Source organism: Ursus maritimus, unplaced genomic scaffold, assembly GCF_017311325.1.
Source record: "Ursus maritimus isolate PB19 unplaced genomic scaffold, ASM1731132v1 scaffold_27, whole genome shotgun sequence".
Classification (NCBI taxonomy): Eukaryota; Metazoa; Chordata; class Mammalia; order Carnivora; family Ursidae; genus Ursus; species Ursus maritimus.
The window spans coordinates 15,668,762-15,812,940 of record NW_024425230.1 but is presented as its reverse complement, the minus strand read 5'-3'; the positions used below and the strand labels follow the sequence as shown (position 1 = coordinate 15,812,940).

At 48.4% G+C, this 144,179-nt stretch overlaps 1 protein-coding gene across 1 annotated transcript; it reads left to right on the top strand.

Annotated features, from left to right (window-relative positions):
* Nucleotides 1-38,928: 38,928 nt before the first annotated feature.
* ST8SIA2 (ST8 alpha-N-acetyl-neuraminide alpha-2,8-sialyltransferase 2) lies at nucleotides 38,929-102,666 on the top strand. The gene is made up of 6 exons (XM_040642610.1): nucleotides 38,929-39,026; nucleotides 73,200-73,262; nucleotides 76,732-76,860; nucleotides 80,354-80,611; nucleotides 86,852-87,145; nucleotides 102,127-102,666. The coding sequence occupies exons 1-6, from the start codon at nucleotides 38,929-38,931 to the stop codon at nucleotides 102,410-102,412; spliced, it is 1,128 nt and encodes a 375-aa protein (XP_040498544.1). The 3' UTR covers nucleotides 102,413-102,666.
* Nucleotides 102,667-144,179: the final 41,513 nt, after the last annotated feature.

Sequence of the window (144,179 nt, the reverse complement as noted above, 5' to 3'; positions counted from 1 at the left end):
ACTCTTTAACTCGATGTTCAAAACTTTCCAGAATTTTGACCTAATTTTCTTTTCCATAGTGGTAAGAGTTCAGGGCCAAGAACCAGACAGATCCCAGTTCAGATTACAATGCTGGCATTTAATTGCATTTGACCTTGGCTTTAGATACTCCTCTCTTCTATGCCACAGGATCCTTATCTATGAACGGCAATGACTGCATCTACCTTGAACGGCTATATAAAGGACTGCGGTGAGATCATCAGTGTAAAGCCCATGGTGGAATAGCTAGTCTATAGAAAAGAACTCCGTGAATGGAATTTCTATTGTTATGATGATCCTATAAAGTCCCTTTGCCAACCGCTGTGACTCACTCCAACCAATCTACTTGCCTTTTTCCAAATATTGCCCTGGAGTGTCCAAATTTCTAAACACATTCCACATGGAAGGCTTCTCTCTCTCCCCCATCTCCATGAATCAAGACTCCTTCCCATTGCACCAGCAAATGGCAATCACATACTCAGCTTCCCTGCTGTGTGAATTAGTAGGGGCCTTTTCCATTCCTCTCACACCTACCTTCTGTATCTATGAGGGCACTTAATCCTCCCAACCAGTGTAGTTTTAAGTCCATGCCTGCCTTGTGATACAGTGAGATGGGCTTAAGTTCTGTAGCCAGATAAGCTTGAACCCCCCTTCCCCAGAAGGGTGGCCCTGTGACACTGGATAAATGTGTTCCCTATCTACGAACTGGAATGAGGATTCTGAGAGGGTTGCTACGAGGACTTAGGGAGACAGCACATAAAGCATCTAGTTCCAGTGTTAACTCATGTTCCCTCCTCTCAACATCAACCTTACCCCCACCACGCAATCATGTACATCAACCAGCACACATTTGGACACAAAGAACAGTGAACTGATCGGTCGAGTAGCCGTAATAAATTGATGGTATCTTCTAAATCAACATCGATGGTCATATCTACCTACTGAGTCTCTAATTCACCTTGCTTTGATCCAAAAAAGAGTGAGACCATTTCTGAGCACACAGTACACGGTTTTCCTCTAAAACTTCTACAGACTCAAAGAGCCCTGTTCATGACGCAAGGAGTGAAATAACTCCCCAGGATGCTGAGTACATATGAAGACTTTTAGTGGTTTTCAGCACCAGGAAAACAACGCGGCTATAAGACCTAACTTACTATGAACATCACAGGTTGTGGAAGCCTGCATTTTGTCGTCCTGGCTCTACTCATAGCTTGGTAGGGGACCCTGAGCCATAGAGTCTTGCCCTCTGAAGGACTCAGTGGCCCCTTCAGCAAGTGAGAATATTGGACGGGAAGATGACAAAACTCCCTACCAACGCTAAAGTCATGGGAACACCGTGGGCTCTCTTTCTAATGCTTCAGTCTCAGATATGTGTTCATTAGCTCCCGGTGTGGCATTGGCTATGTCACTCTAGGAGCATCACACTGAGAGCGTCAGATCAGCTGTGTCGCCTTACATCACAAAGGACCACGTTGGACCACCGGCTCAGCCCAGATCTGCCTGTGTACCGTGGGTCACGGCAGCAGGACGCTTTCTCTGAACGTGCTGGGAAGTCAAGAAGGAAGGCAAAAGGAAAGGTTTCTCCTCAGTACTGCTGGTGCCTTTGTCTTGTCTCTGGTTCACTTGGAGCCAATAAATTAAACCCAATAATGATTTGGGTTTTTTTTTTATGGTTTGACCATGTGGTAATCTCTGTGGAGGTATGGAGGAAATCTAGTCACTAGTGGGTGAGAGATGACAGATTATCTAATGTGTTGGTCTGTTAGACTAATTTTGAGTTCTGGTCATTAAGAACTTCATGTCCATGGGGCGCCTGGGTAGCGCAGTCGTTAAGCGTCTGCCTTTGGCTCAGGGCGTGATCCCGGCGTTCCGGGATCGAGTCCCACATCGGGCTCCTTCGCTGGGAGCCTGCTTCTTCCTCTCCCACTCCCCCTGCTGTGTTCCCTCTCTCGCTGGCTGTCTCTATCTCTGTCAAATAAATAATAAAATCTTAAAAAAAAAAAAAAAAGAACTTCATGTCCACAAGGAAGGAGATCAACTCTTTGAAATCTGAGCCAGCAAAGTCTTGTGTTTTGTATTTACCTTTAACTTCTGGCTAAAGTTTTCAAACTAAAGCTTCAAACCATCTATATGACTGTCTATAACTGAGAAAGGCCTTGACATCTCACCGTAAGAATGTGAAATGATTTCCAACTTCTGGAGAATATTGATAAATTAAATTGTATGTTTTCATTTAAAGGAGCACTCATCTGACTTGTTTAGTAACATAGATAATCATATAAGTGGAATATTCCTAAAAATCCCACAAAATTAAAACTCTGAATTTCTGGTACTTTAATATGCTACACGGGAAAAAATCCTTCTTACACAAATTGTTAGCTCAGAAACATTCTGAGGATCTAGGCTCACATTATGATAAATTTTGGCAAATCACATTACTTCAAGAAAAATTGGCTATGTCTTTTCTTTGATTTAACAGTGTTAAGTATAATACAATAGTACATTTCCTCTTACTTGGGTTTGTGTTTGCAGGAAAAAAATCTCCTAAATTTATACAGGGTTGCTAACCAAATAAGCTAACATTACACCCAATGACGTTTAAGATTATAAAAAGTGTAAATTTGTGTTCAACTCAATTGAGTCATTATCTGCCAAAGTTGTCATATCAACAGTAATTATATCTTATATTGAACCAGTTTGGACATAATTTCCAACATTTTTAGGTGAATTAAAACTTTAGAAAAATATCAAACTGAGCTAATTAATGGATAGTTGTTAGATACCTAGATATTTTCTAAAATAGAATACTGAAACATTAATCATAAAGTATAACAAAGTTTATGTACTTCTGCTTATTTTTAAATGCTATGCAGTTATATATTCAGGTCATGTTAATAAATATATTCATCTTAATGTGTAAAAGTGATGTCTGTGGCTAAATAAAATTGTGTTATATGTATCGCAAGGTTTGTTAGTCTGCGAAATGTTCATATATGACAGACAATTCTCAATTATCTACCCCCCAATTTTCTCTGTAAAATAGAAGGTAGTTACTTTAGTTACAAGTCATAATTAATATGGACAGTTGAGACTATATTAGAGGCTATAGTGAGAATTGCCTCTGTTCTTTCATTTTTCAAACAAGTCTGTTCCAGAATATGAAACAGGGTAAGCAAAGGACAAAACTTGGAAAGTGAATTCTATTTTCCTTGGTTTATAATAGCTAAATCCGGGGGCGCCTGGGTGGCACAGTGGTTGAGCGTCTGCCTTCGGCTCAGGGCGTGATCCCGGCGTTATGGGATCGAGCCCCACATCAGGCTCCTCCGCTATGAGCCTGCTTCTTCCTCTCCCACTCCCCCTGCTTGTGTTCCCTCTCTCGCTGGCTGTCTCTGTCTCTGTCAAATAAACAAATAAAATCTTTAAAAAAAAAATAATAGCTAAATCCGAAGAGAAGACATGAAAATGTTAACATTTTGGCAAACTTCTCTCATTTTGAAGGGTTAACTTCCTTGGTTTACTGACCAATGTCGTTATCCACAATATAAAAGAATGTTCTTTACATCTATGTAATCTGCCTACATAGCAAAGTTACTTTGTCTTATCAGAATAATTTTGATCCTTCTGCCTGTGCTTTGTGTTTACTTTATTATGTCCTTGATTATTAAAAAAAGCAAACGTTCATGACTTGTGAAACAGCTAAAATGCTTTATAGGTCTGTTATTTTAAAATATCTAATAGTCACTTTGAGAAAAAGGTAGCCAATCGTTATTTATCAGGAATCCAATGATCCTATCCAGGTATCCAATTCTTCTGTGGCATCTCATTAGATTTTGCCTTCCCTAGATTGGATCCTAATTTAGAAAAAATAAAATGTTTACGGTATTTTCTAGACCTATCTTTTGAAAATTCCCAACTGGCCACTGAAAAATTACCAAGGTTTGCTCTTTCACCTTACAAAAAGACAGATGCCGAAAATAATTAGGTTTGTTTGGTGTGGATCATACTCTTTGATTAGATTCACTATTGTGAGAGATGCATTTGAGGAGTTGTCAGATGAGGAGGGCTGCCTAGCCTTCCCTGCCCGAGACAAGCTCCTGCTCGTTGCACGGAGGAGGCCCTGACATGGCCCTGCCCTCTGGTCTACACAGCAGTAAAAGTGGCCTGGTTTCCCTCTTCCATCTCAGTTTCTACAGGGTGAGAGGATAAAGGCATCGAAAAGATTTGGGGTAGGTAAGAGTTCAGTGATCGAAGGGTATACAGAGCAGCTTCTCTTGAACACTTTTCCTTCTCCCCGTGCTCACAGGACTACCACCTTCCAGATGTTTCCTTCTACAGGTGACCCTTGAATTGCACAGGTCCACTTGTACATGCATTTTTTTTTCAATAAATACAGGACGGTATTACAAATGTATTTTCTCTTCCTTAGGATTTTCTTAACATTTTCTGTAGCTTACTTGATTGTAAGAATAGGGTCTCTAATACATGTAACATATATAAATGATGTGTTAATCAACTCTTTGTTATTGGTAAGGCTTCCAGGCAACGATAGGCCATTCGTAATTATGTTTTGGGGGAGTAAAAAGTTATATGCAAGTTTTTGACTTTGTGGGAGGTCAGCACCCCTACCGCCTTCATTGTTCAAGGGTCAACTGTGTGTGTAATGAGAGTGACATTTAGAAACCGCAGAGAAGCAGAACCACTTGGGTGGGTAGGTGTATGGGGGGTTGGGGGGTGGGGGGTGGATGGATAGGTGGGTGAATGGATGGATGGATAGATGGATGGGTGGGTGGGTGGATGGGGGTGGGTAGATGGGTGGATATGTCTGCTACAGTAGGAATTTGGTCTTACACAACTGTAAGTCCCTGTAAGCTGTTGTCTTCTTATCTGATGTCGCACTTGAAGTCCTCAGGGCAGGCAGTCGGGAAGGGAAGATGGATGTAATACGAGGGAGAGAATGGAAAAGCTAGAACTCACAGGATGGACTAAAATCTATGTGAACCCTGAAGAACAGGCGTCCTGCAGAAGCTGGCTTTAGGGCATGGGGAAAATACAGCTGCTTTTGCACACCATAAGAAACTGTGGATTTGGGAAGCCTGGGTGGCTCAGTCAGTGGAGCGCCTGCCTTTGGCTCAGGTCATGATCCCAGGGTCCTGGGATCGAGCCCCGCATCAGGCTCCCTGCTCAGTGGGGAGCCTGCTTCTCCCTCTCCTTCTGCCTGCCACTCCCCCTGCTTATCCTCACTCTGTCAAATGAATGAATAAAATATTAAAAAAGAAAGAAGAAAGAAAGAAAGAAAGAAAGAAAGAAAGAAAGAAAGAAAGAAAGAAAGAAAGAAAAAGAAGAAGGAAAGAAAGAAAGAAGAAGAGAAAGAAAGAAAGAAAGAAAGAAAGAAAGAAAGAAAGAAAGAAAGAAACTGTGGATTTCTCAGGTTCTCTCTACCACATTTTCCAGGGCATTTTTCTCCCCTTATAGTTAGTTCTTAAATTTATCCAGGGGTTCTATCAGGTAGGCATCCCCCTACTCAGCCCGAAGGAACAGCTCACAAGGGCCTACGACCTCTTGTTTCCTCTCTGGCTGTTCTCTCCTCCCCTCACCCTGTGGAATTGTTATCAAGTCTGTGTTTACAGAAGAGAAAGAGCTGCTTGGCAAACAATCTTCCAGAATTTTTCCACCACGCTTTTGGGCAGTGACTCCTTAATCTTTAAAACCAACCATATGATGTCTTTTCCTCTGGCTCTGCTATAGTCATCACCTGGCAGGACTGAAATGGACTCACATCTGACTGCTGGGGCTGAGGGGCAAAGAGCAGGTGAGGAAAGTTGGAGACAGAAAAAGACCTTGTGGAGCAAATAAATTCAGAGTGGAAAGGGACTTATCAGACTAATTCCAGAATTTTCCCCACCACCCAAATACTCAAAAATAAGGACTCCCTGGGCAATAATTTCAACAAATAATTCATTCCTTTCCAGTAAAGAAACACTGCACACACTGCGTTTGAATCCACTGAGGCATTGTCCCTGACACTGAAAGCAGTACATGGGACACTGTTGTTGGGAAAGGAAGCCACCATGGACCCTGAACATCCCTGCATGTTCTTGCTAAGTGTGTCGGGAATGCAAGGCCCCGGCAGTTATTTACCTGGGCTACTTCTCAGGATTGTATCTGCGGCAAGTAACCTGGAGGGAAGAGATAGCATCTCTTTCCACAAAGGAGGCTTTCTTCCCCTCACTATAAAAGCAATGACTCCACCAAACTCAGTGTTCCTCTCCTGCAATATGATTCACGTCCTATGAGGCATCCATATAGACCCACCACTGTCACTTTCCCCCAAACCCCATGAGACTGAAGGTCATGGTGAACTGGTACAAACATGAAGCAGTGGCACAGATTTTACCATGAGTAATAAAGTCATTTGTCTCTGACCCAGGAGTCTCATGTCTTCTGCCAGCATCCATTGAACAACGACATGTTGGCTTGTAAGTGGGGTAAAATCCCAGACATTGACGATTTTTTTTCAAAGTTCCTTTCAATGCCTTCTCCCAAAGGATACATGGGTCACTGTGACCACCATCTACGTGTCTTAGTATGACCGCACCCCTCCCCCAGTAAGATCCTGCTAAGTGACATAAAGAAAAGGAGAAGCCATTGGTGATAGTAAAAAGTAAAGCCACGGTAGAAATCTACTGTCGACCTCCCACTAGCTGAGCTCATCTGTCACCCGTGCCTACAAACCCCAAAGCATGAAGACAGGAGGGACAGTTTGACGATGGACTGGTCCAGCATGGGTAGAGCCAAATCACCTGGCTGATATGGGCTGCATTCCTGGTGGTTTTAGAAAGAAGGCATCTACCCACCCGATCCAGCTTCTTAGCCTGCCGCTAGCAAATTGCTCGCCATTCCCAGACTCCTTGCAGCCTTTCCAGACGAGTTTTCAAACCTAATTAAGCTTAGCATTACCATTGTTTTTATCACATTAAGTTCCCACTTGGCCCTCAGCAGCAGAGACCACGAAGTCAGCACTGCATCTTTAAACAGAAACAACAGATTTTGGTTCAATTAAAAATTCATTAAAATGCAAATTAGTTTGTAAATTTTTATCCCTCCTTCTGATGATTCCTCAACATGGCTTTTTAATCATAGCTGGCGCTGAAGGAAAGGTGAACCTGTAGCTAGGGAGGAATAGAGAGGGAGAGCCAGAGCTCTGGAGCACCTCTCACTGCTGCAGGATGAAGGATTCTCGGAGAGCTTCACCCCTCTCTTCACCCCTCCATCACCCCATTTGTTCCCCAGAGGGGACTGGTTTCATCCTCCCTGCCCCCCTCCCCCCCATGCTTGACTGATAAATGCAATCATTTTCCTGATCTCAAGCTTACTGAACAATGTTATCTCAAGGGAAACACCAGGATAAAATGAATAATTAACTTTATCCACCTACATTCCCTGGCTGTCCTATAATATTTTGGTAATGCTTTCAGGGAGTTTTCTCCACTAACAGCGCCATGAAGTTTGACTTGGGGCTCTGCAATGACTTAAAATGACAACTAACCTCCCAAGTGCTTAGCCAGGTAACCAAGTACACTTTTTGCCCAAAAACCTTCAAAATCACAGTGAAATATCTACAAACTAATCGCAATGTCTGCTATACCCGGGACCTACAAGGCTTTACCTGCACTTTCTCACCAATCTACCCAGCAACCTTGGTGAGCTCCCTATTTGCTATGCTCAGCATAGGAATGGGGAAACTGAGGCTCGGAGATTTGGGGGATACTTGCCCAATGCCACATCACTAGAAAGCGTTACTCAAGACCTGACCTCATGTCCCTTGGATTCCAATTACCTTTACAATAAAGCCATGATCCTTTGTTTCCATTTTCACAGAACTCGTCCAGCTTATTGTTTTGCTGATTGACCAGCTGTTACGTTCAATTGATCCTAAGGTTGCATGTGTACACACGGACGCTGGCTTTCAAGAAGACTGCCTTGCTGCCTCCGAGGTGAGGAGGAATGTTCTCAGCATTCCGTATGCCGCGGGAAGCAGGCAACTACTGCAAGTTCATTAGATGCCCCTAATTGCTAAGAACACATTCAGGAAGTATGGTAAATGCAACTTAATTGAGAACTAATTAACTTGTTATAGTTATCTCATTACATGCCAATTAAATGTCTAAATATTCTTTTCTTCTCAGATAAAGGAATTTAATAAAAAAAGAATATCGGTGAAGAAGCTGGATCCCCAGACGAGAGAATTCGGGTAGTAGGGCCTGGGTAGGTATCAACCCTCAAGGGGCAGCTATGGGCCTTCCTGACCCAGGAGGAGTCAAGCTCTTTAACACCATTTTAAAGGAAGATGTTCAAAGGCACTGGGCAGATTTCGACTTTGAGAAGAATTGTCCATTAAATCTGGTGTGAAATGGGATTTGGCCTGAAAGGCCCCAGAGACGGACCTGGCAAGGACTGTTCCGACCACCCGGCTGCTGTCTAGCTATTTAAGGTTTGGGCTTCTTATCCTTTGTTTGCTTTTAATCTGCCCTTTTCCGTAAAAATCCAAGGAGACCTTCCACGTAGCTGCATGCTGTTATCAGGAGCATATTGCCAGCATAGGGCTCAGTTTCAGCTCAGCTCCCAAGTAACCATTTGCTCTTAATCTGTTTTCAATGGCAATGTCGTTTAAACATCTCTTCTACATAGTTTCCAGAAACTCTTCCAAAGAGAATCAGCAGCCGTGGAGGAACCGAGAGGTGCGTCCCCAGAGGGCCAGGAAGAAGAAGTCTGTTCATAGCTCTGTACCTGCAGTCCGGATGTTTCTTTGTGAATGACGTCCATTTAAATCTCGGAGAAAAGCAAATTCGGCTTTTTTTTCCTTGTCAGAATCTCAAATCAATATCCGGTCCTGGCAAAGGAGGGAGGCAGATCCTATTCTCCCCAGCTCGGCCCTGTGGGAACTGATGGGCAGTGAGTTGGGCTTGTCTTATTGAGATCGGCTGGCATCGCACAAGGAAAGGGCGTATCTGGTTCTCCATCTTAATGAAAAGCAGGCATGGGTGCTCTGAAACGTTCCACTTGACTCCCTCAACCTCTCCAGTTTACAATTAGCGCCCATTCCAGGGCTTTCTGGCTCCCCGTCTCGCTGAAGAATGTCCCAACAGCGTCATCCCCAGGGTTTTTCCGTTCTTCCTTTCTCACAGCCAGTGCTCCTGCTTTCCTCTGGGGGCTCCTGGGGCCTGACATAACTTGCAGCATTCTAGAGAGAAATTCCACTGCTGAAGGCCCATTCTCTAAAGGGAGCGAGCTGCTCACCCAGTCTGCCCCCAGGCCGGCCCTCCAAACCCCACAGTCCAGGGGTGTTTCTGCAAAAGATCTTGATGGGGCACCTTAGTTCTGGCCTTTGTGAAGACAGTAACAGAAGAATGACTTGAAAACAATGAGCCCACCTTCCGGAATGAAAAATCAGAATCCACTTCTTATATAGTCAGTTCATAAGGCAGTTAAGGCACACACAGCAGACTATAAATAACACACAGTGAGATTGTGATATGAATTTCCAATTTCTCTTCACTACACAACAGGGCAACCTCTCCTTAGTATCACGAGAAGCTCGCCTGCCATCTGATTCATCTGGGTTTTTGAAATTTATTTTATTGCCTACGTTTGGCTACTCTGTTTTCACTGAGTCTCCAGCTCCATTCTTGTCTGTGCTGGGACGTGGCTTCTTTGTGCGAAGCCCTTGCTTGCTTCTCTTTGCAGAAAACGCTCAGTCTCTGCTTATGCATTTGTTCAAAGTTCACTTTAAGTACAGCGTATTTGTCAACTGTATTGCTCTGCAAAGCGCCTGCCGCCGGTTACTCATTACGGGGAATGGCTTCGCTTCCTATTTTGCATGGCCCCGCAGCTTTCTGTCTGTGTCTCTCTCATTTGAGCGCTGTGTTTTCTTTGGCCAGCTGCCTCTATGCTCTGTCTGCAACCTGATGATCGTGGCATATTTCAAACTCTACTCCCGGCGGGTGGGGAAGGTGACGACCGGCTTGGGACTGACGTGAAAAGAGCTCTTCCATTGTATAGCAATGTGGTGACTGTGTTAAAATCCTCCCGGGGGAAGCAGCGCCCTTGTAACAGGGGTTTAACCAAAGCGTTGGGGATGGAGGTAAAGGTGGGCACCACGGAGAGGTGTGGTTTCTGCCAGAGAATGGTTCTCTCAATCCCAGCTCCATATTGCAATCCCTTGGAGGGCGTTTGAAAATTCTGGCACCTCCACCCCACCCTGGAGAGCCTTACTGAATTATAGGAAAAGAGGGAGCCTGGACCCCAGTTGCTTCAAATTCCCCAGGTGAGACTGAGAACCACGGGACCGCAAGTTTGAACCAAATCAGAGTCGGCAAGAAAAAGCCCAGCTTCACACGCAGGGGAGAGCAGGGCTCAACCTCAAGTCCGAAGGGCCAGCAACAGGATCGGAGTCTACAGGGCAAAGCTAAGAGTTCGGAGCAGGGTGGAGAGAAAGCACGCTATTAAAAACGTCAACCGGACGAGAGCCGCAAGGACCCACAGTGACCTCTGCAAGAGCCATGGCCTGGTGGGGCCCACACTCAGCCTCAGAGGCCAAGGTGTCTGGAGCCCCAGTTGGTCAGCTTGGCTTAATGTCTGAGGCAGGACCCATGGGGGTCTGTGACTTCTTACTTACACCTCTCGGGCACCGTTCTGCCAGCGGTAGCGAGGGGTGGAACCACTTCATGCCATTGCTACACAGGTTATAATGACAAATACAATGGCGTAAAGTCGTAGAGTGTGAGAGCCCCAGGAAATAATGTAGTCCGATCTCCTCCATTAATTACATCAAAATGAGACCAGAGCCTGTCTCTCCTCCCCGAGATCTCCATTATAAAGACTTAAAAGATTCAAGTCAGATGTTCATAGACAAGCACAACGGCTTAGGATATTAATAAGAAAGTTTCCGTTATCATCAGCTCTGTTATTAGAGGGTAGTGGGAAATGGGAGAGAATCCCTAAATCAGCCTTTCCTGAACATCATTGTGTTTGAAAAGTGCCCAAGGGGGAGTGGGTTGCACAGAGTCCAACTCAGTAAATCTGGGAACGGGCCCAGGAATCTGCATTCTTACCATGTGAGCTGCCTTACTACCTCGGGAATTTCTGGTGTGTGTGGTTCTAGAGCCAGGTTTTAAGAGACCCCAGTTCAGGCAATGATCTCATCGCCAGATTCCTGAACAGAAGAAAAGCAATATTCCAAATGGGCAGTCATCAAACATGGCTGTACGTCAGAGCCACCTGGACAGCATTTTGAAAAATACTAATGCTTGGGCCTCAACCCAAACCAATTAAATCAGAATCTCTGAGGGCTAAGGCCTTGTATTAGTCAGACAGTGCCATAAGGATGCTATATGACCAACATCTCAAAACTCGGTGGCTTAAAACAAGAAATATTTATTTCTCTCTTGCAAGTCTGTGGCTGGACTGGAGTCGGCTCACCTAAGCTGGGCTCACCTGGGCAAACCGTGCAGTTTGCACTCAGGTCAGCTCTAAGTATAGTTCATTCTCTTTAGACCAGGGGCTACCTGGGATATGCTCTCATGACGGATCATTGGAGTACAAGAGACAAGCCGAACGAAGCACGTGTAAGGTTTCTGCTCATGACAGGTCTAGTAACACTCCATTGGCCAAAGCAAGTCCTATGGCCAAGCCCGACATCAATAGGATGGGAAAAAATATTCTGCTCAATGGTCCAAACTACCACAGGGCTCCATCCCAGACCGATTAAATTAAAATTTCTGGGTGGAGTAGGGACAATGAAAAAACCCCCTCCAATGTGCAGCTGGGGTTGGATTCTTCCTTCTAAAGGATGATTCAGGTCCCAGACCAACCCACAGATAGGCAGTTCAGCCTGCATGAAGGAATTACAGGGCTATGTAATTGGAATAAAACATGAGGAGTAGCACTGTGGCAATGGAATTATTAATAACAGAGAAAATAATAAAAATCAAGCAAAGTGCATTCTTTGTCCATGCCAGCCCTTCATATATTTGGACGCAGTGTTCTGCACTGCCCACCCCTGCTCCTCTGAGCTTTACGCTGCCTGTTCTGCTGATTATTGCCCACATGCCATGCTCTCAATTCCCCCACCATCTGACCTCACTCTTCTCCAAATGCACTCTATGCATTATATGTGCACCCCTTAAATCTTGGTTTCCCTCCACCACACACAGTAACCCACAGTGCTCCGACTGTGGCCTTGATGCAGAAATAAATTAGCCTCTCCCCTTGTCTTGAGACCAAATTACTGTTAATTCAGCCCAAGTGAGAGCAGCAGGGAGGGGGCAGCACCCACCCACCCAGGTCAGGTGCACATATCAGGCAATGATCTCATCGCCAGATTCCTGAACAGAAGAAAAGCAATATTCCAAATGGGCAGTCATCAAACATGGCTGTACGTTAGAGCCACCATCTGACCTCACTGTCAAGACCAATTCCTCAGCCAGTTGCCCTCCCCTTGGGGTCTACTCCCAGCTCTCCCTCTGACTCTCTGAGTTTCATCGGACAAGTCGCTTCCTCCCATCTCGATCCCAGTTTCCACATCTGGAAAAAGAGGTGTCTGGGGATGGCCATGCCCTTCCTACTCTAACCTTGAATACAGGTTTCTGCAGGCACAAGAGTGGCCTTCAGAAAATGACATGAAGATCATTCATCCACTGCCTTTGCCCTAACCAACAAGGCCCTGTGTGGCAGGGCCCTGCCTCCCACTCTGTATCCTCTCTCCCCGTGCTTTACCGTGTGCCCATCATATTGGCCTCCTGAACATCCCCAGAACACACCACATTCTTCCCCTCCCACCAGCCCTTACACCTGCTCTCTCCTCTGCCTGGGACACTCTTACTGGGGTCATCAACCATCCTGGTTTGCCTAAAACTGCCCTGATTTTAGCACTGAAGTTCCCACTTCCCAGGAAATGCCTCTGTCGTAGGCAAATAGGACAGTTTGCTGCCCTGCTGTCCTAAATATTCACGTGGCTGGTGTTTTCATTTCCTTCAGGCTCTGCTCCAATGTTACATCTTTAGAGAAGGCTTCGTAGATCACTGTCATAAAATGGTCCCCCCAACTTCGTTTCACTTTTTTTTTTTTTTTTAAGAGAGAGAGAGTATGTGTGAGCAGGGGATGGCGGGAGAGGGGCAGAGGAAGAAGAAAGAGACAGTCTTAAGCTGGCTCCACACCCAGCATGGAGCTCAGTGCAGGCCTCCATCTCATGACTCAGATCATGACCTGAGCCGAAATCAAGAGTCAGATGCTTAACTAAGCCACCCAGGTGCCCCTCTTTCACTTTTTATTGCTTACCATATGCTGAACTTGACTGACATTTATTTATTCTCTGTCTCCCCCTTATGTATAGGGATCCGAGGGCTAGTCTTATTCCTCTTTTAGAGGAAATTCTGGCACATAGGAGGCATTCCGTTAGTATTTTCTGTTGAAGTGATTTTAGGTAAACTGAATTGGTGTCTTTTCTTCTCCAGTCACAGACTGGAGTCCAGGGGCATTGCTTTCAGAACCACACTCTCCTGGAACATTTTAGGAGGCCAACTGGTCCTTGAGTCCCAAGAGCTTGGACCTCTGCTCACATCGTTACTTGTTTAACAGGAGAACAAGCTGCCCAGGGATGCCACAGCTCAGGCAGCAAAGAGAATTCCATCAGCTCTTTAAACCTGCAGCAAAGTTTCATGGAGAAACATGGGACCTGCTAAGCACAAATTCAAAGAGAAGAGGTGTGTCGTGCCCATGAATTGGAGAATCGCTCAGGATCACACATCTTCTCTTCAATCGTAATGGACGTGCAACCAGGTATGAAGTGCCAGTCCTCAAGGTCTTTGTCCTCATCGCATCCTCACATCTCTGTAAAAGTTAGATGACATTACTTCACTTTAGAAATGAGGTAACCGAGGAACAGAGAGAGCAAGTAATTCACATCAACTGGCTAAGTGGGAGCGGATATTTGAAGAAAAGTCTGTCTGACACTAGAGCCTTTTGTCTTCTCTCAAGACCAAGTTGCCCCTTATTTCACGAACTATGCAGAAACTTTAAACTATAGTAGGGCACTTCCATAAGAACTTGGAAAATACCATGTTGTAATGTTTCATTAAAAACAATTGGGTACAAACATGTATATATGCTTTCATAACATTTACGTTTTTAAAAATTGTACATAGGAAAACGTTTTAATCCAAACCAAAATGATACAGTGATTGTGCTAAGCCACAGGTTTTTAAGTAACGTTTAAAGTAGTTCCCAAATATGTGGTACTTTGACACTTTTTAAAAAATCCATGTGGCTGTTCAAAGGGAAAGTTGCCAGCGCCTTGTTTACCTGTGATGAGGTGGGAGGAGAGCTCTGGAGGTGTCTGAAATGTAACTTCATTTGGTTCTTCCCCAGTGTCTGGAGGGCAAGAGGAGACTGGAGAATGAAAGCAGTGTTTCAAGCACGAAGCTGGACATGAAACAGAGAGAGGTTGGTGGGGATGGGCAGTGTTTGGTTGGCATCAAAACTAAGGCAGGGTCTCACTGACAAGGGCCAAAGACCCCTGTGGTCGGACCACCCTGAGTCAGTGCTCCGGGACGAGGCCCCTGGCAGGCAAAGACTCTGAAACAAGATCATTCCAGAAAGAAGGTGGGGAATGAACTTGGTGCTCAGCCCCCTTTCACACACAGGACAAAATATTGGGCATGCTGGATCATAGGGTAGCTCAATTGTGCTACTGGGTATTTACCCCAAAGATACACACGTAGTGAAGAGAAGGGCCATATGCACCCCAATGTTCTTAGCAGCATTGTCCACAATAGCTAAATCGTGGAAGGAGCCAAGATGCCCTTCAACAGATGACTGGATTAAGAAGATGTGGTCCATTTAAACAATGGAATATTACTCAGCCATCAGAAAGAACTAGTACACAACATTTGCAGTAACATGGACGGGACTGGAGGAGATTATGATAAATGAAATAGGTCAAGCAGAGAAAGACAATTATAATATGGTTTCACTCATTTAGGGAACATAAGAAATAGGAAGATCGGTAGGAGAAGGAAGGGAAGAATGAAGGGGAGGTAAACAGAAGGGGGAATGAACCATGAGAGACTATGGACTCTGGGAAACAAACTGAGGGCTTCAGAGGGGAGGGGGGTGGGGGATTGGGATAGGCCAGTGATGGGTATTAAGAAGGGCACGTATTGCATGGTGCACTGGGTGTTATATGCAAATAATGAATCATGGAACATTGCATCAAAAACTGGGGATGTACTGTATGGTGACTATTATAACAAGATAAAAATTTAAAAAAATATTGGGCATGATTTCCTTTTTGTGTAAGGTATTTGGGATCTGATGAGTTCCCCGAGAAGCTCTCAATGTGGCTCAGCCTTTAGAGGCTCTGAGGAAATGTATGCTCGACCATGAACAAGCTTTGTGTGCACTTTCAACTCAGTCTATTTTTCAAAGGCAAAAATTGGAGAATAGTGAAAGAAGACCTTCCCTGTAAGGGGAAATTTTATCGTTTATGACTTTTAAATAATTTCTATGAAATAGAGTTTTACAGAACCCAGGACCATGGGTGATAGGTGGATGTCTATGGATGGCAGAATTATTGATTATAGATTCCTTTCTTCCAAAGGAAAGGAATTAAATGTCTCCCTTTGAACAGCATCCTTATGACAAGTTTAAAGACCAAAAACTATCCCAAGAATATTACAGATTTCTCAGGGCAGTTTGCATGGGCTTTGTCCTGAGTTATTTTACCATTATTGTGTGATATGGTAGCAGAACGTCCTAGTGGAATCATGGATCATTCCAGAGGTGGCAGGGTACACTGGGATGAGTATGGGCGCTCCAGTCAGATAGACAAGGATTGAAACCCAGGCTACCATAACAAAATACCGTAGACTGGGTGGCTTCCACAACAAACATTAATTTTCTCACAGTGCTGAAGGCTGGAAGTCCAAGATCAAGGAACCTGCATGATTGGGTTCTGGTCAGAACTCTCTTCCTCATTTGCAGATGGCCACCTTCTTGCTGTGTCCTCACATGGAAGAAAGAAAGAGCAATCTCTCTGATGTCATTTCTTATGAGAATGCTAAGCCCATCATGGAGAGCCCTGCCCTCATGACTTCACCCTATCCTAATTATCTCCCAATGGCCTCATTGCCAAATACCATTTTATTGGGGGTTGGGGCTTCAACCTATGAATTTGGGGGAGACACTAAGGCTCACTGCTCAGTAGCTAAGGGGTCTTATGCAGGCTAGGTAACCTTTCTGAGTCTCAATTTTGTCACCTACAAAACTGGAAGAGTTGGACAGCTCTCCAAGTTCAATGAAAACCTCAACATGGTTCATGGCACATAGTCCATCCATATACGTTATCGGTGCAGAATACTTTTTTTCACAGACAGAAGTACCATCTACACAAGTAATAAGGGCAGAACTGCTTCTGTTAAGGCAGCCCTTCCGTCTGGGTCTCACTTCTCTCTGGAAGCAACACTAGGACCCAGGACTTCAGAGATCATCATTTAAAAACCGCTCACCTGGCACAAGCCCACCACACCCACTGGGTGGGGATCCCACCCTCACTTCCGGGGCCCTAAATATATGATGTGCATTCAAGTGAAGACACAGTCACGACTCAGGCAAGCCTGGACTCCTGGGGCCACATCCACACCCTCAACACAGGTCTCTTTCTCTGCACCACCATCTTATCACAATGCCCTATATTCTCTCTTTGATGTCCAAGCATGGACTTAGAGAGAGTCTCAGTCCCTTTCAACTTGTGTTTAACCCTCCCCCCCAACAAAAAAAGGAAAAGGATCCAAAAGATTTATTTCTTTCAAATTCCAGGTTAACAACTTTGGAACAGCACAGTGTGTATATGTACCGTGGGTCTCAGTGTAGACAAACTTACTAGATTGAGGACTCTTATTTTCTCTTAAGGAGTTGTACAGCAGGTTAAAAAGTGTATGATTCTTACGTTTTGCATTCACGAGTATCATTTCTATGCTGCCGAATGCATAACTCTGACTCACAGTTCCCACGGAACCTATAAGGAAGAGGATTTATTTTATCCTTTCATTTTATTCATTGCTTTTCCCTCCCTTTCAGTATTTCCCTAGGACTGTGTCATGGGCAAAATTTTGCCTGTGGTTAGATGCAGGATTACAGCCATGGGAGTTGGGGATCTGGGTACCAGTCTCCCATTGGCTGGTACCTACACCTGGGTGGGATAAGGATTCTGAGGAGAGGTTTGGCCCCACCCAAAATGTTTCAGCCAAGGCAGAGGAAGACGTAGCCCTAAGGTATTAGGACCTCCTCCTTAATGTTTGGTATTTTTGTTCAGTAGTGTAGACAATGTATTTTCCTTTTAATCTGACTACCCTGAAATTTGTAAGTGGTTGCCATCATGAATAGCAGTTCACAGAAGAAACATAAGAAAAGATGTTCATTCTCACATATAATGAAATAATTTGCATTTAAAACAACAAAATAGCAATTTTTTTCCACCGAGCAAATGGCAAAGATCAACAAGTTTCATACAACGCTATATTAACAGGTGTGGAGAAACATTTTGACGGAAGAGTGTATTCGCATAGCTCTTTGGCAATGGCCACCAAAATGTGAAGTGTGTATGATCCCTGATTCAGCAGTTCTGCTCCTGGGTCTTCTCAGAGCTACAGTGGCTCATGTGAACGTGGCTGGAGAAAACCCCATGCCTGTGCAGACTGGGCTTCCTTTGGGTTTACCCTCAAATCTTAAACAGGAACCTGGAGCCTGCTCAGAGATCCTACTACTCTTTTCCTGGTCTCATGACTTCCTGCTTTTCTAGACAACCACGTCATATGGGCACCTGACCTCTTAAACCTCCAACTTCTCTCAGCTGGAGACCCCTCCTCAGTCTTCATGGAGAAAGAGATGCAGATATGAAGTGGTTTTCCAAATTAAAAAAATTGTGGCAGGTCCGTAATGGGAAGGGAAGACAGCACAGGATTTGCTAGTCAGCCTCAGAGGTAAATGGGTTTAAATATGACATATTAGCATGAGATTTTGGCCAAGTCATATAAACTGTCTGAAATTCAGCTTCTTCACCTAACTAGCCTAGATCCTGGCCGTGCCCTTGAAGAAAAGAGAAGAATCAAGAATGACCAAAGTCTCATACGAATAGGTGGCATTTAAATCCATTTACCCCTGAGGCTGACCCATCACCGAATCCTGTGCTGTCTTCCCTTCACAGACAGACCATCCACAAATTTTCAGTATATTTTTTTCCTCTGGGCTTGTTTTCTTACAGTTATGAGAAATAAACTAACTTCCCTAGTTACGCTCAAAGCCTCTTGTCAGGAAGTGACTTTTTTTATTAGAAAAGAGATCTTATTAGACAGAAACAGGGATGAGGCCCCAGGCAAGCCTTTGTATCTTCAAAAGCGAAGGCCTTCTACTAATTTCCTCCCATAAGTACTTTCACAGAAGGGGAACTTTCAAAGACATAACAGGGAGAAGAAAGATCCATATTCCTTCCCCTTGATTGTTTCAGGTTAATAAGCCAGTATTTGGGCAAATGGATTGACTCTGATGGCCACATGAATAGGAGACTGCCAAAAAAGATTACTCCAAAAATGAGCACAACATGGGCAAGTCAGTGCCACACTGGGAGGGGGTCATGATCTGCCGTCACTCACTGTCTTCCTAAAGACATCAGATGGCATTACCTCCTAGGGTCTGGGCCATCAGAGGGGCCATTAAATTTGAATTTATCCTGTGTGGATACAAAATGCACTTGATTTAGTCAACTCAAGAGAGGCTGACAGCCAACAATGGGTTCCATAATGGTTTTAAAATTATCTCCTGATCAAAGAGGCTGTGAGCACCAGACAGCGTGCACCTGCAGGAGCTGGGGGAATACTCATGGGTGCTTGATCAAGGGAGCCAGACATAAGATTGGATTGGGCAGGGCTGTGGGAGTCATTACTGTGTATGCTTACCATGGCGTAGTGTCCTTCCTCCTGGGACTCAGGCACCTCTTCAATCTAAAACTGGCTGAAACCAAGAATACAGGTAAGGGGGTTTTATTTTACAGGTAAGTAGTATTTTATTGAGGTGATTGCCCCCAGGCTTCTGCTCATCCATCCTTGATTTCTTCTGGCTGTACAGCTTAGGACTACTCTGGCTGGATTCCATATATTTCATCTCTAGTGCCATTGTGTTCTGTTACCTGTCTCCATAAAGTTCTGAATTTTCTATGGGTCAAGCCTCTTGGATGCCACTCTTGCCCTAGTCCTCATCGTGATAAATGTCCCCACCCAATTCTTCATTGTTCCATGTCTTATCCTCCCCATTGCTCTCAGTGTGCCCAGCTCAGTGACAGCTCTTACTTCCACCATCCCTGGCCTGCAGAGGAGTGATGCCACTGAACTTTTTTGCTGCTGTAGGCCCCTCACAATTGGTCTTTGGAAATGGCATCGTCTTTGGGACTTCCTTAGAACATCTGTTGACTCTCCTGGCTTTATATGATATATCCACTCCAGTCCTTCCTAAGGCATCTACAGTTATTAACTTACATAGCTGTACACCAGGGAAAAGGGAATACTCATATATTTGGAGGACTGTTGGACACAGGACTAAGTTAACACGGGCTCTTATAAACCTAAAGCATCACAGTCCTCTCATGCTCTGTTAGGGTGGCGAGCAAATGGGGGCCAGGTAATAAGTGGAGGTCTGGCCAAATCCTGGCTTGCAGTAGATCCTTTGGGTCCATGGACCCACCTACTAGTCACTTCTGGGCCCCAAATGCATATTTAGGGTTCACATACTCAAGAATTGATGCAACCCCCATATTGGGTTCTTGATCTATGGGGTAAGAACTATCACAGTGGGGAACACCAAGTGGAAGCCTCTGGAACCGTATTCTTGTTTGGAGGTAATGCTCCCTAATTCTGGCATTTCTGCTCATCTTTTGAGCCAAAGGCCCTGCAAAAATGTTTCTATAACAGACAGCCTTCGAAGCTAGAAAAAGTGTCTCCCTAAAGATAGAAATCCTAGGAAACATTCCAGGATAATAAAATCTCCCTCCTCCCAGGAGAGGATTTTCTTACCTTCCAGGATAATAAGCCTAATCTTTCTCTGGAGAGAAAGATGGCCATGTTTGCCAGCAACCCTTATAGAGTTAGCAGTTCCTAAGCTCAGTGTTTCTTGGCTGTGACACAGACCTGTGTGTGCAGCACCCACGAGGCCCACTCCACATCACCCCATGGAACTTGGGGGGGAACGGGAATCCATGCAAACATATTGTGCCATGACTAATAGATTGTCTGAATTCATTTTGCCTCATTGTTCTCTTACCAAATTTATGGAAATGTAGAAAGCAAATTTTAGGAACTGCTTGACAAAGTGACTTGACACATTCTCCTCCTCCAAAATGAGAGAGCGAATCTTTCTTTAGGATGGCAGAAATTAGTGACATTCTTAAAGACCTAAAGCTGGGATTGGCAAATTACAGCCCACAGGCCAAACCCAGCCCACCCCCTGTTTCTCTAAATAAAGTTTTATCGGAACACAGCCATGCTCATTTGTTTATGTATTGTCTGTGGCTGTTTTTGCACTATCGCAGTAGTGTTAAACAGTTATAACAGAGATTATGTGGCCACAAAGCCTAAAATATTTATTATCTGGTGCTTTAAATGTATATTAAGCCCTGATCTAAAGATTACAGAGCATGCGATCTCCATCATACCTCAAATGAATTCATCAATCGGGCCCCTGGCAAAAACCAAATGGATCCTGAAAAATGACAATAAACTACCGCAAACTCAACCAAGAAGTAGCCCTAATAGCAGCTTTTACGTCAGATGTATTGACTTTGTTGGGGCAAATTACGGTGGCCTCAGGTACACAGTATGAGAATCTAGAACAGTTTACATTCATGTGGAATGGAAAACAATATAAATTCATAGTTTCGTTCCAGGGATACAGGAACCCTCCTGATAAAAGAGATATGGATAATTTGGGCACCCCACAGAGCATCACACCTATCGTCTACATTGATGACGTTATGATAATTGGGCCAGATAAGAACGACTGGGCTAGCACACTGGTGAGTTGGTACGACACATGTTCCTGATGGGCAAGGTGAACTATGCATTAGCAGGGCCTGCTACATCCATACAATCTTTAGGGTTACAGTGGTCAGGGGTATGCCAAGACATCTCCTTCCAAGGGGAAGATAAAATATTACATTTTATATCTCTGGCCACGAAGGAGGAAGGAAACACCGCGCCTGGTAGGCTTCATCAAGTTCTGGATGTATCATATTCCACACCTTGCGGTACTGTTCCAGCCTATAGACTGGGTAAATTGAACACTGTATACTCTGAGTGGAACCCAGAGCCAAAAAGGACTTTGCAGCTGGGCTGGGATGTAGTGAATGCAGGTTGCTATTTCAGCCATATGACCCTTCAGAACCTATAATATTGAGTTATTGATGGCAGGGAAAGGTGCTCTGTGAAGCAAATGGTACATTCCAGTTAAAGAGCCACAGTGCAGCTCCCTAGGATTCTGGCAAGGCCTTGGCATCTGCAGTGGAGAACTGTATACCTTTTGAAAACAGCTACTAGTAGAGATGGAGGACCTGACTATGGAAACATCACAGGTGACCATGAGTCCAGAACTTTCCATTATGATCTAAGTCTGCCAGACCCACCCTGTCCGAAGGTTGGGTTGGCCCAATAACAGCCCATCATGAAATGCAAAGGATAAGACTGCACAACAGTGTCCCCAGGGGGGCACAAGGAAGCTGCATGAACAGAGAGCCCGGGTGTCCATGACTTCACCCTCAGCCCATCCTGCAGCTCTTTCAGAACTATGGATGACAAGCTAAAGGAAGAACAAGCCAAACCTCGGTTTATAGATGGATCACTGCTATGGGCTACATGCTTATGTCCCCTCAAAATTCATATGTTGAAGCCTTAACCCCCAATGTGATAGTATGGGGGGGGGTCTTTGGAAGGTAATTAGGTTTAGATGAGGTTGTGAGGATAGGGCCTTGTGATGGGATAAGTGCCCTTATAAAAAGAGGAAGAAGCAGAAGTCCCTCTCTCTGCCATGCGAGGATACAGAGTGCAGGCAGCTGTCTGCAAGCCAGGAAAAGAGCCCTCACCAAGAACTGAATCTGTGAGAAAATACATGTCTATTGCTTAAGCTACACAGTTCATAGTATTTTGTTATAATAGCCTGAGCTAAGACAGCTTGGTAAGCCAAAAATGGATGACAACAGTTGCACGGAAGCCTCGCTCGGGGAGGGGGTGGGGGCTGCCTTGAAAGACAGTGGTGAGGACAATTCTTCCAATGGATGGCACTTCCAGCAGGGCTCTTCATTGTCTACTTTGTGCAGAAGGAGAAGGGGCCAAAGGTGAGCATATATATATATATATGGCTCGTGGGTAGTGTGACTAGTTTGGCTGGGTGGTCAGAGTCTGGACAGACGATTTGGAGAGTAAAAACGGAGAGATTTGGGTAGTGGCACACGGATGGACATATAGCAGTGGGCACAAGGTGTGAAGATCTTTATATCAAATGTTAATATGCACCCGTGAGCACCCACCATGGATGAGGCACAGAACAGCCACCAGGACAGAATGACTCAGCCATTTGAATTATCCACCCTAGGTTATTGGTCACATGAGTAGAGTGGCTGCAGAGAGAAGGGTGAATACTATGCATGGTCCCAACAGCATGGGACCCCACTTACCAAAGCCAGGAGACTGCTGCTGCTGCTGCCGCCGAGGGTCCATTTGCCAGCCACAGAGAAAATCCTGTGTGCCTAATACGGCAACAAACTTCAAGGCATACAGCTGGCCACTTCAATTCTTCCCTTCTGGAAGAGCTAGAGATTCCTTTTAGGAGAAGTAGATGTATATTTCAAGTATGAATTTGCCTTTCCTGCCCACATGGCCTTGGCCAGCACCACTTCCCAAGGGCTTAAAATATTTGATCCACCAATGTAAGCTCTTACATAACATTGCATTATAAGAGACACACTTTGCAGCAAAGGAAGTGAGGAAGTTGGCTCATATGGAATCCACTGGTCATATCACAGAATGCACCACCCAGAAGCTGCCAGACTTCCAGAGCAAGGGAATGGCTTCCTGAAGTTTCGGTTGAAGCACCTTTAGAAGCAACACTCCACGTGGATGGGGTACCATTCTCCAGGATGCAGTATGCACATTGAATGAAAGACCTGTATATGGCTCTCTGTGCCCAATGGGAAGAATGCATGGGTCTGGGAACCAAGAGGTGGAAGCAGGAATGACCTTATTTAACACCCCTCCCCCTGGAGGAATTTGTGTTTTCGCTCCCTGTAACTGGGTTCTTCAGAGTTAGAGGTCTTGTTTCCCAACGGGGGCCCACTTTTGCCAGAGCCAGAGCCAGAATCTCATTGAACTATAAGCTGTGGTTGCCAGAGAGGCCCTTCAAACTCTTTCCATCTGGAAACAAACAGGTGAAGCAAGGAGTCGCCATCTCGACAGAGAAGACTCTCCCTGAATGTGAGGCGAGGTAGAGCTCCAGGTGATCTACTCGGTGCCTCTCAGTCAGTCCTCCCTTCCAGATGCGAAGGTAAGGGGATAAGTGAATGACCCTGGCCTGAGGAGGCACAGGGATGAAGGACTCAGACCTCTGGCTCACTTTTGCAGGTAAGCCACTGAGACTAGCAGAGGTGCTGATGGTGAGGGAAATCTAGAGAACAATGAGTTCCAGGTGGGGCCCCAAGACCAGCTGCTAAAGGTCCTTCTAATCTTCTCCTGCGTTTCCCACAGGAAGGGAAGAGCATGCTGGAATCTTGAGAAGGTATGTGAAGAAGTGGCTCGGAGTAGTGCAAATAGTGGACCATGGTCACAGAGGCGTCCATCAAGATCCCTATGAAAGAGAGGACCTGTTGCAGCTGTGGGGAGTGCTGTCACAGGACAACTTCCAATTGTCAACTCCTCTAGGTTTTCTCAGCTGCAGAGAGTGTCCTCACCCAAGGGCATGTCTTTCCTAGGGTAACCCACCCAATGACCCATTGTGGGAAGTATAAATATCTGCATTTTCCACTCAATGGGGAAAAACTCTGATTGGCCAAATATGGTCAAGAGTTCTCCATGTGGTTGGCCAAGCTTTTTGTTAGGCCCACATAGCAGTTTCACTCCCCCCACTACCAGCCCAGCTTTGCTCCCTTTCCCTCTTTTCTATTGGAGTTGACAGAGAAATGAAATGCCCAGAATCCCATTCAAGGAAGGACATGGTGTCCAGTGTAGAAAGTGCAGTCAGCAGCCTCCAGTGTCAGCTCCTTCCAGGTCTGTGTCAGGGGCAGAGAGCCACCAAGCAGAAGTCACTCCCCTCTTGGGGGCAGCCTGCATCCAGCAGCTCAGAAAGCAGGGCTAGAGAGGCTCTGCCATTTCAGCCCCATTCAAGACACATCTCCTGGACAGTGTTTGCTCCAGAATCCCCCCACCTCTGCACTGTCCCAGTTAAATGAGGCCGTATTGGCCTGCACTGCAGTTCAATTCGCTTTCTGTCCAATCCTGCCCCCTCCTCCTCCTTTCAGAGGTGTTGATCCCTGATAAACATCTTTGCAACCCAAACTCTGTTTCAGAGAACCCAACCTGCAACAAAGAGAAGGGGGAAATATGAATTAAAGTCACCCCAAATCACAGTTCCCACCATAAATATAGAGTGTGTCTCAGAGACATGATAGCTCTGTCATAAGTACATGAAATCAGCCAAATAAATTGTAAAGTGTTAAGTCACCCTTCTGTTTACTCAATGACAGTGTCAAAATCTCAATGTTTTCATCAGAATAAAATATAAAAGCCTGCCAGTACCTCATGTAAGTGATGTGTCGTCCCCAAACATTTTAAGAATGCTACATTTATGCCATCCAGACATCCTGACATCCACTATTCTCCCATATATACCTCCAGATCTCTCGCCCTGGGTATTAGTTATCTATTGCTACAAAACAAATCACCACAAGCATAACAGCTCAGAACAACACACATTTATTATCTCACAGTTTCTGTGGGTCAGGAATCTAGGCACAGCTACACGGTTTAGTGGGATCCTCTCTCTTAGAGTCTCCCACAGGTGCATCAAAATGTTGTCCAGAATGGGGTCTCACCTAGAGGCTCAACGGGAGAAGCTTGCTCAATGGTTGTTGGCAAGATTCAGTTCCCTATGGGCTATTGGACTGAGGACCTCAGTTCCCCATTGGCTGTTAGCTAAGGATCACCTTCCATTCCCCGCCAGGTGGGTCTTTCTGACATAGTTGTTGTCTTCATCAACGCGAGCAAGCCAAAAAGCAACAGAGCCCAAAAGCAAGACAAAGTCACAATCTTTTGTAACCTAATCATGGAATTGACATCCCTTCGATGTTGCTGGATTCTGTTGGTTAGAAACAAGTTGCTCACAGGATGAGGGTTATACAAGACTGAGAATACCAGGAGGCAGACATCGCTGGGCGCCATCTTGGAGGATGCCCACCACACCGTGCAAATACGTACATGTTCATGTTTACAAAAGTGGGATCATATTGTTCTATTATCTTCAACTTCCTAAAATGCAAACCAACTTCGATATCCATAAATATCACCAAGTTATGATTGTTAATGACCACATAATACTCCACTGAATAGCTGTCACGTGATTTGTTCATGAAGGCCTACTGCCTTTACGTTGTTCTCAATATTTCATTACCATAAATGACATTGTTATAAACAACTTTGTATCTAGACATGTCCACCTTCATTTATGTATTTCCTTAGGGAAAAGTTTCTAAAGATGGGTGGAATTATTGGGTTGAGGGCATGTTCTTTTTGAAGACTTCTTTTGTGTTATGAGATGTTTCCAACTCCAATTAATGGACTCATTTGGCTAACGAGAGGCCTCCATTCGTCTCTATAACTCATACTGCTACCTGTTCCCAGGGCACGCCGGCTGTGCAGGAGGGGCCGGCCTCCCAAGGGTCTGCATATTTCTTTTCTCACGGGCCATCAATTCACCTTACAGAACAAGTGTCTCCTATAACAAGGCTTCCATAGATCGCTAAATTAACCTCCTGAGATGTTCCAATTTACCCTCCTGCGAACAGTATATGGGATTCTCCCCATTTATTTAAAATCTACTATATGAGAAAGTGCTGACCCATTGTCAGTGAAGCATGCACATTCTGCGTTCTTTTTCCCAATACTGTCGGTTTCATGTTGATTCAGCTCCCAGATGCCCTTGGAGCTAGGCCAAGATGACAATGTATGAATCAGACTTGATATAATACAATGAGTGGGGGAGCCTGTTGAGAGCTGGGAAGTCAGTGGTCCCCTAAAGGTTTCCAAACTCAAAAACATTTTTAAACACTTCGCTGGTCTAAGAAAATATTTGGGAAGCTCCGATTCAACTTGGGCTATGAGTTTATGGTCCATGATTTACACTTGAGAGAAAGTTGGTGGAGAACAGTTATTACCTCTAAACGTGGGGAAAAAAGCATTGCCTAAGCAAAGCCGATTGCTTCATACAGGTGACCCAAAAGCAATATATCGTTACTACAAAAACAAAAACACCCCCCAAAACCAAAAAACCTCATACAAAATGGGCCAGTAGGGACTGCAAGATAGATAACGTGCACAAAAATTAATAAGCTTGGGAAGCAAAACTAGGTGTCATAAAAAGCATAAATGAACACACGATGACAGCTTTTGGGTACAGTGTTCACTTCCTCCTTATCTGCTGCAGGAGCAGAGCTCACCCGCTTTCAGAACCTGGGAGCAGTGGGAGACGCACTTATAAATACTCCCACACTTGCCGGGAATCGCAGTCGCTTCAACTCGGCATCCCTGGGGGACTGACTATACGAATCCATTAAGTTAATGAGGGGTTGGGTGCAGCTCTATCTGTGCAACATGTGACAAGCTTCACCCCATACGTGAATCAGGGATCTTTTGCAAAGACTCTGGGGGGAAAAGCTCTGGCGTCTATTTCTTCCTAACAGGGCACTGGGTCCAGTGCTGGGCTCCTAAAGGAAAGGTACTGAATAGCGCCTCACGGCCAGTGAGTGAGCTATGAGGACACCCATGCTCTACTAACCTCACCTTCTTCCTCCATCCCCAAGGAAGCGGATTTGCTGTTTTATACACCTGACGGGGGGGAGGGGCATCGAGAAAAAGGCTGATTCTTGTTCTAATGAATATGTCAGGATGACTGGGGAAGTGGAAACATTTCATATTTTCTCACTCTCCAATTTAAACAGCTAGAAACGCCCATCTACTGTACTTGTGCCCCAATCAGGGACAGTGCAAGGTGCTGATCGATTATTGATTTTTGCTGAGAGTGCGATGTGTCCATGTATCATTGATTTCCATTATTGATTATCTGAAGAACTGCTCAAATTTATCTCTTCACCAAGGCCAGAAGGGGCGTTAAGAAAAGGACCCGTCTGTAGAGATAACTGGGATCATCCAACCAGTTTCTGGTGATTGACGTCCATCTCCCATTTCGTTTGCTTAGAATACTGATTTCCCGAGATAGTGTGTCTACTTCTTATCTCGATTCCAGTTACATGCTTGAAACTGGCTGATGGAAACTGGCTTCCGTGGGTCTAACACAGGTCAGTAAGCAAAATGCAAGATTTTTGTCCTCTGGGTGGTTGTGTCCTGTCTCTGTTCGCATTCTCTCGATTTCTCTTTTGACCCCTCCCTGGCCCAGAATCTACCTGGCCCAGCCTCAGCCCTGCAAAGCCACTTCATTTTGGAGACCCTCGTCTAGCACAGTGCCACCTGGTGGCCCCTCTTCGCTATTGCAGTAGGACAACAAAAGCCAGGAAAACCCCACACCACGTGGGTGAGCGTGAATACACCCGGGATTGACCCCATGCAAGAAATCGAATGACGGGGGGAGACAGAGAGAGAGACAGAGAGAGAGAGAGAGAGAAATTCCTCCTTTTGTGCAATGGCCCATAAACTCCCAAGTTGTATGAACGCACAGGAAGGATTGATTCTGTGGAGACTATTTTACAAACATCAAAACTATACTCCTCTCCATGCCTTCTCTCAAAATACCTTTTCTATTGTGTTTTGTCAGCGGACAAGGATCACTTTGAGCGGTTAACCACTCCCTACGGAAACCTTCCCTTGACTGGCTTCTGAAAGCGAGACTGTAAAACGGTTTTCTATTATCTAGCAAATTGTGATGAATCATCAATATTATTGATACTTAAGAGTTTATCCGTTCAAATGGCTGCAGCCACCTTGGAAGGGTAATTCCTGCTTCGCGGGAGGGGTCTGGCTCTCACCATGGCTAGCCGTGCGCTACAGTCCCCGATCCCCGCGGGTCGTCTGCCCTGCGAGGAAAAAAAAAAAAAAAAAAAAAAAACCAAAGTGGCAATTATCCTTTTTTTTTTTTTTTTTAGCTATGCTTTGGTAATGACAGCAAAAATGTGTGTTTGGTGTGATTTTTAAATTTCTCCACCTTTTAAAGCGGATGCTGCTGAGTGATTTCCACCCCATCATTATTTGTGGCCAATTCCGTTCTAGAAACAGAGAAATAGAAGTTCTTTTCTTGCCAGTTTCATCTTTCCCATCGGTTTCGTCGCGCCATGCGAGCCCCTAATGGATCTTGAAATAAATGCAGCATGGCTTTGGCTCCCTGGTTTGTGGGCACACCTCTCTGCCAGGGGCCAGCTGTGGTCTGAGCGGTGGGACTGTCATCCTGCAGGAAGAGCCCCTCCCAGAGGCTGGCCAACAGGAGGGAAGAAAGGGGAGGGGAAGATGTGTTCCCCTTTGCTGGGCCTAGAACCGTAAGAGAATTTTTTTTTTTTTTTTTTTTGACATGAGCCTCACTACAGAAAATAAAATCTTCCTGTGTGAGAGTCAGGAAGGGAGCACAATTCAGGTGGAAAAGGAGAAGGGCAATGCTGGAATTGGGAGAGGTCCTCAGAAAATGCCAGATGAAGTCCTTTATGCCTTTCAAGTTTTTAAACTACAGGACTCATCTTAAATGATCCAAACTGGGGATGATTGACACAGAGAACAAAAGAGGAAGGACATTGTCAAGAAAGTCTTCTGAGTCCCACCTCGATGGTTCCTTTTTGACCTGCCCTGTGCACTCAAGAACCACACTCCACACACACAGTTGAATCAGTGGATGGGAGCCACTGATTCCCTCCAGTAAAATTTAGAGTTTGGCCGAGGATCTTATGGGCACTCAGAGAAGTATAATAACCCACCATGGGGCCTTTCTGGATCTGCGACCCTGGCATTTTCCTTTTGGAATAAAACTGAAAGATCAAGCTTCCTAATCTCTCTTGGACGTATGTTCTGCCGTATTGGGAAAATTACACAGCATTTTTCTGACTCAGTATGTGAGTAGCGTAAATGCTCACGGGGGTTGCTGTTCTGTGCCCAATGTACCTCTAGTGATGTCACACGGCTGGAGGCCACGGCTGCTCCCAGGGCCACTCAGGATATTTATTAAACTGCTGTCCGACCGAAAGAGTGACCCAGCGCTTATCTGTCATCTCGATGAATTTCCAGAAACCTACAAAATGGGCTGTGTTTCCTCCCTTGGATCAAGTCTATAACTGGGGTTCTGTTACTGATCAAGGTCTTGGAAGCAAATAAATCATGGCTATTACCAATACTATGTTGATCCAAAGGCCAGTACACAGCCATAAATCTCCATAATCATTTGGAATTGTCAAATTTATCTCCCTGTTGGTAAACATTTACTCTAAGGTTTAGTTATTTTTTATTTTTATTTTATTTTATTTTATTTTATTTTATTTTATTTTATTTTATTTTATTTTATTGAGAGGAGGAGAGAAGGAGGGGGAGGAGGGCAGAGGGAGAGGGTGGGAGAGACTCTTAAGCAGGCTCCACACCCAGCCCGATGCAGGGCTCAATCTCACGACCCTGAGATCATGATCTGAGCTGAAATCAAGAGTCTGACACTTGACCAACTGGCCACAGGTGCCCCCTAAGCTTTAGTCGTATGTAGGATCCCAATGCTCTCTGAAAAATATTTGTAACAAAAAAACATGCAACACTACTAGGTCATAAAGATCATTTTTCCCAAAAAAAAAAAAAATGTGAACTATGATAAATGTTAGGTAGTGATAATGCCCTCTTAGAATCTGGAAGAGTTTGAGACAATTTGGATTTTACAGTTTGGATTTAAAAAAAAAACTGTCTAGGGGAACTCAAATTATTGCCTTCTTTTTCATCTCAATAAATTTCCTCCCACCAGAAAAAAAGGGGGGGGAGGAGATATTCCAAAATATGACTTGGTCACATAGCTGCCTTCAAGGTGATCATTCTTCCCAAAGAGAGCTCTGCATGGTGAGATGACCTGATGGGCCGGCCAAGGACTTAATGTGATGACTTGAAGAGGAAGGATATCTTGATTACGACCCTCCTGGCTGTGTTTTTCCCTCTGCCCTCATTTTAACATATCCTCAGGATCACTGCCTGCACAAAACCACTGGCGGCAGATTTTGAGCCCCGGTGAGGTAGGGGGGAGGGTCCGTCCCTTCGGCCCCCGGAGCTGGGAGGACTGGGGCGCCATGTGGGCGTAAAGCTACAGCCTGCTCTCCCTGCACACAGCTCTCTGACTCACCCCTTTGCTCCAGAAGCTGGGACTTGGCCGTGACTCAGAGCAATCAACAGAGAAGCCCAGGTAGGTGCTGATCAGGTGACATCAGGTGAGAAAATAGGAGAGGGACGCATCCCCCGGGCTTTCCAACGCCAGCGGGCAAGGTTTTGTAGACTGTGTTTTCCTTCCTCGGAAACTGCAACGTGAATATTAGGGAGCTGCTCACGAAACATCAAAGGAAGGTTGGAAATTGTTTGCAAAACCAATTTTCTTTACTAAATATGTGTGTTTCTATTGGGTTATTAAGAAAGAATATTAAACTCTGGCACACACACAAAAAATCAGTGCAGAGCAAATAAGCACCACAAATTGTAATGACTTTTTTTCCTGATTACAGAGTAATTTATGGTCATTGTAGAAAATTTATAAAATGGAGAAAAGTGTGGCAAAAAATAAAGATCAACCCAAATTTCACCATCCGGAGATAACTGCTGTTTGCATTTTATATATATGCATATATCTATATCCTTTCTATTTTTGCAGCATCCTAACTAATAAACGGAAGTCCGTATGTAATGAACACTTACTTTATGCCAGCCGGCTCTTAAGTACTGGAGTTATATGATTTTCGTTCATTCTCACCAAAACTCATGAGCTAAGTGTTATCTTCTCCATTTAATATCGGGAAAACTGGAACTTAGATCAAGATCACACAAAAAGCTAAGTTCGGAACAGTGATCTGTGAGGTCTCAAAATCAGCTCAGAGCAAGAACCCCTCGGGGTGTGGTGCAGGGACCCGTATGGGAACGGGACGTTCCTGGTCCGTGCTGAGATGAGTCCAGAAACTGAAGACCAGCCTTTAGAAATGTTCAGAGCAGTTTCACGTGTTACGGCATCTGCATGTGTGATCAGTGACTCCCCTCGATGAAGAGGGTGGGGGTGCTTGACACACATGGTGAGAGGCCCGTGATATGACGGCGCACGGGGCACGTGGTAAGACACCTGTTGCTCTGTAGTCAGTGAGATTTAAAAACAAAGAAAATCCCTGGTCCGGCACCACCAGTGGTTTGCCAAGTTCTGCTCTAAGCCGTGTTTTTAAATGTAGGTGTTATTATAATTCAGCTGCGGTGAAGCCCGTGATCAGGAGACCGTGGCCATTGAAAAGATAATCTGGTACAGCTCCCAGGAGGAGGGGAGACACGGAGAGGCTCCAGGGTGGGTCAGCAGGCAGAGCAGTGGGAGGAAAACACGGGCAAGAGCCTTTCCAGTGGTTGTCATGGGAAGGAAGGGGCGAGTCAGGGTAAACAGGCTTAGGATTCACTCGGTGTAATTGCAGGGGGCTCTGGGGCACAGGGCGTGTCCCTGGTTGTTGGTATGGGGCTTTGGGGTGATTAGGGCAGGGGGGATACTGTCCCACAGAGTGAGAGCCCATACAGGAGGTGAATGGGGTGCAGGCTCTGGATTGGCTGGTTTTCATATGAAAGGCACGCTCCAGGCAAATCCCTTCCTCCCCGGGATTGACCAGCCCTAGGAGAGTACTTTCCAGGGTCAGGGAAGGCCTAGATGTCAACGCATTAGAATAAAAGGATCTGCTTAGTACAAATCATGCCTCCTAGGATTCCTCCCTACGGTGATAACAAGGAAAGAGCGTGGCAAAGTAGGGCGCTAAGAAACGAAGCTATGACAGTGTGAAACTCAGCTTCAGGAAAAGCTCTGCATTTCTGCTCAGGCCATGCAATCATCTTAAGGCAGGGCTGATGCGGAGAGAAAAACCCTACGGTGGTCTCTTCTGTCCCCCATTGTGGCAGAGCCCACCAGTTGGCCCTCACATCTGCCCCTCCCTTCTTCCACAATGGGCTTCTCAGCTAGGCTCACAGAAGGCCAGAGTCCCCTGCAGCGAGGTGTGGCGGCATGACAGTGTTTCGGACCAAGGGGAGTAAGCAAATGCCCTGCGTGGTAGGTTTCGGGAACTTTCCTTTCTTTTTATCTCTTCCGCCATTGTACCCCTGGGAATCTGGAGGTGATGAGTGGTGAGGGAGTCCTCATCAAAGAAAAGCTGGAAGGACCTGAATCCTAAGGACTTCAGGGAGCTCCATGGCCAAACCAACCCTGGCTGCCTATGGGGGACATTTGCACAGGAGAGAGAAACAAATTTGTTCTGAAGAAGCCGTTGGCTTTAGGGGTTTACGTTGCTTAACCTAATCCAAACACACTTATGCAGCCAAAACCCACTGTCTCTTGATCTTCCTGCAGTTTTCCAGTCTGCTTTGTCAAACCAGACTGGGGGAACTGGGAAGAGAGGATGAACAACCGCAAAGACTCCGTGTGGGGTAGAGAGAGGTAGAAGAGGACTCCCAAAGGGACATTTACGAGAAACCTACTTGGCGCCCAGGGCACTCTCCTCTGGCCAGCACGCTGTGCCAAGATCCTAGCAGGTTCACAGTCCGCCGAAAGCTGCCACGGCTTCGAAGACTCTCCCATCTGGAGTTTCCTTTAGAAATGGTATTTCACCAGGCATGCTCACCAATTCATTGGGACTGTGCCAACTTCCTGTTGCCACTGGTGACCAGTATCGTGCTGGAGGTTGCTCATGCTATCATGAAACAGAGCCATTATTAGAAATCAAAGCCTGCGAACTTCCAACTACATAAATTTATTAAAAACAAAAGCCGTACATGCTCAGAACTCATCACTCCCTAACTTCATTTTCTACCTTTTACTATTATCCGTGCCCTTGAGATTATTTCATCTATCGTACGTAGCTGGTGGACATACCATATCCTGGCGGGCCAGGGCACACCCTCCCCAATGTTGCCTTCAGTGACTTGATGGTGGTGGCTTGAAACTGGCCATGGTAGGAACACATATCCCGGGATAATGTGGGACCACAAGAGGACTAAACCTCCCAGCCCCTTGAAATCAATGAGATTTCATTGAACTGTCATGGAAAAGCGTATGTATGGGAAACCTGGCACAGAGCTCAGCTCAGAGACGAGAGAATTCTGCTCTCAGCTCTGAAACTAGCAATGGAACTGTGGGCCGTCCCTTGGTCTCTAGGTCCCAGGGTTTTCCTTCTGTAGAAGTCCTATGGGGGGCGCCTGGGTGGTGCAGTCGTTAAGCGTCTGCCTTCGGCTCAGGGCGTGATCCCAGAATGCTGGGATCAAGCCCCACATCAGGCTTCTCTGCTAGGAGCCTGCTTCTTCCTCTCCCACTCCCCCTGCTTGTGTTCCCTCTCTCGCTGGCTGTCTCTCTCTGTCAAATAAATAAATAAAATCTTAAAAAAAAAAAAAAAGAAGTCCTATGGGACTCTGAGCTCCACAAGGGCAGAAACTGTGCCTAGAGTTCACCACTGCATGCCAGCCTTCTAGCATAATTCCAGACACAGCATAGTTAGGTAAGTGAATGGACAGGGGTGCACCCTCTCTACACAGCTGCCCAGCTCTGAGAATGCTGAGGTCCATGATCCAAACAGAGGCTAGAGAAAGTGACACAAGACAAGACAGAGAGCCGGGAATGGCTGATTAGGGCCAGCTTCCTTAGATACTCTCAGGAAGGAGGTCATGCTGGAGTTTGGGCAAAGTTGGGTGAGCTGATTTGGAGATCCCAGCTGTAATTTCGCTGAAGCACTGTTGAGAATCATGAGAGGACATTCCTTTTCATTTATCTCTGCCATCTGGTCCTTGACTTCATGCTTTGGTTCAAAACCACCTTTAATCCTGACTGAAGAATTTGGAAAAATCCCAGCAAAAAATTGAACCACTGCCCCACCCCTCAACCCTCTGCTATCACTTCCAGCTCCCCCTCCATCCTCTGCTAGCACTTGCTGCTATCACTTCGAGCTCATTCCCACGTCCCTCCCAAGGTCTCATGCAGATAATCCCAGAAACATTTACAGCACTTGCCTGGGTATATTTCTTTTCTTTCTTTGGCTAATATACAATTTTGCTATTTACAAAAGCTACAAATGGAATGCAAATATGCCCGTTTATTTTCCCATATTGTTATCGCTGGATTCTGATTTTGAAGGGGGAAATGTTGCATTTGTGAGAACATTCAAATTTAGTGTAAATTTCAAAAGGGAAAGCTGGTTCTCTCAGTTATGGGAGGTGCAGAAATACAATAGCCTATTAGTCTATTCTAAGATAGTCCACGTCTTTACACCCCTCCACAGCTCCCCTCCCCACACTAAGCAATTCACAACTCCTCCTTCAGAGACAATAAAGCAAGGCTGTTACCGCTCTAGTTTTTTCTTAAACATTCTAAACTGCTTTCCAAGTGAGATCAAGGGTGGTTTGGTACTGTGTCAGAATTTTGGATAAGAAAAACTATTGTTTATTATTGAGGGTTTCTTTTTAAAAAAAGATTGGATTAAAAGGACTGGTTTCTTCTGTGTGGAGAGATGAAAATGGAGATTTATGATTACGGTCTCACCAGTGATGGAGGGTGAGAAGTGAGTGAAGATAAGTTTGTTCCCTATATCCCGACATACCAGAACGAAGGGGATTCGGTAAAAATCAAAGGTGAAACCTATTTACAAATCCATTTAGAACTGCCCAGTGTGCTGGAGGGGACCTTGGCATTCGCACAATCCCAGAAGTCACCGAGGCCCAGGCAAGGCCGGCTGCATTAAAATTCCCTTTCTGCCAAAGGAGCTATGTTGGCCAATTGAGCCCCTTCTGAGCCTCAGTTTCCTCCATTGTAAAATGAAGATGTTGGTACTTGTGTAAAAAGTTTGGATTGCCAAGAAGAGTCTTTTTTACCCCCAAGAAGTAGTTCAGATGAAAACTCTCCACATCTGGGGGGAGAGGCGCAGAGAAGTTTGTCGATGTGTAAATAAGACATCCGGTTTTGGGGTTTTCAGGAATTCCACTCTGGGTGGGGGTCGCCACTCTTGAGGTCAGCAGCTGGAGGGAGAAGCACGCCCTTAGTCAGAGTCAGAGATAAGGAAGGGCTGCCTGATTGCTGCGTGTGACTCCCTGGACCCCTTCTGGGCTCTGCAGAGCTCCCTGCTCCTCTAGCCCTCATTCATATGAACGTCCCAGAGTCTTACCAGTTGCCTGAATAGCTAATCTACTCCATTAATTTGAGTTAAAATGTTAATGGGTGGTTTAATTTTAATTTGCTGCCACTCCCATATAACTCTCGTGTTTAAACCCAAATACTCAAAAACTTAACCTAAAGAAGTGATTACTGTGGGTTCCCCCAGTTTCTTAGAAAGACCAACGCAGGAATAGGGACTTGTTTAAAGAGAGGGGTCAGAAAGAGGGGAGGGGTCAGGATGGCTGAGCCAGGTGTGTGCCCACGTGGTAGTTTCACAGCATCAGCAGCCGTGAACTTGGTGCCAACCCAATCATCTTCCCTTGTTCCAGACCCCAGAAACAAACTCAGTTTTCAGAGACTGCCTCGAGGCAGTGAGCGTGCACAGACGGCGGAAACGGAGCTGGCCCACGTGGATTCAGACACAAGTGCTGCTTCCAGACAGCATTCTGTGGTCAACTACCATGAGGGTCCCTACCGCTCTCCAAGTAAAACCCCGTCTCAGTGACTCTCAGTGCAAGGAGAGCCTCAATATTACAAAGCTAGCTCTTTCCCAGCAGGTGCACTTGATGGGTGTTGCTCTGTGGGTCTGGTTACAAGGATTTCTCTAGAAGGGATGGAAGTGTTCAACAGTTTCCACATTTCCTGTCCACTCATAATGACTCTTGTCAAGTGAGTCCAAAGAAGGGAGGCCCTGAGCCTGGGACGACAACTGGGTCACCCAATAGGAGATGGGTACACTCTGTTGTAACAGTAGCAATTTAGATGAATTTAGGATCACAGCAATCTCCCCATGATATTCAGCATAGTAAGAGTGTAGTTGGTAGAGAAACCGAGAGGAGAGAAGAGAGAGGCCAGCCCGTTTCTTCTTGCTCTCTGGTGTGGTCTTCTTAACCAATTATAAGCTTTGCGGGAGACCAAAGCTGTCACATAGCTTGCTCACATCCCATACCATAATTACATCTGTCTTCCTCCTAAACCATGAGCCACTAGAGGGCAGGAAATGCCTCTCTCTCTTTCTTTCCCTCTCTCCCTCTCCCTCTTTCTTTTTTCTCTTTGTAGCTCTAGCCCTAAGCACAGAGTTGTCTAGAACAGGGTAAGTGCTCAACAAACATGGCTGAGTAACGGAGTCAATGACTGAGTGATTGAAATATGGAGCAGCGTAACAGGTGCACCCTGTTCTTACCTCTCCCTGTTCAGATATCACAACCATTCATCTCAGAAAAGCGAGACAAAACAACAAATACAATTCTACAACTCCTTAACCACCCATCAAGCAAGACGAGGGAAAGATCAAGGCACTCAGAAAACTTGGAGACGCAATAGTTAAGCCATGTGGCCAGCCACACTGATGGGAAACCCTCTTTTGATGCCTGTCACCACCTCTAATGGACCAGAGGACTGACATCCAACATTGTACTCAACATCATGAAAGTGACACTCCAAGAAAAATATGTGGCATTCAGGAGGAGCTCACAGTAGGTGTGGGGTGCCCAGACTTTGCAAGGGGCTAGGAAAGAAATGAAATGCGGTCATGGGGCTTGGTACACCCCTCCTCTGGGGAAGAGACATCTGTTCCCCACACCCAGAGCTCTCCCCCTTTCTCCGGGCTGCTTCCCTCTCCTGCTCTCCAGGCAGGGTGATGGGAACTCCTCTTGCAGGGGAGAACTTATCTTGGCTTCCAGGGTCAACAAGAGCTGTCCCTAGTTTGGAAGACTTCCTCCTGTCCCTCCTTCCTACACACAAAGAGGCAGAAGGACTCTAGGCACAGGCATCCCTCTTACCTCCCCAAGGTGTCCCTGAAGAGACTTAGCCACTGACATCCCCTCCCCAAACCCCTGTGAGAACTGGCTCTGTGTGGGTGATGGGGGGGGGGGGGGCCGACAGCCAATCTGCACAGCTCCCCTTCATTCCTGAGTCCTTTCCAGGCAGTCAGGATATTCCATACAGCTTCTTGAACAGGACCCTGTTCCCCAAACTCAGACCTCAAAGACCCTTGCATAAACCAGATGATCACTTCTGGGAAGTTACATTTCCTGATTTGAGGATTGTTACAATTAGCGCAAGGAAAAAAAATAGGTAATTATCTAATTCCAGTAAAACTTAATGGTGCTCTTCCCAGGCTAATGGTTGGTTCGAAATGTAATTTGAGTTAAATTGTCTAAGGCTGGGGAAGCAAAAAATATTCGGCTTGGGGGGCATTACCCCTTAATTTTGCAGGGAGAGGGCAGGAGCTGGGGAGGCAAGCCCAGCCGGGAGTCAGAAGGGCGAAGGCCCATGCAGGGCAGGGCAGACGCTGAGTCTGCCATTGTGGGTAAAGCAGCCACTCCAGCAGGAGCCCAGAGTTCTAGCCAAAACTGCGTGACCTCAGACAACTCAAGGAGCCTCTCGGGATCCAGTCTCGGTTCTATCAATGGTGACCAAGATGACCGCCCCAAGGGAGTGGTTTCTAGCGGGCTGAGCACCTCGCCCACAGATCGCAATCAGCATCTCCGCTGAAGTTGGCCTATCTTGGATATCTCTTCTCTCCTCCCCCTCCCCCACCACCCCTCCTAATTCGTCAACTGCTGAAACATCTGCGTGGTTGAAACCGCCTCCTCGCCGAGCGCTAGGGGCTGTCCCCAGGTGTAGGTCTTTGTGTCGCCAAAACTTTGCGAGAAAGCGAGGGCGCCGGACAAAGAGCGAGCGCGGGAGGGCGTTTGCCAGCCGGCTGGGGACGCCGGGCGGTGCGCACTCTTCCCTGGGCTCAGCTTGGTACCCGGACGCCCGCGGTGCCCCGAGTCCAGCCTCCCTCGGCGGGGAGTGGAGAGTCCTGGCCACATCCCAGCGCCCTCGGGAGCTGAAAAAGCCAGGCGGGAGGAGCAAAGGCGGATGGCTGGACGTTGGAGTTGACGAGGGTGGGAGGAGGCGAGCAGAGGCGCGGAGCAAAGCTGTCAAACTGCACTCGGAGCCCCGCGCGGGGCGGAGAAGGGAGGGGAAGGGAAGGGGAGGGGAGGGGAGGGGAAGGGAGGGGAGGAGGGGCGGGCGGGAGCGGAGAGGGAGCTAGCGGGCTCGCCGCGCCTGAGCAACCCCTGTCTGCCGCTGTCGCCGCCGCCGCCGCTGGCCCGCACTCGCCCGGAGCGCAGGGTGTCTGCCCCGCTGCGCGCCGCGCGCGGAGGCTCCGGCGCCTGCCGCTGCGCCCTCCAGCCCCCGCTCTTCGCGCCGGCCCGCGCGGCTCCCGGCGGGCGCGAACCCACCATGCAGCTGCAGTTCCGGAGCTGGATGCTGGCTGCGCTCACGCTGCTCGTGGTCTTCCTCATCTTCGCAGACATCTCGGAGATCGAAGAAGAAATCGGGTAAATAGCTGCGCCCAGGCCGTGCAGAGCCCTGGCCGGATCTCTTCCCCCCTCCCCAAGTACTCCGCCCCCCACACCCGCTTTGTGTGCGCCGCGCCCCCCTATCGCTCGGCTGGAGAAGTGGGGGAAGGTTTTGGCCCGGGGAGGCGGTGCCGGGGGACCGGGACGGTTCGGGGAGCGGAGCATGGGGGCGCGGCTGCCGTGGGGTGTCCCCAAGCTGGGAGCACGGGCAACCTCCAGCTGGCCCGCGTCAGGGAGCAGATTCGGCCACCCTACCCTCCTTCCCTAGCGTGTCTGCGAGCGATGTCGCCGGGGTCGAGGGAGGGCGCCGGGGAGTGTCTGGGGTGGGCGGAGGGGCCGAGAGTGGAGGAGGCAGGAGTTTCTTTGTCTCCAGCTCGGCCGCTTTCTCGCCTTGGCAAAGTGGGCAGGGGGCGCGCGGGGATCTCTGCGCTGGGGGAGGGGATCCCCGCGTTGGAGCGGAGGGCGGGGGCTCTGCACTGGCTCCCGGGAAGGGGAGTGTCCCCAGTACCTAAGGACTGGCACACGCTCCTCCCGCCGGCCCGGGAGCCCGGCGTTGGGGCGCCGGCTGGTACCGCCAAAGGCGGAGCGCGCGGGGCTGGGCTGAGACTCTCTCCCTCCCCTGGCTTTAGACGCTCAGCTAACCCCACGGCGCCCCCTGCGCCCCCGGGTTCCCGTGCGTTCTCAGCGAGGAGACAGAGACCTTTCGGGAAAGTCTGTATCGCCGCCGGGTGGTCTTCGGGGCCCCCCGGCGCGCGGTCTCGCCCCGGCTTCTTTCCCGATCTCTCCAGAGGCGGGGCGGGACCGCGAGCCCCTGCCCTGGCGCGGGACTTCCAGGAGTGCGCACTTGCGGCGCGGGACGCACCCGCCGTCGGTCCCGGAGGCTGGGACTCGCGCCCCGCCCGGCAGCCTCCCGCACGCTCGGCCGGGTCCCTCTGCTTTAGCGCCACAAAGAGCGTCCAATCCGCGGTGGGCAGCTGGGGAGGCAGCTAGGGTTCTGAGGGGCACGGAGGACAGCTTCCTGGCCCAGGGCAGGGAGAAGGTGAGGTCGCCGAGTGGGCAGAAGGACCCCTCCTCCTTGGGGCTAGAGCGGAGCCTGGCGCCTACTCGAGTCCCGCGCCGCGTGTGCCCCCTCCTTTGTCCCATTTGTTTCATTCATTATCAGCGCGAGTTGAGGGCCCGCTACGCTGGCAGGTCCCTCAAAAGGGAAATGCCAGGATCCCAAGGCCCTAAGGACCCAAACCTGGTGCAGGCGCCACTTCCTGCTCTCTCCTTTTCTCCCTGCCCCTTCCCATCTCAAGAACCCAAGAATTCCTTCTGTGAACTCCAGCACCCTTCAAGAACCCCTCTGTCTGCCTCCTCCTCTTCCTCATCCTCGGTTTCCCCAAGAGCTCCAAAAACTTTCACAAATACTGTTCAGTTAATACGTGCCATGCTCCCACGCGAAAATAGAGAAATACCTTACTTTCCATAGCTGTTCGCCTCAAAAACGAGGGCCGGAGAGGAAATCAGGCAAATCAAGTCTTGGGTGATGGATGACCGGTGGGGAGGGCCTTCCTCTGGGTTCTCCCTCTCTTCTCTCAGCTGTGGGCTCTGCTTGGCCCAGACCCCTTGCTGACCTCGACAGGTGAGAGGGAAGGACCAGCAGCTGCCCATTGTTCTGCTATAGAAACATAAGAAGTGCAGAGCTCATCCAGGCATCCCCGGCTTATCCATTCACTGAACTTTTACTGAATAGCTTCTACATGCCAGGGACTTTTAATTTTTAAAATGCAATCAGGAAATCGCTTTGCACATAATGCTGCACTNTCCTGCTGAATGTGTTACAGAGCCCCCACCCCACCCCACACCAGGTTATTCCAACAGGGTATCCAGGAATAAGCTCCTAGGCCAGAGCTAAGAAGGGCATTTATGAATATATTTAAAACCCAGGGCTCCTCTGCTGTGGGTGTGCCCTTGGGAAGGAACCTGTTTCATTGGGGTGGGGGGGGGTGTTTGGGCTGACCCTGGGAAAAATTGTCAGAGGGGTCAAATGTGTAATCTCCTGTGTCATTAGCCCTCCTTCTTGGTGTCCTTGTCCTCAGGCCGACTCCTGGCTAGACCAGTTTTATTCCAGGCTTGAGACATCTCCCTCCCCCGCCCCCCAGTCCCACCCCCAGTCTCCCACACATGTGTAAGTGGAGTGGAGGCATATCTGGGATTTGCCATTGCTGGAGGAGGAAGGACATCGGCAGAGGACCAGAATCCCAACAGGTCTGATGTCTGCTTAGAAGCCAGGTTCCAAGCTCGGTCACTTTAATCCTTGGAACCACCCCAACTTTGAGTGGGCAGCCAGGGCTCAGTGGGTTAAGGGCCCTGGCACAGTGGCCAGTGAGGGGGTGCCAGGAGTAGGGCTTGGTCTTCCTCATTCCTTCCTGGGAGACCTGGACGCAAACTCAAGACCATGCTGCTACGACACCAGCCGTGCCCACCCTTCCCCAACGTGATCTCGACCTGTGCCAGGGAAGATAGCAAATTACCTGCCAGTGTCAGTCCCTGGAAGAGAACATTGGTTCTATAAACAGATGGCTGTTTCTGGAAGGTGGGACCCTAGGATGTTGTTAGGAAGGGAAGAAGGAAGACTTCTCTTTCTGGAGTAAATATTCAAGGATTAAGGAATGAGAAGTGAAGGAGGAAAGAGAATTGCACGTGCATTGTCTGGTGGAACAAAACTGAGATACACTTTTCTTAAGCTCTTGATCCCCTTGCTTATAAAATGAAGCTTTTGGTATGGTAGTCTCAGAGGTCCTGTCCTGCCTAAGGAATCATACGATGGGTTGCGAGAGACAGGTTTTTCTTCTGAAGCTTTTTCTGAGAGACTCATTTCTTTTCCTCAATGATGATTTTCAACTTCTAACTTGTTTGCTTATGGAAACGCCTCCCTGGGGCTGAAAGGGAAAAGGAAATGTAGAAAGATGAGTCCTCTGCAAAGCACTCAAATAAAGAGCAAAGTCAAATTCGACATCAGACATTGGGTGGGGCTTTGATAAAACAGCCCCCATCAATTCATGCAGCGCCCCAATTTTTAGACCAAGTTGTAAGCTAAAATGTTTTTTCTTATTGTCGCTTGAGCTTTAGTCTTGAGGGTAACTTACAAGAGAGCGGTGTGAGGCATGGCTCTCTTGCCCGCCGAGGTGTCCCCAGAGCCGGTGCCCAGAGGCATTCAGTAAATTTCTATTGCACTGGCCTCGTGATGGGCACATGTGGCATCTTTGGGCAAAGCAGAGACCCCCAGAGCCTTAGGATGGGAAGGAAGTGTGAGGTTCCCCCTAGGAAACCTCTTTTTTTTTTTACAGTTAGTGAAAATTTGACCTACGAAGCAATATCACACCCTGACCTGGTAAAGAGAGGACAAGCTTGCACGGGTCTCCTTGTTTGCAACCCAATGCCCCCCCCCCCAAATGAGCTCCTTGAACATAGACGAGTCTCTGGTTTAAAAGAAGGTAACTAGTAATAATAGTAATAATCATGCTAATGTGAAGGTGAAGGTGATGATGGTCATCAGCATTTATTGATTTATTGAGCGCTTGCTATGAACCAAGAGCCGTTCCAAGTGCTTCATTGCTATTAACACATCTTTTCGTCGTGGCAACCCAATGGTCACCTCCCGGGGGCAACAAGAGCTCCTATTTGTCGAGCTTTGTGTGCCAGATACCGGACTAATTGCTTCTAAGTACTACTTCACTCAGTCCTCCTGAACCTCTTGAAGCTGGATTCTGTGGCTAGCTCTGGATTGTCAGTGAGGAAACTGAGGCTCAGAAAGGTTTGGTGACCAAGCAAGGGCCCCTCGTCCTGGCCGAAATCCGCCTTGCTAGACTGCCCTGTCCCCTGGATTCTTTCACTCTGCGGTAATACCACAGAATGGGTCTCAGAACTTAACTCATTCCCCAGCGATGTTGCACAGACCTAGAGTTTTCCTAAGAGCGTGGTCTGGCCTCAGCAGCTTGCAAAGAGGGAAGGTGAGTGAAGGAGACTGTGGGAAGGACGGAGGGCTCGTCTCCCCGAAATGCCCCTTTGGTCCCGTCAAGTTCAGTGTGATGCCAGAGGACAGAATGGCACTATCTGCCCCTGGCTTGCCAGACAAGCTCACGTGCCGCAGGCAGGAGCACCCTAGACTCACAGGTGGGGCCTTGGGCTGAAGCTTCTGGAGGGAAAACTCCCATCCGTTTGCAAATCTCATTCAGATGTCAGTTGAAAGAGAATTCTGGCATCTACATGCCATATGATTGGGCATCTGGGGGTTTAGCGCAGGGGTGAGAGTGGAGATATTTTGCAGCGGGTCCCTGCAAGCACTGGGCTATTGGAATGGATGTCCAACTGGTCAGGACAGATGCCATCCAGTCACCCTGGCGAGGATTCCCAGTGCACGCCAGGAAGTCATCAGGCCAGGACTGGGGAGAGTTAAGCTGCGGGGGCGGGGCTAGCTCTGGTGCCAGCTGTGCCCAGGTCTGTGAGCAGGCAGCCACTGTGGCCATCGGCCAGGAGTGAGCGTCCAGGCTGATGTGAAAGAAAATGAGCTCCTTCCTCTTCGAGCACTTGAAGTGCAGGCACTTTGTAAGGAGCATACATATTTGCTCAAGACGATGCAATCTTTTTTTTCTTTCTCCTTTTTTTTTTTTTTTTTTTTTTGGAAAAAGCTCATTCTACTTCCCAATCCTGGTGTACTTCCCTCTCATATAAACATGACTGGAGGATAAAATAGGAGAGAAAGCTCTGGTTTTTAACTCACTTGCTCCAAGTCCTGTTGCCAACTGTTCCTAGCATCAAATTTAAATTGTAAATAGATATCCATCTTAGAAACCAATTCACCACTCAGGGCCTCTTTCCCCTTATAAAGCAGGGTTGCTAGGTTTTAAATTGTTTAGGTTTTACAAATTGGGGATGTTGTAAATTGCAAATTATAAATACTTCTCGGAGAGAGTGGAATTCTAGAAAGGCTCCCATGCTTTGAGCATGGTGTGCAAGGTAATACATAATCTGGCCCCGGCCTCCTGTTTCAGCCTCCCTGGGCTCTGGCCATTCTGTTTTGCTCAGTTTCCTGGAATGAGCCATGACCCCAGGCCTCCATGCTTTTGAACACATTTCTTCTCCTTTCAGCAAAATCGTCTTTGCACACCATATCCCTCCTGACTCCCACCCCACGCTATCCTACCTTCCCCTGACTTCACCTGCAAGGCTAAGGTCTGGTAGCAGTTCCTCTATAAAACATTCCTAGTGCCCAGACCCTCCTTGGACAGTCCGGAGTGGCCCCCCTCCTGTGTACCCTTCACACGCCGTCATGCCAGTATCTATGCCAATGGAAATGGGCTCAACAATTCTGTTTTATTTCTCCCTGCCCCCAGCCCCTGGTGATAAGCATATGGTTTAGTGTATGAAACCCATAATATATTTTTGGGCCTGGGATATGGCCAAAATAAGCTTTCAGTCTTTCTGCTCCCAAAGGTCTATACTATTCTTTCTTTCTTTCTTTTTTTTTTTTTTAAGATTTTAGTTATTTATTTGACAGAGAGAGAGAGTAGAAGTAGAGGGAGTGACAGGCAGAGGGAGAGGGAGAAACAGGCTCCTCGCGGGGCAGGAAGCCCGAAGTGGGACTCGATCCCAGGACCCTGGGATCATGAGCTGAGCCAAAGGCAGACACCCAACCGACTGAGCCACCTGGGTGTCCCTGTACTATTCTAATAACCAGTAAACACCCTTCGCTTACTTGGAAGGTCCTGGTTTTTCCACCATATGTATCCGACGTGGAGGGCATAGCCCAGTTAAGGGCATTGTTCATCATCTTAGAAGGTTGGAGGCAGGCCAGTGGAAAAGCCATGTCTAGTTTGTAAAGGAAGAGGACCCAGTGGTTATGTTTCCAACCTCCACTTCAGATAAAAACCAACGCTGTAGTGACCCGCCTCCATGACTCTGTTCAGCCCTTTATTCTCCAGAGAGCCCTTTCTAGCCCTGCACTGCTCCCAGCCACCGTCCTTCCGTCCTTCCGCCTGGAGAGAAAGTGCCAGCTCTGTCTGCCTTTGTCGCCTGCACGCTCCATACTGGCCTTAAGAGCAGACTCCACTTACAGCCAACTGTTTCCTTCCAAGGGCTGGTCCCCAGAAAGGATGCTGGAAGTTGTATGTTTGAAACCTGGACAAGAGTAAGAAACGTGAGGTCAGGTCAGTGTGTGGGATCTCCAAGACTTTTCTTATTAAGCGTTTTTAAGTGGTGTTTTGATTTGCCAACGCGGATCAAAGCAGGGAACCGTGATGGCTGGGTCAAGACTTGCGGCAGCTGCGAGGACCCTAGGGAAGGTCCAGAGCCTCCTATCTCTCAGCTCTCTCAAGCAAAAGCGAGTTCTGGAGACTGATGGAGCGATACAGGGAAAGGACTGTGGGAGGGGCAGGAACATAGACGCCACGGGGGAGGGGGCAGGAGGGGGGTGCACATCAGGTGGCCGTCTCCTGCCAGGGGGTGGGGTCGGTCCATTTCTCCAAGAGAAGCCCCAGGGCGAGACACTTGGGTGCCATCTGCGTCCAGGATGTGTCTGAATGACTGCCGGTCTGGGGCTTGTCCTTAAGTGTTGAGATTAGTCACTCTCCTGGGTGGCAGCTGGGCTGGTTTTAAATTCTCCCCAGTCGCTTGCAATCCGTCACTCGGCTCGGAAGCTGCCCGGTGTCCTGACGGGACCTGTTTGTCCCAGCGTCTTCTCAGCTTCAGCTGTCACAGACTTCACAGTGGCAAAGGGAACTGCTCCATCCGGGGAGAGAGCAGTGGCCGTGACAAGCCATGTATCTGGGTTTCACGCCAGGAGCCGCTCCTCCCGACACTTGTCCACTTGGAATCCTGATTCGCTGCTCTTGGAGATCCAGCGTCCCGCCCTGCGATGTGGGTGTGTGTGAGTGCGAGTTCCTAAATTCCTCTGCAAGAAGGAGGCTCTCGCTGTGCCAAGAGTCTCCCCGGCACCTTTTTTGTTCTTACTGGGGGAGCACGGAGGCCCTCACCCCGGCCCCCCAGCCCCTTTTGGAGGCTCAAGGTGATCATTTTTCCTCCTCCTCTGACCTCTTAGCCAGTGGCTGGGGGATCGAAATGACCCCGAGGTCAGTGGCCCCCAAGGTTGGTCTGCACAAGGCTGGGGATCTAAAAGGGAGAAGAAAAGAAAGAAGAAAAAGAAAAAGCACAATGTGTCCATGACAATTAGGTTTGAGTTGTTAATCGCCATTCCTGAGAATGACTCTTCTTTGCTCTTTTTTTTTTTTTTAAGATTTTATTTTTTTGAGAGAGGGAGGGAAAGCAGGAGAGGGGGGGAGAGTCAGAGGGAGAAGCAGACTCCCCACCGAGCAGGGAGCCCGACGTGGGACTCGATCCTGGGTCTCCGCCCGACGTGGGACTCAATCCTGGGTCTCCAAGATCATGACCTGAGCCAAAGGCAGTCGCTCAACCGACTGAGCCACCGAGGCGCCCAACTCTTCTTTGTTCTGAGATGATAGTGGTTTTTCATTTGGGGTGTAAAGGTGTCCTCTCTTTCCTGAGAGAGGGTGATGGTCTTCTGTGGCCAAAGAGATTGGTGACCCTATGACTCCCTGACCCCAATTTTGAGGAAACGTTACCGATCCCTGAAATCTAACAGTCTGGGGTCCGAGTTTGCCTTGAAGGGTGAATGGAGAGGATTGTTTCTGGAATCACAGCTTCACTCCTCACACATCTTTTCCTCTCAGAGGCCGACGCCGCAGAGAATAACGCGTCCCTTTGGGGCGTCTGCTCTGCACCGAACGATACTCGAAGCCCATTAGCTTTCTTCACACCTGTCCTCTCAGCAATCCTGTGAGGTCTGTGCTCATGTTACCCCCATTTCGCAGATGAGGAAAGCGAGGCACAGAGCAGTCACAGAACACCAACAGGTCACACAGCGAGTGAGCTGCAGAGCTGAGGGGATTTGAACCCAGGCTGCGGAAAGCAAGGAGAACGATCCAGAGATGGTGTATTCACTGGCATCCGGTGGGGGAAATCTGTACGCTCCTCCTTCCAGAGGCTAAAGCTGGGAAACACGAAGGTCTGTGGGGAGCAGCGGTGCTGAGAGAGCGCTTTGGGGCAGCGTGCCAGCTCCAGGCCGGGATGGCAGCCTGGCAGCCCACGGACTGGTGCCACGTAGGCTGCCGGCTCCAAATCAGCTGTGGCACAATGGTGCCTGCACTCTGCCTGCCCTCTTGCTGTCGCTGCCCCCCCAGCCACCTGCTTGCCCTCAGAACGCTCTGGCGCACGGCATTCGTGTGACCGTCTCATTGCCAGAGAGACAGACACACACGGAAGGAAAAGGAAAACAACACAAATGATTAAGGCAGGGAGGAATTTTCTTCTAGAGAAAGACAGAAGGGCTTGTGGTTCCAGCTCCCTCAGGCCAGGTGGGGCCTGGTGAGGAAGGAAGGGAGGGAGGGAGGGAGGGAGGGAGGAAGGAAGGAAGGGAGGGAGGGAGGAAGGGAAGGGAAGGAGGGAGGGAAGGAGGAAGGAAGGGAGGGAGGAAGGAAGGGAGGAGAGAGGGAAGGAAGAAAGAATGCAGGGAGGAAGGAAGGAAGGGAGGGAGGGAAGGAGGGAGGGACGAATGAAGCTGGCAGGGAGGGGACAGGCTGGTGCAGGGAGGTGGTCCATGCCCAGGGAGTCCGTTTTCCAAGGACTGATGCCATGCCCGCCGTTCTGCTGGGTGCTCCATGGCTCACTCACTCAACCCCCACAACCACCCTGTTTGCCCATTTGCTGGTAAGGAAGTGGAGGCCCGGAGAAGTTCCAGGATTTGCTAAGTTCACACAGGTGGGAAACTGAGGCACCAGAATCCCAGGCAGGTTTGCCTGACTCCACGGCCCGTGCAGGTCTTGGCTACTTTGGGGTAGTGGAATTATGGGGCTTCAGCTCCCTAGGCCCCCTCTGTACCCTCTGTACCACACAGAGAGTTTGTGAAGGGAAGCTGGGAACATCTGAGACCGCAGAAAAGGCTCGTGGCAGGTCAGAGGAGCCCCCCAGACACGGCGGTGGCCGTTGCCCTGAGGCACCCCATTTCAGCGGATGCTGAGGAAGGGGTAGCCACACTTGGACTCTGCCCATGAGGCGTGGGCGTGTGTCGCTTGTGCCGCATCTCCAATTTCAAGAACAAGAACATTGGCTGTGCTCTGGAGAGCGATACCCAGGATTAATTCACACCTTCTTACTCGGTAAATGCCAGCGTGGCTTAAATAATGAAGGGAAGACGCGTAGATCTCCGGAGAAAATGAGTTGGTAAATTGATAGGGCCGGTGACTTTCAGTTGCTGGTCCCCTGTAAGAAGCAAAGCCTCTCCGGGTGGCTTTGCTGGTTAAGCATCTATTGGCTTAACTCCGGGTGGCTTTGCTGGTTAAGCATCTATCTACCTGGGTGGCTGAGTTGGTTAAGCATCTATCGGCCTTGGGCTTGGGTCACGATCTCAGGGGCCTGGGATCAAGCCCCGCATCGGGCTCCCCGCTCAGCAGGGAGCTGGCTTCTCCCTCTCCTTCTGCCTGCCTCTCCCCCTGCTCCTGCGCTCCCTCCCCTCGTGCTCTCTGTCAAGTAGATAAATAAAAGCTTTAAAAAAGAAGCAGCAGCCGCAAAGCCTCTCCGTGGTTCCCAAAACTTGGGAATGGACGCTCAGAGGAGTCTGTATGATGTCTGACTGTGTCAGGATCGATAGACTGAGTTCCAAGGAGAAGCAACGAGAAGGGCAAGACAGAAACCCCCAGTGCTGTACCCATCCCGGCGGATGGATGCCTCTTAGGGCAGCTACGCGAGGACAGTGTGCTGACAAATGGCCTGGCACAGACCCGCGGCCGTCCGGCCTCGGGCGTGGAACCAGCCAAGGCTCTGCAGCCCCTTCCCTGGGCTGCCTGGTGCTGCCCACTGAAGCTCAAGCCTCCAGCAGTGTCAGAATAACTCGCTTAGGTCTTCACTGTCGATTTCTCCCAGCTGCCACCGCGAGGGTAACTGTGGGAAAGATTGATGCTCTCATCTCCGGACAAGCACTTACTACCTGTGTGACCTCAGGCGGGTGACCTCACCTCTCAGAGCCCTCCCCCCCCCCAGCTTCCTAATCTAAATGGCGGGGTTAATAATATCCAACTCACAGTGTTCTGAGGGTTAAATAAAACGCACACCATGGGAATGAACAATGTAAAAGTGGTATCGCCGTGATGGAAATCAGTGTGGCGGTTCCTCAAAAAATTAAAACTAGAATTAGCATAGGATCCAGCCATCCCACTTCTGGGTTTGGACCCAGAAGAATTGAAAGCAGGGGCTCGAACAGGTGTCCGTGTACCTGTGTTCTTAACAGTAGTATTTGCAGTAGCCGAAAGACGTCCAAGGATGGAGGAAAGGATAAGTAAAATGTGGCGCATATACGTACGAGGGACTGTTACTCAGCCTGAAAAAGGAGGGACATTCTAACACAGTCTACACCATGGACGGACCTTGAGGACATTATGCTACGTGCGATAAGCCAGTCACAACAAGACAGAGACTGTGAGATGTCAGCTCCATGAGGTACCACGAGTCATCAGACTCCCAGAGACAGAAAGCTGAACGGTGGCCGCCCAGGTGGGGGGGGGAGGAGGGAGTTACAATTTACTGCGTCCGGAGTTTCAGTGTCGCAAGATGAGAAGAGCTCTGGAGATTGGTTGTACAACATCGTGAGTGTCCCTAACATGGCTGAACTGTAGAGTTAAAAATGGTTAAGTTGGGAAATTTTACGTTATGTGTATTTTAGCCACAATTAAAAACACACATACAGATGCGGACAGCCTGCAGAGCACCTGGCAGGTGCGGGAGACACATTGATTTATTTTAAGAGAGTGGTTATGATCTTAACAAAGCAGCATCAATGGGAGGATTATTTAAGCCAAAAAATAATATAGTACCAAAAAGCGTGGTGGGGAGGAAGTAGAGAGAGAAAAGGAAGGAGATATTTAGACCTAGATTTGCCGAAATACAAACCTCTTGCTGGAGGAAGCCCAAAGACCCGATACCTGGGATTTAGGATTGTGGAAATTGCAAACACGTTATTTTTTGTGGCACTCTGTCAAGACTTGGTGGCCTGCCTGCCTGTCTAAGTGGGGAGGGGCCCATGAGGTCTCGTAAAAGCTGGAGCCGCATGGAAGGCACGGAGTGGTGGGGGGAGTAGGTAGGGTGAGGGGGGGTAGACCGCCCAAACCACCCTCCCACCCAGATCTAGGTCCCTAGCTGCCTCTTGCCTACCACGTTCATCACAGTAGCCTTGGTTAGTGTTTTGGGGTCAATGGTCAATCTGAAAAAACCAGAGAGCCCCCGAATGCTAACCCCCCAGAGACTCGGTTCTCTCTGGACTGGGAAGGGCTGAGATACAGCTGCGTTTCTCTCTTTGACGCCCAGGCTTAAACACAGTCCCCCTAACACAGGAGGAATGAGCAAGTGTTGTGGATTCCAGGGACAGGACGTGCCAAAGCTGTGGCTCAGTGTCCCGTGATTGTCGTAAGAAACAGTGCCAGCCCCACCCCAGAGTTTCTGAGTCAGCAGGTCTGGAGTGCGGTCTGAGAATCCAGATCTCCAACAAGTTCCAGGTAATGCTGTTACCCTTGGTCCCTCCAAGGATCACACTTGGAGAACCACAGGGCTAGAGCCTCATCACTCAAAGGGTGGTCCTGGGACCAGCCACACGGCGTCAGCTGGAGTTTTGGTAGAAATGCAAAATGTCAGGCCTCACCCCAGGCCCAGACCTAATGAAATTGAATCTGCATCATTACAAAGCCCCAGGGAATTTGAAGGCACACTCCCTCCCCTGGTGGGAATAGCTAGTTTCCTGGCCTTCTGCAGAGCCCCGGCCCCAGGCAGTGAGGTTGGCCCATCAGACCAGGGCAAACTTGTCAGAGGATCCCTATTACCCATCACAGAGCCGGCCTAGAATTATCCTCAAATGGATGTCAGAAAAACTTACTAATAGTTATTATTATAACCACTTGCTGGATGCCTGTGTATGCACCAGGAGCTTTTCATACATTATTTCACACACTGTTATTATAAAGCCCCTACAAAAGCCACTTTGTGGAGAGGGAAACTGAGACTCGGGTAAAGTAACTGCTTACCAAACACAGAGAAAGAGAACTGAATGTTCTCAAGGTCTCGCTGGTCATTTCCCTGGTGCTAGCAATTTAGCCCCAGGGATTAGCCTGCTTCTCTCTCTTTGCCCCTCTCCCAGAGGAGGCCCGAGACATGAGGCAAGGCAAGGAGGGATCCCAACCAAGGGTGGAATTGATTTATGAAATCAGTTTTTAAGGAGCCTGCAATGTGTCTATACCAGAAACAACCGCAACCCAGGGCTACAGCACATGATTGACATTTCTGGAGAAGCTAGACAGCAAAGCACTCCTTGGCTGGATCATTAAGCCCCTTCATGAGCTTGGCTGGGATGTGGTCATTGACATAGGAAACGCTCCCCCTTTACAGTTGGTATACATAGTCCCAGTCCCCTGGAGTTCTTGGGGTTCTTGGGTGGTTTTGGTGGCTTACCCAGCCTGCTGTCTCATTCCAAACTGTGATCTGTTATAGAAAGCAGAGGAATTGAAGTGGGGGAGGCCTCTGGGGGGTGATCGAAGACAAGTATAAGGGAGCCTTTAGACCCAGCCTGCTCCTTCAGGTAAAGACAGCCTCTGGGCAGGTTGGTAGCCAAGAATTCGATTGTGTTTATTTTTGCCATTACTTTCTACTCAGGGCAAGGAATATTGGTGTTCTATTTATGGCAGTGATTTAAAGATTCCTTTTATGATAAATTCATTTAAGTTTTTAAGTGAGTCATTGTAAAGAAAAGTATTAAGTCAATAGAGTGAGTTAGCAAAACCCCTGACAGTGGATCCAGGAAAAGACCGAAGTCTATGCAGTGGTGATGTGCTAACCTTACTTCTTCCTCGTGATCGTTATCTGCCTCTTTGATAGCAAAGCTATGACAATCCTTGCAAAGCTTTCTATAGAAAGGAAGGGAGTTAATCTTCCCAGAAAGCACCTAGTTACAGACACTCTTGCTCACTGTACCTGGGAAATTGCCCAGGGTACGAATAAGGAATTCATCAATGAAACAGTCTTGTGAATGCCTCAAAAAGCAAGGGCGATTTAAGCCCGAGAGGCCCGTCACTCACCCCCAGCAATGCCACTAGGTTAGACCCTTATCTTGCAGTCTCTCAGCACGCTTTATCCCACACCTTACACTTTGTGTGTCTTGCATGGTACCTTTCTTGCTTGCAAGATGGGAGCCCTCGGAGGGCTGGGGCCGTTGCAGACCTGTGCTGCTTTGTGCTTCCAGCTCCTTGCACGGTGCCTGGCAGAGACTAAGTGCTGGTTTGGAGAACAAAGGAAGAAAAGGAGAGAGGGCAGGAAAGGGGGGATTTTGTTCCTTGAGGTTCAGAAAAGCCCCCACTGCTTACGTCCCGAGATCGTGTCTATGTTTCTCTCCATGGCCAAAGGAGAGAAAATGTGAATTATACGAGCTCCCCATAGAACTGTCTGATCTGAAATCCATTAAGCCCCGTCCTATTTACAGATGAAGCCCACTTTCCTTTCTCCTGGTTCCATGAAGAAAGACCAGCCCCCTGTTAACGTATCCCTCGCAGGGTAACTCACGGTTCTATACAGGCTCCGTGGCCTGGCAAGCAGAAGCCAGAGGACTGGAGGGATGTGGCCAGAATCGGGAACCAGACAGCTGGCTCCTGGCAGGCTGAGATCAAGCTGATAACAAGGTGATTAATACGGGTCTGCAACCTCCTCCATTCCTGTAGCATCAAGGAGGGTTTTTCAATCAATGCTGGTCTGGCTGGCTTAATGGTACCTAATCTTACCTTTTGAAGCTGGAACATTCGGGAGTTGAGATCCATTGAAAGAAAATAAAGTAAAATGTGTTGACTTTTGGATTTTTTAGTCTTCATCAGAGTGCCATTGTGTAGCGTTGTTTTTATTTTCTGTCTTGGAAATCGGCGGAGATTAGCCGCCGAGACGATCGTTCAGCCTGGACTAGGCAACGGTGCCGTTACTTTTGTTCTTCCTGTTTTCATCCGCCACAAGACAATCTCCGTTGAGGGAAGGGTCCATTCCCGCCCCGTTCACCAGTGTGTCCCCAGCGCGTGGCACGTGCTAAATGCTCAGTAGCGGCTTCTCAAATGTCACATTTCGGTGTAACCAGCGCATGCTACCTGCCACGGGCCAGTCCACTGGAAACATCTGCTCCCGACAAGGTGTCGAAACAGCAGCCTTACAAGGCGCTCGTGGTGCCCCCGGAGAAAAACTTCCCTGGTACCTAGATTCTGTGACAGTTACCGCGAGCTTCATGCGCTCATCACAAAGCTGTATGAGAAACGTATCTGACTCACGGTGCCCGGGGCTCACAAGCCCTGCAGAGCTGAACCCAGTACAGAGGGAAGGCTCAAGTCGTTGGTGGTCTGGCGGGGCAGAGACTTCCTAGGGGTTGACGACAGATGAGTCTGGACTGAGCAACAATTTGGGGAGCTGGGCTTTGGTTGCGGATTCACCACCGCAGGCCATTCACCTTAAGGGCAGGCCCTGAGCTCTCTGGGCCTCAGTTTCCCCATCTGTGCAATAAGCGTTAGATGAACCCATGAGTCTTCTCTGGCTCCAACACATCACAACTGGGTGCCTCCCTCAATGAGTTTCCCTGTTGGATGGAGTCCAGACTCACTGGAAATAGCAAATCCTTTTGTTATGCCTCTGAATTCCTTGCCCTGAAATTTTAGAGCAGGGCAATAAATAGGTGTGGGTCTATTTTCACCCACCACCTGCTCTACATTAAATAGAAAAAAGGGCCATCATCGGAGAAGGCGAACTAACATACTGAGCACCTGCCGCGTGCCACGCATCGCAGTAGACACGCTCACATCTCAGTGAAGCGCCTTGATAAACTTGCAAGAGAGGTTCAGTAGCGTCGCTGTTTCCCGTCTTCCAGTACCACTTGGAGAATCATTATATTACAGCAGGATTGGTGTTCCAGATAAATTATGCTCAATATTCCATGTGTTAGAAAAGCACCTGAGTGTGTGTAATAAAATATAAAAAAGCTATTATCAAATATAGCGAAGTTGGGGGATTTGGGAAGCCTTCTTCCTTTGGTTATCAGGAAGATTCATTGTCACCCACAAACCTCTCATGTGTGCGATGGCAGTGCCTGTCCTCAGCGGTGAGCCCTGCATTATAATAAAAATGAAAGTGACATTCTTGTGCTGATGGTACTGGTGATTCATACTATAGGAGCTCCAAAGAGGGCTGAGGACAAGAAAGACATTTCCCAGAGGAGGCAGGATAAGGGTGGGACTTGCGTCCAAGGAAGGATGCAAGGACTTTGCCGGAAAAAGAATGAAGGTGGTGATCCGGATGGGGAGAATGGCCCAAGGCAAAAAGTTACGAGCGACAGCAAGGCGCTTGACTGGAGTGGAGCTTCAGCAGAGCCTGGAGGTGGAGGGAAATATGGCAGGACAGAGGGCTCAGAGCCAAGCTGTCAGTGCTAAGGCTATCACACTTGCTGCTTTGGGGAGCCACTTTGGTTTAAGCTGGGCTCCAGAGACCTCTAAAGAGTCTGTGATAGATCTCAGGAGATTCATGAACCTCTTGAAATTTTAGGCATTTTTTCGGGGCAAAGGACCTATATATTTTAAAGGATTCTCAAAGGGTTCCGCAAAGCTGAAGAGATGTTATGGACGATAGGGATCCTGGAAGGGTTTTGAACAGGATTATGCAGAGAATACGTGAGTTGCTCAGAGGTGATGAGTTGGCGAGACCACTCAGTTCATCCAATGGAGGAGCATGGAGGGTACGGGCTGCAGTCGTGTCAATGGAAAGGAAGAGAGAGTTTGGGCATCATGGTACAGAGAAGAAGTGACAGCAACCCTGGGGACCATCAGCGGTGGCTAGGACAATGGTTTGATCTTAAACACGATGATAATAAAAGGATGGAGTTTATCTACGCAGGAATGGAGACATTTAAACATCACTGACTGAATCACCAATTATCGGAGTGCAGGGACAAAAGGCCAGCTGGCCCATTCCCCTTGATTCTTCAAGTACAGCAACAGAGGCCCCGAGATGGGAAGAGATTGTCCATGGTCACGTAGATGGTGGGCAACCGGGGAACAAGCCGTAAGAGAATAATCTTTAGAAGGGAGGTCGTAGAAGATGGAGATGGAGCTTGGAAGCCATTTGTAGGGAAATGTTAGTTGAAGCCAGATGTGGAGACAAAAATCCCTAAAGAAGCAGAGACCCCAGGATTAAGCGTTGGTCATTGCCCTCATTTAGAGGGTGGGAAGGAGAAGCCAAGGCGGCAAAGGCCATGGAGGACAGCGGACAAAGATGAGAGGGGAACCAAGGGACCGAAGCAATAAACAAGAGAGCCGAGAGCTCCTGGCAGGAAGATCTTCGGTTTGAGGGTGCTCAGGGGCCACTGGGCTTGGCCGTCAGCAGGTCCCCGGCGACATCTGGGTGAATGATGAGGTGAAGAAGATTTCAAAGAGATGTCCCTGATCAAAGGCGCGGCGATTACAGTCTGGCCGCGCCAAAGGTTTGAGAAGGAAGGAGAAGCAGGTCAGGGGTGTGGAGACCAGGCAGGAGGAGAATAGTTTGCAAAGGAAAGAGTGCATTTGCAAAAGTGAGGTAGAGAAACAGGGAGGAGTGGGAGAAGGAAAGGAGAGGTTCCATGATAAAGGCACATGTGGAGATGAAAACGGGGCCAATAACCAGAGCTGGGGACAGGAAGAGTGGGATGAAGCCTCAGAGACCATACTCTGGAGTGGGGAGGCTCCAGGAACATGAATTTTAAAGGAGGGAAGATCTAGGATCCGCCGACCCATCGGGCTCTTCCTGAGCAGATCCCTCTGCCTAGGGCTCTGCCACAGCCCTTGGTGAGCCTGGCTCCTGCTCAGATTTCAGGGTTCTGATGGAATGCCGGCTCCTTCAGCAGCTCTTCCCGTCCCCTGCCGAGCTTGCCCCAGTCCCTACACATCCATCGCCGTTCCTCCTACTTTCTTCTTAGTGCCACCAAGTACATGTTTACGACTCTGTTCCTTTGCTGGGGTGATCGCCTTTCTTGTATGTGTATGTGTGTGCTTCCTGGCTTCAAATTTAGATTTTTTTTTTTACGATTTTATTTATTTGAGAGAGAGAGCACAAGCAGGGGGAGTGGCAGAGGGAGAGGGAGAAGCAGGCTTCCCACTGAGAAGGGAGCCCGACGCGGGCTCAATCCCAGGACCCTGAGATCATGACCTGAGCTGAAGGCAGATGCTTAACTGACTGAGCCACCCAGGTGCCCCTCCAAATTTAGATTTTAAGCACCTTCAAACCTGGATGGGGGGCAATCTGTCTATCCCCACTGTGTCCCCAGGGCCCAGCTCAGGGCCTGTCACATAGTAGGTGCCCAATAAGTGCATGCTAATTGGAAGAAAATGACGGGAAGGCAAAGGAATCCAGCCATGACCTATCTCTCTTCTCAGAAGAGTTTTAATGAGAACAATAATAAAAATAAAATAAAATAAAAATAGCATCTGCCAGGCTGTTTGTATATATCATTACCTCATTTACTCTTCAAGTTTACTTACTTTAAGGAGTGAGGAGGCTCAGCTTTAAATACTCGGCTCGCGAAGAAGGAGCTAGGGATCACACCAAAGCCTGTGTTCTGCCACTCTTTTTTTGACAGCATTGGATCAAAGAGGCATTTTTGTCAAAAAAAAAAAAAATTCAGAGAGGCTAGATCCCATTCTGCCATTCCTCTGCCAGGGGGTGGGAAGGTTCTGGGCATTCTCTCCCCACGCCTCTCCATTCTGAACGTGCCCATGCAAAGCCTTTCACGTGCCGGGGTGTTTTACAAGAGCCTAAGAAGGGTTAAATTTCCCATCCACTTATCCAGTCCGCTGTGGTCACAGGGAGAAGTCAGCTGGTGAAGAATTCTCTTTGCCCCTGGACTGTTCTAAAGTCCAGGGAGGGGCAGACTAGCCCTCACTTCACCCTGGCTTCTTCCCTGGCATTTTCTAGGTGGATTTGTTGGCAGGAGAAGTGGGGAGGGGCGAAGGCTCAGAGGCAGCCCCAGTCCAAAGCCCAAAATGCTACCTTGAGCCATTATTCCCAAAACACCATGCAGAGCCACCAGCCCAGACCCTGGAGGCAGACGGGCAAACACCGCCCCCCCCCCCGCCCGCCACTGGGAGTCCAGACTGATGTTCAGGCCAAGAGGAAAAGCAAAGGAGGGGCTCCTTGTCCAGTCCATCTTTGCGCCCCTCACTTTTGCGTGTTCACAACAGAAACCAGGCTCCCTGAAAAGCTGCTGAAGCATTATGACCAAACCCCCCTAGAATGAGAGGGTAGGAATCCAGTGGGATGGACAAACCCAGGCCCTATGCACACACCCCTTGGAGGACTTGGCTTCCTGCTTCCTCCTCTTGTCTCTGCCAGGGGACATTTTCGGCATCTGTCTGGAGTCAGGTGTAGTGTTCCAGGTACAATGGCTATCTGGCCCTGCTCTCTGGCTTCTCTTACGGGTTTGCTCCAGTCACACAAAGCCCCAGTTTTAACTCCACTCAGGCTTTGACTGCCCCTGCCCCCAACCCCTTGCACCATGTTCCCGACTTAGAGACAATCTGTAAGACAAAGCCAGGTTCAGATCCTGCTTCCAGCCCCTCCTTGCTGTAAACCCTTGCATTCGATGTTTAACGTCTCTAATTGAATGGGAATACTAAAAATGCCCACCTCGTAGGGTTGTGATAGAGATGAAAGGGGAAAATCCACAGTGAGGGCATGGCCTGTGAGTGCTGGATGCTAGGTGCCCAGGCAGTAGGAACCCAGGATGATCACTCCTCTGGGCTCTGTCATCCAAGCAAAGTCCTTCTCAAGTCCCTACCCAGACACCCATTTCTAGCATCAGCCTGACACAGGCTTGGGTGCTACCATCGTGCCTATGCCCATCCCCACCCCACCCCCACCTGCTACAAGCTACAGCAACATTTGTTGAGTGAAGTCATTTCCTCTGCCCTAACTCAACATGGCTGGAGGTTGTGTTTTCCACCCTGAGCACCACCCCTGGGCTTTTCTCCAGGGCAATCAGGAACTGGCTCATAGGGAGGACCCAATCGGCAGAACCCCTCCACAATTCCTCACCAGAGCCCCAGACTCCTACAGAACACAGGCTGGGGGTGGGGATGGAGGCCAGGCTGACCCCTGAAGATATCGGGGCTGAGTGTCCTTCCAGAGCTTGGGCTGGCTTCCTCTTCCTATTCTATTAGTTGGCAGTTCAATCAGCCGGCCCCGGGGAGCAGCCAGCCTCGCACTGTACGGTAGGAAGAAGGAAGGTCCCAGATTTTCCCTTCCAGCAGCTTTGTTTCTACACGTTGCAGGGGGCAAAGGACTGGGCCTCTGGGTGTTTTTCTTCTGCTTATGGTTGACTTTAGCAATAAGCACCTTGTCAGGTGTCACTGAAAAGGAGCAAAAAACTAGGAGCCCTGCCGCTGCCTGCACACCCTCAGGTACAGCAGGCTGGCTATACCTGACCTAAGAGGGGCTCCGGAGTCAGGGGAGCTAATGGAGAAGGTGGCATGCACTGGTCTGCTGCCTGAGTAGGAAGGAGGCGGTCCAGGGATCTCCAACTACAGAGTCCAGGCAGAACGCTTGGTGAGTCGTCTCAGTGTAAGACAAGAGGGAGTGGTGAGGACTGTGGGGAAATGCAGCATATCCCCCCCACCCCCACCAGCCCGAGGCACAGCTGCTTCTCGGAGCAACTCAACCAATTAGTATGGCTCAGTGTGGCCAGATCTTCTGATTGTTCAAAAGAAGCCAGATATTAGCATGCTTTACAATAACTGTTCCCTTGAGTCTTAAAGTATTGCCCTCTGATTTTTGCGATGTTTAGCATATGCAAGCCACCCCCACCCAAACACGTATTTCGGCCAGATTTGACCTGGGGCTGGCAGTTCATAAACTCTGAGTTAAGTAAATGGAGATAGAATAAAGGATTCCTGAGGGAGAACCTGATGTTCAAAGACATAATCTTGGATCCGACCCACACATTCCAGAAGCTTCCCTTGGTGGAGTTAGCAAGTGGCAAGTGGGAAAATGGAATACAAAGACAGAGAGGGCCAGCTCAGAAAGTGTCTCCTGTGCTCTGCTAAGGACTCGGAACTTTATTTTGAAAGCTGTGAGGGTCTGTGAGGGAACCCTGAAGAGTTTCAAGGAGGGACTGCCAGACCGCAGTTTGCATCCCAGAAAGCTGGGTCCAGTGTGGGAAGGGCCGGCAGAGAATGACTCTCCAAGACGGAGAGGGAGAGAAGATGGGGACCAAGCCGTGATCCAGAGTGAGGCCGTGAGGGTCGGCGCCTGCTCCCCTCCGGTGTACAATCTGAAAGCTGGGTGGTCTTGGACGGGGGAACGTGGTGAGGGCCTGTGGGGAATGTAGGTGCCACCTTGATTCCTAATGACCTAGGTAGGCTGCCATCCTGGGCAGGTTTGAGTTGTATGCGGAGGTATCCAGGATGTGGATGATTCTGGAGCCCACAGTGAGGTGTGCCTGCAGGGATCAGGCAGTCATGGCATATAGACAAGCAGTGAAGTTGGGGTTTGGACCAGTGATCTATGCTCAGCAGAGCTCTGAGCTACCCCAGCATGGAGGGGAGGGCAGGCAGGTGGGGAGGAGCTGGGAGAAAGTAGGGGGAAGGTTCAGGGAACACTTGGAGAAGTGAGGCCACCCGACGGAGGAGGACCGTGTCCGTGGCTCGTGGCATATTTCAGGTCTTGCTCAGGTCACCAACAGAGCAGAGAGAACGAATGTGGGGTTGGACCTGCTCAAGGACCAGTAGGCACTTTGAGAGTTTCTGCAAGGGAGTTCCGCTGGAAGCTCAGTCCAGCACAGCCTGGCAGCCAGTGGACACAGCACACCTGGCTCTTGACAATGTCACCTCCAGAGGCACCTCCTGCTATTTAGCTGAGAGTTTCTTTGCTGAAGAAAAGGAAACGCACGAATTCGGTCTCTGGCACACCATCAGTGAGAGCAGCGGCAGCGGGGACCCCGGCTCTGCCATGTGAACACATGCAGTTTCTTCCACCTGCTGGTCCTTATTTCTCCCTCGTGAGCTGTCCTGCTGAAAGACAGCTTCCCCGAGGACAGCTGTTCCACAGGGGCTCAGCAGCCCAGCCATGGTTTGCTCTGATCCAGAGGCCGGCAGCCATCACCTTAATACTGCAACTGACATCCCTGTCTGTCCGGTGCTTCTCACTGCAGTCCCACAACAGAAGCCTGCTTTACCAAGAAGGACATCAAGACCTAGAGAGGTCTAGAGCTGCAAAGCCAGAACCCCAGTCCCCTAGCTGATGGTCCTGGCCTTCCTCCTTCTGCATGACACCCACACTCCCTGCATGGCAACCGCTGGAAAGGCAGGGTGGGGCCACATCTGACACCCAGAAGAAACAGGACTTCAAAGTCCTCTCCAACATTGGTGCCCTCGGGGGGTTTCCTCGGGGAAAGGCTGCAGCTGACATTAATGGGGACGCTGTTTCTGAATGCGGCTCCATCAAGAAGTGAACAAAAGAGAGCAAAGAAAGGCCGGCTTAAGGTAGAGGTCTTTCAAGTGCTGGCAAGGCGAGGCGGGTTCAAGAGCAAAGCATGGCACATTGGACGGGCATTCTGCTTCTCTTTCAAGAGCACAGATTTATCCTTAGCAGGCCCCATGAATGAAATGAGAGGTTTTCAGAGCTGCCAAGCTCCCACTTCGGGTTTTTTGCAGGAGTATATTTCTAATGCAATGCAAGAGGGGAAAATGACAGCCGAGGTTAACACTGTGTCTGCAGCAGGAGGCCCAGGGACTGCCGAGAAATGGACACTAAGTAACTGGCCAGTAGAGGTGCTACGGTCTGAATGCTCGTGTCCCCCCAGGCTCACATGTCAGAACCCTAACCCTCAATATGATGCTGTTAGAGAGTGGAACCTTCTGGGAGGTGATTCGGTCATGCGGGTGGGGCCCTCATGATGGGATGAGTGCCCTGTCCAAGAGACCCCACAGAGCTCCCTCGCTCCCTCCACCATATGAGGTTAGAACAAGAAGTCAGACCTGGATGGGGGGGGTGGGGGGACCTCACCTGACCATGCTGGCTCCCTGATCTCAAACTCCCAGCCTCCAGGACTGTGAGCAGTCCATTTCTGTTGATAAGCCACCCAGTCTATGGTATTATGTTCTAGCAGCCCGAACAGACCGAGACAGTGAGATTGAATGAATTTTCATATAAAACCACTCCTCCATCACGTTTCATCCCTACTGATGTGGTGCAGGTGAAGATTCTAACTTGACCATTTCTCCAACTATCTCACAGCCACTTGTCGAGTTAACCTTTGCTTCCTCTTAGCTCCCTGGCGTCTCCCTGACAGTATATTAAATCCTACCTGCAATAGGTGAAGGGTGGGGTAGAGGGGCCAGCATTCTGCAAGCACAGGAGACCCCAATCCCTGCTCAGCCTGTGTTTTCACTGGGCAAATCATTTAAACTTTTGGGGCATGTGTGTTTTATTTTTAAAACCAAAATACAGAAATTAACAAGTCCCTGGTACAGACCCCAGCACGTGGTGGGGTCAAGCCGATAAGTCATTAATATTTTTCACTGATCTCTTAGAATCTGCATCCCCTTCCTAGAAATATGTCTTATTAACTTGTCCATCTGGGACAGGGATTGTCACCTGGGTTGGTGAAGGCATCACTCTTAGGAAGTAAATTTTGCTGGGAAAAGAGAGGCTGTTTCATTTGAAAAACAAAACAAAAACCATATTCCAGTATAGTTGTATTTGAAAATTTTATAAAACTAATATTTTGCAAGAAAAACTGTGGAAAGTAATGCTGGACAAAATCTGGCTGGGTGTGAATATAGAGAAAAATCAAGACTTAAAATTGGGGGGCACCCTCTGTCTGGAGAGTAATGAGAATCCAGGAGGGACTTTATGTCTTTGTAAGTGGAACCTCAAAGTGTTGAGCGGAGATGATTTAATATAATAATGGATTTTCTGAGCCAGAAGGAATCTTAACGACGTCGTAAGGACTCTAACCCATCTCTTCGGTGGGGATCGTTCATCATGTCCCTTCCTAGTAGCATATTTCCTCTAGAGGGAGATCTGTCCCATGGCCAGACCCAGGAAGCCCCGACTTCACCTATCCAGGAAGGGTAGAAGGAAGAAGTCGCCACTGTCATCGCACAAGGATGGGGTTCAAACAAGATGGGGAATGAGTAGCGTCCATTGCAAGATGTTCACACAAGAGCCCTTTTGATAGTGTGATGGGGACACAGACCAGATTAGAGGGGCACCAAGAGAGGGTAGAATGAGGAACACAGGCGATTAGTGTAGACGATGCTTTAAGAATTTGCAAAGTACTGGCAAGACATAGAGAAGGCGCTAAGGGGAGCATCGAATTAAGATTGGGTTGTTTATTTAAGATGAGAAAAGCAAACATATATATAAATGCTAGTAGGTACAAGCCAGTGGCATGGCAGAGGAATCAGGAGCTGGGCTCCCGAGCCAGTCTCCTGGGTCCAAATCCTGGTGTCCCTGCTAAGTCCCTGTGCTGCTCTAGGAGGTATTTCAAGCCTTCTCCGTGCCCGAGTGCCTTCTCAGGAGGAATGGATAAGCAGTTCTGCCTCAAAGGGCTGTTGTGAGGTCCAAGATAAATATCAAAAGTATGACAGTGCTGAAAGGACATTTTTTAATATATGGAAGAGAGAAGAAGTCGGTGATAGAACAAGAGTCTGAAAGGCAGGACGGGTTGCGATTCAGAGCACAGGCAGGCTTGGAAAAGAGAACAGCTAGCTCCTACAGCATTCTGGGTTTGGATAAGAGAACAGCTGGCTCCTCTCTTGTAACAAAGGAAGGGAGGAGGCAGACTCCTTCTATTTACAAATATTCATTGAGCCCTTACGATGGGCAGGCACTGTGCCCAACAACGGGGGTGCAGCCGTCAACAAGACAGACACAGCGCTTCCATCACGAAGCTTACATTCCAGGGGCAGAGTCAGTGCGTTTAATACGTGAATATGGTGATACGAAGACAAAAGGAGATGGGAGTGGGGAGGGCCACGATGGGGGGAAGAGCAGAGCAGATGCTATTTTAAATGGGGTGGTCAGAGAAGGTCTCTCTGAGAAAGTGACATCTGGCCCGGGTTTGAAGGAGCGGGGAGTGAGTCACGGAGATATCTATAGGAAGAGTGTTCCAGGGAGAAAGGACAGCCAGTGGAAAAACCCTGAGGCTGGAGCAGCTCCCTAGGGGGACGTGGGTAGGTAGGCATTGGTGGTGGAAGTGAGGCTAGGATTTCCCTTTTTCCTTCCCAAGCCATGCTTCTGGGAGGCTGAGTCCTCTTCTCTACAATGGACGGACACCTTCAGCTTTTCCGACTCTGTTTATTCAGCAGCCCTCTCCCCAGCATGTTTGAGGCATGGGAGACACAGCCCACCCCCTGCAACATGGAGATGAGCTGGACCCTGTCCTGTGCTTGGCCGCAGACTGGTGAAGCCACGTGCCAAGTGACGCTGCAGGGGTAGGGAGCACCTTGGAGCAGGTAGGACCAGGACACAGAGGTAGGACAAGTGCTCTGGCTTGCTGTAAGGCAGGGCCTTCAGGATGGGGACAGGGGAGACTCAGAAAAGATTCTATAGCCTTGAATGGCTTACAGAGTCTTCTCTGCCAACGGCTTCACTGTCTCCAGCTCAAGCCACAGAATAAATATGCCTCACCTCTGAGTTTTAACTGCCTTGGTTTCTGGGTTTTCGAGTGGTCGGGGTTTTGGAATGCAGCATTCTCTTAGAAGTCTTTCTATTATAAAGTCCATCTCCTTTATAAAATGGGTATGGATTGGAGGATGACGAGTCCCACGTGGATTGGTAATCAGTGCCTCAGTTTACTCCAAAAAGGCTCTGGTTTCAATGATAAATCGTATGGTCTCCCTCTTCCCCCCGACCCCGTTAGAGGTGACAGTTTCATGATGAGAAAGGATCAGCGGTAAAGATGGTACAAAATGTTTGGCACCCAAGTGACTTGTCTACTTGAATTTTGACGTGCAGATGCCTATCTGTACTCCTGTACGAACACTAGAGAAATTGGCTGGAACATAATCAGAGCCCTAAGTTCACATGGATGTTTTCTGAAGTTGAGCAAAGGGAAGAGCCAGGAGTGAGCGGGTTGCTTTTTGTACACCGACAGAAGCTGATCAACAAGCGAAAGTTTGCTGAAATCAAAGCAGATAGATAATATTTAATAATTTAATAATACACTAATATTTAAAGTGAAAGAAGGGGGGACAGCAGAGAAAGGAGCTGAGCAGTCAGTGAGGAGAGCTCAGGGGCATAAGACAGACACCCGTGAGCTCGCTGACTTCACCCTCGTCCCTGGCCCCGGCAGCACAGACCGCGATCGTCATGGAAACCCCATTGTCAGGGTCAAACCCTACCCAGGTCTCTTCGGAGCTCTGTGCCCCGGCGTGAGGTCCAAGGGTTTCTGTGCAGTAAGACCCACTGTACAGGAAAGGGTGTCACAGGGACTGTGGAGCTCGAGGCTTGAGCTGGTGAGCAAGAAGCTAAGTTCTTGGAACCGGAGGAGAGACGCAAACTGGTGACAGGCATGGGTGGCACTGGGAAGAAGTCTAAATTTGATGGAACTACCAAGCCAGAAGCGTCACTTGCTGCCTATAAAACTGAAGCTGCCGTGACCTTTGCAGTCACACCGAGTCCTCGCTGGCGCTCCAGAAGCCACTGGCCGGTGTGACCACGGTCCGTGTGATCCACGGTCATTGTCACGCTGGTAAAGAGCTGGCAGCGCAGGAGTTCATCATCCTCCTTCTTGGAGCTGTGACTTCAGGAAAGCTGCGCTCGATCAGAAGGATGTCATCACAAAGAAATATGGCAAAGACGCCTCCCACGTGGGGGGGGTGAGAGGCATTTTGCTCTTCACTCCCTAGAACAGAGGTCAGCAAAGTGTGGCTCATAGGTCATATCCAGCCAGCCACCTACTGTCATGTGGCCCTCGAGCCAAGAATGTTTTGACATTTTTTAAAGGTTGGGGAAAAAAAAGCAAGGGAAGCGTAACACGAATATGGAGTGCTTTATGATATGTCCTGCAGTGTTCTAAAGCCTTGCGCTCATTAGCTCATGCGATCCTTACTAAAACCCCGTGAAGTGGATACTCTTACTCATTCTGTAGAGCAGGGAGCAAACGGAAGCTTCTAGATACGTTAAATAATAGTCAAAGATCACACAGCTAACGGTTAGTTCAGCGGGAACTCAGACCCAGGGAGTCTTAATCACAGAGCCTTGTGCTCTTAACCTGCATCCCCGTACGAAAGGTTCTCCAACCCTGCAAGCGTAGAGAGAGTGGAAGTCCAAAAGACAGACTCGAGACACACATTCCAATGAGGTCACAGGACAGAAGAAGAAAGGGAATGCTTTATAGAGGAATGACGCCACCTTTCTCTCACGATGACAGGACTACTAACTTTGAATCTCAATTAAGCAAACTCCAAGCTCCCCCCACCCACCAAAAAATTGCATTCTTCTCATTGTACAACCTGCAGTTTCTCCTCTTGGGCCACAAAGCCTAAAATATTTGGTGTCTGGCCCTTTAAAGGAAAAGTTTGCTGACTCCCATCCCGCAGAATACAGAACCTTGAAGTGGCTATGGAACGTGACTGGAAAGGCTGGCTACACGTACAAGGTGGCAAACGGCATGAATGCAGTGGCCTCTAGTTCTTAGAGTTTGGAGAGAATGGCCTCGAACTTCAGTTCTCTTGATGACCCCAGCCATTTCATCACTCCTGACCAGCTGCTGACTGGGTACAAGTCCCTCACCAAGGACTCCCCAGTGGTGTCTACTGAAGGTGCCCTACATCTGGGTGACTAGAAAGCTGGGACGAAGTTCTCACAAGTGCAGGTAGTAGACAGGTGGTAGGGGGTGGTCTCACAGTGACCAACCCAAAACGAATTACTAAGCCTATGGACAACATCCCATGTAACTGCTTTCTGCTCAGAGTGAATCAGGGACCAGTGACAGAGTCTCTTCAGGAATGCAAATTGGCCTGGTCCCAAGGGTGGGGTGCCATGTTTCCCACTGCGCCAGGGCAACTGAAAATACTTCCATTGCCAGCATCGTGCTGAGGATCTGCCCTGGATCAACAAGGCTGGGCCCCTTGCCCATCTGAGCACTTGGCCAAGTACAACCAGCTCCACGGAGGAGCGGATGGACAGCAAAGCTTAATTTTCCGGCAACACGTTCAGGAAGCTCCTCGCCAAGTAAGCCCTGGGCAGGAGAGCCCCTGACCCGTTCAAGCACCGGTCGGCTGGTAGGACTTCTGCTCCTGTTCGAATCACACGTGCTCAAGGATCAAGACACGAACACTTTGGAGGGGTCTTTCCCTCTCTTGTCTCTGTGATGTTCTGCCTCCATACAACAGCCACATTAAATGCCAAGTCTCCGACGCATGAACTACATGGAAGAATCTTTAAAAAATTATACTAAGTGAAAGAAGCCAGACACAAAGGTCAACTATTATACGATTTCCCTTATATAAAATATCCAGAATAGACAAATTCATGAAGATAGGAAGTAGCATAGAGGTTACCAGAGGCTGCAGGGATTAGGGAGATATCGTTTAATGGGTACAGAGTTTCACGGCTACACGACATTGTGAATGCACTTATGCCACTGAATTGTACACTTTAAAAGGGTTAAAATGGGAATTTTATGTTAAGTATATTTTGCCACAATAAAAAAAAAAAAAAACACTCTTGAACCCTGAAGCCAGTAGCCCTAGCTCTGTCCATGTGACTGACCCTAAATGAACCATCTCTATCCTCACGGTCCTCCCCACCATGCATTGCTGGGGCCATCAACTTATAGTGTGTCCCTTGGATGTCAACAGGTAGGAACCCCAAGTGGTTCTATACAAAAAAATGAAAGGAAAACAAAAACCTGCATCGAGGTTCTAGATAGGTTAAGTAACAGTCAAAGATCACACGGCCAACGGTTAGTTGAGCCGGAACTCAGACCCAGGGAGTCTTAATCACAGAGCCTTGTGCTCTTAACCTGCATCCCCGTACAAAAGGTTCTCCCAAAACTCTGAGGGAAGAACCATCTGCAAATTCACGAGGTGTGCTTTAGTTTAATCTTTTATTCTCAAGACTAGTCAGTTGTTGGGGCGCCTGGGTGGCTCAGTCGTTAAGCGTCTGCCTTCGGCTCAGGGCGTGATCCCGGTGTTATGGGATCGAGCCCCACATCAGGCTTCTCTGCTAGGAGCCTGCTTCTTCCTCTCCCACTCCCCCTGCTTTTGTTCCCTCTCTCGCTGGCTGTCTCTCTCTCTCCATCAAATAAATAAAAACTCTTTAAAAAAATTTAAAAAAAAAAAGACTAGTCAGTTGTTTAAGTTGGGTCTAGACTCTTAGTTAAAGCTGACAGTTTGTTTCCTGAGCCTGACTCTCCAGGGACAAAGAACACAGGAGATTCTAAACAGCTGCAAGACCCCAGCATGCTGGCTGTTACCTTACCCATAAGCAACGGGGCTTGGGTGAAGAGGCAACACCGAAATGCAGCTTTCAGGTTTGCCAATTGCTTTTCACAAAAAACAGAGCTAATTGTACATGATTTTTTTCAATATATCGTTTTTACGTGTTGTCTTAGTTTCCCAAGTACACTGTCCTCGGAGGGAGTATCGGGTCAGTGGTGGAAAGGGAATCACTGTCCTAAAATGCAGGGCTCTGGGGCACCTGAGTGGCATAGCGTTTGAGCGTCTGCCTTCGGCTCAGGGCGTGATCCCGGCGTTCTGGGATCGAGCCCCACATCAGGCTCCTCCACTGGGAGCCTGCTTCTTCCTCTCCCACTCCCCCGCTTGTGTTCCCTCTCTCGCTGGCTGTCTCTATCTCTGTCAAATAAATAAATAAAATCTTAAAAATAAATAAATAAATAAATAAATAAATAAATAAATAAATAAAATGCAGGGCTCTTAAGCAGTCAATCTCTACCATCGCTGTGGCTGAGAATATTTAGCGGGGTCAAATGCACAGGGGTTATTACTAGTATTATACCTTGTTTTACAGAGTTTTTTATGTGTGCAAGTGCTTTCCCATATGTTTTCTCCTTTGGATGACCCAAGCGCCTTCGTTTCTGTGACTTGGGCACACCGTGAATCATCTTTAGCAAATTTTTCTCACCTAATCGTCTTCTTATGTCACTCAGCCAAGCAGGTATCAGCATTCCTCCATTGTAGGGAAGGTAAGCTTATTTTAATAACATTGAAGGCAAAACCTAATCAGAAAAAAAAAAAACCCTTGTCAATTCATGTGATTCTCGTGGAGCCCAAATCTGCAGTCTGTTTCTTGGAATGACGGTCTGCCCCATTCTGTGGATAGCGGAGAGGTGAGACTGTGTCGTGTACAGGTGTCAATAATATGCAGGAACACGGCATGGTCACTGGGAAGGGAAGGCTTTGGAAGAAGAGTCCCACTTAACCTAGAAGTTAGATTTGATTCACTAAGCCCCAGTTGGGGAAGGCTGTCAAGGTGAACAAGACAGGGCCCCCCCCGCCCTGTTTCAATATACATTGTATTATTATTTAAGTATGGTCAGGCCAACAGATCAGGGGATGATTGCCATTAAGAAGATAGTTTTTTATACTCCCAGATCCCAGGTCACTTAGGAGGCAGAGAGATGGGGAAAACTGTGGACAAGAGCCTTTATTGTGATTCTCATATGGAGGAGGAGTGAGGCAGGACAAGCAGGCTGAAGTTGGCCAGTTTGAATAATTTCAGCAGGCTCTGGGACATCGGGGCTGCCCTTAGCTGTCTAATATCTGGCTCTGGGGTGATGAGGGCAGGGGATAGTAGCCCAGAGTATGAGAACTCAGTAAGACAGGTGTCAGGGGTATGGGCTCTAGATTGGTTGGTTTGCCTTTGAAAGGTGCACTCCCAAGTGAATTGTTTACTATCTCTAGGAATTGGCTAACCGTGGGAGGGGCAGTCCCTCCAGAGTCCACAAGGCTTCAGAATACAGAAAATAAAAGACCTGGTTAAATGCATGCCCTCCAGGGGCTGACATTCTAGTGTGGCGAGCAGCCGAGGAAACTGCAACCAGGACCAAATCTCCAGGCCCTGATTTCAACTCTAAAAAGAGCACTTTTGGGGCGCCTGAGTGGCACAGCGGTTAAGCGTCTGCCTTCTGCTCAGGGCGTGGTCCCGGCGTTCTGGGATCGAGCCCCACATCAGGCTCCTCTGCTATGAGCCTGCTTCTTCCTCTCCCACTCCCCCTGCTTGTGTTCCCTCTCTGCTGGCTGTCTCTATCTCTGTCAAATAAATAAATAAAATCTTTAAAAAAAATAAAAAGAGCACTTTGGACTATGCACATGAGATTTCTTGAAAGCCCCCCATCTGTGAGTCCATGAAATAGTTGAAATAACTAAATACACCATGAAGGTGACAGATGCTGTAAGACAATTGAATGCTCTGGGAGGAGAAGGAAAAGATGGCGGAGAAATGAAAATGGGGTTGCTTTGGAAGGAAGGCACAAGTGTTGGCTCGGGGTTCAGCTCGGAAAAGTGATGCAGATGGGCTGGCTGGTGGGACATCCATGTCCCCAGGGGCACCAGGCAGAAACAAGGGTTGAGCAGAGATTCTGAATGGAGACAAGGTCGCCCCCCTGCCCCAGGGGACTTTTGGTGATGTCTGCACACATTTTGGGTTGTCATAACTTGGGGGGTCAGGGAAGGGCTGCTACTGACATAAAGTGATGGAGGCCAAGATGCTGCTCAACACCTTACCCCCAACTCCACCAACAAAGAAATATCCCACGCAGGGGCGCCTGGGTAGCGCAGTCGTTAAGCGTCTGCCTTCGGCTCAGGGCGTGATCCCGGCGTTATGGGATCGAGCCCCACATCAGGCTCCTCCACTGTGAGCCTGCTTCTTCCCCTCCCACTCCCCCTGCTGTGTTCCCTCTCTCGCTGGCTGTCTCTCTGTCACATAAATAAATTTTAAAAATCTAAAAAAAAAAAAGAAAAGAAAAGAAAAAAGAAATATCCCACGCAAACGTCAACAGGGCTGAAGCTGGGTAGCCCTGAGGTAGAGGAAGGGTTGGCATGAAAAAGGATCTGGATTTGTGGTGTTCAGGTCAGTAGGTCTTGGTGCCACTCGGGACCTGGCCTGGAGGCAGAAGAGAAAGACCCGGGGCAGTTGTTGTCGGGCATGTGGTTCTCTCCAAACCCCTGGCCACATGAAACCAGAGGGCCGCATAGAGACAGTGCTCCCGCCTGGTACCAGCTTCAATTTCACGAAAGACACTGTGCACAGGGTTTGTTGAGGATTTGCTTTTTTGTATAAGCAGTTTTAAATTTTTATAAAGTCAAATCTGTCTTCTATTTTCTCTTATGATTTCTTCTTACCCTTCTGAATTTTAAAAAGTCCTTCACATATACTCTTCATACCTCATCAGAGATTTGATAAATATTCACTTCCATTTTTCTCACCAATTTCTTATGGGATCCCTTCCTTAAATGGGTACCTCTTCAATTCGGTCTTTCCAGAGGGTGCTAGAAGTATTCTTGGGGATAATATGACTTCAGGAATTCCATTGATAAATATTTTTGTGTTAATGACTTTGTGTTCTTTTCAAATGCGTGTATAATCACGATATCAAACCTGTATTTTCACAGATGGCACTGTTTAGGATCAGGAGTTTTTAAAGATGAGTCAGTTTTAAATCTTAAGTGGGTAATGGTGTGAGTGATAAGCAAAATATGGCGAACTGGTGATAGGAGTATGAGAATGGCTGGCGTTTGGGACACACTAGTTAAATCACTTGGAATTTATTTTGCTGTGTGGAATAAAGTAACACTTGGGGCGCCTGGGTGGCACAGCAGTTAAGCACCTGCCTTCGGCTCAGGGCGTGATCCCGGCGTTATGGGATCGAGCCCCGCATCGGGCTCCTCCGCTATGAGCCTGCTTCTTCCTCTCCCACTCCCCCTGCTTGTGCTCCCTCTCTCGCTGGCTGTCTCTCTCTCTGTCGAATAAATAAATAAAATCTTAAAAAAAAAAAAAGAATAAAGTAACACTCAACCGATTCCCTTCCAGCTCACCTCCAGGTTGCGAACCAACTACTCCAAACCATTCAGCGAATTTCTCATTGATCGTGATTGTTAAAGTCATATATCAATTCTCATACGCGGTCTTTCTGGATGATCTCTTTGGTTCCACTAACCTTTCATTAGCCTTGAGCTATTAGCACACTTTTAATTACTGCACTTGACTTAACATCTGGCCCCGCGGGTCTTCCTTCCCCGGGAAGAGTACTGATTTCGAGGACGGGGGTCAGGATGGGGGGATGCGAAAGGTCCATGACATGGGGACAGCAGTACACCCAAGAAAGCCCTTGGGGTCTGATCTGAGTAGATAGACTTACAGGGCCAGAGCTGGCCTGATAATCCCAGACCCCTGAGTCAAAAGTGCCAGAGCAGAGCTCTGTCTTCCCAGGGAGAAACAAGGAGGGATAAAAGGGAAATACTAGGCATTGATTTAAAATGTGAAGAACCAGGGATACTCCATGCAATCAAGAACTCGACCGGGGGGCGCCTGGGTGGCACAGCGGTTAAGCGTCTGCCTTCGGCTCAGGGCGTGATCCTGGTGTTGTGGGATCGAGCCCCACATCGGGCTCCTCCGCTATGAGCCTGCTTCTTCCTCTCCCACTCCCCCTGCTTGTGTTCCCTCTCTCGCTGGCTGTCTCTATCTCTGTCGAATAAATAAATAAAATCTTTAAAAAAAAAAAAAAAGAACCTGACCGGGAGGGATGGAAATTTGAGACCCGACGAAAGAGCTGAGGGACGAGGCTCTGGGGGGACGTAGCATACTTCCTGTTGTCTGGTTGTCCGCTGTGATGTGGGAGAACGTTGCCTGTTGCCAAATAATGCTGAAAAGACATTCCAGTCCATCAGGAGAAGACATGTATGTTTTCACACCCACACAACACATACACAGTGTTTTAACTACAGATATGATAACCCTAAAGAAAGCGGACAGAAAAATCCAGACTTACAGCCAGTGTAGAGACAGGCATTCACTTCCCCCAAAGAGTTCTCATTAAATCACAGGATCCCTTAAAACACACTTTGCTGGTGACTTAATCGTTTCTTTGGAGTGCTCCAACACCGTGACTGAAAGGCTAGATGGAACTTTAAAAAATGAGAAAAGTATGAAGAGCTCCTCAACCACACATCCTATAAATCAGTGAGAGAAAAAAATCTTTAATTTAATAAAAATAACTCGTCTCACAACTTTTTAAAAACACACACAGGGCCCAGAGTGGACTAGGTACTGAGGGTGGATGGATTCATCTAGCCCCTGGCCCAGTGTGAAAGCAAAGCAGGGTGAAACTTCATGGCCCTAGAGCCCCCCTTTTTCAGAATCCAATGGATGGTGGGGCTGGAAAGGGCCGTAAAAGTCTTTTACTCCAAAAACTTATATTCCAGAGGAAGAAGCAAAGGACCCCACTATTCACCCATCTCCTGCTCCCCTCTCCCCCCCGCCAACAAAGTGACACCACTTATTATTTTTCCTGCCACCAAAAAGCAAATCATTCTCACATTCGGTTGGAGGCAATGATTGAGTCAATCGCTGCAGCCTCTGTTGAACTTTGGTGTCTCAGGTTTGGAATGTGATGGACCTCCTCTAACACAGTTGAGTGACAGCACGAGCCGACCAGGGGCAGATGCTGAATCATGCTAGAGTGAATGCCAAGAAATGCTGAGTCATGCTGAGCATGACTGTACTATCCTGTGGGATTAACGAGGGGCCGTTAATCCCAAAGAAGTTTGTCTCAAAACTCAAATGAGAGTCTCTAGTGGAAACCCTGGTACGAATTGAAACACTGTTCAAGTGGGAGGCGGGAAAGATCTAGAGGCCTACTTCCCTGTAAAATGCTTGGGTCTGTGGCTGGGCCAGGATGTTGCCCATTCTGGAGAAGCCGGAGTAAGATCTCACCCTCCCTCTGTGGTTCTCCGGGGCGGGCTGCAGGATCTCCTGGTGATTGAAGAGGGCTTTGCGTTGAAGAGCTGGGTTTATAAATAATGCATTTCCTTTGTCTTGCAGGGATTCTGGAGGCAGAGGTACAATCAGATCAGCTGTGAACAGCTTACATAGCAAATCTAATAGGTTTGTAAATTAGATTTTGTGTTCATTTGTTTTTGCTGTAAGGCAGCTATTAATCTGCTTCTCCTCTTTGCTGGCTGGTGCCCTTCTTACTTAGCAAATAGATCTGTTTCGTTTCACTTTGGCTTTGCATTTCCCTAATCACTTTTGGGGAGGAGCTGTCGATAGAAGAGCCCATGAAATGGCCCAAGGTCTAGAGGCTGCAGAGATGGAAAACTCAGATGGGTGAGAGCTACTTCCTGGAAAAAAGCCCACACACTTTGAAGCATTTGAGCTACCAATGGGCTTGTTCATAACTTGCCTTTTTGCTGAGCGGTGGAAGCTCTAAAGAGAATTAGGTCTTTCACTCAATTTCATTGTGGTAGGTGGCTTATCCAGGAGATTAAGGCGGAAAATAAAACATTCAGGAACTTCACAAAGACCTCTTAAAAATATTTAGGAAGCCGACTCAGTAATGTTAATCTTTATTGTTGAATGCACAATCTAAACTGAAAGAGTGTTTTCTCCTGTGAGTATCCTTGGCCAGGGGCAGCTCGATACAGAGAAGCGAGCAAATGCTTTGCAAGCCAACAGACCCGCACTTGCCACTGGCTATGGTTGGACCATACCTCTGAGTCGCCATTCTCCGCTGATGACTACTGCCCCCAAGCTCTGACCTACAGTCTATGAGCCTGAGCTTAAGGAACTTTGGAAGGGAGAAATAATGCCACATTATTCGACATAAACATCCACTACTGAAAATGAAGGCCTTGTTTTACTTTCTAAATATCCTATTGTGGTCAGTCTGAGAATGAGAGATCCAAAGTATTTGGAGAAGGGTCTGTTATTTGCCCTTCCATTGATTTTTTTAGGTCTCTTGACCGTATCAGACCTATTCAATACGTCCACTCCTGACCCCACATGATTCAAGAAAGTGACCCCTCTCTCCTTGACGTCATTGCTTCTAGCTCTCTAATGACCTCTTAACCACCTGCGAGCTACAAATGAGGCTTGCACTGTGCCTGGTGAGATGCAGAAGTAAAAGAGGAGGCCATGTGGCCCTAAGCTCCTCTCTCTTCTACTGTGGAAAAACGTCCCCTTTTGGAGAAACAAGATCTTGACCCTTGATCTTGCCACAGGTATGCCCCATGGTAACTTGAGGGTGGAAGAGTCTTACTCAAAATCAAGTATGAGAAGCAGGAAGAAAACGTCTTGGGAGCCAGGCAGACCTGGATTCAGTCCCCGTGCTTGTTAGCTGGGGCCATGGGCAAATTATTTCTCCCCTCTGAACCTGTTTCCTCATTGATTTAGAATAACCCACCAATTCGGCTGAGTTTGTGCAACATAGAGCATGTAACACCAGTGGCCTGAGGTGGTTCCTGGGTCATCTAATCCATCCCTTCAACGTCACAGAGAAGGCAGCAGAGGCCAGAGACCCAAGGTGACTTGACCACATCTCCCAGCTCGACAGCCATGGAGCCAGGATTAACTCCAAGAAGACCATGGCTGGCAGTGGTCCTCCTCCAAGATTTCACTAGGCAGTAGAAACAAAGATGGAATTTTACCAGTAATCATGCCAGTGTTTATCTCTTTCCCTTCCCCACCTCCACCACGCTGTGTCCCAGAGAAGCCTGGAAACTCCTTCTGGAGTTTTCCAAGAAAATCCCCTGAGTGAGTATCCCAGAATAGGTACCTCTGCAGATCCTTCTGGCCTGAGAGAGTCTGGGGTCACCCAATGTGCCCCAGTTTCTGGAAGCTTCACGTGAGGACTGAATCCATGTTAAGCCATGAGAAGGCAGGTTCTGGTTGCTTCTTTCCGATGAGAACATCAGCTAGCCTGTTAGGAAGACAATCCCCCATCATGAGAAGTCAAGTGTTTCTATCACATATACATCTAATATAAGCTACAGTGAAGCTTGTGGCCTTGGAGTGTGGCAGCTAGATCTGTGTCCCAAGTGTCACTGCTCCTGCCTGTGGCCTGTGCAGAAGGAGGCAGTTCCAAAGGGTTAAAATAGCCACAGGCAGGTCCTCCTGGAGCCTCATGAGAGGGCATTCGGTGAGAGGTGCAGGAGACATCGTGGTCCTTATAGAATTCTAGATCCTTAACGCTGGATATCTTCCTCTTCTACACCCTCTTTCTATAAATGGGGAAACTGAATCTCAGAGAGGTAAAACGATTTACCCACAGTCACACAGCTTGTGAAATCTTCCCATGACACCTTCTGCTTCCTTTCATGAAAACAGCAAAATGTCCAGGGGTCTTCTGTTTCCTCTTCTAGTCCTCTTCAAAAGTTACATGTGTTTGACTCCAAGACCAGCGATTTCAGCAGAGGAGTCAGGAATATTGAGCAATAGAGGTGTGTGGGGAGAATGGGCAGAGACAATGTGCACCGCCAACTGAATTTCTTCTCTACCTACAAAAAGCAAGATAGGGCATCGGCTGTAGACTTCATTAAAAGAATTGCACCTTTTTTAACTTGGCTGTTTCAAGATAAATGCTGAGGACATGGATGTTTGGTTTGAATTCTTTCGAGCTCCAAAATATGGCATCACAAATCCACTTAGCACTCTAAGTGGGAGAATCTGCTGTCAGCACAGACAAAAGCAACACCTGATGTGCCCCACGTGCATCTGTGCGCATCTGACCAAGGCAGGCTGGCTACTACGCTGCCTTTAGAGATGTAATTGTAACCTAGTTTCTTAGAAACCTACTAGCATAGATTTCAAACCTCAGAATTCAAGTGGGTCCTGAATGCTTAGTGTTCCTGAGTCAGGTGGAGAGATGGTGTGCAGCCAGAATTGTGATTTGCCCCTGGCATACGGGGCCAACCAGCTCCTTCATCCTTCCAGGCTCCCCCAGGGTGAAATTCAAATTCAAATTCAACAAACATTGATTGAGCACCTGCTAGGTTAGGCCTTTGGGGAATAAAGAAGTGAATGAGGAAGCTCCCCTGCTTACAGCCTAGTGGGACAGGGAGACCGAGCACCGAGAACTGTGGAACAAGGTGTGAGGTGTCATCTGACGGTACAAATGGGGCAGTGATGGGATAAGGGGGAGGAGGAGGAAGGCACAGGCTGCTTCGCTTCCCCCTGGTATGAGTTTTTGTTTTCTCTTTATTGAGTTTGTAGACCATCTGATGACACCCAGCTGCTAATGCAACGGCAGAGTTTTGCAAAAGTAACTTGAAGACGTATTGCTACTCCAACAGCGACAGCTAGGTTCCACTGGGAGGAGACATTGGGGCAGGGGGTGGGGAGAAAGAGAGTTCTACCACCCCCTTCCCTGTCTCCAAACTGTATGTAGTGTATACCTGAGGGAGAGAATGTGTGCATTTTAGAGGATAAATAGACTTCCTTCCCTTCTCGGGTAATAACTGCAATTTTGCTCTCCCGAAGTTTACATTCAAGCCCGTGCGAAAACAAAACTATTAGACTTGTCATCGGCATGCTAACAGATCATGTCTACCCTCTTTCTGTTTTTTTTCCCTTCTAGAGCTGAAGTTGTAATAAATGGCTCCTCGTCGCCAGCTGTTGTTGACAGAAGTAATGAAAGCATTAAGCACAACATCCAGCCAGCCTCGGCCAAATGGAGGCACAACCAGACGCTCTCTCTGAGGATCAGGTAGTGGTAATTACCTATAGGACAAGAGACAGCCTTGGCCTTCCTCGGCACAAGCCGGCAAATTGCCGCTCTCCATCATCTAAAGAAGTCAGGATGGAAATAAAATGTTTACCTCCCGTTGAGGCAGGTTTCATCTGTAAGCGATCAATTGGAAATAAAAACCCGAGACAAGCCCAGCAGCCCAACACATGTGCAGCGACTAGGGCCGGGGAGGTGGCAGGAGCACCCTGCTAAGGTCCTGCATTCCAGAAGGAGTGAGGCTCTCGGGTCAGGAGCAGCAGGAGCCTGGGGGGGGGGGGTGGAGACCACAGCTGGCTTCTCCCAGGGGATCCAAAGCCAGAGTCCTTCTCTGGCAGGAGACGTCTCCTGCTTGAGCCAGCCTGGCACCTGTGCCGCCATCTGTGGGCGACCCAAGTAACATGAAGAGGAGAGTGTCTTAGCCAGAGAGCAGCTCTTGTATTGAGGTTCGAGAGTGACGTCTCAGAGGTCTGCAGTCACTGCTGGGTAGCAAGGAGGGGGAGCTGTAAAGAAGGAATTACAGCAGCAGCATTTTGAGGACTTGACGTTGATACAGCCATGACTGACCCAGCAAAGCTAGGTCCATAGAGCCCTGGCATCATGCTGGGAGCGCAGCGTGCAAACATGAAGCAGACAGGCTAGCAGGGAGATGCAGGCGGGAAGGCTGGCAAGGTAGCCTGCCCCAGACGGAGAAAGCCTTGACTATGGCAGGCAACCTTCCCAGGCCTTCCACCATGCGGAGGGAGAACACGGGGCCCAGAGCTACAAAGGTGTCACCGCACGGAGCAGGGAGGTGCCCCCTCCAGGTAGGCTCCCTGGCAAAATGGAAATACCCCCATGTCCTAGTTCTCAAGGCTTCATTTGGGGCCATGAGGGGGTGTGGGAGGTGAGGGCTAGAGAGGCATGAGACCCGGGACCCGGCAGCTGAGAAGCCATCTGAAGGAACTGACTCCCGGCACCACCATTCTGCCACCCCCACCAGTGCCCCTTCTGAGGCCCCCTGGGTGGACCAGCTGCAGGCCTACGTCCCTCACCCTTGGGTCAGTAGCACTCTTGGATAGGTCAGTGAGAACACGTGCAGTAGTCTCCCAGGGTTGGGCTGCTCTTAACCAGTTCCCACCCACTTGGTGGCTTAGGACAATGGAAACAGGGGGGCAGGGAGGGGTGCTCCAGCCCTTCCTCAGCCCTGTGGCCTCATCGCCCCAATCCCTGCCCCCATCTGTTCTGTGTGTCTGGGTATTTCCCTCTCCCGCCTCTTGTAAGGACACTGGTCATTGGCTTTAGGGCCCACAGGGTAATCCAGGACCATCTCAAGAGCCTTAATATCATTACATCTGCAAAGGTGTTATTTCCACATAAAGCCACATGACAGATTATGAGGTGAGGAAGTAGACCTGCATTTGGTGGGGGGAGCACCCCCCACACCACCTGTGAGTGAAATCCTCCCACCAGCACAAGCCCACCTGCATCCCCCTGCATCCCCCTGGCCCTTCCTCTGCCCCTGGATAGACAAATGAACACTTCACACACACGCACACACGCGCACACACGCGCGCACACACACACACACACACACACACACACACACACAGTTCAGAGAAGACCAGACCATGGGAGCCGGCAAACACACAGCCATTCTGGCAGAAGCAATGTGCCTTCAGCCGGGGGGAGAAAGAATGCCTTTCAACTTCCTTCACTTAATCACCAAAATTCTTCGTGATAAGAGATGCTGTGAGTGATTTGGAAATATGTTTAATAATTGATAGTAATTTCTCATAATTAGTTATAAATCAATTCACTCACAGAGGTGTTTATTTATGGACTTTCTGGGGACTCTCCTTACTTTTAAATACTTTGGGGTAAGTCATTGCAGACGTTTTAGCAATTTCCATGCTGTATCAGTTTGTCAAGTTGTATAATCCTTGGTAAAGGGCAGTAAATAAATATAATGCCTCTTTTCCCACCAAGAGATACAAATTATTCAGCAAGGAGTGTCTCCCGTGCATGACAGCAAGAGATCCAGGTCATTAATAAGGAAAGACTCATGGAAGAAGAGTGTTGTGCCTGCCCAGCATTCTAGCTACCGCTCGGCTATGCCAGAGGTCCCCAAATCCGGGCACATGTTAGAGCCACCCACTGAGCGTTAGGAAGCATGCAGAGACCTGAGCTACTCTCGGAAGCAGGATGTCTCAGGTGTGAGCCCAGAGCTTCCGAATTCTTTATAGTTCCCCGGGGGGTTGAAGGGGTGCCCTACTGGGACCTCCGCAGGTTGTCATCTCCAGTCCTACAGGCTCCTAGGCATCAGTGTTACCATCTGCACAATGGGGCAACCATCTGGCAAATTCTCACATTTGCAAAGTGCAGGAAGAAGTGTTGTCCCTCTGAGACTCTGTGGAAAAGGAGACAGAAATCATTGCATCTATGCTAGATAGAGGCTTACTGCAGGAAATAAAGTTCATTTAGGCTAATGTGGGGACGAAATTTCTCTCTATGACTTGACTCGTTTCTAAAGATCTTTTAGGAGTTTCAGACATTAAACACCCCCACCCCTGGCTAGGATCCCCCAGCTAGGCCTGAGTGGTTTGAATAAATCTCCCCAGTGATTCTAAGAAGACACCTATCCTTTTTCTGACCACACCCCATTCCAGCTGTGTGCTTTGTTAGATCTTTCTAGAACTTTCCCCCTAAATCAAAGTCATCCTAGAGCCTAGGGAGCTGTCCTTTGCTCACCTTTGTTCAGAAACAGCACAAAAGAATTTGCTCTGAGGGACCAGGGAGGATCAATTTTTACAAACCCCAGACTAGACAGCAGTGGGGGGCAGGGCAGCACACTCCCCGGAATGGACCAGCTTAGGGATGGCAGGCTATGTTCTCAGTCTCTCAAAGGTAGGGGAGTTGACACACCTCTCAGTATCCACACTTCCGTTCACCCCATGGGATATCCCTTTGCCCAGAGAAGATTTTTGCAGAAGAAAATAGATCACTGAGGAGTGAGGGACAGGTGTCATTCGGCTTCCTAATCCTAGTTCAGCACCCCCGTCAGATGCTTGCCCCGAATCCCACTGAGAGGGGAGTGTGATGAATGGTGACAAATGTCTGGGTGTGTCCAAGACAGGGGTTCCCTGGGACATGGGATTTTCAGTGCTAAAAGCAGGCTGTCCCGGGCAAACCAAAATGGTGGATCACCCTTTCTTCCAGAGACTTCTGTCATGAGCTTACACTACGTCCTAATGGAGTGTCTCTCATAGGAAGAGGCCATAGCCACAAAAACCAGACTGGCCCCCACCATAGCTGCCTCTGGGCCGTTTCTGATACTCCCCACCTAGAACCCATTCTCAGAGGGCACCTGAACTCAGCGTCACCTGGGTGCTGGCTGCATCAGGCTACAGGGGGACAGGGGACAGGAAAAGCTGGGTTGACAAAGGGCAGCTGGCAACAGGGAGACTTTTTCCTCACGTGTGTTTGGTTTCTGTAGGAAGCAAATCTTGAAGTTCTTGGATGCTGAAAAGGACATCTCTGTCCTCAAGGGGACCCTGAAGCCCGGGGACATCATTCATTACATCTTTGACCGTGACAGCACCATGAACGTGTCCCAGAACCTCTATGATCTCCTCCCCAGAACCTCTCCCCTGAAGAACAAGCACTTCCGGACTTGTGCCATTGTGGGCAACTCGGGGGTCTTGCTGAACAGCGGCTGCGGACAGGAGATCGACACACACAGCTTTGTCATAAGGTAACCACAGCAGGGGCTCTGAGCCCAAAGGGACAGGCAGGTTTACGGTGAGCATGGCCAGTTGTCCCGAGAAGTTGAAACAGGAGACACTGCTTGGGTTAGTCTCCGTTCTCAACTTCGTGCATTAGAATTTCTTGAGGTGTCTTTCAAAGTCCCAGTGTCCAGACTGCACCCCAGAGCAATTAAGTCGGTCCGAGGGGTAAGCAGCATGCGGCCCAGGGAGCCCACATGCTTCTGGTGTACAGCCAAGGTTGAGAATCCTTCACCCGGCACAGAGGTAGGCAGACTATGGCCCACAGCCTGTTTTTATCAATAAAGTTTTATTGGTGCACAGTCATGCCCATTCATTCTCATGTCCTCAATGGCTTAATTAGTTGGGCAGAGTTGAAGTGTTGCCAAAGAGAGAGCAAATGCCAGAATCCGAAAGTAGTATCTAGACCTTTAGAGAAAAAGTTTGCCGACCCCTAGATAAAGCCGCGGCCGACCCGTTGTCTGTTCAAGTTTGCAAACCTCTTGTAAGTGTTCTCGAAGGTGGTGCTCCGCTTGTAACTATATCCTGTAGTCAAAATCTGGGAAGTGAGGGGGTGGCAGAGAAACCTGGACTTGACCATCATTCTCCCTGAAATATCAGCTCTCACTCTTCAGTCTCCTGGGACCCATTTGGACTCAGTTACCACTGGCCCTGATACCTGACCCCCAACCCAGACAGACTCAGAACAATGCCTTGCTGTCCCCTGGTCAGAAGTAGGGCACCCAGAGCCTCGAGTTTCATCCCAAACAGTGCCCCAGCCCTGGCAGAAGGGCATACCGCATCTCACGTTTCCTCCGGGGCTGTCCTTATGCAAAGAGAGCCTTGTCCCGGGGCTTTGGGAAGCGGCCTTCTCACAGAGCACCCTGAACCTCAGGACAGGAGACTAGACGGTGTGTTTACTCCTGCGTCCACTGTGACGGAAGCACCACGGCCGCCTAGCTGCCGAACTTGGTTTAGCTTGTTCGCCTTTGCCAGATTCTTCCTGTGCCTGGCTCAGCCCCCACACTCAGCCCCCATTCTCAAAGACCGTGTAGCCTTCAGTCTACACGGAAGGGGAATGCAAGGGGGAAGGAAGCGGGGCAGGTGTCTGATGGAAGCCAGAGCAGGGGTGAGGGTGGGGTGGCAGGGGTGTTAAAGGTGCCGCAGAGGGTAAGAGTAGGGGGTGCCCAGCAGCATGGAGCGGGAGGCCTTCCTGACGGTGTCACACATACAAGCCATGCCTCTTCCTCTGTCACAAGCTTCAGGGGCGAGGTTTGCATGCTCCCCCCAGCCCTGCCCTAGCAATTTCCAGAGGCAACAGCACGTTCTAGCCAGCGGTTTCCGTCTGGGTGCGCTGACGCAACGAGATGAGCAGCGTGGTGTCAGAGTCCGGTCTGGGCTCTGCTGCTCATTTGTCACATGACTTGGGAGTGTGTCACTCCCCCTTGTGGACCTCGGTTTCACCACCTGACCTCGGTTTCACCACCTGTAGAACGAGCGGGCTGGACTAGCCATGTTTGAGGTCCTTCCGTTGGGAATAGCGTCTGTGCTCCGGCCCACGGCTCGCAAGCTCTGACCGGCCCAGGAGTCAGCTGAGCGCATTCACGGGCAGAGGCATCGGGGTGGGGCCGGAGACTCTGCATTCCTGATGCCCTCCTTGGAGAAGCACGGCCACGGCATGCTTTGCCTTCCGCCGGAGGTCGTGTCCACACCTGTCCACGGGGCCTTAGAAAAGAGGGCCCTGGAGCACCAAGGAGAGAGCTCCCCAGAACAGAGCACTGTTGTCCTTTGACCTTTAGGTCTGTCTCTGCACGTGGCTCGCACACACCTGCGTGTTTTCGGGGGTGGACTTGGGTGCTCTTTTGGGACAAGCTTACAAAGCCGCACTGCGTACAGACCCCTCGTGATGTCGAGTGGCAGCCCTGCCTCCTCCACCCCATTGGAGCCACTCCTTGAGACTCTTCCCACCTGGGGGATCTCCCACCCTCCCCTCGGGGGATCCTACAGGTCCCAGCTCCCACAAAAGGGAAATGGGGTGCGATGCCATGGCCACTGCCTGAGCCGGCACGTGTGAGTGTGCCTGGACAGTGTCTCCCACGATAGGGCACGCTAAGTGTTCATTCCCTCCCCTGCCTTTCCCTGGGGTGCAGGGAGGTCACCTCACGATTCCACGCCACCTCTCCTGTGGCATTTGCCTGTCTGAATGAGAGCTCTCCACGAACCCTGGGTCTCCACCCCGCCCACCTCACGCTGACCATAAGCTCCCCCAAAGCAGGCTGCTCTTGTCCATCTCCGGACGCCAGTCCAAGCCCGTGCCTGGCACAGACGAGGGGCTCCGGGCTCAGGCTCCAGGCTCGGGCTCCGGGCTCCGGGCTCTGTGAGATAACAGACACCAGGAGGGTCCTGATGGGATGTTCTCAGTCCCCGTCAGTTGAAGTCTTCCGTCACTTTGCTCTGCTCTGTGTTAACTGGGCCCCTCCTCTGCGTGGGAGATGCGGAGACCTTGCCCCCTCTCAGAACGCTCTACGCTCAACAGTGGGAAGACACCGTGCATGCAAAATGCAGTGAGCTTGCAAACACTCAGCCTTCCTGGGGGAGCTCAGGGCAGGCTTCTAGAAGAGGCAGCATTCGAGCTGGCCGACATTGGCAAATGAAAAAGGTCAGCAGGAGGAAGCAGCGTGAGGAAGGGCATGGAAGCAAGAAACTAGATTCATGGATCGCGGAGGCTGGGACTGAGCACAGGCTGCCAACCCAAAGGGCTGCTGGGAATTGGGGCCGGACGGGAGGGCTGGTCCCCGCAGCGTCCCCAAGAGCCTGCAATAGCAGGTTGAGGAGACTGCCTAACTCGGGGTCATATATGTACAGAATAAATTCCCAGATATTTGGGGATCAAAACTTCATTGTGTGCTCACCCTCACACACTCTCACGCTCACACACACACACACTCACACTCAATAGGGAGAGCCTAACATACCAACACCCCTTCACGGACAAATCACCACACTCGTCACCACGTTCATTAGGCACTTAGTGTGGCCCAGGTGTAAGCACTAATAAGCACTTCGTGTTTATTGACTCACGTAATTCTCGCAACAACCCTATCAGGAATGTTCTAGTTTGGGCTGCTTTTTGCAGGGAGGAAACTGAGGTGCAGAGAGCCACAGGTCCACGGCACGCTCGGGCGGCCAGGCTTGGGCTGTGGGCCCAGGCAGTCTGGCTCAGAATCCCACAGGAGCCTCCTCTCTCCCCTGCAGATTGCTCCTTACCCTGAACCTGTGGATGTGTTTCTGGAAGGGGTGGACTCCTTTCCAGCCCAGAGTCATGCCCATCAAAGCAGCACAGCCCACCTACAGCCCCCCCAGAATTTGCTTCGGGAGGCCTGGCCTGCTGTTAGATCAAGCTTACTCCCATCCTGATTCCCCCCCCCGACCACCCCCATAAGGAAAATTGCCCTGTGGAGGGGAGGGCACAGCAGGACAGAGCTGCCCCCATCATCCTCACTCAAGGAGTGGCCCTGAGACACGGTCATGGGAATAGCCTGGCCCTCACAGCCCTCCCCGGCCTGGAACACCTGCCATGAGCCGAGTCCCATGTTGGATGAGGGGGGGAGCCTGCCTCAGGTTGCTCGCAGGCCCAGGGCTCCCCAGAGTCTCCAGAAGGGCACGCAGACGACACCCTGACTGACCAGTATTGTAGCTGGGTATGCCCTTGCCCGTTTCCTCTCCCCTGAGCAACCTGGATGCCTGCTGGGCCAGGCTCCACATCACTTCCTCTCTGCCCCTCCGGCAGCCCCCACTGGCCCATCCATGATAGACTCGGATTGAATCCACTTCCCCCTGCTCTCAGGACCTGGAGGTTGGCCTGGAAGAGGCCCCAGGCTTTCAAGAAGGTCTTGGAAGCCTGGCTCAGCTGGGCTTCAGGACTATAGGGGTAATTGTCTCAAACCGTGGGCACGATAACAAGGCTCGTTCCTCGGAGGTCTGAGGCAGGGGCCCCTGAAGGTGTCCCAAAGCAGTTGCACCCCCTTGCAATGTGTAGACACGGTCAGAGATAGCAAGGCGAGGGTGGGAATGGGGGCCGTGCATATTTTAGGGGGTCTAGCCTGAGAACCAAACAGGCTTTTGAGTCAGACACGCTGGAGACCGAATCCCGGAGGTTCTCTTACTAGCTCTGGGCCTCTGGGCAAGTTACGTTGCACGTTCTGGCCTGGGTTTCCTCATCTGTAAAGTGAGGGGGATGAATACTGAGTCAGAATAAAGTGAGCCGACCTGTGCTGAAGGACCAGGGGCTGGTCACACCGGAGCGCAAGGATGTTAGCTTTCTTTCTGATCATCCTGCTTTTTCTCCCTAAATGTTGAAGGAAGAAAGTCCTGGCTTGCAAGGAGGGTGGGTGGTGTCGCTCTAGGTCTCATCACTTGGCAATGACCCGTGGCCCTGGTCTTCACGTCTCCAGCCTCTGTTCTACAAACGCTTATTCTAGTTTCTCAGACTTAATTCCATTGGTGAAAGGGCTCTTGCACCATCACATCCTCTGTGCAGGAAGCAGCCAGGCCTCCCCTGTGGCCACCTCAGGCCCACTGGCTTGCGGCACAGGCAAGAAGCCCCACTGAGCACACCCAAGCCGGACCCATGAAGGTGGGAACCCACTAAGCAGGCCTCTGGTGAGATATCAGAGGTTGCCCACCCAGGGTCCCCGGCTGGTTCAGCACGAGACTGCAATGGCCTTTTTAGTTTGTCCTCCCAGACCCAATTCCATGCAATGCAATACCTGCTACAACGTCATCTTATTGTGGTCTACCTGTTGCCTAAAATGCAAATTTGCCGCGTTACTCTCCTGCTCAAGAATCTTCTGTGGCTCCCTTTTGCCCTTGCAAGCACATCCATGACATACAGGCTCTGCTTGCCTCTCCAGCTTTGTCTCCTCCATACAATATGCCCCAGGCAGAGCGAATCACTTGCCTCTCCCTAAACACCCACATGGTTTCGCACCTCTATGCCCTTAGATGCATTTCTTATGCCTACAATGCCACACATAGCATGATGTTTCCTAAACTGCCTGGTCCTAAGAATTACCTGAAGGACTTGTAATTCGGCTCACCTGCTGAATCTGGATCCCCCCCGGGGAGAGACCCAGCGAGTTTGTACTTTTAACTACCGCCTGAGGCGATTCTTCTGCTCTGGCAAGCTGGAGAAACACTTCTTTATTTTTTTTTCTATTAATAATATTTTTTATTATGTTAGTCACCATACAGTACATCCCTAGTTTTTGATGTAAAGTTCCACGATCCATCACTTGCGTATAACACCCAGTGCACCATGCAATACGTGCCCTCCTTACTACCCATCACCATCCTATCCCATTCCCCCACCCCCCTCCCCTCTGAAGCCCTCAGTTTGTTTCCCAGACTCCATAGTCTCTCATGGTTCATTCCCCCTTCTGTTTACCCCCCCTTTCTTCTTTCCTTCTTCTCCTACTGATCTTCCTACTTCTTATGTTCCATAAATGAGTGAAACCATATGATAATTGTCTTTCTCTACTTGACTTATTTCGCTTAGCATTATCTCCTCAAAGGGACTAATGCTCATTCATCCTTCTAGATTTCCCTCAGTGGTCACCGCTCTGAGAATACCAGCTGAGGCTCCTCCTTCCCCTGGTAATATGACATTAGTTCACACTGAGATCTTAGTGAGGTCCAGCAGTGTTCTGAGTCCTGGGTGTGCAGTGACTCCTTTAATCCCTGGGAGGGGGTGCTGTTGGGATCTCCGTCGCAGCTAAAGAAACCGTTGTGCGTATTCCTTAGCTGTGGGGAAGCTCTTAGGAAGCCCAGAGAGGTTGAGTGGTTTGCCCAGAATCACACAGGTAGAAAGCAGCGGAGCTGAATTCTGAACCTGGGAGTGTGCCTTCAGAGCCCTCGCTGTTACCCAGCGTGGCCAGGTCACACCTGCCTGTAGCACGGTCGTCTAGTGGGCTGTCCCCTTCCTCCTCTACTGGATCTGGAACTCCAGAAGTTACTTCTTGTACAGCCCCCGGGACCAGCAAAGTTCTACGTGTGGTAAGAGCCTAGTAAACGTGCGTGTCGGGGAAGAAGAAGCAGGGATGACAGGAGGCAGGGGGGCGGTGCTGGACGATGAGGAGGAGGGGACAGGAGGTAAAGGTTGGATGAAATGAACTGTATGCAGCGGCGTCTCATCTTTCCCCAAAGGACCATGACGCCTTTCTCTCCGGTAGGTGCAACCTGGCCCCCGTGCAGGAGTACGCGCGGGATGTGGGGCTCAAGACCGACCTGGTGACCATGAACCCCTCCGTCATCCAACGGGCCTTTGAGGACCTGGTCAACGCCACGTGGCGGGAGAAGCTGCTGCAGCGGCTGCACAGTCTCAACGGCAGCATCCTGTGGATCCCCGCCTTCATGGCCAGGGGCGGCAAGGAGCGCGTTGAGTGGGTCAACGAGCTCATCCTGAAGCACCGCGTCAACGTGCGTACCGCGTACCCCTCTCTGCGCCTGCTGCACGCTGTCCGCGGGTGAGCACCCTCTCCACCGGGCGGGGGCCGGCGCTGAGTCTGGGAGGGGCTTGGTGGGCGCTCTTCCTTTCGAGATGCATTTCCATCCCAGCACACCGCTCAGCAAGTCCTCTGGCCTTCCTGCGCCTCGCTTCCCGGAGAGAGGAGGGGGCTGGCCGAGGGGTTTCCTCCGGCATGCCAGTTTTGACCTGTCCGCAGTGCCTGCCCGGAGAGCCGTGTTGAGAACGATCCTGCTGTGGCTGCCGCGTGGGGAATAAACCATGAGGGGCACGGGTGGAAGGAGGAGAATGTGCTGGAAGCCCTTGCGATGGTCTGGCTCAGGACTGATGGTAGCTAAGACTGGGATAGTGGTAGCAGAGAGGCCACAGGTGGCTCAGATTAGCTGGAAACTTCGGCGTAGAGGCCGCAGGATTTGCTGATGGGCTTTATTTAAGGACCTCAAGGAGGGGGAGAAAGAGAACCATCCAGAATGCCTGTTAGGATTAGAGCTTGGGCGTATGGGTGGACACTGGTGCCACTTTCTGTGACGGGAGACCCCGTGCCTGTTTGGGGGTATTAAATTTAGGCATCTTAAGCTCGAGATGCCTGTTTCAAATACACCTGTCCACACGCCTGACCTTGCAGCTTGGGGTCAGGCCCTGCATCCATTTGCTTATCCAACCATGTGGCAGTTCCCCCTCCTGCTAGTGGCACAAGTGGACGCATTGTAGAGACCCCTCCCCCCACCACTGACATTGAAATGCTCTTTACTGGGGCCCAAGCATAACTTAGTGTGACCCCGAGAAGCTCTCTGACCAGCCCACAAAGGGCTCTTGCAGTCCTCACAAAGGTGACCCCTGCGGCACCCAAGCCTATGACAGGCACTGGTCTTATTAGGGTGGGTTGCCAGCACAGAAACCCATTACCCCCAAGAAAAGCCGAGTGACACATTCAGTGAGAGGTGGCCACACTTGTGGCTGATGGAGCAGAGTGACAGTTGGCCACAGGGCACCCTGGAGCCACATCCCTTATCCTGGAGGTTGACCTGCCAGGCCTTCCATGAGCGTCCCCTTCATCCTGTCGCACCGGGGGTCTGCCACAGCAACCCCCATCTCACAGACTCTGGGCTCCATGCTTTAATTGTTGTCTCTGAGTGGAAAGAGGAGAGTCTTTATGTGGTTTGGGGGTCAGAGGGGATGAGAGGAGAAGGCCTAGCCCACGGTAAAGAGAAATAGTCCCTTGGACAGGGAATGGGCTACTCCCTAGAAGAAACGTATGCAGCCAGAGCTATTTCCAGCTATAATTGACTCACTTTCATCTGTCAAAATAGCATTAAGCACCAGTAATAAGCCCTTTAAACAAACAGCCTGTTAATCCTGGGATGGCAACATCTTCCCTTGCAGGAACTCCCGGGAGGAAATACAGCAGGAGAGAACGGGGCTGGTTTCTGCTTTTAGCAAGGGGAGGAGGGGGTGGAGAAGAGGTCTTCGGGGGCCTCGGAACGGATTTCTGCCAATGGCCCTCTCCTTCTGCAGGGTGCGGGGTCCAGATGGGCGTTACAGGAAAGGTGGGCAGTGTCTGTCGGGAGAGCAAGGGCTTGCCCAGACTTGGTGGGAGCTTACCTGGTGTTTGCTGCAAGAGGAGGAATGGGCTAGAGGGATGGGGACGGGGCACGCAGAACAAAGCCACAGGAGAAAAGACCAAGGGTTCCTAGAAAAGATGGCTGAGGAGGAAACTGGCCTAGAGGCAGTCTGGTCTAGCATGAGAATCGTGGGCTTTGGAGTTAGGGACACCTGGGTTCAAATCCCACCTCCATTACTCAGGTGGTGGGACAGGTCCCTTGTCTCCCTGAGCCCTGCTTTCTCTGTCCCCTGCTGGGGAACCCTGCCTATATCCGAATGTGTGTGTCCTGTGCCAGCCAAGGGAGACACACAGTCAGTCATAGCTATTGCCGCCAACCCCCCAGCAAGCATTAGACTTGTCCTATAGACTTAAGAGGTAAAAGTAGGACCAGAGGGTGAAGCCACAGGAAGGAGCCTCTATTTAGGCTCTACTTGATAAAGGCTTCTGTAGCAGAATGGTGGACAAAGTCAACTTCACCTGTCAGGAGTTCTTCACCTCAAAGTTCCAACGTGGACTGTAGTTTACAGAATAATCTTGTTTCCATATTTAAAAATCTATTGTTCAGTAAACCCTCTATTTATGAGGTGGGAGGGGATAAACTTTGTTATTGTGGTAAGACATACACAACCCAAAATTTACTGTTTTAACTCTTGTTAACTGTGCAGCTCAGTCGTGTTAAGTCTAGTCCTAGTGCTGGGAAACAAATCTCCAGAACTTTCTTATCTTGCAAATCGGAAACTCGATACCCATTAAACAACAAGCCTCCTTTTCCCCATCCCTCCCTCCAGCCCCTGGTGCCGTAAACTTTCTACTTCAGGCCCCATGGATTTGGTTACTTTAGATACCTCGTCCAAGGAGATTGAGACTGCCTTTGCCCTTCTGTGACTGACCGATGGCCCTTAAGATACTGTCCTCGAAGTTCAACCGTGCCGTAGCCTGTGTCAGAATGGCCTTCCTTCTGAAGGCTGAATAATATCCTGTTGAACGTATGTGCCAGATTTTGTCTGTCCATCCACCCATCCGTGGACATTTGGGTGGCTTTCACCTCTTGACTAGTGTGAATAGAGCTGTTGTCAACATGGGTGTGCGGATAGCTCTTTGAGACTCTGCTTTCAATGGCTGGATCCTACGGTAGTCCTGTTTTTAGTTTTTTAAAGAACCCCCATCGCACTTTCCATGGTGGCTGCACCATTTTACGATCCACCAGCAGCGCACGAGGGTTCCAGTTTCTCCCCATTTTCCCTGACACTTGTCATCCCATTTTGCCCCATCTTTGCCAACACTCGTTCTTTCGGAGTAGCCCATTTTCGCCCCTTTTAAGCGTACCATTGGATTAGAAGAAATTGGCCATTAGAGGAAAATGTAGCGGAAAATCTTTATGGCCTTGGGTTTAGCAATGGTTTCTTAAGTATCACACCAAAAACACAGGCAACGGAAGAAAAAAGAGGGAAGAGGGACTGCATCAAAATTCAAACTTTTCACGCACCAAAAAGCCAATATCTTCTGAGAGGGAAAAAACTCACTCATAGGACAGGGGAAATACTTGCAAATCATGTATCTGATGAGGGATTAAGATCCGGAGTATATGTGGGACTCTTACAACTCAACAGCAACACAAGTGAATCAACCCAATTTTTACATGGGCAAAGGACTTGGGTAGACTTTTCTGCAGAGTAGACACACAGATGGCCAGCAAGCACTCGAAAGGATGCTCAACATCACTCATCGTTGGGGAAAACGTAAATCAAAACCACAGTGAATCATCTCTTTCCACCCCCCTGGAGTGGCTGTTATCAAAAAAGTGGGAAATAACACACGTCGGTGAGGATGTGAGGAAATCGAATCCTTCTGCCTGCTGGTCGGAATGTCAAGTGGGGCATCTTAGTGTGTTCGTTCTACAAAGGTGGAAGTTGACGCCCAGACGAGTTGGGTGATTTGTACGAGGCCACCAAGCCAGCGAGGGGCACAACCAGGAAATAAAACATAGCCCCTCGCTCTAGCCAGGGCACCAGAGGCAGCAGATTCACAGCCAGCCAGTTCTGGATCTGGGGCCCCCGTCGGCTCAGTGGGCCGGGTGCTGTCACAGCACAGAAGTGGTGTTAGGAGACCACAGAGGGGAGCGGTGTATCAAGACTCCCTGGGTACGGGGCAGTTCTTCTGAGTCTGGGACCGTGTTCCCACCAGGCAGAACAAGCTGAAAGGTCAGTAGACCTGAGGGTCCCACCAAACACCTGCTGGCATCTGAGGCTTGACACGGTCTTGTGGAATCCCTGGTTGAGGCGCTCAGTGTTGTTCGCCCCTTGGCCTCGCCTTGGGCTTGGCCTCGGCCTCCCCCATTTCTTGACTGCTCCTTCCCATCCAAGCCGTCTTTCCGAGGAAAAGCAGCCATCCTCAGAGACCAGCTGCATCCACACTCCGAACGCAGCTGGGTGGCTTGAAATGCCCAGACATGTCCATACACGAGTCGTGTGCTCCTAGGGCTGCGGTAGCGTCCCCAGTCCAGCCATTCACGGGGAGAAAACTGTGAGAAGCTCAAGTAACAGCGAATAGGCTTGGCGCAAAGACCAAATGAGATCGTTTCTATAAATCATTTTAGAGCCCAGTGCTCTAATCACGTCCGTCGAGCACTAAGGCTGGCACATGGTAGAGCCGGGCTTCATGCGGAGAGACCACAGGACCTCAGTTTCAGTTCTCCTGGTTCTCTTATACATTTGTGTTTATTAACCTACTTACTATTATTAATTGTTAAAGTTGTAAGTGCCTTGAGGTCAGGACAATGGCACTTCATGCTGCGCCCCTGTCCCCTGCATGGTGCCTGATACTGAGAGAGCATGTGGTGACTGGTCAGGGGGTCCCCAGTGACTTTAGATTGAAGAAAGACATGCAGGAGAATAGATGAGGGGCACAAGTAACCATTCCTAACACTGCTGTGCTCGACGCCATGCTAAGCATTACATCATGTAATGAGAGAACCAGAACCCACATCCTATTTTAAAGACCACAAATGGACCCTCGGGTGGTAAGTAACTTGTGCGAGGTCGCATCGGTGAGAGACCGATTCAGGACTCCTCCCTGGCTCCCGGTCACCGCCCATTTGCCCCTGTAACAATAACCAGGAAATAATGACAGGGACCCTAGAAGAATAATGTCGGGAAGGCCAAAGCCAAAGTTTGAGCTTATGAAAATCTTAAGAAAAACAGAAAGGGGGCTGCTGGGTGGCTCAGTCAGTTGAGCCTCTGACTCTTGATTTCAGCTCAGGTCATGATCTCCGGGTGGCGAGATGGAGCCCCATGTCGGACTCGGCGCTGGGTGTGGAGCCTGCTTAAGATTCTCTCTCTCCCTCTCCATCCACCCCTCCCCTCACTGAAAAAAGAAAGAAAAACAGAAAGGGCATTTTATGTTTCAAGTAAATAGAACCAAAAAGTTAAGGGCAGGCAGTGTGGAGGCCACAAAGGACAGATGAGAACTGGACTCTTGTTTCCTCTTCTACACCCATCTTCTCAGCAAAGGAGAGCTGTCTTTCACCTGGATAGCATAACGAAGCCTTTGGTATCATTACTTACAATCCCTCTTCACCACCCTAAACCAGCAGTTCTCAACACGGTCCCTGGACCAGCGACATCAGCATCACCTGGGTCCTTGTTAGAAATGCAAATTCTCAGGCCCAACCCAGGCTTACTGAATCAGAAACTGTAGATCTGGGGCCCAGAAATCTGCATTTTAACAAACCCTACAGGCAATTTGGATGCACGGCGTTAAGTTTGAGAACCTCTACTCTCAACAAAACCAAGACCTATTAACATCCCGGGAGATATCACACACTAAGACCACTGAGCAGCTGGCCCTGGTCTTCCCCAAATCAGACAAAATTGGAGAAGAACAATCTGGAACAGGCCATCCTTGCCCCAGTTTTCTAAACATGGGGGAAAGATGGACTCCAGAGAGCTTGTTGTCAACCCCAAGCCAGAGTGTCAAATGGTTATCAGGGTAATGGCTCAGGAACACCTGAAGACAAAGAAGCAAACATCAAGGTCAGATGTCCTCACGAGAAGACACCAGGGCACACTCCCCAGGTCTGCTTTTCTGGGGAGGGTAGTAGACAGGTAGACTCAGGATCAGTGTGGTCATTTCAAATCTTGGTTTAAGTCGGATACTTAGACAAAGTATTTCTTGAGTAGCATGGAAAACTGTGACATTTCAGGGAGTAAAAGGGAGCAAATGTTAAGTCTCTTCTTAGAGAAACCTTGTAAGAGAGATACTATTTTCCTCCCCATTTTACTCACAAGGAAACAGGCTCAGAGATGTTAAGTGAATCACTCCAGGTCACTCAGATGAGGAAGAGGGGGACTAGAACCCATGTGTATGGGTTTCAGTTGTGTCTACTCCCATCCCCTTTCTCATGTCCTTGACAGACTGACCACTGTCTGTTGACCATAGACACCCAAAAGACTAATTAAAGGTTGACTTCATGGGGATCTCTAAGAACACTCCACCAGCCTCTTGTACTGCCATCTTTCCCCATTTTTACCAATGACTTAAACGAAGGCAGGAATTGTCTCCTTAGCCAGGTCACAGAAGACATGACTTTGGGGGGATTCCCAATATTTGGAACCTCAGAGTTGAATCCAAACTTCTTTTGATGTGCTGAAACAATGAGCCAACCTAAGAGGGAGAAATTTAATATGGACAAATGCAAGATTCTGTACTTAGGTTCTAAACAATTGTAGAGGTGAGATGAACAGTCCCAACCAGCAGCAGGTGTGTGGTTGCTCAAAGGGATAAGATGATCTTAGATCACAGCGATGGATGTATAATGTTTTCAGAGTCAAGGAGGTCAGCGATGACCTTGCTCAAATCCCACTTGGAGTAGTTTTGGGTCCCAGGCTGGAGAGGGACCACAGTGGCTGAGAAATTCGAAAGTTGAAAGGTTTGGGGAGAGAAGTCTCCAAGGAGCATGAGAGCAATCTTTCTTTAATTAGTAAATATTTATTTGCTATAACCTAGAAGGCCCCAGGCCTGTACTGGGGGAACACAAGGCTTTTGCCCTTGAGGCGCTCACAGATTTGGCCTGCGAGACTCCAGGTGTAGAATGAGGGTTGAGAAGGGATCTACAAGGAGTCAGGCTTCATCTGGGCCCTGGGAAGAGCATTCCAACGAATAGAGGTCATCTGAAATAAGCCTGGTTGCCTCTTTTTCGGGCAGCGTGACTGCCCCTTGCTGGGCCGTGACTTGGGAAACGTGCATCCTACACAGTCAGTGTATGAGTCTGCCAGCGCTGCTGTAACAAAGGACCACGGGCCAGGTGGCCTGAACTGACAACAGAAAGCTATTGTCTTGCACATCTGGAGGCTGGAAGTCCTGAGAGCTCTGAGGGCAGAATCTATTCCAGGCCTTTCTCTCGTGGAGGACGATGTCCATCGTTCTCTATGTGCGCCTGTTTATCTCCAAATCCCCCCCTGCTTATAAGGACATCAGCTGGACTGGAATAGGGGCCACCCTAATGACCTCATTTTAACTTGCTTACCTCTGTAAAGACCCTTGTCTCTAAATAAGGTGGCATTCCGAGGTACTGGAGGTTGACCTCTGCAGATGAATTCTGAGGGAATATAATCCAACCCATAACAGTTGGGCTAGACGGTCCCCCCCAGAGATTCTTTGATTCATCGCACCTGTGCTAGGAGAGTCTCTAACCACTGGGTAACTCTGGAGATTCCTCCCCGACTTAGGCAGTCATGGGGCCTGGGCATCGCAGGGAGAGTGTAATGCAGAGAAAGCCTGCCCTTTGACTCTTACCGGCCCTGCCCCAGACTGAGCAGCTCTTCCAGGAGGCTTCAGGCTCTGCCAGCCTGCAAGAGTGGCACAGTGCCGTGGCAGGCTGTTGGCAAGGGAGGTGAACAGCCCAAGGGAAGGACACCCAGGCGGTTGAATATGGCTGCAGGAAGGGGAAAACTCTGGTCCGCAGATGGTAGTGAATGGCTCAGATTCAATTACAACAATGGGGAAGGCTGTGACCCACGGAGAGGGTGGCCCTCGGGCAGGAAAGCAGCCCGCTGCCTGGCCCATTTAGCCACCCAGACCACAGGCCTGGTGCAGAGGAAGCCTGTGAATTGGTGCTTAATTAGGCACCAAAAGTGCTGAACGTCGGCCGCAGGCTGGCAGAGATCCAGCGGGCATCGGAGCCAGGGCTGGAGCCGTGGATCAGCAGGGTGGGCATTGCCGCCTGGCAGCGCGAGCAAAAACCTGAGTGCTGGACGGGCAAGGGAGGGAGCGTGGTGCAAAGAATCAGAGGCCAGACCAGCACAGGCTGGAGGTGCCCCTCCCAGACATGCCCATCGCGGTCCCAAGAGCGCGTCCCCAGGGCCAGTCCAGGAGCTGGGTTCCGGTCTCCTCCAGGGGACACGGAATGTGCAAGTATATTCCACGGCAGTGCTACATAGAGAAAAAGAGCGAGGTCGGTGGTATTAAGACACAGATGGCATTTCGTCTTTCTTCATAGATTGTCTCTATTTTTTTTTTCAAATAGCAATGCACATAGTAAAAAGAAAAATCCAAACAGTGTAAAAGGATTTAAAGTGAAAACAGAGTGAGCCCTCCTCCAGAGAGGCAGCCTGTTCTGCTGGTTTTCTGTGTGTATTGTTCCAGAAATATCCACTTTTACACATAATGGAGCATGTTTCAAGCATTGAACCTTGCTCGATTCTGGAAATTATGCCACATCAAGACACACCACCTTGCTCTCCTTCACAGTGTCTGGACCGTCCTTTATGGGACCAGAAGCCCCTGGTGGGCATCGCAGGTCTTTCCAATCTTTTGCTGGTATCATCAGTGCTACGGTGATCCTCTTACCCTGACATCTACACACACACGTCCATCCAGAGGCTCGCTCTTTGGGCGTGCCGTCGCTAAAAAGAGAGGCATGTAGGCGTTGTTAGTTTTTACAGAGGTTACCAAATTGCCTCCCTGGAGGCAGGTACCAATTTACACTCCCACTTACGATTATTGAAAAAGCCTGCTTTCCCATAACCTCACCAGCGTGGTAGATTACCAACACTTGTTCTCTTTGCCAATCCCGTGGAAAATGCCATCTGATTGTTGAGTGAAATTGGATTCCTTTAATTATAAATGATGTTAATTATAATTTTCTTTTTCCATTTGGAGGGGGCATCAGTTTAGATTCCAGAATCCAGCCAGGAATTTTCAGCCCCCAAGACGTAGTCTCTCTGCATCCCTGCTGGGCCAGCGGTGATCCCTGTGGGTGAGCGACAGTCTCTCAACTCCCCCAGGGGCCCCCCATGTAGCAGGAGGAAGCCCTAAAGTAATCCGCGTCATGATTTTTCCTCCTTTCTTTTGGCAACAAACGGTCTAGGACACCACCAGCCTGCCTTTCGCATGTGCAGACCTGGTGTTGGCTTAGAAGGGTCTGCGGGAAGGCCAGCCTCCTTGGCTCCTGCCAGTGCCCCCCCCCCCCCCGCCAAGGGGACACTAGCCTCTGCTTGCTCGTTTTCTCTCCTGGCTTCATTCAATAGATTTGTGCCACACCCACGTTGCACGTGAGCCGCGCTGGGATCTGGGGGTATACGGAAGCAGAAGTCGGTCCACTAGCTCACAGAATTGTAAATTGCAGGGGAGGAGAAAGATAAGTAAATGAATAATGATAGCACAGCGTGATAAGTGCTGTGATCGGAAAAGAGCGACATACAGGGCACCAACGCATTCGGGGAGGTCCAGGAAGTGACATCGAAGCTGAGACCATAGGAAGGAGTTGCCAGCCAGGAGAACTGGAAGTTGGTGGTGTCCTGGTAGGAACCAAGAAGGTCCTTACAGCGGTGTGGCTTTGCAGGCCAGGTGGTGGGAGGGAACTCAGGCGCAGGTCAAAAAGCCTTCACAAGCCTGGTGGAGGCCACTAGATATTGTCCTGGGGACTCCAAGAGTCCCAGAGGAGTGTTTGGTGCCATGGTCATCCTTGAAATTAACCATGCTTGCCTGAGTGAAGGACACTGGCTTGGGTAAACATCGAGGCCTGGGTACCAGGAATCAGCCTCAAGCATCCACAGGGCTTGGTCAGCTCTGCAGTCCAGCCCCATATTTTGAGACAAAACCCCCAGCTCTCCATGCTCACAAAGATGGGCAGCCTCATCCAGAGGCTGGATACCAGGATACCAGAGCCCTAGGCAGTGTTCCCAAGGAAAAGACGACAATGGGCTATGGGCCCCCAGACCAGGGCCCAGGCTGCTGATGCAGATAAGGGGAGACCAGGGGTCTGAAGGTCTTGTTCCCGACTTTGCTGCTTATCTCACACAAAGCGTCACCAAGTGTCCCATGGCAACCACCTGTAAGGCTTTCCTGCTCCTTAAGGGAAATATGAGCTATGTCCCACAAAGTGCTTTTAGCATCTTAGAGAAAGCCCTTTTGGTCCCTTTTTCCAACAGTGGCAGCCACTGTGCTTGCCACATCCTGAGCTCAGGAATCCAGAAAGAAGGATAAATGTGCTTTGGAGATGGTTTTGGCAATCCTCATCCATAGCTGTCCATGCTCATAAAACACAGCGCTTAATCGTCTTGGCAATTGGGGTAACCAATTCGAAAAATAATTACTGCCTTCTTTGAGATTACTTTGCCTTCTAATTAAAATCTCAAGACTGGAATATTAAAGGTGCATTGTCAATACAAGGTCCCGGATGCACCCAGCTAACCTCATTTGGGAAGGCAAAATTAATTAGTTTGTGTTTTAACACCCAGCTGTCATCCCGAGGAAGGGAATCGTCTACAAGTCGGCCACACACACAGTCTCTAAATTGGCCAGAGCGACGGAGGGGGATAGAAAGGAAATCAAGGGTGATTTGTTCCCGCATAACTCAGTCAGCTCCCATTACAAGCTGCTCATTAAACAGCGCCCCCGCGTCCCTGTCAGACATGGCTCAGGAGTGTTCTTGTTCACCCATGGAGGCAGAATGGGAAATAAGTGGGTCCCTCTGTGCCACTGAGCTCCTCGTTCATTCTGGAGCCTCCTTTGCTGTTAACACCTCTCCCAGTGACTGATTCTTGGGGGAAAGCCAGCAGCCGACCTGAGAGGGTGAGCCCCTCTCCCTGTCCCCGCCAGCCACAGGTACAAAGCTGCGTGCCCTGCTGGCTTCCCTCTCTCTCCTTTTCAATTTCTTCCTATTTCTCAAAACTGTTTGAGTCAAACGTGCTGAGCCCCAGGGAAGCCAGGATAATCATGGTTCGAGGCTGTGCGACAGTAATGATCCCCCCAGCCCCTTGTGGTTTAGCACAACAGAAGCTGATTTCTCGTTCATGCAAAGGGTGATGCAGGTCGGCACCAGCTCTCTTCCAGCCAGTGATCCAGGGATCTAGGATTCTTCCTTCTTAGGCCGACGCCATCTTTACGGGAGGCTCTGAGGTCCCTGGAGGCAGAAGAGAACGTTGGCCCCCAGGGACACACTTCCTGTCATAGGCTATTGGCCAGAACTGGTCACGTGACCCCAGCCCCATTGCAAGGGATGCTGGGAGATGTAGGAGGGTACGTGGAGTGTTTGTGGAGCACTTCTGTCCCTGCCACAGTGCCCAGGCTGCCCCATGCATGGAGCCAGGTGCCTCTGAACCCCCTACCGGGAGGTTGAGGTATGACCCCTGCTCCCCAGGAGATGCCCGCACTGTTCTGTTGGGAGGCCAAGCCGTGCAGTCGTGAATTATCAGGCCGGATTGATAGGCACAACAGGAGAAGGAGAAGCAAAGTTCTTGCTCATAGGTGAAGTGATGGCCTCAGCGAGAAGTAGGAAGAACAGAGTGGAACAAAAGGAACGTTTCCAGGAAGATGTAGTCCGTGTGCTTAGTTCTGGGGGGAAGAGGAAGACAGCTCACCACGGGGACAGGTGGAGGAAAGTCCCACCTGCGGGCAGGGCACCGCACGTGTCCGTGTAACTCAGACCTCCTATGGATCAGATTTTTCCCTCCCCGTCTCTGAGCACAGCACTGATGTCCTGAAAAGAAATTCATTTCCGAAAGCCTTCTCACGCTAAGGCCTTACAATCAGAAAATAAACAAACCACAAATCCCTAAGATGGCACTTGTGACCGGTGTTAGGGCTTGAATTTGCTCAGGAAGCAAATAGCCCTATGTTCTCTGGCAGGGTCGCTGCAGTGCCTTGCACGTCCCTGGGGAGGGTCCACAGCCGCTACGACCCGCTCACGACCTCCCCGACCCTCCCAGAATCATCATGGGGTGGAAAAGGCCCAAGAACCAGGAGTGGAGAGGCTAGGCTGCATTTTTTTCTAAGCCCTGTCTAACCAGTGGCTCACGGAGCGCCTCTTCTCGGGCCTGTCTCCCTAGACTCCCACGTTTTCCTCTGGAGCCTGAAACAAGAGGGCAAGTTCAATCTACGAGGCTCAAGCATCACCTGCAGGTATGGTCTGTTGACTCATCCAACAGGGCCTCACATGATGTTTTTAAATTTTTCTTAATTAGTTGCCAACATTCAAAAATTTGGAGACATTGCATAAAAATCCAGATCTCGGATACTCAAAAAAAACCAAAAAACAGAAAATTTGTGTCACTGTACTGACCAACAAAAAAACTGGATACCCCTTTAGATGCCACAGTCCCCACCACTCCCTATTGTTTTCCCTACACACATCCCAGCTCCCAGCTCACTCAGTTACATCCCCTGCCAGGACACTGGGCTAGATGAGTTCCCCAGGCTCAATCATCTTTAAAACTTCGTTTTAAAGATGAACGAGTGGGGGAGGTTTTAAAAATCCCAGTGTCCAGCCTACATCCGGAGGTTGCACTCAGGATCACTCCTCGTAAAGCTCCAGGCGATTCAGTGCACAGCCTAGGTCAAGAAGCATTGAGTTAGAACTGAAAATGCAATGGACTAGCTTAACAGGTAGTGAGCTCCCCACTGTCGGGGGTGGTTAAGCCAAGGTGGATGAGCACTTTGCAAGGATGTGTGGGGCGATCCAAACATCAGCTGCTACTCCCCTGGGATTCTTCCCTCCTTCCACTTCCCTGCCTTTGCCCCTCAGTACCCTCCCAATCTCAGCTCAGCCCCATTGAACCTAGAGCGTGCAAGTGATCTCAGAAAGGGCACCTTATCTCTTGAGCCTCAACCTCAGCCCCACGCAGCCCCTGAGCCAGCCCCAGCCTTCATACCGGCTAGCAGTAAGCCTCTCGGCAGTTCAGGGAAGAAATGTTGAAGGTCTGTGGGATGTCCACACAGGCTTTTCCCTATTACTTCCCAATTATGTTTGCGGTTAATGGAGCCATTGTCTGGCTCCCTGCCTTTGTCCGCTCCATCTGATTCTGGGTTGAAAATTTCAGCCACAGGGAAATTTCTTGGCCCAGACAGGATGAAACAAGAAGGGATGCAAGCAAAGTGGTCTTCAACTGACAGGCTTTTGTACGACAAAAGACTGGTTGTCTACAGGCTCTCCTGGAGGTCGGCACAGTGCCCCTGAGAATCACGTGCAGAGGATGGGGTGGGGGGTCCTTGAAATATATTTCATTATATCAAACATTACATGATTTACTAAAATTTTATGGGTTACTATAATCTACGTAACCTTGTCTGCTTCAAAGGCTAACACACACACACACACACACACACACACACACACACACAAGGATCTAAGGTTAACTTTCTGGAATGTCGTGGTGTTTCCTTTTTGGGTCCTTAGAAAGAACCACTTGCAAAAGGAAGGGCATGCTTGAGCTTCTAGAAAATCTTCCCCCTGCCCACCCAGCTTTTCCCTAAAAGCACTGTGAAGAATATGAAACAGTTCCCACTTTCAGCAATATGTAAATGTTTTGCCTGGCATGCTTTTGCTTCTGGCGTGAATGTAACTGGCACGTTTGACTATAAAGTCACACCTGTCACTGTGCTGAGGTGTCATCAGGAGGCGCACTGGGGGCTGGGGGGTGGAGGCTTCTCACAATGGCCGGTGGGGCAGGTGCGATGAGACGCGCAGAGTTGGAGGACAGAACACCATCAGCGTCTGGACGCACAGCAGAGTTAATGATAAGGAATTCCGTGTTTCCACCAAGACGTGTGTATTGCATTTAAAGGGAATCAGCATAGGGTAAGGAGAAGATTTTTATGAGAAATAAAGAGGTTAAACCACACATCCCAGGGAGTTCTAAATCCAAGCAGAACCCCAGTGGAAAGCCAAAATGGTGGCAAAGAGAATGCACGTTTCCCCACTTCTAGAGAAACATCTAGTTTGTGTTGAAACTTGGAGATCCCATGATCTGTGGCCCATCATCGTATAGATGTGAAAAATTAGGCCCAGCAGGGAGAAGTGACCTGCCCAAAGGCAGAGGTAGCTGTTAACAGAACTGTCACTTGAAAACCCGAGTCTAAAAAGTTGGAAGCTCCCCCAGACCTCTGTTTCCCAGTCTGTGGAATGGAGGTGGGTTCTTCCTCACTGCTGTGTTGGTTACGGTAAACTGAGTCCCTCTATGTGCAGAGGTACTTCAGTGCCTTGCCCAGCACTGGGGTCCGTGAGCCCAACACCATGCTCCTGAAATGGGAACTCCCATTTCAGAAGGGGCTATGCCAAATGCCGTGACAGGCCTTGAGAAGAGAGCACGGCAGAAACTATATTCACCAGGCAGAGCGCTGTCCGGTGTCCCCTCAGCTCTCAGGCAGCCACCCATGGTCAGAGGTGGGCAGCCTGCATCCGAGGGTGGGGGTCCTGCGGGCAGGGATGGGAAGGAAATCAGATGATGCTCGAGAAACAGGGAAGTCCGTCTCTGCTGGAGTCAGGAATGGTGATGAGCAGGGGGAAGCACCACAGCACCCTCCACTAGGGGAAAGTGGGGGGCACCCTGCAAGAGCCACCCCTTTATGGGGGGGTCTGCCTATGGCAGCCCAAGCAGCGAGCTGCCACACCCCTGTGTGTCATCTGGCTCTCTCTCGTGCTTCCGCAGCAGAGGCCAGGAGCACAGTTGCAAAGCCAAAAATATCTACCAGCTGGCTCTTTATAGAAAAAGTCTGCCAGGCCCCACTTTAGATTTCAACAGGCCCGAGCCCAGGTCGAGGTCCTGCCCTTTCTACCTAGGTGACCTCGGGCAAGCCACTTTTGTCTCTGAGCCTCGTTTCTGCATCTGTACCTACTAACAGGCTCACCACGCTTCCATAAAAATCCTATATGTGCTGGTTCATAATGTGGAGAACAGTTCTGTTGCTTAATAAAGGCTGGTAGTCAGTCCGCTGTGAAGGGAATGGGAGTCAGTGGCTGGATTGGTCTCCACAGCTCCTGGAGTGGCAGGAGGCAGGCTGCTGGACGGGTTACAATTGTCCTCTTCCTGGAAAAGATGATTCACAAACTCATGTTTCTTTTTGTTTGTTTCTTTTCTCACTTCTTTTTTTTCCCCCCCCAGATACTGGCTGACCAACAAGGTCCACATCAAAAGACCCACCACCGGTCTCTTGATGTACACCCTGGCCACACGTTTCTGCAACCAGATCTACCTCTACGGCTTCTGGCCCTTTCCACTAGATCAGAACCAGAACCCCGTCAAGTACCACTATTACGACAGCCTCAAGTATGGCTACACCTCCCAGGCCAGCCCCCACACCATGCCCTTGGAGTTCAAGGCCCTCAAGAGCCTGCACGAGCAGGGGGCTTTGAAACTGACTGTTGGCCAGTGCGACGGGGCCACGTAAGGTGGGCGCCCCGTGGGACTCAGTGGCTCACATTTCCTGCCAGCTACACCACAGGCAGATGGGAGTCGGGGTGGCAAACTATAGAAGAAGCAGGCTAGTGGTTTTCTTTGTTAAAGTGTAAAACAGTGACCAGAATATATATATCTATACCTGCATATATATATTGACCTGAGTATTTATAACTGTGTGGTGTTCCTCTAGCATTAGGCAGATAAGCCACAGGAAGAAGGTGTGGAGAACCCACCCAAACTGGATTGAGACTCAGTCCACCTTTAGGGGCAGAAGGACTCGACATGAAAAGAAGCCAGTCCCATGACTTTGGATGACAAACTGCGTCCTGGGTTGGAGAGATCTTTGGGCTCATGGATGAATGGAGAGCCCCCTCTAGACGGCTGCCCCCAAGCCTCTGAGATACGCGGATTCCGGGTGAGCCAAGACCCGGAGGGGACCACTTGACTCAAGTCTGAAACGGTGCTGTTGACAGAGGAGGAGGGTGAGAGGTTCAGCCTGGCAAAGAAGTACAAGGACACCAAGCAGCAGAGGCCACTTCAGAGCCGCGAGCCTTGTTCCACGAACTTCGTTCCACGAACTTCGAGTTTAACTGTCCGAGCGATGACCCTCGGTGGACCCACCTGTCCCAGACGGGCTTCCACAGCCATGGAGAGAAGGCTAGAGAAGAAACCATGGACAGTCCATACTCCGGCTTTGCAAGAACCACCAAGAACCTGGACAGAGCAGGCAGATGGCCCTGAAGAGCTGGGGTGTTCCCCTGGCATTTTGGAAAAATTGAGATCTCCGCTCGGGGGCAGCACTCCGCCCCCCAATAAGGCAGAAGAGTGACCAAAACATGGTGGCTTGGTGGGTGTTCTTTAATGGGACTAGAGTCCACCAAGGAGGAAGGGACCCTGGGATTTCACCCGCTGGGTGAGGCCCCTTCCTGCTCTATTAGAATGTCACATGAGGGACCGTCCTGTCCCCTTCTGTCACCAGGGAAGCCACAGCAAAAGCTTGAAAGGGCACCGTCAAGATAAATGTCATCCTTTTTAAAATACATATGATTGCCTTTCTGGGTGCCTCACAGAGCCCCAGAGTGTGAGACCTGAAAGGGTGTTAAGCACCTCGCTTCATTGCTCTCTAACCGCTCTGTTTGCTTTCTACATCGTGCGCTCACGGGGCCTCTGCAGCCAGACTGCTGTGTGCATGTCACTTTCTCGTCATCTTCCTATCCTGATGGTCACGCTAGCCGGCACTGAGCTCCAACACCGAGCTTCTCCAGTCTGCAGGGAGAGGCTCCAATGTCCACCTTACCCGCATCTACCCCTCCTCCCCACAGACGCAATGATTTTAGAATTTCACAAAATCCTTTTTGCACCCTATGAAGATTCATAGTGAAGACTTTTTTTTTTTTTTTAACCCAAAGCCAAATGCAGTATCCAAATACTGGGCATAATCTCCCTGGGGAAATCTGGGCTCCATGCCAATCACTTAGGGGCTGGAATCAGGGGTCACATATAGACAAGCATTAGGCGGCTTTGATTTGTTGGGTGTATTCCCTTGCCTGATAAATAACAGTGTTTTAAAACATATTTGAAAGATAAGTAAAAAACCATTATCTTGAAGGTGAAGGGAGTTAAGAAAAGTAACCGAGATCTGCTCCCAAGCACGCGAGACAGGACATAATCAGCGGCAATTCAGACCAGGACGTTTGCTCTAAATTAATGGTTGGCGGGCAGCGAATGGAGGCGGTGGGAGGATCTCAGAACCATTCACCCCGCACGTGGCTGCTCCAGCTCCAAGCCACGGCTGCCACTGCCACCCTGCACCTCTGTGTTTCTTCCCTTGTTGTCCTTGCTCTCGATGCATCAAGTCTGAGATTTGGGATTTGCATTATAAAATGAATATTTAAAAAAGCAACAGCCCTAACAGCCTCTGTGGGAACTGCGTGGTTTGGACTCCCTCGCAAGAAGCGGAAATAATTAGTATCATATTTTACACTTCTCCGGAGCCCTTCATCTCGAGGATCTCAAAGGCTCTGGAAGACATTTAATGTCTGAAGCTGGCAGTGCCCTGGGGAACAGGTAGAATTGCCTGGGCCTCGGCGGATTAACCAGGACTTTGGACTCCAGAACCTTCCAGTGGTGAGTCCTGAGGGGAGCTGGGATGTCAGGTCCTGGAGTTGGCCCCATGCTGTGTACTGGCCGACAGCCCGTCCTGCGGGGCAGTTCAAGGCCAGAGCTCCGTGGAAGAGATGGTGTTCCTTTTGTCCCATCCGTGACGTGACATCCGTCCTCTGGTCTTAGTTCCTTAAACAGACACCAGTGGCTGTTGAAGCAGAAGGAGCCCTGAGAACCTGCCCCAGGGAACCAGGACCATCCGCAGCCCCCCGTTCCCCAACTCACAGATCCTGCGCTGCCCAAATTCGCTGGCCACCTGATGGCAGGAGCTCCAGGGGCCTGGGCGTCCCCCCCTCCTCTTGCTCCTCACCTGGGCTCCCAGTCAGAAGGCAGCCTGTCCCCTCTGCCTGTTCAGAGCAGCTCAGTGCACAGGTCAGCTAGCCCGGGTGGCCCCGAGGAGTCCCAGCCTGCACCTGTCCCTGCCACCCTGGTCCGCCGCCTTGTAACTGCAGTGGTCACAGCCATCCTGGGAGCAGGAGACCCTTCCAGTCACCTCCTGTTGACCGTTAATCAGTCCCCAATCACCCCGCCATCTCCCACCCTGGAGCCCCTGAGACCTGCATGCTCCTTAAGCCCCCCAGTGACCACCCCCCTCCATCGGCCACCTCCTTGGCTAAAGGGAGGGAGCCATCTGAAACCCTCTCTCCTCCAGATCCCCTGATCCCTTTCCTCCCCACGCCTCTCCTTCCTCCCATTTCTGAGGACATGACATCCGTCCTCTGGGCAGTGACAGTTTCTCACACACCCCAGCCACTCCTCTGTCACCTCTGTCCTCACTTCCACCAGCACACAATCTTCAACCCATTCCAGCTCCTGAAGCCTCTTCCCTCCCCTTCCCTGCACCACCAGCCCCGGAAAGGGGTCTCGGGTGCTTGCGCTGCCGTCCCTCATGACCTGCCTGGTCTCCATGCTCTGGGGACCTGCGATTCAGTGCCCTCCATGTTGCCACAACGTATTGCAATGGGCACTGGGTGTTATACGCGAATAATGAATCATGGAACATTACATAAAATAAAATAAATAAAATAAAATAAAATAAAATAATAAAATAAATACACAACTTGCCATTAAAAAAAAAAGACCCCTTGTCATCACCAAGCTCCCCACATTGCTGGGCTCCACCTGGACACCTGTCCCCTCCCCGCCCAGGATGCCATGTACTCGCGATGTTTCTCCTCCCTTCCCAATGCCTCTTCATTTATTTATGTATTTATTTATTTATGTATTTATGATTTATTTATTGCCACCCTTCCCTTGATCTAAAAGGACCTGAGGTGGGTCAGACCATTATTTCCCCCCTCCACCTTGCCCCACCACACGGACACTCCCTTCCTTGGCGCCTGCCATTGTGTCCCCACTGCACCTGCCCCAGCGGCTCCACAGACTCCATACCTCTGGAGCCAAGTTTATCATCCCTGCTTCCCCTTCCTCCATGATCCCCCCTCTCCTTGCTAGAAGCCCCGTGAGCCTCTCAACCACCCAAGTCTGAGACCCTACAGTCACCTTCGACCCTTCTCCATGGCTTCCCTTGTCACCCCTCCCCACCAGCGCTGCCCTTGCTTGCACAATTTTAGCGGCGCTCTCTTCGCCCCACCCTTTCCCCTCTGGGCATGCTGGCACACCCCCGTCCGTCCTGCACATGCGTAGTGATTTTTATCTCCAGCCATTCACAAACCTTTAAAAGCTCCCTAGGCCCACAAAATAAGGTACAAGTCTCCATCCTGACATTGCAATCACCCAATAAGGCCCCGTTCCTCCTTACACCCTGCATTGGTCCATCGAGACTCATCATTTCTGGAAGGGGTGCCTGGTTTTCCTGTCTCTGTGCCTTTGGCCTTGCTGTTCTCATCTCCTGGGACCCTCTCTTCTGTTCCCTTCAAGGCCCCTGCAGAAACCACATCTTCCATGAAGCCTTCCCTGATCTACCAACCACCGGGATCTCTCCCTCCGCTGAACCACCGTAGCACTTTATTTGTACCTTTCTCATGGCACTTACCATACTCTGCCTTGTATTATAGTTATTGTGCACTTGTCCTGTGACCGTTCTTAGATTGTAAGCTCGCCAAGGGCAGGGATTGTGTTTTATTCATCTGTGTCCTTCACGGCGCCAGGAGTGGTGCAAAGCACACAGCAGTTGCTCAATAAATGTTTGTTGGATTAAATCCTTGATGCCTGTGGAGGGCTATATAATTAATGAATGAAGTCATTTTGCATCTGTAATGTTGTAAGAACTTCCAAAAAAATCATATGAGTTGGGCAGACACAGAAATCATTATTCCTCTTGGATGGGTCATAAAATTGAGGCAAAAAAAAAAAAAACAAAACTGTGTGAAGCCCCATAGTTCACTGGCAGAATTTGCACCCCGGTCTTATCCCCACTCCATGGCATCTTCTATTAATCCCCGTGGCTGGGTCACTGCAAATTGAAAACTGACCCCAAGCACAGTCTTGGCTGCCATGGGTCTGGGATCCCCTTCACAGAGTCAGAAACCTCAACATGAACCCCAGCTTGTGTGCCCGTCAACAAAGGCACAGTCTCCCTCTTTTTGGGGGAGGACAAAAGTCATTCAGGTTTTACCAGGCCCAGGGGGTGGAGCTGTGGGACCTCATAAATCATTCCCACTGCTGTTGTCATAGGGTACGAAGCCATCCGTCCAGATGGCAAAGAGACCAACAGCTCCAAGGGGCTGCTGTTTGATAAATCTCTTCATGCCTAATTAAAGCTCCCCTTCCAGAATGAATGGAACAGGGACATTTGTTGATGCCGGTCAGATGGGACTCCAGACGTGCGTGCTGCCTCATGAATGCCCTTAATAGCATCCCCAATGACACCGACAGCCTGCCCTAGCCCACCTGTCTCTCACCAGCACTGCTGGGTGTCATCATTCCTTCCTGTCTTCATTCCCATCCTTCTGCTTCCCCTCCCCAGGGCTCTTCCCTTCGGCATCCGCCAAGAGCCTGGTGAGCCTAGGGACCTAGGTGGCAGCTCTTCTTGGGAACCTAAGCCCTGCCTGTGGTAATGTGATGGGGTGGCGGGAAGGGAGGGGGTGGGGAGAACTCTGTGCCATCCCTCCAGGGAGCAAAAACACAAGGGGCTCTGTTCCAGTGGCAGGTTATCCACAGGTTAGATGGCAGGTGGAGGGGTTTCCATGATTGCTATGTGGAAGCCATGTTTTTGTTGCCCTTGGGCTTCATGGTGAGGGTAAGAGTTTCATATCCATCCTTAGTGATCCAAGTGGTGGGACTGGTTTCCACCTACTGTGCATGGAGCCATCCAGCCCGGGATCATCCAGTTTCCAGAATCATCTCTGTTATGTATAGCCACAGCCCAATGGAACCATCCAACGAGATCACTAAAGGTCCCTTGTGGCCCTTCTTAGTCTTCCTCATAACATCCCTCCCCATCCCTAGAACCTGGGGTGCGAAATGGGTCTCCCGGGGGTTCCCAGGGCTGTGTCAGGAAGGACCCAAGTGCTTGGCCATGATCGCAGGTTCCAATATGAAAGAGGTTTCTCCAAACCGGACCCAGCCTCAGCTGTGAGCAGCCAGTCCTTGGGGAATTAATAGAAAACGAGAGCGCACAGCCCAGCAGTGGGGCACCTGCCCAGAGGCCTGCAAGGACCCCAGCAGTGCCCACTCCAGCGCCGAACACAAGCTGAGGTGGGTCATTGGAGCTGGCTCCACAAAACCCCTCTTCGATTTGGGTCAAAGCACCTTCATTTCCTAAAATGAGGCTGTCACCGTAGAGCTGCTGGTCAGAGTCTCTGAAGGGACACCTAACAATCAGAATAATTAGCTCTTCGTGGAAGTTGGGTGTTGCAAAGAAGACCGCATCTGGGGGGAGTTGTTTTGCTCAAGGAAAACCAGCATTGTGCTTTTTCCTTCCAGCCGGGGGTTGGCAAGAACGTAACGCACGGTAGTAACGACTGTGTCTGCCGGTGCTCCCCAGCAGCCCGCCTCCCCCACAAGAGCTCTGGGACAGGCACCAGATGATCCAGAAGCCTCCAGTCAGGAGAAGCAGCCCGCGAGGAAAGCCAGGCGACATCGATGCTGTCTCATCTGTAACACGGAGAAGACACCCACCTACCCCCTTCGCGGAAGTCGCTGTGAAAATGCAAATAAAGAACGGGGGAGACAGAGAAGCTGGGTGGGAAGGGGGTTCAGGGCCATAGAACAACTCAAACACATGCAGCTGTGAGTTTCCAGGATTCTCCCCATGTCATTGTCCTGCTTAAACATGTTAGCGGCTTTCCTTGCCCCTTGGAAGAAAATGCTTACGTTTGCAAGCCTGCAAAATTCCACGGCTTAGGCAGACTTGACACCTCCTTCCCCTCCGGTTCTCTACATTCCAGCCCCACCAGCCCTTTTGCTTCTCCTAACACTTTCCAGCCTCCTTCCAGTCTCAGGGCCTTTGCACATGCTGTTCCCTATGCCTGGAAAGCTGTTCCCTCTGCTCCTTACAAGCTCATCATTCAAGTTCTGTATGCACGTTACCTCCTAGGGAGCCCCCCTACCCCGGTCTCCCTGAGCTAATTACCCTCTATTATCTTTCACATTGTCTGCTAGGTGGCCTATATAAACTATCTGAATTATCTCATGTATTTTGTAGTTCTCAGCCCTGAGAAACTTCATGAAAGACCCCGACACCCAGGCCCCACTCTGGAGGCTAATCAGTATCTCTGGAAACGGATCAGGAACATCAGTGTTTTTTAAAAACTCCTTCTAATCCACAGCCAGGATTGAGAAACAATGACATGCTTGCTCCCCTGTTTATTGTCGGCCTGCCCTTCTAGAATGTTCAGTGGGAACTCGTTTCTAGCTTGTGCCCTGGGTGGTAGGTTATGGTTAATGCGTTGGCCCTGGGCTCTGGCAACAGGCTGGCAATGTGACCATTTCCCTGGCACTCTTAGGAGGCACAGACCAGCTTCGAATTCTCCTGAGTGATACTTTGTGTCCTGCAGCCTCAGGTTAGATGGCCAACGTTTTACCCCATTAGCAGAGCTGGTGGGTGGAGTTTTGCCAGTGCACTTTCACCTACTCAGAGAACTTCATGACTCCTGTCCTACTCGCGATCCCAGCTCACGCCTGGTCTGAGCAGGCATCAGAACCCCAGCCCCACCCCACAGCAGGCACGGGGGAGCTTTCAGACCCACTGGTACCCGGACCTGCCCCCAGGGATTCTGATGCAATTGGCTTGAGGTGTGGCCGGGGCATCTAGAAGCCCTCTAGGGGGGGCTGAGGTGCAGCCGCAGCTGGGACCGGCTGACCCCCAACCCAGCTCTGGAATCCCTGCGCCTCTTTCTCGCATGGCAGCTACACTCCGGCCTCTGCTTGGAGGTCGATACTTTGTTTCCAGTTTCTGGAGTTTTCCTTCTTTGATTTAAGTTTGGCTCTGTTTCCTCTGATGGGTTCTGTTGCTGCTGCTAATGGGTCAGTCACCTCCAGGATTTGGGATTTCTGTGTGCTTGCAGCAGGAGGAAAGACCTGGCTTTGCCAGCCTCCCCTTCCAAAGCATAAGCTCCGGGAGGACCGGGCCCCGCCTGGCATGTTCGCTGAAGCACCCCCAGCCACTGGAACTGGGCCTGGCACACAGTAGGTGCTTAACAAACTCACGGATGCCTGAATGAAAGTACAGGCCCGGGCTTCAGGGACACGTGAATGCTTTAGGGGGGTTGTGCACCCCATTGACCCCCAGAGTGGGGAGGACTCCTATCTAATGGAAGGAACACCTCCTGACAAGGGGCAGGGGTTCCTCCCACACACTCTGCGAGGCCCTGCATTCTGGCCCTGTGCTTTCCAGAACATTTATCCTTAACAACAGCCCTGTGAGCTATATTGCCCCCATTTTATAGGTTAGATTACCTAGGTTCTCAGAGGCTCAAAATTTGCTCAAAATCCCAGAGCTCATGAGTGGACGGTTTGACGCCAACCCTTAGCACCAGCCCCCCAAACCTCTACTATCCGTCATAGGGCGAGCCTGCAAACAGGAGGCAGGGGAAGAACAGACTGGCTCCGCTTCCACCCAGACTCCACGGGCGGCTGCTCGCATTGGCCCTTCCCGTTGGCAGATTTGCTCCAGACCCAGACCACGATGTCCATGGTTCAAATACGTCCTTGCCAGTTGGTTAAGAACTGCTGCGCTGAGCCCCCAGCCTCCCCCGAGACTGCCATGCTCCAACACCATGACCAGAGTCCATTCTGCCTGGCCAGGACCCCTCTGAGTTCCTAACTATTCACACAGCACCCGCTGCTCCCAGACCCTCCAGACAAGAGGGCGGTTTGAGCCTCTGGACCACAGGGCAGGACACCAGAGCCTCATCTCTGTTCGTGTGTTCATGGCAGCCAGGCCTGGGGAAGAGGTTGGCTTTCCCCACTTTTGCTCTCCATGGACACATCCTTGACCCAGAGCAGATGTTCTGTGCAGCTCATGTGAGTACCGATTGCAAATTCAATTGTGGAAGCATCGAGAAGCATAAGAAGCAGGAGAGGCGTCTTAGGGCAATCAACCATGAGAAATGATTGCCTTGAAGAGTATCTGTGAGGAGGGTGGGAGATGGGCCAGGGACAGAGGGCGTGGCAGAGGACCCGAAACGGCAGGCATGTCCACCGAGCACTCACCGAGGGCTTTCTGTGGGCCAACTCATTTCATCCTCACAGAGGCCTCTTACGGGTGGACATTATGATCATCCCCACTTCACAGATGAGGAAACTAAGTCAAAGGGCTTATTAACTTGCCCAAGGTCAAAAAGCTAGGCAGTGGTCGAGCCGGGATTTGAACTTAAGCTCACAGGTTCCAAAGTGAGGCAGGAAGCCCCTCGACTTCGCTCGATCGCGTAGGTCAGTGCCCTGGGCAGTATCAGCCTTGTCGCTGAGTGATGTGGCCACTTCCCACAGGGGCTGTTCCCGCACTAGTCCCAGCCACCTGCCCCTCCTCACCCCCAGCTGCCACCACCAGGCCCACTGAGTGGAAAGGCTCATTCATGTGGGGACAGTGACAGGCTCTGGCTGCACGGCCTCGGGCCCTGTGGCTGCAGCTGCTGCCTTTTGAACCTGGCAAGGAAGCTGGGACTGGACATGTCCCTCTGCCCACGCCCGGCCACTTGGCCCAGTGTCTGGGGATGAGACGGGGGACAGCCAAGCCACAGGCTGCTAAGAAAACGTGGAAGCACCGTCTGGCAGAGTCCGGCCTGGAAAGGAGAAGTGAAAGCGATCAGAGGACGGAAGTGAATGAGTAAAGAGCAGGAACAGAAGGGATAGAGAGTGGGAAAGGTCATGGCGCTTTCCTGTGAACTCTGCCAGAGGTCGCCAGCTGTCCTACTCAAGCCCTTTGCTCCAACAGCCTGCCCCAAAACTCCGTATTCACACAAGCCTGGGTTATGACAGAGAAGGAGCCTCCAGGCCTCCTTTACAGCACTGGGGAAACTGAGGGACCCCAGATGACCCAAGCCCCAACCTTTCCTCCACAGCATCCTATCTGACCAAACTGGGTCCAGCCACTTCACCTCTCATCTCTATTTCCCCACCAGAAAACAGAAAAGGGACATTTGCCTGCTTGGATGCTCTTGCAATTAAGCCTGACCAGGTGCCTTGAGTCCTTTGCCCCCGGAAGGCCAGCGATGCGTGGCAACTCGCTGCCTTCCCCGCGCAGCTCAGGCCAAGCAGTAAAGACTAGTCCGTGATGAGTTCTGGCTCCGTAGCTGCTGCAGAAGTAAATGGCAGGGCCTGGCATGCAGTAGGTGTCTAATAATGAATGAAAAAGAGAAGGAATGCTTCCCAGTTTCCTAAAACCGCTTCTCTCCAGCTACTCAGCAGATGGGCTCCCCAGCCTTGGTTTTCATTCCTGAACAAAACAGGTACATTCCTCTATCTTCCTCTACCTGAGAGCCACAGCTAGGGTCATAGTAGAGCAGCAGATAACTAGGGGTTCTGAGGGCCAGCTGCACCCCTAAATTCCCTTCCTGCTGCACGCCAGAAGAGGCCTTTTCCTAAGTGGCTTAGTGTCCCTGCAACAACACCCTGACTCAAGTAGTCTTAGGACCTGCCATTGGTTGAGTGTCTATCGTGGGCCTGCTGCTACATGGGGCACTTTGCCCTCTGGGGTCAATAGTGTTATCCCCATTTTATGGATAAGGAAGCCAAGGCCCACAGCTTGTCAGATGGCTAGTATGGCAGAGCTGGGATCGAACTCAGAGGGAGAATTCCTTCTATGAATCTCTCCCTGCCTAATCTACACAGCAGTTGGAGCTCATTCATTCATGAGTGCATGCTCCCCCTTACTCATTCATTTCTTCACCCACTTAAGAAACACTGGGGGTGGGGTACCTGGGTGGCTGAGTCAGTTAAGGATCTGCCTTTGGCTCAGATCATGATCTCAGGGTCCTGGGATTGAGCCCTGCATCATTGGGCTCAGATCATGATCTCAGGGTCCTGGGATTGAGCCCTGCATCGTTGGGCTCCCTGCTCAGTGGGGAGCCTGCTTCTCCCTATCTCCCATGTGCTGTCTCAAATAAATAAATAAAATCTTTAAAAGAAGAAGAAGAAAAAGAAGAAGGAGGAGGAGGAGGAGAAGGAGAAAGAAGAAGAAGAAGAAAGAAGAAGAAGAAGAAGAAGAAGAAGAAGAAGAAGGAAAGAAAAGAAGAGAAAAGAAAAGAAAAAAGAAAAGAAAAGAAGAAACACTAGGGAGTTCTGTCCAGGTGTCATGGCACATGAAACAGTCTGTCCTTGCTCCCTAAGGGCTGGTGGTGAGAGTGGCAGAGGGAGGGCAGACACAGGGCACAGCGCTGTAAGGGCAGGTGTAAGGGGAATGAGCGGATTGCCCAGGGAGAGCAGAAAGAAAAGAGTAAGGAACTCTGTTTGCAGGAGGGGACACCAGGGAGAAGGACCCCAGGAGGGGTGAGTCGCAGAGGAGGAGGCATTTAAATTCTTACCATAGGTGAGCGTTCCCCTTGCTGCTAGTTCTCCAGCCCACCCAGATCAGCTCCTTCCTCTCCTGCTTGTCCATTCTCCCTTTGACGACTTGACCACAGAGGGTCAGGGGAACTTTGAAACAGACCCTAGGGACTTGAGTCCGTGTGCCTGTGAAGACAATTCTCCTTTCCTCCACAGACACAGGAACCACAAGGGGAGTGAGGGCTGCGACACTCTGGCCCCTTCTTCCCCATACCCTCAGAGCTTGGTGACCCTCCAGCTCCGGGGCCGTGGGGTGTAGTCTACATACACAGCACACAGCCCCCACCAGTGAGCTCACCAATAGGAACAGGGCAAGGAGAGGTGCCTGAGCATGTCTGCTTCTAGTTGTTCATTTGATATCAGACACACTGAGAGCCGGCAATGAACTAGCTCTGCTCCGGGCACCGTGGGAGACACAGTCCCTGCTCCCGGAAGCTCAGGGCTGATGGAAGGAACAATTATGCACAACCAATGGCTGAATGAAATAAAGGGGAAACACCAGCCCAAGCCACTGGGGGGCTCGGAGCAGGCTTCATAGAGAACATGATGGATGAGCTGAGCCTTGAGGATGAGTAGGATTTTGATAGTTGGATGTTGACTCTCTTGACTATCCCCTCTGGGATGGTTCCACCCTGCTCAGCAGCAGCGAGGGGCAGGGCAAGGTTCAGGCAGCTGACTGCCACACTGCTGCCAATCCCACCGATTTACAAAAGGCACCAAGGGAATAAGCCCTGCCACCACTTGTCCAGACTCCCCTCTAGGTTGAAATGCCACCCCAGGTGAGGTTACCTGGATGCGTGAGACCCTTGCTCTGTGGGTAACACTCTGCCATGCTGGGGGGAAAAGGACAGGCAGGTGCCTACCCAAAATGCCCCAAGACCAGCAGGGGCAGCTTGTTTCCAAGTCCACTTCTCATGCCCTCATCCATTTCCCACTTCACCTTCTTCCAAGGTGTGGCTGGTAAGACCTCAGCGTCCCACTTCTATTCACAGCCTCCTTAGTCTGTTTGCAGCTCTTCTCACTGTAACACCTGTCACCGGCCCAGTCCTCAAGGAAATGCTACAGCTTCCCAGGAGTGCTGGTAACTATGCAGGCCAATGAGGCACAGATTCCCTTTCTCCTGATCTTTCTCAGGGAAGATAGAAGCCTCTTGCTGCTCACCAGCGAAAGTCAGGCGGATAGAAAGGAGGCGCTAAGGGTGAAAGTGGTGGCAGCTCCATAGTTCGCTGAGCTGGGTGAGCAGGATCTTGCACGTTTTCTTCAGCCCTGGAGGAAAAAAAAGACCTGTCCTGGATATGAGAAGCAGCCTCAGCACCTAATGATGTCATCAGTTGGGATCCCTCACTCACCAGAATCTCCAGGAGACATGGTGGCCTGTCCCGAATGAGGGCTTTACTCTTTCCCTATCTGTGAGCACGAAGGATAGGTGACGAGGTCCTAAATCTGAGCTCCCGCACCTACAAGGGGAAGAGGCAGATGGCAGGAATACCTGGGGCACAGTTAATAGTGGGGCACCTCACAATTTGCTCCGTTGGTTAAAAAGAAAGGGGAAACTAACAAGACGATCTACACCGAATCATATCTGGAGGTGGGGGTAGAGGACGGAAGAGAAGCCCATTCTACAATGTGGCACGTTTTCCAAAATATTTAAGATAATGAGCTAATGTGACAATCATTAAGACTGATGAAAAGATGTGAGAGGGAGCGAGGTGAAATCAGAACATAGAGACACATGGCTAAGTGGTAGCATTTAGCTGGTGTTTACGACCTCACACCCAACAATGCAGGTGCCAACACGGCTCATCCCTGCTTCCATTCCCAAAGGGAGACGTGAGCCACACTTCTGCCTGCAACAGATGGTGACTTTGAACTCAGCCTATTCAAAAGCAGTATGCACAGGAGCGCCTGCATGGCTCAGTCAGCTAAGCAACCAACTCTTGGTCTCAGCTCAGGTCTTGATCTCAGGGTCATGAGCTCGAGCCCCGCGTTGGGCTCCACCCTTGGTGTGAAGTCTACTTAAAAATAAATGAATAAATAAATAAATAAATAAATAAACAGTGATCCTTAGGCTCAGGACGTGATCCCAGAATCCTGGTATTGAGCCCCTACATCAGGATCCTCTGCTGGGAGCCTGCTTCTTCCTCTCCCACTCCCCCTGCCTGTGTTCCCTCTCTCGCTGGATGTCTCTATCTCTGTCGAATAAATAAATAAAATCTTTAAAAAAAGATTTAAAGAAAAAGAGCTGGGGGACAAAGAGGAGCCTTGCCTGTTTTTGACTCAGGCGTTGTCCTTGCCAATCATGAAAGAGAATTTTAAAAACGATGGGACTTCCGTTATGGAATTACAATAAGGCTTCCCCGGGCAAACACTAAGTCATAGACTAGATTCAAACCAAGCTTTTCCTCCTGCCTGTGCCAGAGATGGGAAGCTGGCCTAGTTGGCTCTCTAATTCCAGCCCATGTTTCCTATGCTTAACACAGGGCAGCTGCCACCAGTGCTTAACTCAGAAGCTGTACACCAGCGGACCACATAATGTCAAATGTTCACATGTAAATCTGTATATAGGGGCTGGGCCCAAGATGACTCATACGTACCCAGAGTAGGTTTAAAAGCAGAGTTGATTAACTGAGTCCCAACCATCTTCTAAACACTATACCAGGGTTGAGAGGCCAAACCCCAAGCACAAAGCATGTGTTTGTCCTCCCTTTCGAAAGCACAAACAATCGCCCATTTCTACTGGAGACAAAATAAGGCCTGTGAGAGCCTATTCCAGGCTGTACCTTCAATATAGTGTCCCTGTGTTCCACAGACATCCCCTTGAAATCTCCTTTCATTCTGCCATGTTCTCCAAGAAAAAAAAAAAAAACATAAATTACAATGTGTTTCTGGAAATAAGGTCTTTTATAGAGACCTATAAAGAGAACAAAGTGGGCTCTCATCAGACTTTCAATAAACCATCAAATAAACTCTTAAAACATTAAGAGATGCTGTGTCTCTTCTAAGTTGAAAAAGTCCACGATAAAGCCACAATATGCCACTCTTCACACCCTAAAGGTTTATGGTACAGAGTCACAGCAGTTTCAGGGCTTGAGGGCGTACGTGGTGGATGAATCTGTGTTCCAGGTGATGAAAAAGAAAACTCCCTCTCCACATTCAGTGGTCCTACGTTACCAAGCTTCTTTAACTATGGTCGGTCATCTACAAAAATGCGCCAAAGCTGAGATACCTACTTACCACCCTTACTAAAGAGAAGGAGGACAGAGTCAGTAAAGTGCCCTGTTTTGCTTCCTGAATGGGAGTAGGACAGAGCTGCCCCAGGTTCCAATGAAAACAACCTGAAATGACAAGATGCATGTACAATTGTAGGCATCATCATTTATCAAGAGAGGGAGTTTTATAAGAATTGTGAGAACAGGTCTTCTGCATAAAGATGGGGATTGAAAGCATCCATTTACTTCAACTTACTTTACTCACCCTATTAAATGATTTTTTAAAAAGGATACAAACTGCTGGCACATAAATAATGGGAGAGAAAACAAGAGTTTTTGGAAGATGAAAAGCAGATGGATGAAGGGGAACTGACTTAACTATGTTGTAAGCTGGCAGCAGGAAAGGTGGCACCAGGTGCCCATGAATGTGGGGATGAAGATGAGACTAAAGACAAGGCAACTGGTTAAGAGACATTAAAGAAGTGACTAGACCCTCTGATTTCCTCTCCCCTCTGGGAAACTGGATGATGGCTCCTCACACACTTAATGCTGGAGAGGATAAAACCAAAGAACTGTGGATACCAGGCACAGGGGTAGGACAGACGGACTGAGTGACTCTAAGCATATTAAATGCTGAGGTTTCCCCTGACACACGCACACACCCCATTTAGCCTTCTTCCTCCTTCCAGAGCATTGGCTACAAGGATTCACTCCATAGGTAAGAGATTAGAAGGACTTCTTTGGGAATCTGACCAGCTCAAGCCAGATCACTGTACCCTGGAGCTCACAGTCATAAAGCTAGTGGCAAAGGCAGAGATGGTCAACATGCATTCCATCTGGCTCTCCCACATTTTCCAACCCACTGGCAGTGAGGCAGAACCCAACTCTAACTAGATCTGGCCAACGGACTATTGGCAGAAGGGCATACTACTTCTGGAATAAGACATGAGAACGAGCACACACACAACCATCTGGCTGTCCATTCCTGTGCTAGGGTGCCCAGAGGGACAACATGACCCAGATGAAGCAACTACAGAACGATGGAAACTCCATCAACCAGGTCCCTGAGTGTGGAGCAGAGTTCTAAAGCAATCTTCTCTGAGATGTTGTGTTAAGTCACTGAGAACTGGAGATTGTCTGTTTCCAAACATAAGTCTACGGGAGCTCCCCTGTACTTGCCAAATGGGATACTGCCCAATTCACGAATCGCTTAATAAAGCCAATTAGATCTTCAAATTTTTAAAAAGGGCATAAGCGTAGTCTGTCATGACTAACACAAAGTCACACACACACACACACACACACGAGTTTTCAAATGCTGTTTGGGTTTGCAGTGCTAAAATATGAGGACTCGTGGATCACCAGACATCTGGTCTATCATCCTTCCAATTGTACCTCCTGGGCAAAGTCTCCAGACCAAATCTCCTCTTCACATCCATCGGACTAATGGAAAATCCATAACATTGCCTCCCAGCAGCCGCTATCCTCCCAGCTCTAGTGCCTCAATCTATAACTTAATCTTTATTCCACAATCTGCAACTCCGACATAACAGGCCACAGTCCACTGTGTCCTCCAATTCCAGGGAAGAACAGCATTCCAGCTGGTCCTCCGGAGGCCACTCTCGCTTCTTCTGCCTCCTCTCTCCTGTGGTGTGTGGATCGGGGTATGGGGTGGGTCACATCACATACCAACAGCTCTCCCCCAAAATATCATCTCTTTCCAATTGCCATTTTCAGCAATTCTATACCCTTGAGATGGGTGATGGGCTATGGATCAGGACCCGGTTCTAGGTCACCCCCTTTGCAAGTCCTACATGGATGTGTAGCTCCTGGCTTTAGAACACAAGAGTGCATGGCTGCTTTTGTTTTGTTCTTGGCCTGTGGCATCCCAGATAAAAGAGGGCAGGGGCGCCTGGGTGGCTCAGATGGTTGAGCATCCAGCTCTTGGTTTCAGCTCGAGTCATGATCTCAGGATGGAGAGATCGAGCCCCACGTCGGGCTCCTTGCTCAGTGGGGAATCTGCTTCAGATTCTCTCTGTCTCTCCGAATGCCCTTCCACTACTCATGCTCTCTCTCAAATAAATAAATAAATCTTTTAAAAAAGAGAGAGAGAGGCAGAAAGTTGCATTTTGATACACTGTTACAGGTAATGGTTCAGGCAGCTTACCTGAAAGCCCATCCTATAGGGTCCAGCAATCTCAGGGGCCTAGATTTCTCAAAGCTCAATCTCTAAGGACCCAGAAAATAGATATTTGGTAGCTCAAGGGTCATGATGATGGCTGATTGAAACCTAAAGGCCTGCAAGAAGATGTGGGTCTCACTTTGGTGATGCGAAAAACGATGAGATTCCATTATCTGCCCCTTGCTTCTGGTTCACAATCTCATTAAAATCAGAATTCCAGAGTAGCTGCGTCTGTGTTTCCATGACATCAACCTGTCTGTTGTTAGAATTGTTCCCCAACTCGGGAGCAAAACCTCACAGCAATGGGCAGATGGACACAGGGGTGTGCGTGTAGGCTCTCCTCGTGTTGGAGAATGGTTTGGGGCTCAAGCACCCTTCTTCAGTCACTGAGACCTTTCCGAATGGTGCTTAGTCTTCCTAAGGTCAATCGTCGAACAAACTGAATCATAGTTACATAGTTACAAACTGTTATTGCTGGAAAGGACCTTAGAGACATTCAGCTCTGAACCAAGTGAGTGGTGACCGCGCTCGCTCTCAGATCTCAGGCTCATAGCAAACATCCATTGATCTCATCACTGTGCACACTGAGCCCAGCCTCAGCCCATACCCACCCGTGCAAAATGGCATGAGAGATTAAATCTATTCGCCACTGCCAGTTCTACCAAATTCCCTTATTTTGTTTTTTATTATAAAGATTTTTATTTATCTGAGAGAGAGAGAGCATGAGTCTGGGGAGAAGCAGAGGGAGGGGGAGAAGCAGAGGGATAGGGAGAAGCAGACTCCCTGCTGAGCAGGGAGCCCGATATGGGACTCAATCCCAGGACCCCAGGATCATGACCTTGAGCCAAAAGCAGACGCTTAACAGACTGAGCCACCCAGGTTCCCTAATCCTCTTATTTTATATGTGAAGAATGTAATCCTAGTTCTTGCTCAAAGTCACACAGTTAGTCAACAGCAAAGAAAAGACCAGACCCCCTGCTCAATGTTCTTTCAACCACCTCAACCTAGGTAAACAGGGAAATGAGCCCTTCCCCCTTACTACCTTTTCTCTTTTCCTCCTGTCAAGTCTCTCCAAACACTCGAGGTCTATTCTAGTTGTACATATGATTCAGATGCCATATTTACCAGTCTCTCCTGAGCCACAGTACTTCTACTTTTCCATTCTGAAATACCCCCCAAGAAGCGTCAAGTTCAAATGTGTTTGAAAGGACCAGAACAATTTAACTCATTATTCACAGAGCCTCCAGACCTTAACAAAAAGTCAAATGTTATGCTTTCAAGTTAAAAAGTCTAACATATCCCTGGAAAAGTAAAAATGGGATACTTCCAAATGCCATATTACGGATGCACCAAAGTCTTAGGACTGATTTCATTTGAGGTCTTGAGTCTAGACGGGGCCAAAGAAAACACAAACCATCTCTTCAGACTCTCAGCATCTTTCTGAATCTTTTCCAGATGAACTTGTCTACCTCTGTCCAGAATAGAAATTCCTTATAGGTTAGAGGTGCCCGGCAATGCAGACGTAGAGAAATAGTGCATTCTATTCTTGGATTGCATATTACTGTTCCATATGGGGGGGGCAAGCCAAAACATATGGCGTTCCATCTGCAAGATGGGGTTGGCTGGGTCCCATGAATGGCTTTTAATGTGAGTAGTTTCAGCCTGATTTGGTCTGCCTCCAAAGGAGAAGAAAAACCAGTGATTCAAATATTGTGTAAAACCATTGAAATTAATGGCACAAAACAAGACTCATTTGTATTCCGCCTAATTTAAAAGATGTCTGCTTGGTGTAAAGTAATGAATTAGTTACGGGGGTGTTTGGACTGAATGTTCAACATTCTCCTTGAAGGAATAAATGCCTTTTTTCCTTCTCTCAAGCCACTCTCTGTTATTTTGTGCTGTTTCCGCCCAGGAAATCCACTAAGCATTTTGGCTTTTCTAACAGGCCAGATTTGATGAAGTTCACAACACTGGGCACGGCTGATGCTATTTCAACTCCCCAAGACCAGGTTGGGAGAGAGGATTCAAGAAGATGCTCTTTTAAAAGCTGCCCAATGGGGAGTTGAGTTCAAGACAGCAGTGTGGGAAGATCGTGAACCCACTCTTTCTCGTGAATACAAAAAATGCACAACTACATATGGAATAATTTTCTCTGAAAAAGACCAGAAAACTGAATGAACAGAGCATCCACAACAAGGGACAAAAAGGACAGTATCAAGACAGGTAGGAGAGATAAAGACACTGTCACACCAAAAAAACAAAAACAGAAATCACGTCCCACACGTGGTAATCCACAATTAGGAGGGATCCCCAAAATACAGAACTTTATCCTGAAGAGTGAGGGGTTTATGCTCCCCACCAAGTACTTCAACCCTTCCATCCTTCACCAGAGAAACAGCCCCCCTAAAGGCCAGGCTTTGAAAACCACTGGGGATTATGCTCAGGAAAACCATAGAACTGTAGGGAACAGAGAAACCAGTCTTAAAGTGTTCATGTGGAGACTCTCTCACCCTAAGACTCAGCACAAAACATCAATTTGAAAAGCACCTATACCGTGTGTGAAAAAGACCCGCTTATTAACCTTAAATCAGCTGCCAAAGAGGCAGAGAACTAGTAGGACTTCCTCCAGGGACAGAGACTTTGGTGGCCACCATATCTGCAACCCCATTCTGTTTTGCTGATGTCGGCAATGGCAGCCACCATTTTGAAACTGTCTCTCTAACATGCTAGAGCTGGTGGGCTTACCCCGTTGAGAACAATATCCACTTCTGCAGTACAACAGAAGGTCACAGAGGGGCCAGCCACTGGCCCTGCCTGCCCCTGCAGCACAGCACAACTGCACATTGCAACTGGCCAGGTACCAGCCTTACCTACCCCTATGCCACGAACATGGCCCCTATGCCACAGACACGTGGCACAGGCTGCCCACATAGGGGACACCCTTAAGAGCAGCGCTCTGGTAGTCAGAGGTGATTGTGCTTCTGGGCTCCATATGAAATCTTCTCCACAAGACCACTCCCTCAAGACTGGGAGAGGTAGTTGATTTGCCTAACACATAGACACGAATGCAGAAAGTCAGGCAAAATGAGGAGACAGAGGAATATGTTCCAAATGAAAGACCAAGACAAAACCACAGAAAAAGACATTAATGAAATGGAGATCAGCAATCTACCTGAAAAAGACTCAAAGTAATGATTATAAAGATGCTCGCTGAACTTGGGAGAAGACTAAACAGAGTAAGACCGTCAATAAAGAGATAGAAAACGTACGAAAGTTCCAAACGGAAGTTACAGAGCTGAAGAATACAATAACGCACTGACAAATACACTAGAAGGGCTCAACAGCAGACTGGACGAAGCCAAAGATGCGATCAGCAAGCTGAAAAACAGAGCAATAGAACTCATCCAGACAGAGCAACAAAGAGAAAAAAGAATTTTAAAAAATGAAGATTAATTCAAGGGACCTTTGAGACAACATCAAATGAAATAACATTAGCATTACAGGGATCGCAGAAGGAGAAAATAGAGAGAAGGGGCTGGAAAACTTATTTGAGAAAAATGGCTGAAAACTTTCCTAATTTGAAGAAGGAAACAGACATTCAGGTCTAGGAAGCCCAGAGAGTTCCAAATAAGAATCAAAAGAGATCTACACTAAGACACTGTGTAATTAAAAAGGTGAAAGTTAAAGATAAAGAGAGAATCTTAAAAGCAAGAAGAAAAAAAAACAACTTATCACATACAAGGGAAACCACATAAGGCTATCAACAGACTTTTTTAAATAAGATTTTATTTATTTATTTATTTGCTTACTTACTTACTTATTTACTTATTTATTTCAGAGATAGAGCAAGAGAGAGTGTGTGAGCACAAGCAGGGCGGGGGGGGAGGGGGAGAGGTAGGGAAGGCAGACCAGAGGGAGAGGAAGAAGGGAGCAGGGAGCCCAATATGGGGCTTGATCTCAGGACCCCAGGATCATGACCTGAGCCAAAGGCAGACTCTTAACCGACTGAGCCAACCAGGTGACCCTAAGCAGAAACTTTGTAAGCCAGAAGTGAGTGTCATGACATATTCAAAGAATTGAAAGGAAAAAACTTCCAATGAAGAATTCTCTACCCAGGAAGGTTATCATCCAGAATTGAAGGAGAGGTTATTAAGAGTTTTCCAAATGAGCAAAAGCTAAAAGAGTTCATTACCATTAAACCAGCCTTGCAAGAAATGTTAAAGGGACTTCTCTAAACTGAAAGAACTGGCACTAATTTATAACAAGAAAATACACAAAAGTAAGAACCTCTCCAGAAAAGGAAAATATATAGTAAATTGGTAAGATCAGTAACATATAAAGCAACTATGAAGGTTAGAAGACAAAAATAGTAAAATTAACTAAAACTATAATAATTTGTAAAGGGATGCATAAATTAAAAGTTGAGAAATGTGACATCAAAAATACAAAATGGGAGGCAATGTCAAGTTTGTAATGCATTCAAATTTAAGTTGTTATCAACTCAAAACAGACTTTTATATACTTAAGTAATTATATGTGAACCTCACAGTAACCATAAAGCAAAAACTTAACCATATACTTAAGTAATTATATGTGAACCTCACAGTAACCATAAAGCAAAAACTTAACCATATACTTAAGTAATTATATGTGAACCTCACAGTAACCATAAAGCAAAAAAAAAAAAAAAAAAAAAAAAAAAAAAAAAGAAAGTGAGAAAGAGATCTAAGCATAACAGTAAAGAGAAACCACAGGAGAAAAAGGAAGAGAAAACAAAAAAAAAGAAAGCGGAACTACAAAAACAGCCAGAAAACAACAAAATAACAATAAGTACATACCTATCAATAATCACTTTAAATGTACGTGGACTCAACTTTCCAATCAAGACGGAGAGTGGCTGAATGGATTAAGAAAAATAAGAAGAAGAAGAACAAGACCCATCTCTATGCTGTCTATAAGACTCATTTCAGATGTAAGGACACACACAGACTGAAAGTGAAGGAATGGAGGAAGATCCTCCATACAAATGGAAAGGAAAAGAAAGCTGATATAGCTGTACTCAGGGTAGACAAAAGAGACCTCAAAACAAAGACTGTAAAAATAGACGAAGAAGGGCATTACATAATGATAAAGGGGCCAAACCAACAAAAAGACATAACACTTACAAATATCTATGCACCCAACATAGGAGCACCAAGATTTAGAAAGTAAATATTAGCAGACCTAAAGGGAGAAATTGACAGCAATGCAATAATAGTAGAGGATTTAAACACCCCACTTACCTCAATGGATGGATATTCCAAACAGGAAATTAATTAGGAAACTTTGGCCTTAAGCAGCACATTAGATCAGATAGATTTAATAGATGGATACAGAACATTCCATCCAAAAGCAACAGAAGACAGACCCTCCTCAATGCAAAAGGGACATTCACTAGAATAGATCACATGTTAGGCCACAAAACAAGTCTCAGTAAATTCAAGAAGGATCATATCAAGCATCTTCCGATCACAATGGTATGAAACTAGAACTCAATTACAAGAAGAAAACTGGAAAAAAACAAACAAAAAACAGGTGGAGATTCAACCACACACTACTGAACAACCAATGGGTCATCAAAAAATCAAAGAAGAAATTAAAAAATGCATAGACACAAATGAAAACAGAAATATGACATACCAAAATCTGCAGCCTGCAGCAAAATTAGTCCTAAGAGAGACAATCACGGCAGTACAGGCCTGCCTCAAAAAACAAGAAAAATCTCAAATAAACAATCTAACTTTACACCTTAAGGAACCAGAAAAAGAAGAACAATAAAGCTCAAAGTCAGTAGAAGAAAGGAAATAATAAAGATCAGTGCAGAAATAAGTGAAATAGAGACAAAGAAAGAAAAAAAGAAAGGGAGAGAGAAAAAAAGGGGGGAGGGAAGAGAAGAGAAAAGAAGAAGAGAAGAGATCAATGACACTAAGAGCTGGTTCTTTGAAAAAAACATTTTTAGGTTGACAAATATTTACATAGACTAACTAAGAAAACAAGAGAGCATTCTAATAAACAAAATGAGAAATGAAAAAAGAGAAACACCAAAAATACACAAAAATACAAAGGATCATAAGAGACTATGATGAACAATTATATGCCAACAAATTGGACAATCTAGAAGAAATGAATACATTCCTAGAAATACACAGTCTTCTTGGACTGAATCATGAAGAAATAGAAAATCTTAATGGGACTGCTTGCTAGTAAGAAGATTGAATCAAAAACCCCCCAACAAACAGAAGTCCAGGACCAGATGGCTTCACTGGTAAATTATACCAAACTTTCAAAGAGGATTGAATACCTATCCTTAAAAGCTTCTAAAATTTGAAGAGAAAGGAACACTTTCAAACTCGTTTTATGAGGCCAGCACTACCCTGATAACAAAACCAGACAAAGACACCACAAAAAAAAAAAAAAGAAAGAAAGAATATTACAGGCCAATATCATTGATGAACATTGATGTAAAATTCCTCAACAAAACATTAGCAAACCAAATTCGAAAATACATTAAGAATGAGCATTCACCACGATCAAATGGGATTTATTCCAGGGATGCCAAAGTGGTTCAACATCAGCAAATCAATCAACATGGTACACCACAAAATGGATACAAATAAAGGATAAAAATCACATGACCATGTCAATAGATGCAGAAAAAGCATTTGACAAAATTCAATACCCATTAATGATAAAAACTCTCAACAAGGTGGGTACAGAGGGAACGTACCTAAACATAATAAAGACCATATATAACCAACACACACCTAACATCACATTCAATGGTGAAAAGCTGAAAGCTTTTCCTCTAAGATCAGGACAAGACAAGAATGCCCACTCTTGCCAGGTTTATTCAACATAGTATTGAAAGTCCTAGCCACAGCAATTAGGCAAGACAAAGAAATAAAAAGCATCCAAATCAGAAAGGAAGAAGTAAACCTCACTATTTGCTGATGACATACTATATACAGAAAACCCAAAGACTCCATCAAAATAACTGTTTTTTTTTTAAAGATTTTTTATTTATTTATTAGACAGAGATAGAGACAGCCAGTGAGAGAGGGAACACAAGCAGGGGGAGTGGGAGAGGAAGAAGCAGGCTCATAGCAGAGGAGCCTGACGTGGGGCTCGATCCCATAACGCCGGGATCACGCCCTGAGCCGAAGGCAGACGCTTAACCGCTGTGCCACCCAGGCACCCCCATCAAAATAACTGTTAGAACTAATAAATGAATTCAGTAAAGTAGCAGGATACCAAATCGATGTACAGAAATCTGTTGTGTTTCCATACACAATAACAAATTATCATAAAGAGAAATTAAGAAAACAATCCCATTTATAACGGCATCAAAATGAGTAAAATACCTAGGAATAAATCTACCAAAGAGGGTGATAGATGTCTACACTAAAAACTATAAAAACAAGGGCGCCTGGGTGGCTCAGTCACTAAGCGTCTGCCTTCGGCTCAGGGCGTGATCCCGGCGTTATGGGATCAAGCCCCACATCAGGCTCCTCTGCTGGGAGCCTGCTTCTTCCTCTCCCACTCCCCCTGCCTGTGTTCCCTCTCTCACTGGCTGTCTCTATCTGTCAAATAAATAAATAAATAAAATCTTTAAAAAATAAAATAAAAATAAAAACTATAAAAACAGTGAGAAAGAAACTGAAGAAGACACAAGTAAATGGGAAGGTATTTCATACTCATGCATTGGAAGAATTAATATTGTTAAAATGTTAATACTACCTAAAGAAATCCACAGAGTCCATGTAATTTCTATCAAAATTCCAATGACATTTTTCACAGAACTAGAACAAATAATTCTAAAATTTGCATGGAACCATAAAAGATCCCAAATAGCTAAGGCGATCTTAAGAAAGAAGAACAGAGTTGGAGGTATGCTCCCTGATTTCAAACTATATTACAAAGCTATAATAATCAAAACAGACACACAGAACAATAGAACAAAATTAAGAGCCCAGAAGTAAACCCACATGTAAATGGACAGTTAGTTTATGACAAGGAACCAAGAATATACAATGGAGAAAAGACCGTCTCTTCAATACATGGTGTTTGGAAAACTGGACACCTATATGCGAAAGAATGAAACTAGGCCACTATCTCATAATATACACAAAAATGGAGTCAAAAATGTAAGACCTGAATCCATAAAATTCCTAGAAGAGAACATAAGTAGTAATCGCCTCAACATTGGTCTTAGTGATATTTTTCTAGATCTGACTCCAAATGGAAAGGAAACAAACGCAAAAATAAACAAATGGGCCTCCATCGAACTAAAAAGCTTCTGTACAGTGGGGAAAAAGAGCCATCATCAAAATGAGAAGGCAACGTACTGAATGGGAGAACATTTTTGCAAGTCGTGTATCTGACAAGGGATTAATCCTCAAAATACATAAAGAGCCCACACAACTCAACAACAACAAAAAACAAGCAACCCAATTAAAATATGGGCAGCGGACGTGAATAAACATTTTTCCAAAGAAGACACACAGATGGCCAACAGGCACAGGAAAAGATGTTTAACATCATTAATCATTACAGACATGTGTATCAAAACCACCGTGAGATATTACCTTCCACTGGTTAGAATGGCCACTACCAACAACAGAAGAAATAACAAGTGTTGGAGAGGATGTGGAGAAAAGGAAACATTCATACCGTGTTTGTGGGAATGTAAACTGGTACAGACACTATGAAAAACAGTATGGAGGTTCCTCAAAAAATTAAGGATAGAACTACAATATGATCTAGCTATTTCTTTTCTGGGTATTTATCCAAATACAAAAATACTAGTTTGAAAATACGTAGGCACCACCATTGATGGCAGCATACTTACAATAGCCAAGAAATCGTAACAATCTAAATGCGCATCCGTGGGTGAATGGATAAAGAGTATGTGGCATATATACAATGGAATTCTAATCAGCCATAAAAAAATGAATGAAATTTTGCCATTTTCAACAGCATGGATGGACCTAGAGGGTATTATGCTAAGTGAAATAAGTCAGAGAAAGACAAATATCGTATGATTTCACTCATATGTGAAATCTAAAAACCAAAACAAAATAAAAAACCAAACTCGTAGATACAGAGAACAGCTTGGTGGTTGGGGTGGGGAAGCAAGTGAAACAGGGGGAGAGTGCTAATAGTATGGGTATGGATAGTAACTAGACTTTTAATGGTGATCACTCTAGCATACGGATGTCGAATTATAGTACCATCTACCTGAAATTTATACGACCTTGTATACCAATTTTACCTTAATTAAAAAAAGTTGCCTAATGGAGTCATCTTGTTCATGCCTCTCCAGCAAATCTCCAAGGGCCACTTATCATCAGGGGACCAGTGAGCAGACCTTGCCCTTCCGGAAGGTAGCAAGACAGAATTTGGAGTTCATCCTTGAATAATTGCACTGTGCTCCCTTGTCCACATTTCGCATCCCCAAGGGCTCACCTGCAGCCCCTGCACCGCTCAGGCAATGAACAAAAGGCCATTCACTCCCGAGACGATGATGACTCAGTGAGACTCTGCTTCGTGCCGCCAGAGAGCTTGCTGCGCATTACATGTGAATGATCTGACTCCATTTTACAGTAACTTCAGGAGCTAGGCTCTGTCCTCCCCACTTTTCAGACGAAGAGGCTGAAGTTCCAAGAGTTAGTTGCCACAGAGTCCGTGAATGGCAGACCGAGAACACTGGTGTTCCTTCCCCAAAGCCTGTGCTGGGATCAAACAGGAAAAGGTGGGGTGACTGCCCCTGTGAATATCCCCCCCCCAAGCTACTGTGTCTTTCAATGGGACGGCCCAGTCTGCTCAAAGTACTAGTTGACTCAAACCAGGGCTACTCTCTCTAGTCATGACCCCGAGTCAAAGCAGTACCAGCAGAAGACTGCCGTTGACCTCGATGACATCATTCTCCACCCCTGGGACTGGCTTCCTCAGCATTATTATGTGACTCAGATAGGGACACTTCTGATCAAGGTCAAAGTTAACCAAAAACCCCACACCCCATCTTTCCCTGTGGAGTGAAGGCTTCGTGCTTTATGTTCCATTCACAGCCGTCCTAGTCACAGGGCTTTCAAACCTATTTCAGCAACATAGACCTTTGTCCTTCCAAACGAAATCAGCAAACAGAACTCTTCCATTTGAAAACAGGTTGGGGAGCGGTGGGCAGGGGGGCTCATGGCTTCCTTCTCCTCTGAAGGACAGACTCTGAAGATTCTAAGGATTGTACAGGCTTCAAGCACAGTGCTGGAAATCTATAGTTTTAGACCCATTTTTTTTCACCTTCTACCTATAAGGGTCCTAACAGACCAGCCATAGACCCATCATCCCCTGGCTTCTTGCAAAGAAGCAGAATGGTTGTGGAAAGCAGCCAGGCTTCCTGTTAACAAGAGCCATTCCCATAGTTGCACGCATTAAGCAAACTACACCGTCCCAGATGATCACAGAAGGCGTAGTTCAAGGCACTTGCCACCTGAATCATTTCCAAGAGAGAGTGTTATTAGAACACTTGGGTCAGGAGCAGGCTTCCCTTTGTGGCGGGCCACGCGGCATGTGCAAGGCCATCGTGCCTTGCTCATTACTTGGTAGGAAGGAGGTCATGGAAGCCGCCGCCCCTGTTATATGTCTTCTGGTGTTTTCAAGATGGAAGTAAAAGGTACAAGGAAATTAAAAGAAGATAGTTTCAGCTCTCTGGTAAACATTCTAAAAGACTAAAATGTGGATTTCCTTTGCTGGAAAATCATGGAGTTCCTGCCTCCCTTCCTTTGCTTCCTTCCTTCCTTCCTCCTTCCTTCCTCCTTTTTTCTTTCTTCTTTCTTTCTTCCTTTCTTTCTTTCTTTTTCTTTCAGGTTCCTTCTCTTTCCTCATTTTGACACCCAGGATGAGGCTTAGCACAACTATTTCAGGTTCCCCTATCGCAAAGCACACCCATCAGAGCATTCACTGAGAAGCCATTTGTCAGCGGCTGGCCCAGCAAGTGCCGATGCAGGTGAGTTCGTGGGCAGGGTTGTAAAAGCAAAGAAGTCCTGTGAAGTAGGAGGTGCAGAGTGGAGCTGGAGGCTCAGAAAGGGGGTCTGACTGCCCAGGCTCGGAGCTTTCTCCCAATTCTACAAAAAAAAAAAAGTTGTTATGGCGGCCATGTCCTGGGTAATTTACGTTCTGCTGAGACATTGGCCTCTGTCTCCTCACCCCCTTCCCTGGGACAAAGAAATAAAATTTCATCCCCCCTCACATGCCCCCTCCCTATCCCGACTCTGCCCCTTCCCATACAAGCCTGTGACCCCTACCCTCATTCAGGACTGGCCCCTCCTTCCTTCTCCGACATCCAGTCTGTAAAAAAGTCTGGAGTTCTGCTTCCTGAAGAAAGGGCTTTTAAATCTTGCAACATGGGTCCCCCATTCAGTGTGCAAGTAACGAGACTTGCCTGTGTATAACTCAGGTTTATTTCTATTTTGAGCCATCACTCCGCAAAGCTGGGAGAAACTCTCAGTTCAGAATGTCCTGACCTCCCTGTGACACTGTGCCCAAATCCCGAGGACTTCTGTGGTGCTACGGCATGGGTGTGGGGGGTGCCATCTGATCCTTGGTGTCAACTGTCAACTCAGACATCTGCTGGCATTTCCTTTGTCCCTGTCCTCAATGCCCTTCGGGCCAGCTCTCCAACGCTTCTATGCCTGGCGGAAGGCCCCGGAGTGATTTTGCTCTTCTGGGCCCCAGGGTGGGGTCGGTGCAGCTGGCAGTAGTCTCCCAGCTTCCAGCTTCTACCCTTGGTGTGTCCATGAACACGCTTGCTGCCTGGGGCTCTCACTTGGAGAGAGAAGTTGCCTACGGGACCTGGAACGCAGTTGCCTGCGAGACCCCACTGATTTTGTTTACTTTGAGGTGACTTGGTGTCATGGTTTGCGGCGGAGTAGGGACAGCAAAGACAGGGATTGTTAAGTGACAACAACAGAACAAAACCTTAACATCTTTTTAAAAATTGAATGTCCCCCCCTCCAGGTGGCCACAGAGCAGCAAGCCGGGGTGGGGTCTGTTTTCCACCCTTTTTAGAAGGTGAACCGAGACTGAGAGGATGGGAAACAGGGCTGCCTGGGGTCATGGTGGGGACAACTTAGGACCCCGTCCCTACGAGGCAGGTTGTCAGCCAGAACGGCAATGGGGTATTTCTGGAAAGGATGTCCCTGTGTGGATGGAGCTGGCCTTCCCCAGAGCTGGTCATTTACGGGGCGAGCTCAGAAGGAACTTGGGACACTTGTAGCCGTGACCTTCCTTCATCTGACACAACAGAGAGCAGGTGCTCAGGATGGGTGCCCCTAGACTCCTGGGGTCCTTCCAGTGACCTGGGGAATTGAGACTATGGTTGCTGTTGCAATAAAGACATTTTTATTTATGGTCTCCACCTCTCAGGTGTGAGTTTTTAAAAACCTCTCAGGAGTCCTCTCTTTCCTCCCACTAAGGGAGAGTGGTGAGAACCCATAGGTCAGAACCCTTGAGAGGGCAGGTTTTGGAATCACAAGGTCAAGATTTCAAGTCTTGCCATGACTCAACGTAGCGGTGTGATCTGGGTCTCCTGGAGTCTCCCATGTCTCTGTTTAGTAACTCAGAGCTACCTGTAAGAACTGGATGAGAACATTTGTGGGCAATTCTTAGTACAGCAATGGGAACATAGGGAAAGCTGATGACACAGAGAATTCAGCTAATTCTCATATCATCGCCAGCTTCACCCCCAGCCCATTTCCTTGCCCCTCTTCCTGGACAGGCAGACTCAGAGAGGGGTTCTCCAAGACCCCCTCCCCTCCCCTGAGGAGGTGGGCATAGGCCCCAGCTATCCCTGCCCCAAGGAAGCCCTGTCTCTAGGACCTGACACGCTGGGCCCTGATTTTGTCCTGTGTTTGTGGAGTTAAGAGAGGGGGTGGGAAGGGTAATGACCCCCTAGGACTGACTCTGGGACCCTCTCTTCCTCCCCACTCCACTTAACTCTGTACAGGGCCGTGCTCTGTGTCCCCCAGGTAAGCATCAGGGGCCAGAGACCGTGCTGTTTCTGTGCCAGCCAAGCCTCCCTGGGCAATGCTACTGCCCCTATAAGCTGAGCCTTTCTGAGCCCGCTTACTGTCCCTTACTGTCTTAGAATATCACCTTGCCCCTGGTTTATGGGCAAAGAGACCTGCAAAACCAGGGTCCCCGATACTGAACCCCAATATCTCGGAGGCTCAGAGAGCTAGAAGCCAAAACCTGAATAGTCATTTCTAGTGGCTTTAGGGCAGAAGTTGTGGTTTTTCTTTGGGGGCAGGCCCTGCCTGGTGTTGGGAAAAGCCCCTCCGTTGGCTGTTTTCCAGGGAGCAGACCAAGTCCCCATGTAAGTGTCCTGAAATGGGGGATGCTTGAAAATCCAGAAGCAAATGCTATGATCGGGATGTGGGTCTCCAGGTGCGATAACCTAACAGGAGAATTTCATAGAAGGTAGGGGATACCTCTCCAAAGACAGTGATGCCAGCTCTGACCTGGCCAGGCATGGGAGGGTCTCCAAAACTGAGGTGGGGGGCTAAGGGGATAACACCAGATTGATTCAGCTGTGGAAGGAGGGCCTTACCACCTGGGGACAGGTCTTCGGCTCAGCAGAAAGACTGCTCTGGGGAGGGGAGGGAGCTGGAGGCAGGAACCCTGAGACCTCGAGGTGACACACATTGAGGAAGTGAAACCTCAGGACCACTTTAAAGGTTTTATTTTCTTTAATGTAAACCCTTCAAGCCTTGGTGAAGTTTTTTTAAAATAGATCCATGCTTGTGTTTGTCCGTTAGAAGACAAAGGGACGAACCAGTGCTTTAACTCTGGGGCCAAGGCAGCTGGCGGAGGTGGGGACCCAGTGGAAGGTCCTCCTTCAGAACTTGTGGGTAGATTTTCTAGATGTATGAAGGAGCGGGACAGTGACTTACCAGAAAAGCACCTGAGTTGTGGTCATTTTTCTAATAGAGGGAGAATAAGAATCCTTATAAATTCATTTACTCATCATTTATTTATTTGTTTCAAGTTTTTAAATTCTTGTTAGAAAAAATAAATGAATAAATAAATTCTAGTTAGTTAATATATAGTGTAATATTGGTTTCAGGTATAGAATTGAGGGATTCATCACTTACATAGAACACCCAGTGCTCATCGTAACAAGGGCCCTCCTTAGTACCCATCCCCCATCTAGCCCATTCCCCCACCCACCTCCCCTCCAGCAACCCTCAGTTTGTTCTCTCTAGTTAAGAGTCTCTTATGGTTTGCCTCCCTCTCTTTTTTTTCTTCCTTCCCCTATGTTCATCTGCTTTGTTTCTTAAATTCCACGCATGAGTAAAATCATATGGTATTTGTCTTTCTCTGACTAATTTCACTTAGCATAGATACACTATACCTCCATCCACGTCCTTGCAAATGGCAAGATTTCACTCTTTTCGATGGCTGAGTAATATTCCATACTCACCATTTCTTTTTAAGCACATGCTGTGTACTAGGCCATGTGTAAGGTGGTGAGGATATAGGGTGAAGAAGACAGTCACGGTTCTTGCCCAGATGGAGCTCCCAATACCAGGAATGAATGAACAATAAACCAGTAATTTTGTATGCAATGTGTTAATTAGGGCTCTGGGGAGTACAGCAGAAGAGATCAGAGAGCCAAGAGAGGGTTTAATTGATGAGGTTTTGGAATATAGGTGAGGCTCGGTGGGGTGGAGTCCGGAGCCAACAACCAAGAAAGAATTCTTGAGACGTCTTTGGTGCAAAATGGTGGTTTATGAAAGCTCGGGGACAGGACCCTGGGCAGAAAGAGCTGCTGCCCCGGTTGTGAGGAGTGGCTGATTATATACTATGGGGTCGGGGGAGGTGAAGAAACAGAGAGGTTGAGAAAGTACTTTCATATGATAAAGAACTCACAGGACACCGGAGGCCTTGCCATTGTAAGTTAAGGTTGTTTACCCCTCTGGTAAGACATTAATATGAAGATAGTGGGGAACTTCCTGGAGGAACATTACACTCTGCCTGCTTCAAGGATCTGCCAATGGGCTGCAAGTTACAAGACATTCAATTGTAAGTTACAAGACATTCAATTGTATCTACATTTCCTTCAGGAAGCTGGGTTATTGACAGAAATGCTTTGTTCTTGTAGACTGCTAAGACATTTGTAAACTGAGGGAGACTCAAGTCTTGCAGGATTGTGGTCTCTATAGGTTAACTTTTTTCCTTTAGGGCAGCCAGGAGTGCCTGAGGAATGTCATACATCCCATGGTGGGGGGTGGGGGGGGTTGCAGGGCATCAGTTTCTGCTTTGTCCTCAGCTTGCCTTCTGATGCCTCATCATAACGAGCGACCTAACCTACAACTTTTATTATTTTATTGGAACATTATATTTTCTTATATTTTCAACAGCAGATCATTGTACCATTTAAACATCAAATTTTGTTAGCCTCCCATCATAATGGCAACTGACATCTAGTAAAAATGAGGTCCCAGAAACTGTTCTGGTTTGCTTCTGAGACATGCTTCCAGAATAAAACGCTGGTTTCTCCCCACAACAAACACAGCATGGGAGCAAGAGTGGCCCAGAAAAGAGGGCTGGTCAGGAGCAGATGACTATTTGGGGCTGAAGTGCATCCTACCCAAGTTCTTATGGTGAAGTCCTAACCCCCAGCACCTCAGAATGAAGCAGTATTTGGAGACAGGTCTTCAAAGAGGTAATCATGGTCAAATGGGGCCATGGTCCGGGCCCCAAGCCAATGTGACTAGTGTCCTTATAAGGAAGGGCGATTAGGACATAGATACTCACTTGCGAGACCATGTGAGTGATGAGGTTGTGGAATATAGGTGAGGTTCAGTGAGGTGGAGTCCGGAGCCAACGACCAAGAAAGAATTCTTGAGACGTCTTTGGTGCAAAATGGTAGCTTATTAAAACACGGAAATAGGACCCTTGGGCAGAAAGAGCTGCTGCCCTGGGTGTGAGGGGTGGCTGATTATATACTATGGGGTGGGGGGACATAAGGAAAAACAGAGGTTTCAAAAGGATTTTCATACGTTAAAAACTCACAGGACACCAGAGGTCTTGCGTTGTCAAGTAAGGGCAAGGCATTAGCATGAAGATGGTTGGGGGCTTCCTGGAAGAATGTCACATGTCCCTCCCAAGAGTGGGGTTGGGGGAGGTTGTAGGGTGTCAGTTTACGCTGTGTCTTCAGCCAGCCTTCTGCTCCCTCATCATAAGAACGCAAGAAGACAGCCACCTGCAAGCCAAGGAGAGAGGCCTCGGAAGGAAACACCTGTACTGCAATCTTGATCTGAGACTTCCAGCTTCCGGAACTGCCAGGAAATAAATGGCGTTTAAGCTGCCCAGTGTGTGGGATTTTGTTACGGCAGCCCTAGTAGAGTAATGGGATGGGGGGGCGGGGAGAAGACCTTCTGGAAGGAGGTGAGGACCAGCAGAGCCCTCTCTTCTGCCTGTCCACATCCCCATCCCCTCTTTCCTGTGTGCCAGCCAGAGGGTCAGGCCTCCCCTCCTCTCAGAGCACATGCAGGGCCTCTGCTTCTAACGGCGGCGGGGGGACCCGCGGACTGACGGCAGCACCTGCCCTTTCCAGGAGCGACCTTTATCTTCCCTGATGCCCAATCATCCCTTTCACCAGACTGACTGTTAGCGAAGGATTGAGAGCCTGATCTATCCTCCCGCAGACGATGCGAGTGTCACATACTTCTTACCTTCTCCCCTCTTCTTTTAACCATGGGGTGAATACAAAACAACCTCTTGAAAGTCCCCAGCAACAATTGTGCATTCCAGCTCCTCTCCCAGAACAAGGAGCACTGAGCCTGTGGTGTAAAGGAGATTATCTCCTCAGATTTAATGAGAGTCACTGTGAAAACAGAATCCCCAGGAAAAGGAGAAAAACACCACAATAATAAAAAAAAAAAAAAAAGAAGAAGAAGAAGGAAAAAGAATATCCATCCAATTAGTGTCTCTAACACGGCCTCATTATACATCCACTTCTGACATTTGCCAGTGGTGTTGAATTGAGCCACAAAAGAATGTCTTCTGAAAGGCAAATTGACATTTGCCCTAACCATCCCCCAGCCCTTTGCCCCCTAAAATGTAAGCATTTACCACAACAGCTGGGATTAGGGAAAGGAGGAGCCGGGCAGTGACTGGCTTCATGACAGTGGAGGAGAGGCTGGTGACCTGGTGACTGCGGAGGGAGACAGGGCAAGAGCACATCATGGTTACATGTGAATGACCCTCGTCATCTGTGTCTCTGTGTGATTTCCTTTTTAGGGAACATTGAATAAGATACAGAAGCCAGATTTGGTTGAGCTGAATGCAGGATTGCCATGGCAACCTTCCTTTGGAGGTTATCCAAGTCAGGTAGTGACAGCAAAGCTGAGTTAAAGGTCACTCCTGCAGAGAAAGATGGGCATTGATAAAGTATTTTAACAAGACCCAGAGGAGCTGGTATTTGAAAGCTCCCTACAGAGGACCAGCGAGGCACCGGGAACGGGAAGCGAACAACGGCAAGGAGAGAGGGGGCGTCCTGTGGGGAATTCCACCGGAGCCAACACTGTAAACACCTCGTCCTACAAACAGAGAACTCAGGTCTCCACCAAAAGCTCAGAATTGCCACAGTCTGTCTGTGTTCAATGGAAGGCTTCACAGTCTTTTTACCCAGGCATTTGGATGGTAGAGCCATCTGCTTGTGCCCAAGACGTGCATTCTTAAAAAGTCCTGAACAGCCCTCTTTTTGCAAATGGAACAGCGCTGACTTTCTTTACCACTCTGCAGATGACTTATGTACTCTCTTTTCTATTAGAACGTCACTTTAAAATCTTGGGATTCAGAAGACCCTTCTTTGCATGATTCTGAAGCCAGAAACTTTTGAGGAAATCATATTTATATTATCCGTGTGGCTGGCCCCTCGAGAAAGAAGTAAAGATGAATTTTAAGCATAAGAAGATATGGAGGGCGCACCTGGGTGGCACAGCGGTTAAGCGTCTGCCTTCGGCTCAGGGTGTGATCCCGGCGTTATGGGATCGAGCCCACATCAGGCTCCTCCGCTATGAGCCTGCTTCTTCCTCTCCCACTCCCCCTGCTTGTGTTCCCTCTCTCGCTGGCTGTCTCTATCTCTGTCGAATAAATAAATAAAATCTTTGAAAAAAAAGAAAAAAAAAAGAAGATATGGAAAATTCACCCAAACTTCCTTATATATAAATAAATGCCAATGTAAATAACAAATTAAAAGATGTACCTTAAAATAATAATTTTTTTGCCTCTCAGATGAGCAAAAATCTAGAAGTGTGGTACTACCTAAAGCTAGTGGAGAATGGATCTCATACACTGTCGGTGGGAGTGTAAATTGGTACTTCAATGGGCAATGATTTGCAAATAACTATCAATTTAAAATGGACCTCCCTCTGAGCTGGAAATTCCACGTATATACATCTGGTCTCAAGCAAAGATATGTGAACATAGATGTTCATTGCAGCATTGTTTATATTAGCAAAAGATTAGGACAAAATTCAAGGTCCATCAGTAGGAGACTGACAGAATAAATTATGACATATTCGTGGAATGGAATAATATACAGCTTTTAGAAAGATAGATTTGTGGGTGTGGGCATAAAACAATCTCCCTGATATACTGAATGTGAAAAGCAAGTATAGAATCATGAACATCGTATGCTTACCTCTATACATTTCCACAATTAGAAAGTTTTGCTCTGTGAATGTATTGATTTTTCAATTTAGAAAGTTCAATTTAAAAGGCCATCTGGGGTTTGAATTATGGGCCATTTGTCTCATGCAGTGGACTTTGTTGGTACCTCCCCAGCTTTCATTTCTCCCTTCTGCCTTCACAGAACCTCAACTTTGTTCTGGGGTCTATCCCTCCCCTCACTACCCTCTGTGATTCAAGGGACATAACCAACTCAGCTCCAGTGGTGGGCCCTGAGCCAGAGGGTCTCAGACTTGACGGGGCCTTGGAACCAGCTGGAGAGAATTTCTGATTCATGGATCTGCAGTGGGGCCTTGAGAATTTTTTTAAAGATTTCATTTATGTATTTGAGAGAGAGAGAGTGAGAGAGAGCAGGAGAGGGGAGAGGGTCAGAGGGAGAAGCAGACTCCCCTCTAAGCAGGGAGCCTGATGCGGGACTTGATCGCGGGACTCAGGGATCATGACCTGAGCCAAAGGCAGTCACCCAACCAACAGAGCCACCCAGGTGCCCAGCCCTGAGAACTTTTATTTCAAAGAAGGGTTGATGCTCTTGGTCTGGGGACCACACTGCGATAACCCCAATTTAAGCCAAGTACATAATACCCCTCCTTTTTGCCAATGATGTATTGAGAGATAAGACACCTGCACCTTCTGAGATACAGTGAGATGCTTGATAAAAGTTTTTTGGAAGAAAATTTCCTTCTTTTAAGAGAGAGCCACAGAGCAAGTCAGACTTTCTCTCCTCCCCGCCTCCCCCCCAGCCCCCGAACGTGAGTAAGAGGAGAGTGAAGCCCCAATCACTGGCAGGTGTCCTAGAACAACAAAAGAAATCAGCCTTAAGATGTTGCTGATACTCTGAAAGGTGGAAAGATCTGAGCCCTTGATGTGAAGCCCATCCCACTGCTAGAGTTCCCGTTATATTAGCCAATATGTCTGATTATGGTTTAAGCCCCTCTGCATTGTGTCCCCTGTTACCTGCTGACAAATACATCATCACCAACACAAGCTTGGGAGATATTATTTTAAAATATTTAAAGCAAAACCATTTTTTTCCTTTATGGCAAAACGCCATAAACTTAGTAGAAAGACTAATAACAGATTATGGAAAATGTTTGTACAGGGCACCTCACATGCCTCATCTCAGTTAATACCCTGGTCAAGTGAGCCTTCTTGCTCTCTTTAAATCCAGTGTCACGCAAAGGTAAGTACTAAAGAAATACAGCTCTGAATCAAAGCTCAGAAAAAGAATTTTATTGAGTAAATAGCTCAGGGAGGGGGCGGAACCAGAGTCTACAAAGGAAAGGTTACAACACCCAGAAAAATGTCCTTTAAAAGAGGAATGTTTAGTCCATCTATCTTCCCCATATCCCAGAGTGGAGCTGCTGCCCTCAATCTTCTGTCTCTACATGTGTCCCCCCCTGATTCTTCTCTTTATGCTTCCCGCCTTCTCTGAATAGGTCACTATTCTGCAGACCCCCCATCATGGCTACTACCAATACCGTCTCTCCCAGTTATCCCTGCAGGGGTGTAGTTGAGGGGGCACGTGTGAGAGGAAAAGAGTAATATTTTATACTTGTCCAATATAGACTAATTTACAGATGAAGAAGTGACAGCAGATTTGAAGTATCTTCGTCCGAAGTCACATCTCGAAAACCCAAGCTCTCACCCACTCCTCTAATCTGCCATCAACAAAGGACCAAGATCCTAAACACAAAAAATAGCTCTTACAAATCAGAGGGAAAAACCACCCTAATGGAAAAATTTGTGGAGAACATGCACAAGCAAATTAAGGAAGAAAAACAAATTGAAAAAGATGTTCGAGCTCACTAGTAATAAAATGGATGGAAATTAAAACAATATTTCAGCTAGCAGATGAGCAAAGATATTTTTAATTAATTACAGCCAGTGTTGGTGAGGGTACGGAGGAAAAAGGAATTCCCACACTGTTGACGAGAGAGTAACACAAGAATAATTAGGTCATACCTCTCCAAATTTAAAATTAGCATACGTTTGACCCTGTGATGCTGCTTTGAGCAATTTATCCTAATGAGTTCATCAGACAAGTAGGAAAGTAATATGTACAAGGATGTTTACAAAGCCTGTGTTTTAATAGTAAAACATGAAAACAACTTAATACATCCACAGGGGATTGTACGACAGACAGAGAGAGAAATATTGACTATGGCTCCCCAGTACAGAACCCCACCACTGACTGACTTGCCTACTCAATTACAGGCAACATTGGGCAAACACAGGCTCCCTCAGCAGGACCAGATCCTGTCCCCGTAAGACACAGCAGGGAGCCCCAAGGCAGAGCAGGGGCTCTCTGCATGTCTCAGGAAGGAGAAGGTGTTGAGTTTCTCCAAGCCCCTCATCTTCAGAGGACTAAGTGAGGCATTAGAGAAAGGCTGGAGTGTTCCTTTAGTGGAGGTCTTACGACATGGAAACACAAAGAGCAGAGAAAGGAGGTTCCCTCTACCCCGATCCTAAAATAGAAATATAGTCACGGAAGAAAGTCTAAAGGTAGATAGCTATCAGAAAGGGGGGGAGTGCTTATCTCTGAGCAGTGGACCCATTTCCTTTTCTTCTTTAATCCACTATTCGAGCATGTTGGGTTAGCGAGAATCAGAACCAGACATGTGGTTGTCTGCTGCAGAAAAAGAAGGGAGGGAAAACCAATGTCTCTAGCATGCCCACTATGTGTTAGGCTGGGCAGTCTATCTGCCTTGCCTCCAAGTATATAATCTGGCCACTTTACTGTGTGTTTCCAGTGAGAGAGCAGCCAGACTGTCACCACTGAGGAATGCAGGAGGAAGTAGAACATCGTGAGTCGGCAGGCCTGCAGAGCCACTGCAGAGGGGAGGAGCAAGGTGAGCCACTGAAGGCAAAGGTTGCACAGGAGATGTCCCAAGTCAGTGGCCAGATGGAAAGTGAAGAGAGATCTGCAAGGTCTACAAGATCCCAAGTAGGGCCTAGCCAATGGGGGCTGGGCTAGAAATGGGCCCCACCTTTGACAAGCAGCAGTGACTAGTAAGATACCCACTGAGCAGGCAGCGCAAAGACCCTCTCCAGAGGAGTCAAGAATCCAGATGATGGCAAAAAAGACCCTCCATGAACAGTTGCCCGCCTCACTGGCATGAAATCACGTACACTTATACCTACACCCAGACGCCATCTTGGAAAGATGGAGAATAGAGAAAAGCATTTGAAAGAAGAAAAACTGACCCAGTAGAAGTTTGAACATTGATTGGATGTTTATAGGTGAGAGAACTAACTTATGAGAGCTGTTACAAGACTACAAGACTGTGTAAAAAAAATTTTAAAGTGTATCTGGTATTTGACTAGCATATGGAAGAAAAGGAATGCCCGTACGCCGCTGGTAAGAGAGTAACTGAAGAAAAATTAAGTAATACCTCTCCAAATTTAAAAATCAACATACATTTGACCCTGTGATTCTGTTTCTGGTAATTTATCCTAACAAGTTCATCAGGCAGCAAGAAAGAAAGAAATACAACGCTGCTTACAGAGCACTCTTACAGCGAAAGAGTCCTCGGTCTCTACTAGAATTGGCAGGAACTGACAGTCCCAGATGTTTTCACATCTGAGTTGTTCATTTCTACCATGTTATTTCCACCATACATTAGTCATATTTAAAGGGGAAAAAAGGAAGGGAATTAAATGCTTTGCTGCTTGACCTCTATCAACACCCCGTGAAGAACTCGAGGATCATTTCTAGATCGAGAAAATGACGTGTGAGTGTTAATGCAGGAGGAGATGGGTGAAGTGCTAAAGGCAAGTCACACCATGCTTTCAGGTAAGACTGTAAGGATTTTGTTCCTACACCTTGGCCTTTGCTTTTCCTCACGTTGTGGTGTGTTTAATGTGATTTTCTTTTTCTTTTATTTTACTTTAGAGAGAGAGAGAGCACAGTGGGGAGGGACAGAGAGAGAGGGAGAGAGATTCTGAAGTTGACTCCACCCTGAGCATAGAGACCCACATGGGACTCGATCTCACAACCCCAAGATCACGACCTGAACTGAAACCAAGAATCGGATGCTTAACCAACTGTGCCACCCAGGAGCCCCTAATGTGATTTTCATGTAAGATAGTGTTTTCAGCACACAGGATTGGTTGCCTGCCCAGTTCTGTTCCCTTCCTTTCTTTCCTGCAGAAGAGCAAAGCCCAGGGCTCCCTCAAAGTACAGCACGTAATTTGACACCCCCCCAAAACAGCTGGGACCCAAAAGCTATCCCTTAGTGTAAGAATGATCTAGAAACAAACCCACCCCTTGAGCACTACAAGGAAAATGACTCACCAAGAGGTTTAAGTAGAGACGGAAAAAAACATCTCCCCTGAGACTTTGTAATCTCAAGTCTGACTCATGCAGGTTCACAGGCTGAAATAAAATTACCTGCTTGATTTGAAGAACCTCAAGGAGAGAATGTAGTTCAGATAGTCCTGGGTTGGTGATTCCCCAGACACCTGACAGCAAGCAATGCCTTCCCTATCTGAGGGAAGTCATCTTCCACCCAGCCCTCAGAGCATTTCCTCAGATAAAGATCCAAATAATACGAGTTCACAATCTACAACAAGAAATCATGAACCAGAGCCAGCTGAAAAAACAGCAGAATGAGACCCGAAAACATGGTAGATAAGAAGGTGATTGGACACAGAATATAAAGTAAGCTTAATATGTTTTTAAAAAGTAAAGGCAAGTCAAGTAAGGAACAAGCATAACTAAAAAGGATGAAGTAGATTTGAAGAAAAATGAGCAGACCGTCTAGAAATGAAAAATATAATAATTGAAATTGCAAACACATTGCAGAAACACTATACACCCTCTACAGCAGCTAAACTTAAAAAGACGGGCAATATCTCGTGTTGACACAGATGTGGAGTGATTGAAAGGCTCATACATTGCCAGTGGGAATGCAAAATGGCATGGAAAGTTGGGCAAATGTTCTAGCAGGGTTTTGTAAAGTTGAACATACATTTACCCTAAGATCCAGAAATCCTACTCCTAGGTATTTATTTATAACAAGTGAAACATATGTCCACACGAAGACCTATAAACAAGTGTCATGGGCATTTTTATTCATAATAGCCAAAAACTGAAAGCCACTCAAATTCTGTCAATTGAAGAATGAACAAATTGTGGTACATCCATTCAATGGGATACTATTCAGCCATAAAATAGAATGAAATACTGATAAATGGATGAATCTCAAACACACTAAGTGAAAGAAGCCAAACACAAAAAGCTACATATACTATATGATTCCATTTAGATGGCATTCTGGAAAAGACAAAACTATAAAGAATGAAAATAAATCAGTGGTTTCTGGGAGCTCGGAGAGGTTCAATGGAATTGATTATGAAAGATCTGGAGGAAAGTTTTTGAGAGGATGGAAATGCTCTGTGTATTGATTGTGGTGATGATTATACTATCGTATAATTTTGTCAAAACCGATCAAACCAAACAACTAAAAATGGTGAATTTTACTGACTGTAAATGATATCTCAATAAACCTACCTTTAAAAAAAAAGATATTGGGAAAATTTTCTTTTCTAAAAACACACTGCCGAGGTGGAGCACCTTAGACACAGCTGATGAGAGAATTAATTAACTGGAAGTTACAACTGAATCAATTATCTAGAAGGCAGCACATGGAGAAACAGATGGTAAGTATGAAAGAAAAAATTAGAAATACAGAGATAAGAGAAGCCTCATATACATCTAATCAGAGCCCAGAAGAGACATAACCTACAAGACTCATCAGCCCGAGTCTTTCTCTACATGACCCTCTGACCATAAAGAAAATATACTTAAAAATAAGACATAATTCCCCAAATCAATACAACTAGAAAGTATCTAAGAAAAAGCTTCCCCAGGGCACCTGGGTGGTTTAGTCGGTTAGGCCACTCTTGATTTGGGCTCAGGTCATGATCTCAGCGTGGTGCTCAAGCCCCATGTGCGGCTTCCCACTTTGTGGGGAGACTGCTTGAGATTCTCTCTCTCCTTCTCCCTATGCCCTCCCTCCTTCAAAACAAATAAATCTTAAAAAGAAAGAAAAGAAAGAAAGAAAGAAAGAAAGAAAGAAAGAAAGAAAGAAAGAAAGAAGAAAGAAAGAAAGGAGAAAGAAAAGGGTTCACCAAGAACATACGAGACGTTTATGGAGAAACTTCAAATTCAATAAAGAATATTTAAAGGTATCTAGTTAAATGCAGAGATATGACATTTCATTTTCTTGAATGATATAGCTTTTTTTTTTTTAAAGATTTTATTTATTTATTCAACAGAGAGAGAGACAGCCAGCGAGAGAGGGAACACAAGCAGGGGGAGTGGGAGAGGGAGAAGCAGGCTCATAGTGGAGGAGCCTGACGTGGGGCTCGATCACAGAACACCAGGATCACGCCCTGAGCCAAAGGCAGACGCTTAACTGCTGTGCCACCCAGGCACCCCTTGAATGATATAACTTAAT

Bases quoted from the DNA above. Each gene is read 5' to 3' on its own strand.
- ST8SIA2 (XM_040642610.1), top strand. From the start codon at position 38,929: ATGCAGCTGCAGTTCCGGAGCTGGATGCTGGCTGCGCTCACGCTGCTC. The intron at 73,263-76,731 runs GTTTGTAAATTA...TTTCCCTTCTAG, and splicing joins TTACATAGCAAATCTAATAG to AGCTGAAGTTGTAATAAATG. The intron at 80,612-86,851 runs GTAACCACAGCA...TCTCTCCGGTAG, and splicing joins ACACACAGCTTTGTCATAAG to GTGCAACCTGGCCCCCGTGC.